This window comes from Pinus tabuliformis, chromosome 2_2 (genome assembly GCF_031772625.1).
Source record: "Pinus tabuliformis cultivar Carrire ecotype Pingquan chromosome 2_2, CPIR1, whole genome shotgun sequence".
Classification (NCBI taxonomy): Eukaryota; Viridiplantae; Streptophyta; class Pinopsida; order Pinales; family Pinaceae; genus Pinus; species Pinus tabuliformis.
The window spans coordinates 525731609-525875787 of NC_142300.1; the positions used below are offsets into that span (position 1 = coordinate 525731609).

At 36.2% G+C, this 144179-nt stretch overlaps 1 protein-coding gene across 1 annotated transcript; it reads left to right on the forward strand.

The window, feature by feature from the left end:
- Positions 1-4651: 4651 nt before the first annotated feature.
- On the forward strand, positions 4652-75738 carry LOC149193664 (3-dehydroquinate synthase). Its single transcript, XM_089404869.1, has 8 exons — positions 4652-5259; positions 20644-20794; positions 45464-45631; positions 45748-45974; positions 46066-46189; positions 74725-74787; positions 74879-75022; positions 75134-75738. Exons 1-8 carry the CDS (start codon positions 4895-4897, stop codon positions 75263-75265), a joined length of 1374 nt encoding a protein of 457 aa, XP_089260995.1. The 5' UTR covers positions 4652-4894; the 3' UTR covers positions 75266-75738.
- Positions 75739-144179: the final 68441 nt, after the last annotated feature.

Consider the following 144179-nt stretch of genomic DNA (forward strand, 5'->3'; position numbering starts at 1 on the left):
GACTTGGGCCTTTTCAACAGGAAATCAATCCAGGTCCAAGCTATATGTCAAGGACAAAATTATTAGTATTTCATCATACCCATGTGCTTCATCCTCCTTAAGTTTTAGTAACATAATGAGAAATTTGGGTTTTTTGTTGCAGCCTGCTTTCTGTGTGTTGGTTTACCCATATCTACTTAACACATATACGAGACAAGCGGCTTATTTGATAAAAAACCTAGGGGACATAAGCTCTACATTTTACAAAGAAATACCACAGCCTGTGTATTGGTCAATGTTCATTTTTGCCACTTTATCAGCGATTGTAGCTAGTAAAGCATTGATTACAACAACATTCTCAATCATAAAATAGTCCATGGCTCTTAGCTGCTTCCCTCGAGTGAAGATTGTGCATACCTCCCAAAATTACGAGGGTCAAATCTATTCACCTGAAGTTAACTATGTTCTCATGGTTATCTACATTGCAATTATCGTAGGATTCTGGGATGGAACACAAATTGGTAATGCACATGGTAAGAATATCCAAATTTATATCTGACAACAGAATTTGGTAGTTTTTATGGATTCTTTTGAGTTTCCAAGGATAATTTTAGGTATTTGGTGGTGCAGGGGTTGCAGTTGTTGGGGTTATGTTCATTACGATGTGCATAGTAACCTTGGTCATGCTTGTGGTTTCGAACATACATGTTTTGCTTATACTACCCTTCACTTTGTTTTTTTGCTATCTTTGAAGGCATTTATCTATCATCTGTATTGAATAAGTTTCCACAGGGAGGTTGGTGTCCCTTCCTAATTTTCTGACCATAATGTTCTCTTCGAACTATGGAAGGCAAAAAAAGTATAAATATTTAGCACAAAGAAAACTCAGCATAGAAGTTTTGAATGGATTGGTTATCCAAGTGAATTCACATGTACCAGGAACTTGATTCTTCTGCAGTGACCTTATTTCTGGCTTACCATCGATTATTGAACATTATGAAAAGAATGTGGGGTCTCTGCATGAAGTTCTTGTCATTGTCATCATAAGAATGATTCCAGTCAAGACAATGCTTTTGTCAGAGAGATTTATGGTTGGAAAACTAGAGCCAAAGGGTGTATATAAATGTGTAGCCCAATATGGTTACAAAGATGCCCCAAATATTGAAGGATCTGAATTTATCAACCAGGTTGTTGAAAGCATAAAAGACTATCTCAAGCTCAGAGGAACTTATTCCTCCTCACATGATAGAAGTTATGAAAGCAGAAATACAGTGGCAGAAAGTAACTACTCTGTAGATGAGGAATTACAGTAGCTTGAATTGGCAAAGAATACAAGGGTTGTGTATGTTCTAGGAAAAATCACATTGAAGACTAATAAGAGCACCGGTCCTTTTGAAGGATCATTGATTGACAAGCTCCACAGATTTCTCCAAAACAATTGTAGGTTTACTCTGTCTACCTACCATATACCACCTGCGCATTTACTTCAAGTTGGAATGGTGCAAGAAATTTGGAGTTCGTTCACACAAAACTATTAGAAGACAATGAAATCAGAAGCTTTTACTCATAATAAAGCTTTTAGGGCCGTAAAGTTCCTGATCACTGGAAAATAGGATATAATTTTGTACTATTGTTACTATTTTAATAGATTTAGAAGATTTCAAAATGCGAATTTCCGGTGAGATCAAAAGAAATGAGCATTGAGTTTTTTACCATCTTTGCAATAAATCATGCATCATTTAGAGTGAACTAGTACATACATGTTTTCTGACTCTGGTAGAATGGAAAAAAATGATAACAGTTCATTACTTTTCAGTTTCAATCCTTCTTTTACACTAAGGCTCTTATCTTTTGATGAAATGCACAGCCTGGTAAATTAAAATTTTCAAGAAATCCCAGGTAGAGTTTGTTAAGAGGGTATTTTAAATTCTAATAGTAACTCCTTTTTATCCTTTGTCCTCTGAAATTTGTACACTCTCAAGTTGTCTGGGGCTAAGTACCAGTTCATGTGTTACAGGCCCAAGCCACCAAACAACACTTTTCCCATGTTGGGTCCCTTCAAATTCTGAATCTAAGAAGCCCCATAGGAGCAACAAAATGAAAATGATACCTAGAAAATCACTCTTCTTGCCTAAGCCACCAATCCTAGCAAGGCTTAAGGAGGACCAACAATAACTATAAGGATCCCATGCTTCCACTATACTCTCTATTGCTTTACGATCCAATATTTTTCTCATCTTATCTTTCCATTTTGTTTTGAATGTGGAGTCTTTACAGCCTGCAATATAGTATGCTCTAAGCCCCTGTAGCAATATTCAAAATGTGGCTACATTTGCTTTACAGTATCTGTAGATGAGGGTATGCCCCCTTTGTCTGCTATGGTGGAGAGCTGGGCTTTTGATATGAGTACCTCATAAAACTCACCCTCATATGTCAGTTGCAGTGTCTTATTTGGGGACAAGAACACAAGTCCTTGAGCTGTGGTCATGGTTTTAATACCAATCCGCTTTTGACTTCTTCCTTGCTTGGTAGCAATTTACAGAAATCTCTATAACCCAACAACCAGTATGTTCGAAACCTGTTCGGATCAAACACTAATATATCAAGGGTTTTCAAATAGGCATCTTTGAAATTTTGGAAAAGAAATTGAAGCATTTGGCAAGTTTTGGCCTACTACTCATAAACATCAATCCGAAAAAGGGGTATGTGTTGTAGTATTTGTAAATGAGTAAACATTTAAAATTTAGTTTTATATGAAAAAAAGATTTAGTATGCATAACGAAACATTAAATTAAAATAATAATAATAAAACAGTTTAATTCAATTTATTATATTAATTTTTCATTTTTATATTAACAAAATTATAAACAATTTTTTAAAAAGGAATCATATTATTAATGATTCATCTTCATAACCATCAAAATTTCATATTAAAATTTAATTAACATGTTTTAAATTTAATCTAAAACTTACTATAATGGATATATTGTACTCAAGAAAAAGGGGTTTGGTGCAGTGACCATTCCCATTCTACCCAGCTCGTAGAACAATGGAGTCGTGTTAGGACTTCATCTGTAATACTGGGTAATTGGGTCTCTCAGCTGACACATTTACTGTATATGATATGTGGCATTTGTTGGTCTGTGACAAGCAGGGGAAGATAGTATTCATATCGTATGTTCTCGGATGGGGTCTTTTTAACTTATTTCATCGAAGCAATTTTGTTATTGGTAGGCACTTTAGGCCTTGCTGCCATGGGCTTTGAATGGAAATGAGTGGGCAGAGGTTGTCAGTTAAGCTTGTGGTTGCTACTTTGTAGCATTATTTTTAATTATCTTTGACAAAAGTGTATCTTTATGATACATTTCAGCCATCATATACAATCAGAGGTATAGATTTTCGATGATATTTCAACTTGTTATTTCATGTTAGTTTCTCTTTCTTGGGAAATCTCAATATTGTCAGAGGGCTTTAGTTGAAGATAGACAAATTGGCAATTTGATAGCTGTCACAAGTGTTTTTGCTAAGCATGATTTGCTAAATAATGCAGATATAATTTGCATTGGCTGTCCTAAGCATGTTCTGTGCATATGTTCCTTATAAAGTTGTGGCTTGAACCATAATTTGCATTTCAAGCCTTTTAAAGCAAGCATTACAGAACATGAATTGGGATATTAAAAACACATTCGAGGTTTTATCCAAAAGAAAGTTCATGACATCTCATTTGAAGTTAGTAGTGAAAAATGTCACTTTAATAGAGTTTTGGCAAGTTAAGGAATTTGTGCATCCTTATATTTACGAAAATTTCACCGAGAGTTTGATTTCAGTGAGGAGTTTGATGGCATTCACTTGTATTTTTGGAAACCCCTAGTTGACAGAACCACGTAGTAGGAAAAGGACATTTAATTTTTACTCGCACGATGGTAAAGCGAATTATACAACAAATAAAATCATATTTATAGTCAGTGGAATATTTTGTGACAACTAGCAACCTTGTGTGCCCTCTTTAAAAATGACAATTCATTCTTAAATATGTAACATATGGAAAAACAAAATCTCCAAATACAAAAAAACATGTTCACATAAACAACAACTACTACATGAATAATGGATAACCTCTATATGACATTAACTATAACTCATTATCATCCACCCTTGCTTTCAAGAATGTCCATTCACATGTTGCTATTCTTCCACACACTACTATTACTTATCCATATTCAAAACACACATAACTAATAGTTTCAAGTGTAACTCAATATCATCCACCCTTGCTTTCAACAATGTCCATTCACATGTCACTATTCTTCTACACATTATTATTTACAAAATATCTATATTCAGTATACACATAACTAACAATTTCAATTGCAACTCATTATCATCCACCCTTGCTTTCAACAATGCCCATTCACATGTCCCTATTCTTCCACACTCTATGCTTTAGGGCGTTTCCTTTGCAACATATGCCAATGCTAGTTATTTTTATTTTTTTAATAAAATAAACCACATAAACCTATGGGAAAAATTATAATTTCATAATAATCACACAGAAGCGAAAAAAATCCGGAGCTCTACATTTTGTTGCTACCAACCCACTGACTTGCAGCCACAACCACAGTAAATATGACCGGGAGCTTGATTGCTACCAACCCACTGACTTGCAGCCACAACCACAGTAAATATGACCGGGAGCTTGATTTGTCGTCAACAATCGCGAACAGTGGACGATTGGATGGGTGTGGCCCGTGGGAAGTAGTTGAAAGAATTGCACATTTTCCACGCTAACGAATGATTAAACAAATCCAAAACCAGTAGTTGCCTAATCCATATACATGGCTTGGAGCAGTGGCCCTTACTGCAATCTCAACGAACCTCCATTGCTGTGAGGATTTCAGCTCATTTCTTTCTAAAAATGGCCGCTGCGACGCTCTCTGCAACTCTGGCGGCGTCTTCGATCCTAAATTCTCATTCCCAAATGAACACGGCTTCATCCTCTGTGCAAAAACCCAAGATATCCGTCTTCGCCAAACCCGAAAGCATTTGCTTCCGATATTCAGGCCCTAGGATCTGTAGGGTTTTGAATGCCAATAAATTAGTTCGGACGGAGGTGAAATCGAGAGCTGCGGGCGTAATTAGAGCGAATGCGGCACAAGTAGCCGAGGAAGCACGCCCTTCTGCTCAGAAGGAAATGGAAATCGTGGACGTGGATCTGGGCGATCGGAGTTATCCTATATACATTGGATCGGGTTTGCTAGACCGTCCGGATCTCCTCCAGAGGTATGTATTCCCGATTAGCGCTGGCGTTTATTCTCGTGCAGGGTTTACGTTGAACTGAGTTTCAACTTTCAGAAAATTAGGATTCAGATGGTTCCGCCAGATGAAATTTGTGGGAGTAGCATTTGCATAATACGTTATTTGATTTTGAAATTCATTGAGTCAAATATTCGTTGTAAGGATCTGAATGAGATGTTAAAATTGTTATTGGTGGAACTGTTTACACTCAAAGAGAAGCTTACCATTTGTCCAAAGAGGTTGAACACCAGAAGTCGCCTTCAAGTGCCGAACCACGAAACGCTTATTTTAAACATTTTTGTTTGTCGAAGCTGTTGCGACCAAGTTACCTTTAGGTCATAATCACTCAGGATTTCACCTGGCCTCAATTGCTTATTCATGTTCCAGGGTAATTTGAACACTGGTGGTTGGCTTGACAGTCTGCCTAATCACGATCCTATAGGAAATTAATTTGAGTAACAGTATGCTGAATGAGTCGAGATTGGAATGACTGGACTTTCCCTAAACATCATTATGGAATGCATCTTGCTGTGCTAATCGAAATTTCGATAATCTCAGGTCACATTCTGCAAAATTTAAATTCCGAATGACTATGTAAGTTGGCAAGTATTTCCTCCAAAATGAGTCACCAAAGTTTCCTCTTATTTGTACCGATAGAAGCAACGGAGTTGCACTTTACAGCCTGGATTGAAGAGATGAGTCACGCCAATAAACTAAAATGGAAAAAAATGATGTCTGACGTTTAATGTAAAGAAAGAAAGGGTCGACATAAAAGAGAAGAAGAAAAATCTACCGGAAATCCAGATCTGTTAAGCAGATAAAGAGTCACATATGTTTTTTTCTTCTTCCCATCCCTCTTGATGCTTAATGGATCTGCGGTTAAGAACTCAAGACAGATCTATGCTAGTTTTTAAGAAACAAAGTTAGCTGATCTTCAAAAGTGACTAAAGTTTCCATTAAATTCGTAGAAACATTTGAAAAATGTTAAGCAAAATATCTGCCGACATTGAAATCTACAAGAGTGCCGTTTCAATAGTAATTATGGCTTTTTAGTTTGTAGGAATTACACTGACCCCCTTTATGACTTAACCTTGAAGTTTTATTACTTCAGATTTTGCACAGAAGCTCATATTATTTAATGTTGATACACTGTTTGAAATGTCTGATATCTGAGATGAAAAAGGCTGAAGTTTCTCAAGTCCTAGGAGAAAAACACCATAGCGGATAAGATATAGATATGTTTGTAAATCTTGTTTTGTGACCAAAGCTCTTGTAAGTTATTGTTTTTCCCATGCGTCTCAAGAATTTATAAATTTTAGAGTTAAAACATGTATAACATATATCTCTAAATTGGCACCCAAACTAATGAAAATCAGTGGTTTATTGCATACTCCAGTAAAATTTGGACAAATATGTTTCTTACCCGTGGGAAATTGTTTATTTACGGAAAACTTGAAAAGGGAAGGGTTTTATAAAAATCTATTAGAATTTGCACATGCCTTTAAACTCGGTACTTACCTTTCTTATTCACTCTAATCGAAATACATTCTAATTTGATAATGAACTAGTACTTACATTTCTTATTCATTTTCAATATAATAACATTCTTATTTGACAACAAATCAGGCCTTTAATGACCAAAATTCTTATTTGTTCACAACCAAGCCTTGGTTCGCTAGTGAGGTTGATGAAGCATCAAGTTGTCCACCAAGGTTCCATTCTCGCTATGTTATATCCTGCTCAAATGATGTGTCTCAAAAAGGGATGAGGTTGGGTGCAAGTCCTAAATGTTTTTAGCAGAAAACCTGAGTTGAAGAAAGTTCATGTTATGCACTGCAACCCTAGGCCTTGGCATGTGTTTCTTGAAACAACTTCCCAAATTAATTTTTTTATATGTAATTGGATGCATATCTAAAATTTTAGGTATCTCATATATGATATATGAACTGATTTGATTGTTTTGGTCTATAAAGTGGAATTTGCATCCGTTTTGGAATCTATCTTTTGCAATATATATTTCAGTGGTAATTTTTCTACCTCTCTCTTTGGTGATTTCATCTTTACCAAAGAACTTAATTATTCTCCGTCATGGCTTCAACTCCAAAAGGATTCTCAATTATATCTATGTAAACCAGTCTAAACTAAATTGCAATATTCCTAGTGGCTAGGATCCCTTTTGCCGGCGCTTGCTTACTTGATAAGCACAAGAGTAGGAGGACATTCATAAAGAATGTCGAACCTTGCTTCCGCGAAAGGGAGCTAAACCAATGTATAATTCATCCGAAGTATAGGAAATCTCAGGAATACAACTACATCACGAGGCCAAACAACATAACCAAAAACCTGAAACAAAGTATGTGACAGAGCCCTTGGCACCTTGTAATGATCAACTATATATGAACATTAACCAAATAATCTACAAGAAAAGTTTCTCAACAATTTGAATCAAATTGCATCTCATGGATGTAGTCTAAAACAACATGATGTTTGTCTCCTTTATTAGATGGGCTAAGAGGGAGTCCCCCCAAAAAATAGTTCTCTAGTAGGTTGTGATAAGGTTCTCTAGAACTAGTGTTCCAGAACATGCCATCAAACCTTGCAATATGTGTCATTATTAGTGACGCCATAGTTATGTCAACTGTGAGCTTTCCTGTTGAAAAGTAGTGTAGGAATGGATTCCTTGATTTGTGCGTTAATTCAAGGAATCAATTTTCTGATCTTCTTAATCATGCACGAGTTCTAGTGATGTGGACGAGTTCAAGAAGTAGTTTGACTAGTGTGAATTTGTGGAGGATCGAGTTATTTGTCCTCTATTGTGAGTTAAATAAGGAACTGAAGGAACAAGTGGAGTCAGCTTTTCTAACCTTTAGGAGGATCCAGTTAACTAGTTGTGTTGACTTTTGTTAACTAGAAAAGCTCCAGTTCGACTTCCTAATGTAGAAACTCAATAATAATAGCCCAATCGAAGAGCTTATAAGCAGATCGAAGGCACACAATTGGATCATAATTTTTGTGTGAGCTTGTGAAGAAAGGTGCCAAGGAGTTGTCTTGTGTGAGTTGTTGTGGAGAGCAATTTCCTCTTGGAGTGTGCATAGAAATAGGTAAATTCCCTATTTAATAGGAGCTCGGGCTGCACTAGGAAATAGGAGGCTATTTCTTAAGGAATTGCTGAAGGAAATCCGAGCCTCTAGTGTGCATACAAGGAGGAAGAAGATCAGGGATCACAAAGGGGTTTCAGGCCTAGGACATGCAGGAGAATCATTGTATTTTCAGATTGAAACAAGCTTGTATTTGTATGAGATCTATTGCTCAGTTTTCCTCAATAAAATTTTGAAGCAAGTGAGGGTTTTCCTAGTTGGGTTCCCTAGAAAAATTGTGTTGTTTATTGTGTGAATTTGTGTCTTTTATTTCTGTTCTATTCCGCTGCTATTTGGTAGAGAAATTCTGAGTCTATGTGAAAAGAAAAATACTTTTCAGATTGTTCATATTAGCAGATCAGAATTTCGTGGATTTTCTACATTTCCTACTCCTTTGGTTTGATAGGACCAAATAAGATTTCCAAACAACTTTTAGATACAATGTAGCTATAAATATACTCACCATTCAAGTAAGCGAAGACTACAATTTTAAAATTTTTAGTACAACAAAGTTGAGTAGCAAAGAGCATTGAATTTATGCTCAAAAAAACCAATTACTTTATTTTTAAGCTCCAGAAACCATTATAGTTTGATTGTAAGACTATACGAAGTACACAACAAAAAGTAAGATAAAGTACCTTTGCTTTGCACCAGTCTTAAGTCTTACACCCAAAGGCCAAATGGTCTACTAATTTGCAAAATTTAAACCATAGTAAAAATGAATTGCATGAAGCCTAGGATCAAAATTCCATTTTATCTTTACACATGGTGTTCAAGATCTTAAGAGAGGTGTTGTGAAGACCTTGGAGCCGCTTCTATTGAAAATAGTAAGTAGTGAGCAATTGATTCATTTATTTGTGCCTTAATTCAAGGAGTAAAATTCGAGTTCCTTCTTGTGCATGCTCGAGTTTTTGAAATTTAGGAGTATCCCTAAAAATTAGGACGAGTTAGGATGCAGGTAATTGATGTGTTGAAATTGAAAGTCAAGTTCTTGATTTTCTAGTCTGAGTTGATTGGGGAAAAACACAAGTGATTGAGTTTCAAGTGGTTGACTTGAAATAGGACGAGTTGCATGAGCAGTTAACTCATGCTAACTCAATCAATGACAACAGTATCTTCCTTAATTAGAAGTTCACTAATTTTAGCCATCCAAATTGCTATAAAGAAGGAACGAAGGCACACCTTGTAATTATAATTTTGTGAGCTTGTGAGAGAAAGGAGCCAAGCATTCTTCTGCGAATTATTTTAGAGGAAAGCATTTCCTCTAGGAAGTGCACATAGAAATAGGGGCCTTTCCTATTTAATAGGGGTTACTAGTGCGCATAAAAATCGAAGGAAGGATTAGGGATCTTGCAGGGTTGTTTCAAGCCTAGTTCAAGGTGGACAGATCAATTTGTATTCTCTATTGAAGCAAGGTTATTTGTAAGAGGTCTATTGCTCATTTGTCTTCAATAAAATTCTCAAGCAAGCAAGGGTTTTCCTAGTTGGTTTCCCTAGAAAAAATGTTGTGTTCTCTTGTTTGAATTGTGCATTTATTTCTGTTCTATTCCGTTGCAAATTGAGTAGAGAAATTCTGTGTTTATATGAAAAGAAACTGTTTTTCACATTGTTCATATTAGCTGATCAGAGTTTTGTGGAATTTCTACATGGTATTAGAGTTGTGAACATGAATCGACCAATACACAACTTTCAAGTTTGAAAGATGACTTACACAGGAGTAGGATTGAGAGAGTGGGATAGACTTGATGACGTTGCAAATTTTGGTGTTTGGAAAGTTCGGATAATGTCCTTGTTGGACGAGTTTGGGTTGAAAGATTATGCAGAGAAATATGTAGCAAAACCTTCAGATATAGACAAGTTAAGGCTTTTCCAAGGTAGATAGCCAATACCAAGAGGATGATCTTGGATGGACTTCGGGATCATGTAGTCCCTCATGTTGCAGGTAAAAATACAACTAAGGAGATGTGGGATGCCTTAGTCCAACTCTACCAGAACCCTTCTGAGAACTGAAATATGGTCCTCAAAGAAACGCTAAGGAAAATCAAGAGGCAGAAGGGTGAGAATGTAATTGCCTGTCTTACCAGAATTTAGGAAGTCTGTGATGAGCTAGCAACTGTTGGAGAGAAGTCGGTGGACAAAGAGCTTGTGCATGTGGCTTTGTTAAAATTGGCAACTAGGGCCAAATTCCACCTTGGGATAGCTCTCTTGATGGAGATGATGATTGCATTAGATTCCTCTTTTTGAGAGGACCAAGATTGATATAAAGATCATCTCATTTGGACAAGCATAAGTATGATTTTGAATTTATGATCACTCATGTACAATTTGCTCAGGTTGGCCATATCATCATGTAGGCTCATGAAGCCCAATAGACATGACTCTTCACCCTCATCAACTTGTAGAAATACAAGTGTCCTCCCACCTAATTTGGCATCTTCATTTCTCACACATTCTCTCTCCTTCCCTCATTGGGTTGTACATCATTGGGCATTCTCTCTCTCCCATGTGTGGCACAAGGAGGACAAAATTATAGGACAAAATTGCAGGGCTGAAAACCATTGAAATTCCGCAGTTTGACCATCGTTGACTAGCGTTGACCGTGACCTTCCAGGCATCATTTGACTTCGATTTTTTGGGGTTATTTATGTCTCAGCATGCCACATCTTTTGGCATATAAATCGAGGCATTTTGAGCACTTTGACTACAAACCAAAATTGCAGGTTGACCGCAGATTTCATACAATAGTTTGACCAAGTTTGACCATTGACTTTGTCACTGTTTTGGGCCGACTTTGACCTCCTGATCACACCGAGTTTGATTGGGGAAGACCGAGCTATTTTGAGGACATTCTATTGCTACTTTGAACAACGTTGACTTTTTTGGTTAGGGTTGAAGTTTGATTGCAGAAATTCACAAGGTTGTTTTGACTTTGAATTGGGCAAGTCAATTTGACTTTTGTACTCTCTCTCTCTGCTGAACATTTGATATAATAATAAGAAGATTTGATCAAAGGGTTTTCCCCACATTGGGGTTTTTCCCTGGCATCTGCCAAATCTGGTGTCCTCTTGTCTTGGCTTGTCTTCTGCATTTTGTTTCATGTTCTATTTGCTTTTATTGCCAATGTGATTATTGTGACTGCAATTGGAAATTGTTATTGGGCTGCTAAGGAACATTGAAGTAAATTGTGCTAAGCATAGAACATACCATTGTTAACTAAAATTAACATGGTATCAGAGCCCAGGTGAAGACAAAGCCCAAGCAAGAGAGAGAAAAGCAATCACTAAGGAAAGCTGTTAGACAAGAATCTTGGTCTAGCTTCAATGGCTTCTACATCCTACTTCAAATCTGAGGATAAGATCAAGGACAAATCTGACTATCATGCATGGAAGATGACTTTGGGCTTGACATTGGAAGGGCATGATGCAATGAACTATGTAAAGGGAAGAGTGGTGGAGCCTCCTTCAAATGCACCTGCTGCTACAAAAACAAAGTACAAAAAAGGTGAGGTCAAAGCTATAAAAGAATTATCATAGACTCCCTTCAAAAGAATTTGGTTGCCTATATTTCTAATTTGGAAACATCTAAGGAGATGTATGACAAGCTGGTTGGGATGTTCAAAATGAACAATGCAAATCAAATCCTCTTTCTCAAGAACAAGTTGAAGGCCATCAAAATGGACAAAGGGGAGTCTATCCAATCCTACTTCATGAGGATCACACAAATCAAGAATGACCTTCTATCTATTGGAGAAGTTGTTGCTGACAGGGAGCTCACTCTCATTGCACTTGGAGGTCTTACAAGAGCATGGGACGTGTTTAACACCACCATCCTCAACAATGACAAGATTCCTGGTTTCGATGAATTATTGGCTAGAAGAAACAAGGATGATGGAGAGAGATAAGCCTTCAAATGGAAATGATCCTACTACTTTCTATGCTCATGCTAAGAGGAAGAACAATGTTGGTCCAAGGAAACAAGGTCAAGGATTTAAGCAGGGATTCAAAGAAGGAAGAAAAGGAAGATGCTACAATTGCAACAGGTTTGGCCACTATGCTAGAGAGTGTCCTCACAAGAAGGATACTCCAAGGGATGATGACAACAACAACCACAACAATTACAAAGGCAATGACAATCAAAGGAACAACAAGTTCAACAATAAAGGAAAGAGGAATGCTCCCGCTGCTCGATATGGAAATGGTCGACCTCCCAAAAGATCAAGAAATTCCAGGTATGAGGAAAGTAATGTTGTAGAAAAACAAAATGAATTTTATCTTATTTCCGCTTTATCTACTACCTCTCCTTTGGATACGTTGGATCATTGGTTGATTGATAGTGGAGCCTCAAGGCACTTCATTGGGTACAAAGAGGCCCTCTCAAATTTGATTGAAAAGAAGACTAATTTGGAGATCATACTTGGAGATAATGCCACCTATCCTGTAAAAGGCATAGGTATTGTCACTCTTCACTTGAATCAAGGTCAAACCATTCATCTACAAGAAGTATTGTATGTGCCTGATTTGAATAAGAACCTGGTATCTATTTCTGCGATGGAAGATAAAGGCTTAAAGGTAGCATTCATTGATGGAAAGGTACATATTTGGCAAAGAAACCCTAAAGATGCATTTACACTTGGATTTAGGGTTGATGGTCTTTATCAAGTTGGAGGAAGTCCTTTGGGAGCCATGTCTTGCGATACTTCTCTTCAATCTGAATTATGGCATTAGAGATTTGCCCACCTTCATTACAAAGCCTTACTCGGGGTAATGAAGATGGTCACATGTATGCTCAAATTCAACATGAATCATGAAGGAGTTTGTCAGGGTTGTGCAACTGGGAAACTTACAAGGGGACCATTCCCTTCAAGTGAAATTCAAACTTCTGATATTCTTCAACTGGTCCATTTTGACCTATTTGGTATGTTGCCTGTAACGTCATTGGAGGATACTTATATTATGCTATCTTTGTGGATGACTTCTCTCGCAAAACATGGATTTATTTATTGAAGAAGAAGGATGAAGCGTTCAAATGGTTCTGTTTTTTCAAAGCTTTGGTGGAGAATCAAATAGGGAAGAAGATCAAAATATTGAGGATCGACAATGGAACCGAATATGAATCAAATGAATGCAATGACTTTTGCAGAGAGGATGGCATTAAGAGGGAAATAACCATTGCATACACTCTTGAGAAAAATGAATTTGTTGAAAGGAAGAATCGAACGATCATGGAAGCCACCCGTGCCATGCTCCATGATCTAGGTCTACCAAAGTTCTTATGGGGAGAAGATGCCAATACTGTCGTGTATGTTCAAAATACGTGTCCACATCAAGCATTGGATTTCAAGACACCTGAAGAAGTTTTCATTGGTAAGAAACCTGATGTTTCTCATTTTAGAATATTTGGTTGTCCCGTGTATTTTCATGTGCCTAAAGAGAAGAGAAACAAGTTGGGAGCATGCGGGAAGAAAGGAATATTTGTGGGCTACAGTGAAAATTCAAAGGCATATAGAATCTATGTGCCTGGTCAACAAGATGTGGAAGTAAGCCATGAAGTTGCATTCGATGAAGACACTGCCCTAGGGAAAGCTAGAGATCTCCCCGTTCTAGGAAAGGAGAATGATAATGCTGTAGATAATCAAGTTGAATCTCCAGCAGATGAATCTATGCCTAATGGATCCCATTGATCCACCACTTGGGGATCCCTCTACCTCAAGAAAAAGATCTTTGTGGCTCAAGGATACTCTCAAAGATGCTGAAGGACATGTTGCTCCAAGAGGGACATTTCGTGAAAGTAAGAAGCCAAACAGGTATCAAGGGTACCTTGTTGCTATGAGTACTATTGTTCAATCTGAGCCATGTACATTCGAAGAAGCCGTAAAGCACCAAGTTTGGAAGGATGCGATGAATGAGGAATATGAATCAATCATGAAGAATGATGTTTGGGACATGGTTCCTAGGCCCAAGGACAAGTATGTGGTTACATCTAAATGGATTTACAAAATCAAACATGGAGCTGATGGGAGTGCTGAAAAATATAAAGCCAGGTTTATTGCTCGAGGCTTCTCTCAAAAGGAAGGAGTGGACTATGACGAGATATTTGCACCGGTTGCCCGATATACCACTATCCGATCGATTATTGCTCTTGTTACCTCTCAGGGATGGAGCCTACACCAAATGGATGTTAAGACTGCTTTCTTGCATGGATCGCTTAAGGAGGAAGTCTACTTGGAACAATCTCCAGGGTTCAAAGTACAAGATCGAAGGACACACGTGTGCAAGTTGAAGAAAGCCCTCTATGTGTTGAAGCAAGCCCCCATGGCTTGGTATGAGAGGATTGATAGCTATCTTATGAAGCTGGGATTTACAAGGAGCGAAGCTAATCCTAACCTATATTTCAAGGTTGAAAAGGACATGCCTCTCATTCTGGTCCTTTATGTAGATGATTTCTTTCTGATAGGTGCAGATGCTCTCATTTATCAATGCAAGAGGGAGTTGGCTTCTGAGTTCGAGATGAAGGACCTAGGTTTGATGCACTACTTCCTAGGATTGGAGGTCTGGCAAAAGTTAGGTGAGATTTTCCTTTCGCAGGGAAAATACATTGTGAAGCTGCTCGAGAGATATGGGATGGTGGATTGCAAGTCTGTGTCTACTCCGATGGAACTCAATTTCAAGAAGCTATGTGGAAGTGCTGCTAGGCTCGAATTGGAAAACCCTTCTTAATATAGACAACTTGTGGGGGCCCTGATGTTCTTGGTAAACTCTCGTTCTGACATATGCTTCTCCATGAATATGTTGAGTCAATCTATGGTTGAGCCTCATCACATACATTGAATTGCTGCTAAGAATCTCTTGAGATATCTTCGGGGCACAATCAATTATGGACTGAGATACATTGTCGGGAATTTGAGGTTGCATGGATATATAGATGCTGATTGCACTGGCAGTGTGGTGGACCGTAAGAGCACATCTGGATGTTGCTTCTCGTTAGGGTTCGCTTCAGTTTCTTGGATGAGCAGGAAGCAAAAATCAATTTCTCTAAGCACTGCGGAGGCCGAATACATGGCAGCTACTATGGCCTGTTGTGAAGCTGTTTGGTTGAGGAAGTTCTTCAGTGAGCTATTTGAGCACGTGCTGGATACCACCGTGATCTTTTGTGACAACGAGAGTGGGATTCGCCTTTCAGAGAATCCCGTGTTCCACGACCGCTCCAAGCATATTGATATCAGGTAACACTTTATCCGGGATATGGTACAACAGGGAGCAATAAGGCTCCAACACATCAAGACTAATGAGCAGATTGTAGATATCCTCATGAAACCCTCGGGGAAGGTCAAATTCTTAACCTTCCGAGAGAGACTTGGACTCGTGGAAACAACCTCCCACGAGGGTCCCCTTTGAGTTGGACATTGAGCTCTGGGAGCTCCTGGGGGCTTGGGGTACTTCTTGGAGCTTTGAGCGAACATAGGGTGAGTGGTTCAACTTCCCCTATTGGTGCGCTGTATATAGGGTGAGTGTTTCAGCTTCCCCTACGAGTGACATATGCATAAGATAAGTGGTTTCCCTTCTCCTGTGGCAAATGAGCAGGATGAGTGGTTCACCTTCTCTTGCTGATGCCCTAACATACATCCTACCCATGTAGTCTGAGACTCATGGGGAGTACCTCTCATCTGGCCAATGAGTTGGGAAAAGTGGATAGGGACCATAACACTACCGATGGACGCAACATGTACTGCCGTACTCCCTATGACTAAGATGCATGGTGTTCAACAACTTGATCTGGGATCAAGTCTGATTGAGGTTCTACCTCTGGACTGACTTTTGTTAGTGGAGAGTGGTAAGGTCTTGTGACACATTCTCGATTGATTCTTCTTCACTATTCATATTAGTGTTTAGCAGAGTAGAGATGAGATACAAAGATGGTTCATGACAAGAGGATGGCATGATGATCGACGATGATGGATGGATTGACAGATGGAATTCTCCCTAGTTGAGAGGGAGTGTTAAAATTGGCAACCAGGGCCAATTTCCACCTTGGGATAACTCTCTTGATGGAGATGATGATTGCATTAGATTCTTTTTTTCGAGAGTACCAAGATTGATATAAAGATCATCTCATTTGGACAAGCAGAAGTATGATTTTGAATTTATGCCCACTCATGTACAATTTGTTCAGGTCAGCCACATCATCATGTAGGCTCATGAAGCCCAATAGACATGACTCTTCACCCTCATCAACTTGTATAAATACAAGTGTCCTCCCACCTCATTTGGCATCTTCATCTCTCACACATTTTCTCTCCTTTCCTCATTGGTTCGTACATCATTGGGCATTCTCTCTCTCCCACGTGTGGCACAAGGAGGATGAAATTACAGGACAGAATTGCAGGGCCGGAAATGGCATCATTTGACCTCGATTTTTTGGGGTTATTTCTGTCTCAGCAGGCCGCATCTTTTGGCACAGAAATCGAGACATTCTGAGCACTTTGACTGCAGACCAAAATTGCAGGTTGACTGCAGATTTCAGACAGCAGTTTGACCATTGACTTTGTCACTGTTTTGGGCTGACTTTGACGTCCTGATCAGGCCGAGTTTGACTGGGGAAGACCAAGCTGTTTTGAGGACATTCTATTGCTGCTTTGACCAACATTGACTTTTCTGGTTAGGGCTGAAGTTTGACTGCAGAAATTTACAGGGCTGTTTTGACTTTGAATTGGGCAAGTCAATTTGACTTTTGTACTCTCTCTTTCTGCTGAACATTTGATATAATAATAAGAAGATTTGATCAAAGGGTTTTCCCCACATTGGGGTTTTTCCTTGGCATCTGCCAAATCTGGTGTCCTCTTGTCTTGGCTTGTCTTCTGCATTTTGTTTCATGTTCTATCTGCTTTTACTGTCAATGTGATTATTGTGATTGCTATTGGAAATTGGAAATTGTTATTGGGCTGCTAAGGAACATTGAAGTAAATTGTGCTAAGCATAGAACATACCATTGTTAACTAAAATTAACAGGCTCTGAATGGGTTCCTGAGATCTTGAATCCTGAGCTCTGAATTCATATCCGTAGGCTTTTGGCCTGTTGATTCAGTTTTGTATCACCTCTCTATATGCAGAAGTTTGTGGTTTTGCACTACACATTGAGCTGGCTGATTGTCCTGGCTAGGAAGTTTTTAGGCACTAGAGTTTACTCTTGTCCTCTTTTTGCTGGTTGCTTCAATCCATCTCTTCTTCTTCACTTTTAGGGATGAATCTTGCATCTTGGCTGGTATATTTGGCTTTGTGATTGTTGTTTTGTCTTTAAACAATCCTTGGTATGGTGCCCTTGTTTATGACAGGTGAAACATTCATTGAGTTTTTTATGATGTAACAAACTTTTGGTGTCACTACAAACTCAGCGCCTGTGATTTCTATTTTGTTGGGAAGATCCCAACTCATTTCCTTTTCAGCTCACATCCTGGGATGTATATCAGAAATGTATGATGGATTTTGTGGTCACATACTTTTAAGAAATTCTTACAGATTGGCTAGCTATTACACACATAAAATTTCTGAATGCTATTCTTAAAAAGGGAAATTCTACTCACAATGGTCTGGATTCTATACCTGCTGGACTGAAGGGAAATCTATTTCAGGTAGGTAATCTGCCTACATATAATCCATGTGCCATACTACTGTACTGAGCTTACTGCTGTGAGGTCATGGAGTTAATCTTTAAGGTATATGAAACCGTTACACATCCCTAATTCAAGTGTCCATCCTTTAGTTTCCCCTGTTATCACTAATATTTGAAGAAATCTTGATCCAGTGGAATTCCCTTTAGAAGAAAACAACAATTGCAGCTCTCCAAAGATTGTTAATAGTCCCTGTGACATCTGCAGGTAGATTATAGACTTTGATTCTCCTCTTCTAGTGGTTGAATGGTCTTCTGTCGTTTTCTTTGTTTTTTTTGCATATATCCTCAGCGAATTCATTATCTTCACAACCATCACCTTTGAAATTTTGTTTCCTGCCAGGAAGGATGGGCCTTGGTCCACTGCTCTCACTTAACTCACTATTGATTCCTTCCCATGAACCAGTTGGATAGGTAGCATCAGTGTTACTTGGGAGCGGGAGCGAAAACGGGTGTTGGAGCGACATTTTCAGAAGCTCCTGGTTTGGGAGCAAATCCCGGAGCGTTTTTTATATAATACATATATTTTTTTATATTTTGATACATATATGCCAACAAAAACATGTAGAATAATGAATTAGATATAAAAAACATAAAAGAACATAGATTGAACCATATAACAACAATCATCTAGAAGTTATACTTTTCATCAACCACATCCACAAGTTAATAACATAGTAACATACAACATATTGAGTCTCATGATTCATCAATCTTAAAGTTTCAAGCTTTCAAAATTCAATATATAACATTTATCATCATTGATCACCAAAGTTGTACTTGTAAGCTAAGTGTAACCATTACAACAAATAATATCTAACATGAAATGAAATGTTATAAAATGAAATGAAATGAAACAACTTTCAACTTTCATGAAGCATCATATTCATAATTCATTACTAATGAGTTATAATTGCCAACTTCAAACTTAAATTGTCATATATTGTTTAAAAAAATATCATAATAAATATGAAATAGTCAATAGTTATAAAAACTACTAGAAACTAGAAAAGAAAAGTAAATCTATTATCTATTTCTTATGCTTGGGCCTCTTGCCACCACGAGAAATGTCTAATTTTTTAGTCTTGTTGGAAAATTAGGATCTTTGTCATTAATATCACCCTCTAAGCATTAACATAAGATAGAAAAAGCATAGCATGTCAAGTCAAGATTTTGTTTGAGTGATGTGTACATTTTTAGGAGGGTCATGATAGAGGAGTTGGACAACCAATGTCACTAACATCAAGGTACATAGATGGATTGGTGCTTTTGATTAAATACGAGTTCCATACCCTAATACATGACAAAATTCAATGGAAACATTGCAATCCCCCAATCCTGAAATCCTGAAAAACTGATAAGTCTGCTGGATTTTGAATGAAATCTAAAATTCTACTTTCTCCATATGAAATCTAGTGAGGTCGGAACCACTCTCAAACATCCTGAGTCATTTCATGGTAATGTTAAAAATTTAAGTAAAATGATGAAAATGAAGATTAAGGAGAATGTCAATACTAGGGCCATAGGCTTGATCATTAAGCTGCCCCACTCAAAACTTATTTGTTTCTTTGAAAAAAATTGCATTTTGAACATTACTGCAATTTTTTTTTGCAAAAAAGGCTAAACGCCCCTGAAAAGACAGGGAGCGAAATCTTTTTTAGTGAGCGTGCTCCAGAAATCGCTCCCTTCTCGGGAGTGCGGATTGGGAGCGGGATCGGGGGGGGGGGGCGCGCTCCCCCGCAACACTGGGTAGCATATCAATTTTTCTCCTTCTTAAGTTTTTGATTTTAGTAACATGAATTGGCAAGTCAATCAGGGTTTGCTAAATCTACTAATTTTCTTGAAAATCTATATTGTTGTATTTTTCGTGGTGCCAAGTCTTCGCTGGGTTGATTCACGAATATTTGCCGAGTCCCAAATCAAGTTTAACTATTTTGGCTAAAACAAGTCTTGTCCTGAGTCAAGTCTGGTGACTTTGGTTTCAGTTCAAAGCTGAATAGCATTGATTAGAATTTTGAACATTACATATGTGTAGTTAGAACTTAGGACTATGCAGAGTACCTTATCAAATATATCGAGGTTGCCTTCTAAGTCTTTAATATTTATATAAAGTTCCTCCAATGAATTATATATCCAAGTAGCCTCTCCTGCATCTTTTATCCATTTTTTTACCAAGATTGGGTTTAAAACTGCAGAATGGCAATGAATGATGACCATATGACTTTATAAGCTTCCATTTTGGGATCTGTCCAATAAACCTCATTTATAGCTAGGTTTTTCTGCCTACATTCTGAATTTTAACGAAAATGTGCTTACTGTTACATGATAGAAGAAATAAATGTAGCAGAAAAACAATTAGCAATATTTTTATATTATCTATCAATCTTTCTAACCATGAAAATAAGAATCTCCAATTCTAAATTAATCGCAGAAGCCGGAGTTTGTGGTTGAGTTTTTGAGGAATCTTATGATTATTTTTTTATCTTTTATTTATGAGTATGCATTCAAGGTATTATATCTTAAAATAGTGTATTCTTTTTCTGATGAAGATGTGCTTGAATATCTGCAGCCATGTGAAAGGACGGAGGGTTCTTGTTGTAACAAACACAACTGTTGGGCCATTGTATCTTGACAGAGTTGTAGCAGCACTTACTCATGGCGGTTCAAACATTTCAGTGGAAAGTGTCATTTTACCAGATGGAGAGAAGTACAAGGAAATGGTATCCAGAAATTCCTACCACATTGACTTAGCTTGGTTACTTTATCCATGGATATTCATTTTTCTTAAGTATATGTGAAAATTTCAAATTGTTAATGCATTAGGAGTCAGGATCCTTGAAGCTTGTACCCAGAAACCATAGAGGGGTTTAAGTTTCATGTTCAGAATACAGAGCAAAGGCAGTGGATCCTTTGTCATTTTCCTTTGTCTATACTTCTGTTTTAGTAATTTGTTTGCTGTATTTTTGATATGGTTGACAAACTGTCAAATGGAATATCGATTATTCATGTTTTTTTGTCTTTTCTAGATTAATCGTTTTGTCAGATGATTATATTATTGTAGGGCTTTCTGAAATTATGAATTTTTGTGTCTTATTATCCCTGCAGAAATGTTTTCATTTCCTGTATCATGTATTTTTTACGAAGTGTCTCTTGCTTTTTCGGTGTTAACTATTGTTTCTGTAAAACAAACAGTCCCTGTTTCCTATATTATGTATTTTTTACATAGTGTCTCTTGCTTTTTCGGTGTTAACTATTGTTTCTGTAGTAAACAAACAGTCCCTATTTGTATATAAAGATATATTATAGATAAAATGTGTTGATAAAATATATATTGATAGATGAATGATTGATGTCACAAATGAAGGGCCCTGTTATAAATACTAGGCAGGGTGTCTTTTCATATGAAGAGTCATGTCTTGTGGATAAGACACACCTTTACACCTTTTCATATATATTATTTATTATTATTATGTTCGTTACATTGGCACCCTCTTAAAGAATGTTTTGTCCCCAAAGCATAATAAGTAGGATTCTCTCTGGTTGTACACGTTGCTTATCTATTTCATGGGTTTGAATTCGGCATATAGGGGTTAGTCTTTTTCCTTGTGGACTCCACCTCTACCATATTTTTTGTTTGTTTGTTTAACTTTTATTTATTTATTTATTTCTATTATATTTTAAGTCTTATTATTGTTCTATTTTTTTATTAATATATTTCTAATTTCCTTATTAACCGATGTCTTATATTTTTAACCTAAATTTTATTATACCACGAGTTGTATGGACGGTCGCATCTTTTGGCAACTTTAGAATTTTACTTTGCATGGACAATGTCGTACGGCAGGGAAACAGGGCTGCTGATGATGCAACTTCGACTTCCTATGTCTAGCTAAAGAACCTACGTACACCTTCAACTTCGAGATGGCTAATGTTTTTGACAGAATTAGTAGAGATGGCTTAATGGTCAATGTGCTGTTAAAACAGTACGGATTGGGCTGGGGGTTTTGTACAAGGCAGCGACATAGCTCTATAACAGAATATGCATCATCTTCATATTCATCTTCAGACTCAAATATATTGGTTTCTATTGTTCTCTGAAGGGGGTCACGTCCAAAAAAGTCTCTAATTTTAGTTGTCGTTTTGATCTCATCTTGGGTACCAGGTTTGACAGAGTTTATAACTTCATTTGTGTTAGGTGTTTGGCTGTCTTTCAGGTAATAGATTTTTTGGGTAAGCAAGTGCCTTTGTAGTCCAAACGCATTTTAAATCTGGAGCTCTGCTTGCAAAATGTGCAAATCTCTTTGAGTGCTCTTTTTTCAGTTGGGATCTTCTCAATTTCTTCTCATATTCATCCCCACCATCACGTTGTTTCTGTTCACGTCTCTTCTTTGCCAATCTGAGGGGAATGTTCTCTCCATCACTGTTTCTGGTTGCCATCAACTCATTTGCAAAAGATGCTGATGCATTGGGCTCAAGGAAATCCACGTGCTTGGAGATTTTATCAATTATTTCAGCATGGCAGAGTGCATATTGAATTTTTTCATCAAAAGATCCGATGATTAGTGTCTTTGCATTTTCTGAACCACTAAGAGCAATAGAATCTGAAGCTGGGTCAGTGGGCAATGTATTGTTAAGAATAGAATTAAAGCCTTCCTTGATTGGGGCTAGATATGCATCACTTTCAGAATACTAAATAGTTTTCAAAGCTGTTTAGTAAGGATGACCCCATACCAGACGCATTCATTTGCTTCCAACCGAATAGTTATTATTAGCCAAATATAAGTTTTCAGGAATCTGTTGGAAACAATCTTCCTCATTGCTGCTTGTATCCATTTTAAAAGACCACATAGGGACAACCTTTACTGGTTGTTGGACCTTGGTTGCCCTTTTTAGTTTTGGTTCCTCATAAATTTCTTCCTCACTGCTGCTCGTATCCATTTTAACAGACTTTACAAATGTCTTCTTTATAGATTCTGCATTTCCAATCTTTTGCATATCCTTTTCTTGGTTAGAACATTCTTCATTGCTAGTTTCTTTCATGTCAATGTCAACTTCTATTGTAGGTGCTGAATCTAGTGTTTCAAAATCCTCTAGTGATTTTGTAAGTAATACTTTTATTTCCTGTAACAGTTCTAATTGAGATTTATGAAAATCCCTTAATCCTTTGAAATGTGTCTATTATTTCAGGACTTTAGAATATAGAGGCAGCCTAAAGTGGCTCTGATACCAATGTAATAAAACAGTCCCTATTTGTATACGAAGATATAATGTATTGATAAAATATATTGGTAGAAGAATGATTGAATGGTTGATGTTAAAAATGAGAGGCCCCATAATAAATACTAGGCAGGGTGCCTTTTCATATGAAGAGTCGTGTCTTGTGGATAAGACACACCTTTACACCTTTTCGTATATATTATTTATTATTACTATGTTTGTTGCAGTTTCTTACCTTCAGAGCCTAATTTATATGGAAACGATGCTTATGTGAATCTTGACATTAAGTTTGTTGTATTACAAAAAATACACCTATGTGTAGACTTGTGCTATGTATGGGTTTAAACTAGATAAACTTGGCACTAAGAACGTCCAACAACTATTGTTCATGCTTTGTCAAACATAACTCACATTTGTGAGGAAGGTTTTCATAAAGCAAACCCTATACGTGGATCTGTTGCTTTTGTTATGAAAACCTGGACATCCTTGCCAAGTAAGATAGCAGGGGCTTGAGGTTGTTGTTCCGAAATCCAGAGTATTACATGGTATTGAGAGAGTGACTTGAAATTAATTAGAATGGCCATTAGTGTCAATTGAGAGTGGAATAATGAGGTCTGTAAAAATTAACAGTCGCAATTAAACTGAAGGGGGAGAGTTGACACCAAATCTTTGAGTTTTAAATGAAAATATTTCTTAATTTTCACTAATGACCAAATGAATGCCAAATAATTCTGGACTCTGCTATAAAGAAAAATCACATAGTAAAAGGATTACCCAACACAAATCTGACAGGAGTGGATTTATTGATGTTCACTAATGATGAAAGAATGGTCAATGGCTGTTGACAATGATCAATGTTGGGTTGAAACAACCAAGGGGTTGAGAGCTCGGTAAGCCCCCAAGGCTACCAAAGTCTAGATCACCAATTAACTACTTAGTGTTGAAATTTGGTACCGGAGGACAGGTGGTTCCCTAAGGCTTTGATCTTTGGCCTAGGGAAAAGTGTCCAAAAGAATTTAATTTTTCTCCTAAAGTAACTTTATAATTTTTATAAAGTTAAATCTAATTTAAAAGTGACTTTAAGTGATAAAGTTAATAAAGTCTAATTTTAAAGTGACTTTTATAAAGTCAATGAAAATTAGAAAGGAAAAGTGACTTTGGAAATAAATGACTAAGTGGGTCTTTATTAAAGTGGGGTGAATTAAAAAATAGAAAGTGAGATTTAAATGAGCATTTAATCTCAGCCATAGATCTCAATCTATTTCAGCCATTGGATTTAGGGATCACCCAAAAGTCACTTAGGGTTAGATTAAAGGAGGAAAAGGAGGAAAAGGTCATTCATTCTTTCATGAGCAGATTGGGAGAAGGAGAGCAAGAGAGCAAGAGAGATTTCTGAGCAGGGAGGAGAAGGAGACAGCAGCTTGGCACACATTCCAAGGCAGCAGTTGAGCAGATTTGTACAGCTGATTCAGCACACAGTGAAAGGCAGATTTTGGCACGATTTTTGAGGAGTGGTTTGCACAAAAATCGAGGAGCAGTTTGCTAGTTTTTCTGCACGCAAAACGAGGGCCATATAGCGCATTTATTGCAGGCCGTACAATGCATTTATTGCAGTCCGTACAACACATTTAATGCTGGCCGTACAACAACATTTAATGCTGAAAGTGGGCACGAAAGTCGAGGAGGTCGTACAACATTTATTGCTGTCCTGTTTGCTGTAATTTCCAAATTGCTGTGAGGCACGGGAAAAGAGATAAGTTGTAAATTTGCTTGTTGATTTTTTGCTGAATATTTCTCACTGTAAAAAGGCAATTTTCAGAAATAAAGAAGAGCTCTCGAACTGGTTTTCCCCAAGAGTTGTAGGGGGTTTTTCCAGGGTCACCTTGACCAAAAATCTCTGTGTTTAAATGTGTTTTAATGGCTGTTTGTAACTGCTGAATTTTATTTTTGCATTTTCCATCATTCTGTAAAATTTCCAGAATTTGTGTTTTCAGCGAAAATTTATTTTTCAGTGTTAAATGTATGGATATGGGAATGGGTATTTAACTATCTGGGAGAAATAAGGTGAAACTGAAAACCGGGGTGGGAAAACAGAAATTTCTACACTTAGGAGTCAGGACATATTTAGCATAAGAACTGCACCATACACATGACGAAGGAATTAACACAACTGGACTCAATACAAAAATAATTGGGTGAAATCCCTGCTAACATGCTTATAAGGAACTTTTAATACAACAAAAGGTTTTACCAATAATTGCATATGAGCCTTGAGGCCATTGTTTGGCTTTTGCTGTTGATTGGCATGCTTCACATGGCAGTTAACCATTGGAGTCTAGACATCTTATTACCCTCAAGTTGAACTTAATATTGTAACTTATAGTAAAAATCCTTTTGTTAGGTCAGAAGTGCAAGGATTGAATTAATATATAGTATCGAACAGAGGTAATCAACAGTAAAAAAGGGCATTCTCATTGGTAAAATATCTCCTGAACAGACTGTAAGGTGCATTTGCAAAATGCTTCAATTTGAATGCAGAAGTACTCACAATATAGAATCCAGTGATAAGTGCAGGAAAGTGACCACCTCTGATTTTATCTTGGCTATGAGAGACTTACTGATAGACAAGGCTATCGCATTAGAAGGGGAAAAGATGCTCCATCAAAAATGTTTGGAAAAGATGCAAGTCTGTAAAAAATAGAGATCAACTTAAATTTTTGGGATGGATGATGAGGTGGTCATTTATAACAATCCTTAGAAAGCAATTAGTATCTCAGATTCTCAGGTTTGACTAGATGATCGAGGATCATCACTGATTAAAAGAGCACCGAAACCAATCATTTCAGATGAAGACAAAGGCTATAGATGAAAGACAACACTGCAGTTATTTGATATATCATTCATGCATATCAATATGCACTAAAAGGAACTAAATTTAGAGTATGATTAGATGGCTGAAAATATGTTTATGGACTGTTGCTTCATGCCATTGAACACATCAGAATGTAGCCAAAATCATGTTACTTCCATTTTATCGCATCTCATTATGTTTTAAAGATGGTTGAAACATGATTTTGGGGAGAGTTAGAAGGAAATAGCCATGTGAAGCTAATGATTTGCATGTTTGGAATAGAAAATATTTTTGGTAAATGATTATAGCTGGGAAGCATGTCAAAACAACTCACAAGTGAGAAAAGAATGAGTTCTCATCCTTCCAAAAGAATGTTTTAATGACAAATTGTTTAGGATCATATCACTGAGAATGTTGAAAGTGACTTGATAACACCAAGCCCCTATTTTGATAACACCTTACTGAAGATCTAGCCATTGTTTGAAGACACGGCTAGTTGCTAAACATTTAGTGATTAAACTGTTAAAGAGAGCCTTGTTTGGATTGAAGGGGCTAGCCTTCAATCTACAAGCTTGGTTTGAAAAGGTTACCTTAGGACTTCCTCTTTCACAACCAAGAGGATATTTCTGAGTGATAACAATATGCAAACCTCTTTCAGAGTGAAAAGAGATTTGATTCAGTGTTGTTAAAAGCGCGATTTAATCGCGCGTTTTATGGGAAAAAAGCGGCTAAATTTTTTTTGGCGATTTTTTTCCGAAAAAAGCGCGTTTTTTTTTCTCGAAAAAATCGTGCTTTTTTCGGAAAAACGCATGGGGTGTCGGGGCAGCGGGTTTTATAATCCGATTTTTGATTTTTTTTGGTTCATTTGGACTGTGGGCGCGCGTAGGAGGAGGAGAACGTGTTGGAGAGAGGAGCTGGAGGGTTTGTGAGCAAATCTAAGTGCTTGTAGGACAAATTCAAGAGGAGACCACCAATTTCTCCATAAAAACGGTATGTGGATTAATTTTTTTTTGTTTTCCTTGTTTAAAAACATTGTTTTTCATTGTTTTTGGTTGGGAAACTTCATATGGGCACCATTTTCCTTTTGTTTTCATTGTTTTTAAAGAATTTTTTGTATTTTTTCATTGATTTGGGATGGGTAAATTGGTATGACTATGGGAACCAATTTTTTATTTTTTATTTTTCATTTTTTTTAAACATTGTTTATGTTTTTTCATTGTTTTTGGCATTTGCCATTTGGTTGGGTAACTTGGGTTTGGAACTTTGGATTCTGGAAATTTGTAACTTGTAATTTTGTAAATGCTAAATTGTAATCCTAAATTCCTATTTCCTAATCCTTATTTTCCCATAGGTTTGCAAATTCAAAATTCAAAAACAAACATGCCAAGGAAATTGGATCCTTTCTGGGAATATGGTGAACCTAAAGCTCCGAATGATAGACAAAACTTGAATTGCAAGTTGTGTGGAAAGGAGATACGTGGGGGGGTGTACAGGTTGAAGTTTCACCTTGCACAAATCCCTGGACATGATGTGGGGCCCTGTATAAATACAAATCCTGAACTTATCCAAAGAGCCATGAGAGCATTGGGAGAATTAGAGCACACTAGAGAGGCCAAAGAAGAACTCAAAAGGCAACTAAAAAGGTCAACTGAAGGAAGTGGGCCAAGTGGCACTGGTTCTACTGCAGCATCAGTCAATCCGGTAGCTGCATCATCATTTTTTGTTCCTCGAACCACACCTGGTTCACAACCATCTATTGGTTCAATGCTAAAAAGAACTGAAAAAGAACAAGCTGACAGGTTGATGGCAAAATTTCTCCTCTGGAGTGATATTCCTTTCAGCATTGTAAGGAATAATCCATTTTTCCAACCTACTGTTGATGCTATTGCCAGTGTCGGCCCGGGGTACAAAATCCCTTCTTATCATGATTTCAGAGGCTGGATTCTTCAAGATGAAAAGCGTGACTGCACCCAAAGATTGGAGGATTTTAGGGCATCATGGGCACAAACAGGATGCACTGTTATGTCAGATGGTTGGACTGACCAAAAGGGGAGAACCCTTATAAACTTCTTGGTTAGTTGTCCCAAGGGGACTATGTTTATCAAATCTGTTGATGCATCTCATCAAATCAAAGATGCAAGAACTTTATGTGATTTGCTGTATGTGTTTATTTTGGAGGTGTGTGAACAACATGTTGTCCAAGTCATAACGGACAATGTTGCAAATTATGTTGCTGCTGGTAGAATGCTTATGGACAGGCATCCTACTTTATTTTGGACACCTTGTGCTGCCCATTGTATTGATTTGATGTTAGAGGACATAGGGAAAATTCCCTTTGTCAAAGATATTGTTGACTCATCAAAAAGCATCACAAAATTTATATATAATCATACATCTGTGCTTAGCTTGATGAGAAGATTCACCAACAACAAAGAGTTGGTGCGCCCCGCCATTACACGGTTTGCCACGAGTTTCATATCTCTTCAATCCCTCGTGAATTCTATGTGGGATGTGAAGAGAATGTTTCTTTCAGAGGAGTGGCGTGCTATGTCAATGAGCCGCAAACCAGAAGGAGAGGCCGTATGCAGACTAGTTTCATACCAGGAAGACTTCTGGGCGGGAGTGCAGGAGGTGTGCGCCGTTACTGAACCTTTGGTAAAGGTTCTTCGGTTGGTTGATGGTGAGAAGCCCGCAATGGGCTATTTGTATGAAGCCATGGACAGGGCCAAAGAAGCCATTCGGGCCTACTATGATGATAAGGGAGATGATGGGTTTCAGAAACAACTCCTTCTATGGGGAGTGATTGATGAGTGATGGAACAACACACTCCATCGTCCCATTCACGCTGCTGGGCTTTTCCTGAACCCTGCATTTTCTTATGCATGTGGGTTTGATTTTGATGCTGAGATGATGGATTCTTATCCTGTGTCCAGAAGATGGTGCGATCTCCAAAACAACGTATAGAGATCTCTAAACAAATTGAGACATATAAGATGGCAGGTGGCACATTTGGCTTTGAGATGGCTGTCACTGATAGGACGATTAAAATGCCAGGTATTTTTAGTTTGTAACTTTGTTTCAAATTTCATTGTCTCTTCAAATTCCATTTTTTTCTTATGTTTATTTAAAATTTTATTTGTAATTTTGTTGTAGATGCATGGTGGAAGATGTATGGTGGCAGAGTACCCCTTTTGCAAAAGCTTGCCGTACGCATCCAAAACCAAACATGCAGCTCCTCAGGATGTGAGCGCAACTGGAGTGTATTTGAAAAAATACACAACAAGAAGCGCAACAGGTTAACACTTAAACATTTAAAATATTGCAAATTTCCAAATAAATTTTTGAATTCATTAAACAATATTTTTTTTATAATATTAATTATTAATTATTATTTCATGATCTTTGTACAGGTTGGAGTCCCAGCAACTTAATGACATGGTCTACGTCTACTACAATCTTCGATTGTGGGTGAGGCAACTTGAGAGGACACTTGATGTGGATGCCATCTCATTGGATGGGATTGACACCACTGCTGCATGGAGGGTTGAGGCTGAGAGGCCTCTCATGGATTTTGCTGATGATTGGTTAGTGCAGGATGTAGTGGAGGAGGAGGAGGAGGAGCAGGAGCAGGAGGAGGAGGTGACACCGCCTACCCGGGCTACCACTGCCACCAGTAGAGGACGTGGTCTACCTCCTGTAGCTCATACTTCTAGTTCTTCAGCTTCTAGAGCACATCAGACTCCACTGCCATTTCCACCAGCACAGGCACTAGCATCTACATCTAGAGGGAAAGGGAAAGCTGTGACATTTTCTCGCAAGAGGGGCAGAGGAAATCAATAGGATTAGACTTTCATTTTATTGTATATGAGTCTATGACATTATGACATGATGAGATACATTATCATATTTTTTGTTGATATTTTGAGGCTGAGCTGGGACTCAGGAGTCAGGACTTACTATTCAGGACATGATTCAATGTTATGTGTGATTTTAGCGCTAGAAATGATATTAAACATCTTATATATTAGTTTTCTTATCATATTTATGTGTCAATGTATTTATTTTATGTTGTAGATGGTTTAGATATGAAAAAAAATGAATATTTTTGTACCAAACGCTTTTTTCCCGATTTTTCCGATTTTTTCCGCTTCATTCTCGGCGTTGATTTAATCCCGCTCGCGCTTTTCACAACATTGATTTGATCCCTCTCGGCACTTGGTAGATCCAGAGTTAAGATGGATCTAGGTTGTTATATTTTAATGTGATAGGGGGTTTAGATATAGCTTAAAAACAATAATAATCGTTAGGGGGTTTAGATATAGCTTAAGGGTAAAGGTGTTATCATATCGACATTGACTTAACCACCAAGGCCCAAGGGTCCAAAATTTATTGAAATTTTCAATATTCCCTTGGTGCGAGACCTCCAAAAATTAGCGTCTCTAGAACTTACGAAATTTTTTATTTGGAGAATTTATTTTCCCTAGACTTTAATTTTGATTTTAATTAATTAAATTTTTGACTTAAGATTTTTAATTTCTTTTTGCCAAAAAATTTAATTAATTGACACAAGAGGGGATTAATAATTTTTTTTCAACTCTTCAATATTTTAGCACCATGGCTAAAATATTTTTATTTATTTATTTATTATTATTTTTTTTTTTTTTTTTTTTGCGTAAATACTAATTCTATTAAAAAGAGAAAATTATGTACATAGAGGTCGAGACCTCAGAGGGGGCAGATGCCAGCCCTCAGCCAGAGATTCAGAGACATACATTTCATGCTTTCTGCCGTTTTCAGATTACAGACTTCAAAAGATTTTGTGTTAGACCATGACCCATTGAAATATTTCTGTTCTGATTCTAACATGACATAGCTAACACCTTCAGAGGTTTTACTAAGACGCATGCTATCATGCCCGCCATGAACAAAAATGACAAAATAGTACCCATCAAACCCATAGTTGTAACTGCAAACAGAGAGCAGGTTGGCTAGCGCCACGAGCCTAAACAAGAACTTAAACCAGACACAGGACCAGAGACCTAGAAACGAAGACACATAGCAAGAAAAACACAGAGCGAAGGCAAGAGTGCCACCCGTCGGTGATGAACCAGCCTTAGTCTGCATGCTGCGGAGAGTCGGGCATGTCCTTATCCACCTGGCTAGACGAAGCGACCCAGGTGACGAAACCATTGTCATCAATTCCTTCAATGCCGCCTTCAGGAGTAGTTACCAGGTTGAGAATGCTGCCTGCACGATGAGTCGGTCCACAGGCAAGAATCTCGTTCTGTGTTGTGTTGGCTGGATGCAGAGGCGTTTCAGAGACAGGGGTGTCATCCTGCATATTGTCAGCGTTACACACCACCCCAGCCATTTCCCCCTGAAGGACACTATCTTCCTGAGATTGAGAGGAGGTAGTGTGGGCTGAGCTGGTAGGATTACTCTCTTTCTCAGCAAGAATGACTGTGATGCTAGCAGACAACACAGGCCTGTTGAGCCTGCTGTGGAAGGTGAACCTAGTAGTCTGAAAGGAATTGTGCGGAAGAGGCCCAACTTGACCCGAGGGCGGTGAGGATGGGGAGGCCGACGCAAGGGGTATGACATTCTGCGGAGCAGGTCGAGAGGTTCTTCCTCTGTTCCCAGTGTTACCTCCTCGGCGCGGGACTCCTCGACGGCGAGGCATTCTCATAATGACAGACCAACTAAGAGAGGGAAGATGGCGAAGCTGACGGGAGAGAATCTGAGCGCAGAGGAGCCCAACAACACCAATTAACCAGGCGAGCTTCCAAACAAGTTGAGCTAGGCAGGGGTGCGGGAAAAACACCGAGCGGAGGTAAACCGAACCAGTGACAATGGCGTGAATCAGATGTGGATCCATACATAAAACCTTAAGCGAGAGCTCTTGAACTAGGCGCTCATAAATGCCGATTTGTGCGACCAACATTCCGTTTTGCAGAAGATTAAATGCGCCTGCCATTGAAATTGTCCGCCAGCCAGATGCGCATGCTATGGAGGTCGTCTGCCAGCCAGGTGCAGGGCCAGCTGCCTGCTTTGTGCGGCTCCTCATAAATATCATTTATGAACACCCGCATCCAGGTAGCACCATGGCTAAAATATTATTTACATAAGATAATTACATTTCAACCCGCAATTGGGGAAAACCCATTCGTTATAGACCCTTAATGATTTTACCCAATTCCGCGACTCACTATGATCTAGTATCCCAAGTGATTTGTAATAAAATAATTTAGCCAATTAGCTAAAATTATTCCCAAATCACTTTTACAGAAAACTCGATTAAAACACTAGGACTCACTTAAGATCTTGACGACAAAATCCACCCTAGCTTTGGGGTGAGGCTGGAGGGAAAAACTTTGCCGATCATCTGTGTTTAGAAACACAAATGAATCAGTGAGACGAAAAACCTCCTAGGTTGGAAATCATCACCAAATAGTAGTCTTACCTAGGTTGTTACATACATATGGTCTTACTAAGATCATTTACATTACAAACTGCAGAATGGGTTTATAACTTTGACAAATTGATGACTGATAACTGATAAACCCAGGACGATTTGAATGGTCGAACATGATGGAATCCCTTTGCGAAAAAGTGTACTACTATAGGGTAGTTGACATAGAGTGGTCAACATCTGGCTCTACTTGGGGCCATGTTGCTTCACCGAAGGAATGTGAGAATCTAGAATCTGTCACCAAGCCATACATACATAAATTCATATATGTAGCGTCCATCCGAATATAATCCAAAAATCATTATATAGCATGAAGTACATGAAATAGAAGCTTTGAAACGTAAATCTAGACTAAAGACAGAAGTGAAACTTAACCTATGAAACAAAACGCTGAAATGAAAACTACTTTAACAACAAAAATAAATAACAAGGAGTAGGGTTAGAAATACAATACAGAGGATGCCCTATGGCATCAAATGTGTTCAATGAAGTCCTTCTTGAGCATCTGCCTGCTCTTTGGCAGATCCATAGGTTGTTTCTTTGATGTGCCATGTGCAATCCTAATCATTTTAGGACTTTGACTTATCCCAATGTTGTGCTGTATATGGACATCATATTTGTCAAGCCTCTTTCTTTTTCTCTTCTTCATACTTTTCTTTGTGGTGGGCTGTGATGCTGATGATGTAGAACATTCTGCTTGATCTTGAAAAATTTTCAGATGAAAAATTTGAAGTATCCAAGATATTCGTGACATGCCTCTCTTCATTTTGCATCTGTTTTGTCAAGGGTGCTAGATTAACTTGATTTCTTTCAATTTTCCTTTTGTCTGGGTTGCCTTCTTTTAGCCACTTTTCAATGGAACAAATGACCTCCTCATAATAAGATGGAGCTTGCTTCAACGAATAGGGAGGCTTATGATCTGTTGACGACTCTTTATTATCTAACTTGGGTTGGAACTTTTGTATATGTGATCTTTCCATTTTATCCAACTTATTCTGAATAACAGTCATTTGATTAGAATGCTTAACTTTCATAGCACTGATTTCCCTGGCATGATTTTCTTCCATAGCCTTTATCACTTTATCATTATTCGCTTTCATGGCCATCAAGCAATTTTGCATAGATTTCATTTCTTTGACATGATTTTCCTCTATGGTAATCAAATGATTTTGCATGGTAGTCATCATGGTTTCCATTTCCTTAGCATGTTTTTCTTCTATAACCAACAACCTGCTTTGAATAGTGACTTGATTATCTTCCATGGAACCCATTTCTTTGGCGTGATTTGCTATTAAGTTTGCTTGATTAAGTTCCATATTCTTGATTACCTGTGCTTGATTCAGTTGCATATCCTTAACCATTTGAGTTAATTCCTTGATAAGGTCGTTTTCAACTTCTTTAGTCTCCTTTACTTTAGCTTTCGCTTTGACCTTTCTCTTATCTCCATATTTATTTTCAAAGGCATCAATGATTGATTGTAGAGAATCAAAAGTGTTATTGGGGAACTCAGTGAACCAATCCAAAGCATCATCACCTAAGGTGAGAATGAAAAGCTGCATCTTCACATCTTCATAGTCGGTATATGGGCGACACTCGCTTATGCAAAGATTGACATTCTGAAGGTGAGTCTCAGTAGTAATGGCTTTGTTACCTCGAAAAGGGGGCACCTCATCGATGGCCACACCAACTGAAGGCGGGAAATCGTGTGGAGCTCCCTGAAAGTTAGTAAAATCACAAGGAGCAAACAAGTCATCCATGATGACTTGCTTAAAGGGAAAAGGAGGGGCCAAATGGATGCTAGAGAGAGAGATCCTTGCTCAAGAAAATCAAGAGATCCACAAGAAACAAGCTTCTAACAGAAATTCTTGTAAGAAATGAAAGAAATGGAGTCGCCACTTGAACTTGAATCTAGCTCCAAGATCCAAAAGGCAAAAAACCGAAAGGTTAGTCAGGGAGAAGCAGATGGATATGAGAGAGGGCTTTTTGTCTGGGAAATAATGGATGAATAAGTGGAGTCATCACCCAAACAAGAAACCAACCTAAATGTCCAGGTGCTAAAGGTGCAGATAGAGAAGATGAAAGGATTAGCGAGCGGAAAAAGATAAGGTGATGAAAATATGGAGTGACATGATGGCGCAAGAAAATGTGGCATTGATGGGATAAGAAATGATGAAATATTGAGAAGATTAAGATGAATGTCGTAAAGCCAAGGTCCAATAAATTGACCCCTGACAACGACGCCAAAAAATGTTGTCGCCCAAAGTGTACACCTAAGGCGCAACACTCAGAGTAGGGGCTGACACTCTGATCCCTACTCACTCCGTTTAGACTCTCTTCTAGCTAAGTCAAGGGGGGTAGTCCCTAAAGACGATGATGAGGGAAAACTTGTTGGAACAACAAGTCCTAGGAGAATAAGGGCAAGGCAATCACTTCTTTCAATAACTTGAATTAAGGATTATTTGACAAGTGTGATTATGAGATGATCAATGTATACATTCACAAGATGAATCTCAATTAGATCAATAAGACAATAGCTAGATAAACAAATAAAGATGAGTGCCTTAATAACAATGATCAATAAAGATGTAACACTTCTGATAGATAATATTTCAAGTTAAAAGACAAGTAATGCTGCAAGACAAGTGTTAGTATGGAAGATGTAAGATGAGCAGAAAATAACTTGCAATCTAAATGTAACGAGTGTTTTCACTTTAAAGAGATATCAATTAGATAAGAACAAGTGACAACTATAAATGCAACTTGCAAGTAAATCAGAAACTGCTCATAAATCAATGGGATATGACAAATGTTAGGTGGATGAGATGCAACAAACTGTCAATACGCTTAAATGTAAGAGATATCAGATCAAAATTATCGCAAGATCACTACATTCCAATGCCTTGAGCTATGTGCTTATTAGGTCGCTCTTCAATTAAGTGAAATCTCAATGATGAAAACAACAGATAAGAAGATATATAAACCATAACTGATCTCTGTTAATGCAACTCCTAAGATATCCTACAGTCAACAAGAAATCAACCCAGATGCCAATGTTTTGTCCCCAAATTGGCAATATCGCCCTTCCAGACAGCAATACATGCCCTGTCAACAATTACGAGACTGCTGTAGCCTGTAGTTAATGCTGAGGCATATCAGTCCACTTTTATGATGAGATTGATCCACCAAATTACTCACAATTAGCTATCAAATGTAAGGAGCAATAACCAATATGCAATTTGATGCTAAACTCATTTAAATAATGCCACTGTAAGATGAAAACAGACCTTGGGGAATCACTGAAAATAAGATCACACCTCTGCAACTTTCATATCAGACCTCTGTACCAATAGATATCAGTCCCCTAATAACCAAATCAATCATCCAACTAGCAAGAAAACAAGCCCAAACACATGTAATTCCTTTTGCAACTATTGTATGTTAATTAGGGTGCCTTTCAAGCTTAGTTTTAGGTTTTGATATTATGATTAGGGTCTGCAATACATTTCACTTTAGATCTGATTGTAGATAGTCACCAAAGGACCACGTATTCGAGTGCTAGTACCCCAAACAAGTGCCAATATCTCAACGATGAGGTCACCACCCAATGAAATGACAATTAGAAAAGCTCACGGTCCCTAGATGACACTGAAGCAAGTGATTTTCAAGAGAGCATTTCAGACCCCAGTAATCATATACCAGACTTTGGAAAATAATTGGAAAGTCACCAATAGAAGATCATAAACCTTGATTAGATTAATGAGAAATTATAGTTCAGAATCCACTTAAAATAATTATTGATCATTTGTGTCACTGAAATGATATGCTTCAGATAGAATTTTGACAGTAATACAATGAGTTATATGGGCTGAGGCTAGGATATTTCGGTCAGAAGAAGCTGCGGGAGGGAAGAGAGGAGGCAGCGGAGGTCTTGGAGAGGGCCGAGAGTGAATGCCGCAGGGAAAGGAGGCAAGGTCAAGGCTGATGGGCTGCGACAGGGAAAAGAGGAAGCTGGGAGCAGCGAAGGGTTAAGGGAACAACGACAGAGTAAAAGGAAGCAGATTAGGCAGTGGAGGGATAAGGTAAGGTTGCATGGAGGGTTTGGGGGCTAATGATGCCACAACAAGGAAGATAAGGGGCTGCCGCAGGGAAATGAAAGGCAAGGAAGGCCTTGCAGCGTAGGAAAAAGAGGGGAAAAGCTAATAGAGTGGTAAGAAGGGGCAACATTTAGCTTAAAGGCTAACGCTAGGCTTGAAAAACCCTCAGCTAGGGCTAGAGACACAAAAAAAATCTCCTCACAATATATTTTTATCTTAAACTCAAAAATTAATTTGAAATCGCTTTTATGTCGGATTATCTTTCTCTTGCAAGCCCTGCAAACTAGTGTTGCGAACATCGTGAGTTTTTCCAAAAAATCGTGATTTTTTCGCTGAAATGATATAATCGTAGATGTTTCGGTGATTTTTTTTTTTTTTTCAAAAAATCGCGATCCGATCAGTAAAAATCGTGACGACGGAAAATAACGAGTTGTTAAGTTCGATTTTTGGTTTTTTTTGTCATTTTTTCAGACAGAGGGCAAGATTGAGAGTTGAGGAGGAGAAGAAGTCATCTACAAGGGCCAAAGAGGAGAAAAGCGAAGGAATTTAGCATCCCAAGCAAGAAATATTCGAGTTTGGACCAAGTTTCTTCAGCAAAGCGTGGTTTCCAGGTATGGGCATCAAATTTGGCCATTTTTTTTGTTTTTGCTTGGGTTTTTATAACCCATTGATTTTCAATGATTTTTGAGTGGATTTGATTGTGTGTTTTTTTTTTCATTTTTGTTGCATAGAGTGGAGAGGGTTCATTTTGGTCAAAAATGCAAAAAATTGATTGTTAGATTTATAAGTTTAATTTCTTCTTGTGCCCTAGTTTTTTTGCATCATTTTTGCTTGGGTTTGAATGTGCATTTTTTCCATTATTGTTGCATTGAGTTGAGGTTTTTTGTTGTTGTTGTCAAAAATTCAATGTGTTGTATGTAAATTTTATTTTTATTTTTTTAACTTGCAATTCTTCTTGTGCCCTAGGTTCACCGTTCAACTTCAAACTTCATCTTACATTAAAACTCAAGAGTTCAACAAAGTTACAAACATGCCAAGGAAATTGGACCCTTTGTGGGAATTTGGTGAACCTGATGGAGGGTTTGACAGATCAAACTTGACTTGCAAGTTGTGTGGGCATCATATGACAAGGGGGGTATACAAATTGAAGTATCACCTTGCACAAATCCCTGGACATGAGGTAGGGCCTTGCACCAATACAAATCCGGAAATCATCTGAAGAGCCCTCAGATCATTGGAAGAAATAGAGCAAACGAAATTGTTCAAGTCAGCTCTGAAGAGTGAACTAGCAGTGAGTAGAGTGTTACGAGATGAATATGAGAGTGACACTGGTTCTACTTCAGCATCAGTATCTACAACCAACCCTGTAGCTGCCTCATCATATTTTGTTCCTAGAACCACGCCTGGTTCACAACCATCTATCTCTTCAATTATTAAAAAAAGGAGAAAGTAGAAGCTGACAAATTGTTGGGCAAGTTTCTTCTTTGGAGTGATATTTCTTTCAGCATTGCAAGGAATAATCCATTTTTCTAGCCTGCTGCTGATGCTTTTGCAATTGTTGGCCCAGGGGGGTATAAAGTCCCTTTTTATGATGACTTTAGAGGCCACATTCTTCAAAATGAAAAGGTTGACTGCACCAAGAGATTGGAGGAGTTTAGGGCATCATGGGCACACACAGGATGCACAGTGATGTCAGATGGTTGGACCGATCAAAAGGGTAGAAGCCTTATAAACTTCTTGGTTAATTGTCCCAATGGGACAATGTTTATGAAATCTGTTGATGCATCTGCACATATCAAAGATGCACGACTATTATGTGATTTGCTGGATGTGTTTATTTTGGAGGTGGGTCCAGAACATGTTGTCCAAGCCATAATGGACAATGCTACAAATTATGTTTCTGCTGGCAAGATGCTTATGGAGAGGCATCCTACTTTATTTTGGAGACCTTGTGCTGCACATTGCATTGATTTGATGTTGGAGCACATAAGAAAAATTCCTTTCGTCAAAGATATTGTTGACTCATCAAAAGACATTGCAAAATTTATATATAATCATGCATCTGTGCTTCATTTGGTGAGAACATTCACCAACAACAAGGAGTTGGTGCACCCCTCCATTACACGGTTTGCCACCAGTTTCATATCTCTTCAATCCCTCTTGAATTCTATGTGGGATGTGAAGAGAATGTTTCTTTCAGATGAGTGGCGTGCTTTGACATTTAGTCGCAAACCAAAGGGAGAGCCCATATGCAGATTAGTTTCATACCAGGAAAGCTTTTGGGCGGAAGCGCAGGAGGTGTGCAGCATTACGGAACCTTTGGTAGAGGTTCTTCAATTAGTTGATGGTGACAAGCCTGCAATGAGCTACTTGTATGAGGCCCTGGACAAGGCCAAAGAATCCATTCAGACCTACTATGATGATAAGGGAGATGAGGGGTTTTAGAAACAACTCCTCCTATGGGAAGTGATTGATGAACGATGGAACAACACATTCCATCGTCCCATTCATGCTATAGGGATCTATTTGAACCCCACATTTGCTTACCCCTGTGGGTTCTTATTTGATGTTGTGGTCATGGATGGATTCTTCACCTGTGTTTAGAGGATGGTGCCATCTCCAGCAGAATGTGCAAAAATATCCAAAGAAATGGAGATATATAGGATGGCAGGTGGCACATTTAGCTTTGGCATGGCTGTGGTTGATAGGAAGACTAAAATGCCAGGTATGTTTAGTTTGTTTCAAATTTCATTGTCTCTTCAAGTTCATAACTTCATACTTTGGTTCAACTTTAAAATTTCAATTTTTTTCTTATGTTTATTTTATTTGTAATTTTGTTGTAGATGCATGGTGGAGAAGCTATGGTGGCAGAGTACCCAATCTGCGAAGGTTTGCCATTCGAGTGCTCAGCCAAACATGTAGCTCCTCAAGATGCGAGTGCAATTGGAGTGTATTTGAAAAAATACACACCAAGATGCGCAACAGGTTAAAACTTAGAATATTCCAAATTACCAATTAATTTTTTGCATTCATTAAATAATATTTTTTTTATAATTATTATTTTATGACCCTTGTACAGGTTGGAGTCTTATCGACTAAATGACATGGTCTACGTCTACTACAATTTTCAATTGTGGGTGAGGCAACTTGAGAGGACACTTGATATGGAGGCCATTTCATTGGATGGGATTGACACCACTACTGCATGGAGGGTTGAGGTCGAGAGGCCTCTCATGGAGTCTGCCGTTGATTGGTTAGAGCAGGAGGAGGAGGAGGAGGAGGAGGGAACAACAGGAGGAAGAGGTGACACCACCTACCCAGGCTACCCCTGTCACTAGTAGAGGATCTACCTCTTATAGCTCCTAGTTCTTCAGTGTCTAGAGCACAATAGAGTCCACTGCCAACTCCACCGCCATCTACATCTAGAGGGAAAGCTATTACATTTTCTCACAAGAGGGGCAGAGGAAATTAATAGTATGAGTTATTTGGTCCATTTCATTGTATACGACATTATGACTCATGATATGAGATACATTATTATATTTTCTGTTGATATTTTGAGGTTGAGTTGGGACTCAGGAATCACTATTCAAGACATGATTCACTGTTATGTGTGATGTAGCACTAGAAATGATATTGCACATCTTATATATTAGTTCTTTTATCATATTTATGTGTCAATGCATTTATTTTATGTTGTAAATGCTTTAGATATTAAAAGAATTGAAAAAAATGAATATTTTTGTATTTGTCGTTTTTTTCCTGATTTTTACCGATTTTTTTCTTGATTTTCCGATTTTTTCCCCTTGCCGATTGAATCCTGATCGCGATGTTCACAACATTGCTGCAAATAGATATGAGATTAAATCTTGCCCTCCAGGGTCTAGATCTAACTCGAGATCCCAATATTTCTCTTGAGGATGCTTAGACCTTCTCCTGCACAAAGATAAAAAACCCAAAATCCAGCGTGTACAAAAATAAAATTTGAATCCAAAACCCCAACTGCAAACAAAAATTAGAATTTACAAATTATTTTACAAAAGCTTTAGATCTATACAAATAAATACAAATCTACTGGATATGAGTATGAGTCTAACTCTGCTCCTAGAACAGTAGAGATAAACTCTTCCTAGCCAGATCTATTTTATGAGCACAATATATAAAAGATAAATAATTTTAAATGAGACAATAGCCAAGATACCATGCAAGAGAAACTTCGTTAGATAAATCTTGGGATTTCAATCAGAAAGACTCTTCAGATCTTATGCCTTAGGAGTTGGCTGGTTCAATTGAAGACTTCCCTTCACGCCCAAGTTCTTTAATATAAGAGATCTCTGCACACTCAAATCAAGTTTTCAGATTGATAAAGATATAAAATAACACTCTAATCCTAAAAAATTAGAGATATCTGCTAATTTAATTGAATGAAAATGCTATCTTAGATCCAATAGCTTAAGCAAGATGCATGTGCAATAAGTTATTCTACAAAGGCTAATAATCAACAACTTCTAAAATATACTTCAACAGAGCATTAAGAATAATATTACCATAAGAAGTAGGAGAGAAACACCACCATCAATGAAAACCCCAAAGACTTTTGCGTTATTATTATTCCAGAAAAAATTACAAGAGAGCTTCGAGAGCTAGTACACGATTCAAAGATCGGATCCTTTGTGAGACAAATGACCTCTAATTTATAGATAAATTCTCCAAACGGCTAGTTGGCTTGATCCCCGTCAAAGTAATCTCGACTATTGATAAAGATTTGATTATCTTTTAATCTCCACCATCAAAATATTTATTTTTTGAGGAATTTTCGAATTTATCTTTTAATTCATTTTTAATTAGCTCAAAATTAATTATTTTGAGCTAATTTCCTAAAAAAATTGACTTTGACTTAACCACCAAGGCCCAAGGGTCCAAAATTTCTTGAAATTTTCAATATTCCCTTGGTGGGGGACCTCCAAAAATTAATTTATCTAGGACCCACGAATTTTTTTATTTGGAGAATTTATTTTCCCTAGACTTTAATTTTGACTTTAATTAATTAAATTTCTGGCTTAAGATTTTTAATTTATTTTTGTCAGAAAATTTAATTAATTGACACATGAGGGGATTAATAATTTTTTCCAACCCTCTAATATTTTAGCACCATGGCTAAAATATTATTTACATAAGATAATTACATTTCAACCCTCAAAGGGGGAAAACCCATTCGTTATAGACCTTCAATTATTTTACCCAATTCCGCGACTCACTATGATTTAGTAGACCAAGTGAATTGTAATAAAATAATTTAGTCAATTAGTTAAAGTTATTCCCAAATTATTTTTATAGAAGATTCGATTAGAACACTAGGACTCACTTAAGATTTTGACGACAAAATCCACCCTAGCTTTCGGGTGACGCTGGAGGGAAAAACTCTGCTGATTATCTGTGTTTAGAAACACAAATGAATGAGTGAGATGAAAAATTTCCTAGGTTGAAAATCATCACCAAATTAGTAGGTTTACCTAGGTTGTTACATACTTATGGTCTTACTAAGATCATTTACATTACAAACTGCAGAATGGGTTTATAACTCTGACAAAGTGATCACTGATGAATCCAGGATGATCTGAATGCTCGAACATGATGGAATCCCTTTGCGAAAAAGTGTGCTGCTATAGGGTAGTTGACACGGAGTGGTCAACAGGGGGTTCGAGGTTGGGATTCTTGGAATCCCTCCACACCAAATTGCTTTTTTTTTTTTTTTAAATTCCGATCTAATCTTTTTAATATTCTTTTATTTGTTTTGTTAATTATTTTATTTAAATTTTATTCCATAGGTTTTTTTAATATATTGTTTTACAATTTTAAAAAAATGATACTTTAGCTTTAATATGATTTAATTTATTTGTATATATTTTTTTTCTTTTTAATTTTTAGTTAAATGGTATGTTAGCTTTAATATGATTTAATTTATTTTTATATATTGTTTTAAATTTTTTGTTAAATTGGTTTTAAATGTTGTTATGTTTTTACCTTTTTAACTTAAAAAAAATATTTGGAGAGTCTTTTAAAAAAAATTAAAAGAGGGTATGGGATGTTCTTATTTTAATTCAATGTTGCGAACATCTTGATAACATCCTGATTTTATCCTGAAATCATGAGTTTTTGGCATAGCCGATGTTTGCTGATTTTTAAAAATATTTTTATGGTATCTTAATTTTGCCGATGTTTGCCGATCTTTTACCGATATTTTCTTGATATTTATGATTTTTTGGTTTTTTGGACCCTTGCCAATTTTATCCCGATGCCAATGTTCGCAACATTGTTTTAATTTAATAAGCAATTTAATAAAATTTAAAGTTTTATTAGAAAAAGAACTTTACCCCCTCATTTAGGGGGGTGCTGCTATTGTTGGTGAAACTTTTTGATTTGGTGTTGATTTTAGGCTATGTTGCACTAGTTTTGGGGATGGGAAAATTCTGGGGACAGAAGGGGGTTGAATAGGAATTTACTTAAACATTTGGTACCCAATCCAAGTCACACTATCTTATTGTTTTCACAATGCTTGAAGTTGGGATGGTGGAAGCCATTGAACTTGAATGACTCCTCGAAACCCTTGTACAATATGTAAAAGCTAAGATGATCTGAAAATGAGAAAGAACAAGAGCAATAACCACAAGCATTTTGAAATGTTGCATTTTCTGTTTTCTTGACATGGAGGCTGCTTCTTGTAATTTTACCATTGAAAATACAATAATTAAATCACCAAAAATCCAAATTGAAATCCATCATACAAAACCCACGTTTTGATCTGCAACTTAGATTCAATGCATTACAAAAGTAATGGATGGGAAAAATTTAGTTTCAATGCATTACAAAAATAATGAATTGGAAAAATGATCATATTGTTCAATCATCAAAGTCCATGATTGTCAAAATTGAAGCTATATGCTTGGACTATCCCTGAAATCTGCCCAGAAAATCCTTGAAATTTGCCAAAAACATCATGAAATCTGTTGGGAATGCCTTGGGGACAGCCAGCAAGTCCCCAAACGTTTCCTAAGGGTTTAAAAGTTCCCAGAACGTGGGGATGCAGGGTACATGGCTTTTGTTTTGCTGCACGGGTCGTCTTGCAACATAGATTTTAAGGTTATTGTGAAGGATTCCGAGGACAGGTAGATGTGTAAATTGCACAATATTTATTCTGTTCAGCTTTCTTATAAGCTGAGGGCCTTTGTTTGGCTTGTCATTTATCAGAAATCCCCCCTCTAATCCCTGGTTGGTATGGTTGGTAAAGATTGGGCTTTCTGATGGTCCTTCCCCTATTTGTCACCACTCTTGAATGATGAAGCACCTGTTTTGGGAATGTTAGTATTCGAAGATATCCTGGAAGCACATCTAGGACAGGTATGCAGTTCTTCTTTAGGGCAGGATTCATTTGGCATGCAATCATGTTTGGTTGTTGTAGCTATTGTATTTTCTCTTCATTGGGATTTGACAGTGCTTGAGAGTATCTGCCTTTTTTTTTTCCATCTAGAAGATTAGGTGTAATCCTGTTTTTGAACAAGAGCCTAGTCCTTGTCCGCTTTTTGTGCCATGTGGTATGATGAGCTACATCATGAATTGTTGGCTAAGGTGCCCTACTGATAGAAGATGCTCAAACCTTAGTTTCAGTAGCATGCTCAGGCTTTATTTCTGCCCTAGTAAGCTTATGAAAGAAGATATAAGTTTCATTGTTACACTATTCCACCTTTTGATTTGCCATTTGTATTTTTTTGTTGTTGTAAATATAGGACATCATTTTGGAAAAAGAAGAATTAGTGTGGGCATGTGTTTGTCATTATTTCAATTAGTATATGTTTGAAAACATACACTGCATCTTCACTTCTACACTCAGGGATGTGTTCATAGTATGCAGATCTTCTTTTGGAAGCCAGATCTATGTTGTTTATGTTCATTTATGGTGAATTTGGCTCGTTTGTTGATTGGAAAGGCATGGACTGGTACTGCCACATTATGAGTCCTTTTTACATGGTCTACAGGACTGAATCTCCAAATCAAAATTACAAGGCATTTACATGTTATTACATATAAAACTATTTACAACTAAGGGTAGCAAAATAGGGTATCATCACAGAGTGCATCTCCTTTCTCCCTTTATCCCTCGTGAAGAGTTTCAAATTGATGTATATGCTTCTTTGGTGCTGTCTTGAGTTTTAAATTCTTTACGTTTTCTCCGGAGTCTTGCTGAATTTGGTTTTATAGCTTTCTAATGAAATTCTTTTGATGTATATGTATTAAAATGTTGCAACTATAGGCGGAAGGCACTACTTCCATATATAGTTATAAGACTAAATTAATATTTTATAGGATGCCATTGATCAACATTTATTTTAAAACTATCATACTGGAATGCACCTACTTTATGGACTGATTTCGAATTGAAGAGTTCCCACTCTCTGCCAAATAACCTTTTGAATGACAGTGCACTTGATTTGTAAATTTCATTATTAAATTTTTAATATTTTTACCTTTGGAAATGATCCTTATATCTAAGTTTAAACAATAAATATGCTTGACTATAATTACATATTTCATATTTTAGATACAGGTGCTAGCCTTGCAGATGTTTTGGCTGCATATTAATTTTTTTGTCTTGTGTTCTGCACTTTTATTACCATCCAAGCAGTGCTCAACATTCCAGTAACTCTGCATGATGCATTATATTCTTATTGTCATTTACCATTCCTCGTGTTGATCTATACAGGGGACTCTTATGAAGGTCTTTGACAAGGCTATTGAGACACGACTGGATCGACGCTGTACATTTATTGCTCTTGGAGGGGGTGTGATTGGTGATATGTGTGGCTTTGCTGCTGCTTCCTTCTTGCGTGGAGTAAATTTTATTCAGATTCCAACAACAGTGATGTCTCAGGTTCGATGATTTATCACCATTGCTTCTTATCTTATGATTTATGTTTAACTTTGGATACCCATCCCATCTCTCTCTCTCTCTATATATATATAATTCTCTTTCACCTGTGACTGCAGGTTGATTCTTCAGTTGGAGGAAAAACAGGAATAAACCATCCGTTGGGAAAGAACTTGATTGGTGCATTTTTCCAGCCTCAGTGTGTACTTGTAGACACAGATACACTTAGGACATTACCAGATAGAGAACTAGCTTCAGGTATAGCTGAGATTATAAAATATGGTCTAATCAGAGATGCTGCATTTTTTGAGTGGCAAGAAAAGAACATGGAAGCTTTGCTAGCAAGGTATTGTGATTTCTCTCAGCACAAATGTTCAAACATATCTAACTTTGGATCTAAGTGAAAGATACATTTAACTGTAAAAGACATTGTGTAGGGATCCAAATGCATTGGCCTATGCTATCAAGCGTTCGTGTGAGAACAAAGCAGAAGTAGTGTCCTTGGATGAGAAAGAGAGTGGCCTGAGAGCCACATTAAATCTGGGACATACATTTGGCCATGTAGGTTTGCAATTCTCTCTCTCTCTCTCTCTCTCTTTTGACTCTTTCACACTGCAAGTTAGTGTTTAGCTATTATATGGTAGCCTTCTAGAGGCTCTTTCTCTCTCTCTAGATATCTAAGCATATGTGGTTCTTGAGTTTCTCTCTCTCCCTCTCTCTTCACACACATGCAGACATACATGTATACATACATACATATATAGATGCATACATGCTTGTGTGAAGAGAGAGAAATAATAATGTGCAATGCTTTGGCCGATGGTTTTATTGTTCCATGTTTTGGCTTTGACTATGATGTGTCAATTGATTGGAATGAGTTTGTCTATAGTGTTAATTTTTTTTCGTCTTTTTTAGAATCCAAAGAAGGTTTAAGGTGAACATACTTTGTAAGGAAGTCTTCTACTTTTTAAGGGAGTTTTGGATCTTTTACATTTTTAATGATTTCTACATAGACTGCTCTACTTCATTAGTTTCATGATGTCAAACTCCAAAGAAAGAAAGATGCATGTCTGAAAAAATATATAAATGAATTGATGATGAAACCCTACCTTATCCTTTGACATATGTACTCCAATATTTTATTCAATAGAAGGATACTTGTCTCTTCATTCAACTGTAATGACCTCCATTTATTTCTATTCCTAACTAAAAGCAGTTAAGATTTGTACTATGATATAACTAATTACTATTTTTATGTGGGGTCATGTTCATTAGGGTACTCGGTTTTCTTGATTGCATACAACATATCATTGCAACTTTTAATATATTTACTTTTTGTCCTTTTTACTGTTTGGCCTTGTGCCTTTTGTTAAAATTTGATAGCTCAGGGATGAATTTCTCTTAGAAGAAATAATATCTTCTAGTTTTGTTTGAATCACCTCTAATGAAATTTCATTTCTAACAATTTTAATATGACTTTCCAAAAATAGTAAGTCACATCTCAATTTGGAAGTAACTTTCCAAAAATAGAAAATCATGTCTAAATGATCAAGGATGATCTCGACATATGGAATCCATTTTAAAATCAAATCAATCATGATTATACAAGTCAAGTTTTAATATTTTTATCCTTACTAGTATTATTATAATTACGATACTGTTATTTCTAAAATAATCTAAAGTCAATGGATTAATAAAATCGAGTTCTCTCACGAAATAAGTAAATTAAACTGAGAATTAAAATCGAGTTCTCTTACAAAATAAGTAAATTAAATTGAGAATCTCTTACTTGACAACTTGAACCCCTCTCTTGGAATAAAATAATAACTCCAGACTTAAGAGAATGTAACTCTCCCTCACTAATTCAATGTATGGCAAAAGTGTAACTCCTCATTAAATGCACTTGTAACTCCCTCATTCAATTTGATTTGTAACTCTCACCAAATATTCTCTCATGTCTAAGTGTAACTCTCTCTTTCCTTAATTCGAATTGTAAATCGTTGTCGGGCTCCAAATTATTTAATCAAATATCTACACTAAACAAAATATGAAAGATGCTTTAAAGTTTGACCAGAATTCATGACATCGAAATTCATTAATTTGTTGTTGAGTACCTACCTAGTTTACTGTAGTTGAAGATGCTTCAGAATTGCTCCCGCTCTCGCTCCTGCTACCAAAAGACTAAAACCTCCTAGCCAAACTGGGTACAACCTAGGTACTCAATCCCAAAATGCTTCTCAATTGATGCAATCGGTCCCCTATGCCCAAAAACCTAAGAACAATTGAGACTCTTTTCAGTTGTGACTTTCTCTGTAATTTTCTCCTCCCTGCACTCACTCCTCTCTCCCAAGGTTCCCCTCCTTTTATTTCTCTCCCATCATCTTCCTCCCATCTTAGTGTCCTTATTTATGTTATGTGGAACTTTTTATGAAACCAAATCTCATTTGATTTTTAAAGATTTTATTGAGTACGTAGGATTTAGTTTTATTTAAGATTTATATTATTTAATAAATTAATTTAATTAATTAAATTATATTATTATTTAATTAATTTTAATATAATTTGTAAAATCTAAAATTAACATACTCTTTTAATTATAGATTTATCATATATATGTATATAAGGTGGTATACATATCAAATATCTAATTTGATATACCCATTATATCTTGGTGAGATAGGGATTTATTTTGATAATCAGTTCATTACCTTAATTTAGACATTTCCCTGTATTAACCAGTATATATATAGTGCGATACATGTGGGCCCATGCATATGTAGCTATCATATGGATGTCCCATATGTATGCTAATATTTGTATTTTGTTTGCAATTGTAAGTGGGTCATTACATTCGTCAAGACATGTGTGCCTCTCTCTCTATTCATGGGATGAGTTACACTTCTCAAGTAACTTCTCCCTCATGGAATTCGATTATTGGCTCAAGGCGTGAATTCATTTTGCAACTTCTCTCCTTTCTCATCTATTTAAGCAAGAGCAAGTGAGAGTTGATGTAGCATGTTCACTGTGAATAAGGAGAGCTAGTGTTAAGTGTGTGCAATAGAAGTGTGAGAGCAAGTGAAGAGTAAGAGCAAAGGAAGAGTTGGAGCAAATGTCAAGGACAAGATCTGATCAAGAGGAGGAGATCTTCAAGCAAAGAGCAAGAATACTTCAGCTCCAAGTTGATCAAACATTGGTGACGTTATTGTTAGGATATTCCGACACATAGGAAATAGTTAAGTATAACTTGGTCTAGTATAGAGTTGGGTAAAGTGTGTTTTTTTACTATGTACATTTTGTAACTTACAATCCGACGGTCACGATATGTAGTGATCCGACGGTTCATTCTCTCCTCGGTATTACCGACACTTGATCCGTGGCTTAACACCCGATTGGTCCATTATCTCTATTTAAAGAGCATGGAGGGTCATTTGTAGGTTAACCGTTCATGAGAGAAGCTTATGTAAATTTTCATTCTTTTATTAATAAATTGCCTGAAGTGGCCGCGTTGGCTCAGGCCGTGGACTGTTTCCCTCTTTGAGGGTTTTAACCACGTCAAAAGTACTGGTGTATTGATCTGCAATCTGTTTGTGAGCGGTGTCCTTTGGTGTTCTCTCTGAGGAACTTACCCTGTAAATTCCTACATGGTATCAGAGCTATTTGAGGGCCGCGTCCGTTGGTGATCCAAATCTAAAGCCGGTAGAACTGCATCCAACTACCGTTTCCTAGATCTACTGTTTCTAACTGCTTTCGGGCCGAGAGGACTGCTCTGTTGTGTTGGGAGCATCTGTTCCAGTGAGGAACCCCTGCGAAAAGGTTTCCGGTAGCCCTAGCTGCGTCATTTTTAAGATCTGGAGGTATACAGTGTTTATTTGCAGTTTACAGTTATTTTCTCTCTGTTTATTTCGGTTTCAATTTATTTAGCCTTTTTTATTACCGAATCTATACCTTTCATTTCTGTGTATGCTCTTTGCCCCGTGACTCTGTGCAATCTGGGCAAATCAGAAACAGAAAGGAAGGATTTTTCTCATGCGTATGCTCTTTTCCGCTGCGCCTTAGTGTGATCTCGGAAAATCAGAAACATTGAGGGAAATATTTAGTTCTCGGCTAAAGCTAACTTCGAGCCGCAAGGTTCGTTTTTTTTTTTTTTTAATGTCCGTGTTGGGTTTTGTGTTTTTTGTTTTGTAGGGAAAAAGAGATTTCTCAAAGCAAGCACGCAACCCAAAGCTTCAACCCCCCCTCTCTCTCTCACAAACTTTTTGTATAGCTCACTTGGTCCAAAGCTAATTTATGAGAGTAGAGGTCTTGAGTTCAAGTCTCCTTTTTGTGGGGGCGGATCTTTCATTTCTGCACATTCCCGCACTTCGTCGGCATCTTCATCAAGTTTTCTTCAAAAAGCCATAACTTCTTCATCCGGAAGCCGTTTTCAGAACCGTTTTTTTTGAAACAACGTAATTTTTCGAGATCTTTCCATTGGAACACTTAGTTTCAGCATCTATAGTTTCAGTTTCTGTCAAAATGGAAAGTCCATGCCAAGTTATTCTTGACAGCACCAACTACTTCCAATGGTGGTCCTACATTGTGGATTTACTTAGAAGTAAAGGTCTTTACAGAATAGCCATAGGCCAAGAAACCAAACCGAAAGATGAAGATAAGGCAGCTAAATGGAAAAATAGGCAAGATCAAGCACGTGGGTTGATAGGGATGTCTATTTCTCCAGATCTTAGATTCCATATTGCAAAACTTGATACTCCTAATGAAGCCTTGAAACAGATTACTAAAGTTTTTGGAATAAAAAATGAACTTAGAGCCCATCAACTTGAAAATGAGTTGCTTACATTGGACCCCAATAATTTTTCTTGCATTGAAGATTTTTTGTCCAAGTTCAAGACCCTTAGACTTCTCTTGGAAGGTGTTAAAGTTAAGAAAGAAGATAGTAACCTTATCTATTCCATTCTTACTAAGTTGGGACCAGCCTACTCTGTGTTTATTTCCACCTTCCATTCTACAAGAGAAGCCTTCATTTCTCAAGGACAAGACTACAAGTCCCCATCCTTTGATTCTTTTTGTGGTTCTTTAATAAGAGAACAAGAAAAACTCTTACACCTTGGTCTTCTTAATCTTGGAAACTCTTCTAAGAAAGCATTAGCCGCTTAGCAGCAACCAAATCCAAAGAATCCTAAGAAATTGTATCCTAAAAGGAATGGTTCTAAACCAAACAAGGGGTCCTAAGCAATCTCAACCTCAAAATGAAAAATCATTTCAACAAAATGATAAGAAAAATAAAAACAAAGGGAAGAAGACTGGTAGACATTACAACTTTTGTAATCGAGATGGCCACTTAGAATCCAAATGCTTTAAGAAGATGGAAGCCTTGGAAGCAGCAATGAAGAAGCATAACATCTATTTGGAGCACTCTTCAACTTCAACTTCATCTTCAGGAATGACACTTTCTGCATGTGGTTGTCAAGCATCTCGGTCTGGCTATGCACTAAATGTATCTTCTTCTTCTCATTCTCATGAGTGGCTCATTGATTCTAGAGCTTCTTATCACATGGCCAAAAACAAAGCCATGTTTTCTTCTTTAAATGATTGTAACACCAAAAATATATATGTTGGTGATGATAGATCTCTTAGTGTTGTAGGGACTGGAACTGTTCATATAGACAATGGCCAGTTTAATGATGTATTATGTGTTCCAACCTTATCCTGCAACCTTCTATCTGTATATCAGATAACCCATTCAGGTGAAGGTAAAATCGTTGATTTTTCACCTCACGATGTTGTAATTAAGGACCTAAGAGATCCTAGACAGATTTTAGCTACTGACATTGCTGATGATTCTACAAGGTTGTATAAGTTTCACAACTTTGGGTCATCAAATCTTCCCTCAGTATTTGTTGCTCATAATGATGAAGTGAGCAAACTTTGGCATGAGCGATTTGGTCACTTAAACTATCGCTCTCTTCAGACTCTATGTAAAGAAAATATGGTGATAGGTCTTCCAATGGTATCTTGCAGAGATGGTGTTTGTTCCGGATGTGTACTCGGAAAACATCATCGGGACAGTTTTGAAAAACGTGCCTCTTGGCACGCCGCAGCCCCTTTACAGCTCGTGCATAGTGATTTATGTGGTCCACTTCCAGTTGTTTCATTCTCTGGCTACAAGTATTTCTTAACTTTCATTGATGATTTCTCCAGACGCACTTGGGTATACTTCTTAAAACTCAAGAGTGAAGTATTTAACATGTTCTTGGCCTTTAAGGCCTTTGTTGAAAAACAATCTGGACATCAAATTCTTAAGCTAAGATCTGATAATGGCGGAGAATATGTTAACAAAAAATTCATCAACTTTTGCACTGAGAATGGAATTCAAATGCAACATACTGTTCCATATACTCCACAACAAAATGGTGTAGCTGAAAGGAAGAATCGCAACTTAAAGGAAATGGCTAATTGTATGCTTCAATCTAAAGGACTTAGTCTTAATTATTGGGCAGAAGCAATTAACTGTGCAAATTACATAATAAATCGCACTCCTACTAAGGTTTTAAAGAATGTCATTCCAGAAGAAGCATGGAGCTCAATTAAACCAGATGTAAGTCACTTTCGTGTTTTTGGAAGTGAAGCATGGGCCCATATTCCAGATGAGAAACATAAAGCTTTAGAACCTAAGAGTGAAAAATGTATTTTTGTTGGATATTCTGAAGATGTCAAAGGATATAGACTTATTCCACTTAAGTCCAAAAATGTTATCATTAGAAGAGATGTAAAGTTTGCTGAAAATATATCAGCCTACGAGCCTAGTTCGGCGGATGTGCCACCTCTCCCTATCTCTTCTACTTTTGAAAATATTTCTTCTTCAGATGATGAAAGCGAGGATGAAAATCCTTCCCCACCTTCTCAGGATCCTCCTTCAGCTCCTCAGCTTCCAAAATGGGTCCGTGCTACTCGGGATGCAGCAGGTGATCTTGCCGGTGATCCTACAGATCAGCAACGTACACGTTCTCAGTTTGATAGAGCCTCTTCTTTACTAGCTCAAGCTTCAGTGAATTATGATCCTGACACCTTTGCAGAAGCTTCAGGCCATCCAGATTGGGAAGCAGCTATGAATGAAGAATATCATTCATTATTGGCAAATGATACATGGGATCTTGTTCCTCTACCAAAGGGACGAAAACTTGTTAGATGCAAATGGGTTTACAGAACCAAGTATGGACCAGATGGGAAAGTTGATAAACATAAAGCTCGTCTTGTTGCTAAGGGTTTTTCACAAGTTGAAGGCATTGACTATACTGAAACTTTCTCCCCTGTTGCCAAAATGAACTCTATCCACCTTGTTCTTTCCCTTGCTGCCTCTTTCAAATGGGAAGTCCATCAGATGGATGTTAAATCTGCCTTCTTGCATGGGGACTTGCATGAAGAAATCTATATGGAACAACCTATTGGCTTTATACAAACAGACTCCAGCCTTGTATGTCGGCTTAAGAAATCCCTTTATGGTCTCAAGCAAGCTCCTCGAGCTTGGTATGCCAAAATGGATAACTTTCTTTTAGAAAATGGTTTTCTAGGTGTCGTTCTGACAATACTGTCTACACCAAGAAAGTGGGCAAGTCTCTTATCATTCTTGTTCTTTATGTTGATGATCTTATCCTAACTGGTAGTGATCCCAACCTTATAAACCATGTGAAGATTAGCCTTAAAAGGAAGTTTGAAATGACAGACTTAGGACACTCACATTATTTTCTTGGTCTTCAAGTCTTGCAATCCAAGGAAGGTATTTCCCTTTCCCAGTCCAAGTATGCCTGTGATATTCTACGCCATTTTCACATGGAAAACTGTAAGCCAAGCCCTTCTCCCTTTCAATCTGGAGTCAAACTTTCAGTCACTTGTACTTCTCCTGAAGTTGATGCTACCTTATATCGTCAACTTGTAGGAAAACTTTTGTTTCTAACCCATACTCGTCCTGACCTTTCCTTTGCTGTTGGCCTTGTTGCTCGGTTTATGCAAAACCCACGTGAAAGTCATTGGAAAGCAGCTAAAGGAATACTTCGTTATGTTCGAGGTACAGTTCAGTTTGGGATTCATTACAGTGCCGAAGCAGCTCCTCTATTGGTTGGTTTCACTGATTCCGATTGGGCTGGTGACCCTTATGATCGGAAGTCTACTGCAGGTTATGTGTTCACTCTTGGTTCAGGACCTATTACATGGGCTTGCAAGAAACAAGGTGCCATTTCTCTTTCTTCAGCAGAAGCAGAGTATCGTGGTGTCGTAGAAGCTAGTAAGGAAGCCTTGTGGCTTCGTCAAATCCTGTCAGAGTTTGGCTTTCAGCAACAACATCCGACTACACTTTGGTGTGATAATCAAAGTGCCATTCAACTATGCAAAGATCCAGTCCAACATCAGCGCAGCAAACACATTGAACTGCACATGCACTTCATCAGAAAGCTCATTCATGACCATGTTCTTGAAGTGCAATATTGTTCAACAGATGATCAAGTTGCAGACATCTTTACAAGGGCTCTCACAGAGGCGAAGTTCACTAAACTTCGATTTATGGTTGGAGTTCAGGAAGTTGTCACTAAGGGGGGATAGGCTCTAGTGCCTCCTTCCTTCTCCTATTGTGTCATATTTGTAAATCCTTCAATCCTATCCCAAGTTGTTCTTAAGGGGGGATGTTAAGATATTCCGACACAAAGGAAATAGTTAAGTATAACTTGGTCTAGTATAGAGTTAGGTAAAATGTGTTTCTTTACTATGTACATTTTGTAACTTACAATCCGACGGTCACGATATGTAGTGATCCGACAGTTCATTCTCTCCTCGGTATTACCGACACTTGATCCGTGGCTTAACACCCGATTGGTCCATGATTTCTATTTAAAGAGCATGGAGGGTCATTTGTAGGTTAACCGTTCATGAGAGAAGCTTATGTAAATTTTCATTCTTTTATTAATAAATTGCCTGAAGTGGCCGCGTTGGCTCAGGCCGTGGACTGTTTTCCTCTTTGAGGGTTTTAACCACGTCAAAAGTACTGGTGTATTGATCTGCGATCTGTTTGTGAGCGGTGACCTTGGTGTTCTGTCTGAGGAACTTACCCCGTAAATTCCTACAGTTATTCATTCTCATTGTCTCTCTCTCTCTCACACTCTCTGTACTTTGCTGAACAATTGAAGAAATCTAATAGAAGAAGAAAATCATTTCGGTTTTCCCTTTGTGGGTTTTGCCCTGGTCACTTAGTGTCTCATATTTGTGCTTGGCTGTCATCATATGATCCTTAAGTTTACGTTCTATCTACAATTGATAATCTGAAAAGTTGTGATGAAGAAATCTGCATTTGAAGTAATTGTAACAACATAGAACATTCAATTTTCTGCAAAGTACATTTAGTTTTCGGCAAGGTATATTCAACTTTCTGCAATATACATTCAACTTTCTGCTCGGTACATTCGGTTCCATTCAGTTTTCTGCAAAGTACATTCAATTTTCTGCAAGTACATTCAGTTTTTTACATAAAACTTTCAAGTTTCTGCAAAGAATTTTTAAATTTCTACATAGAACTTTCAGATCTTAACATGGTACCAAAGCTTTGGTGAAGACAAGTCCAATAGCCCACAAGAAGTAAGTGTAAGTTTTGGGCTTTTCTCTTTACTGGCCGGGCTGGCCTAACTGTTTTGTCTCTTGGCTGGCTGGAGGACTTAGCTTGCTCGCTAGATGTTACCTGATGCACCCATAAAATCCCAATATTGATAATAAATAGTTAATAGTAAGTCCGGGAAGGAATAAGGTTCCTAAATCTGGCGATATTAGAGGCAAAGCGAAGGACCACTTCACTCTCTCCTCTTCCGGACTTTAGCTTCACTACTGGTTGGTAGGCTACAGCCTGTGACCTGCTACACACAACTAAGCTCTTATAACATATCACGATTATCGCCTAATATATACGATAGGTTCATAGAAACCATAACACCTTAAGCTTATCTCTCTACTGAATCAGGAAACCAAAGATCACTTGAAGAGACCCCACTTGCTGCCAAAGTTTTTTTGATCAAGATGACTTCATTCTACTTCAAGATAGAAGAGATGCTGAATGATGCTTCAAACATTGGTCCATGGAAAGCAAGGCTAGATATTGGTCTTGAAGAACACGAAGTTTTGGAGTATGTTGAAGGCATAGTAGTTGATCTACCAGAGAATTCAAGTGCTGCTGTCAAATCTAAACATAAAAAGGGTGAAATCAAAGCTAGAAAAATTATCCTTGATTCTCTTAATGATCATCTCATTACTTATGTTTCTGATTTGAAAAAATCTAAAGAAATGTATGACAAACTAATTGGCATGTTTGCAATTAGTAACTTGAACCAGATTATTGCCTTGAAGAATCAACTGAAGGACATCAAGATGAATAGAGGAGAGACGGTTCAAGCATACTTCTTGAGAATGACTAAAATCAGGAATCAACTGTCAACAATTGGTGAAGTTGTACCCAACAAAGAAATGGTGTTGATTGCGCTTGGAGGCCTTTCTCCTGTTTGGGAGACTTTTATCACCACCATCAACAACATCAACACTATTCCCACATTTGATGAGCTCCTGGGAAAGTGTATCCAAGAGGAGGCCAAAATGATCTCCAGAGGGAGAATTTCACATCATGAAGAAGGAGAACCTACTGCTTTTACAACCTATGACAAGAGAAAGAAAGGTAATAAAAGAAATCTGCTTTCAAATCAAATAAAGGGAATCTAGACATGTCAAAAGTTAGATGCTTTAACTGTCAAAAGCATGGTCACTTTGCTCGTGATTGTAAAGAAAGAAGAAGAACACCTAGATTCAAAAACAAATATGATTATAGAAAATACTTATGAAAATCAAAGTAAAGGGCATCCTGAGAAGATAAGAAATCCAAGATATAGAAATAATGGAACTAAAACCCAATCATAATATTTTCTTGTTTTTGCTCTTTCCATATTTTCTTATGCAGATTCATTTTATCGCTGGTTAGTTGATAGTAGTGCTTCCAAACATTTTACTGGTTACAAAGAAACACTCTCTAATTTAGTTGAGAGTGAAATGTTGTCCTTGGAAATAATTCTAGTCACCAAGTTAAAGGTTATGGTCCAGTTTCATTTCAGTTAAATGATGGAAAATCTATTTTTCTGCAAGAAGTTTTGTATGTACATGGTTTGAAAAAGAATCTTGTATCCATGTCTGCTCTAGAAGATAAAGGAATGAAAGCTGCTTTTATTAATGGAAAGGTTCTAACCTGGCCTTTGAACTCAAGTATTAGAAAAACCTTCACTCTTAGATCAAGATGTGAAGGGCTTTACAAAGTCAATGGTAAACCCATTCATGCACTGGTCCATGATACAAATCTTCAATGTGAGCTCACCTACACTACAAAACCTTACCTCATGTAAGGAAAATGGTTTTTGGAATGCCTGGAAGGGCTTTACAAAGTCAATGGTAAACCCATTCATGCACTGGTCCATGATACAAATCTTCAATGTGAGCTATGGCACAAAAGATTCGCTCACCTACACTACAAAACCTTACCTCATGTAAGGAAAATGGTTTTTGGAATGCCTGGGATCAGAATGGATCATGAAGGAGTTTGCTCAAAGATGTGCAAGTGGAAAGCATATAAAGGAACCATTTCCTTCAAGCAAAACAAAAACTACTCAGGTACTTTAGCTCATACATTCTGATTTATGTGGAATTTTCTGTTACTTCTCTTGGTGGCTACTTGTATTTCATGCTTTTTGTTGATGATTTTTCTTGCAAGACATGGATATTCTTTTTGAAAAAGAAAGGGGAAGCATTTGACATGTTCAAAGATTTCAAGGCTCTGATTGAAATCAAACTGGAAAGCTGATCAAAGCTTTCAGATCTGATAATGGGGGAGAGTTCACCTCTAATGATTTTAATGATCTTTGCAAAGATGTCATAATAAAGAAAGAAACCACCATGCCATACAATGCACAACAAAATGGTGTGGCTGAGAGGAAGAATAGAACCATTATGGAAGCAGAGAGAGCCACGGTGCATGATCAAAAGCTACCAAAGTTTTTGTGGAGAGAAGCTGCAAATACCGTTGTTTACGTACAAAATAAAACTCCTCATTAGGCCTTAAACAATAAGACTTCTGAAGAAGTCTTCATTGGTAAAAGGCTTGAGGTGAGTCATTTGAGAATCTTTGGTTGTCCTATATACTTCCATGTGCCAAAAGAGAAAAGGAACAAGCTAGAAGCTTCACGTAAGAAATGTACGTTTGTTGGTTATTGTGATAATTCAAAAGCTTATAGAATTTATGTACTTGGTCAACGAACTATAGAGTTTAGCAGAGATGTAACATTTGATGAAGATGCAACTCTTAGAAAAACAAGAGACTCCTCCTCTTGCCATTGTTGAAAGAGAAGCTATTAATGAAAAAGAGGTTGCATCTGAGTCTGAACCGGAACCTGAGAATGAGCTTGCTAATAATCCAATGGGTTCTATGGATCCTTTAGATCGTCCACCACATGATCCTCCTACCAGAAAGAGGCCACTATGGCTGCGAGATACCTTGCAAGATGTTGAACAACATGTTGCCCCAAGAGGAACGTTCAAAGAAAGTAAGAAGCCAAGTCAGTTTCAAGGGTATGTTGCTGCCATGAGCAACATCATTCAGGCAGAACCATGCACCTTTCAAGACGCTGCAAAAGAACAAGTATGATTGAAGAATACGAGTCCATCATCTAGAATGATGTCTGGGAATTGGTTCCTAGACCTCAAGGTAAATTTGTTGTCACTTCCAAATGGTGTTTTAAGATTAAACATGGTGAAGATGATAGTATTGAAAAATATAAGACTAGATTTGTAGCTAGAGGTTTCTCTCAGAAAGAGGGAATAAATTATGATGAAATTTTTGCACCTGTAGCTCGATATACTACTATTTGATCGATTGTTGCCTTAACTGCTAGCCAGGGATGGACTCTTCACCAAATGGATGTGAAAATTACTTTCTTGCATGGCTTCCTCATGGAAGAGGTATTTGTGGAACAATCACAAGGCTTTGAAGAGCATGACATGGAAACTCATGTATGTAGACTGATGAAAGCTTGGTATGCTCGCATTGATAGCTACCTGATAAAGCTTGGTTTCACAAGAAACAGTGCAAACCCAAACCTCTACTTTAAGACAATCCAAGGTATACCTTTGATTTTGGTATTGTATGTTGATGATTTATTTTTGACAGAAGGAGAACCTCTTATCCTCTAGTGTAAGAAAGAGTTAGCTTCTGAATTTGAAATGAAAGACCTTGGTTTGATGCATTACTTTCTGGGTCTAGAGGTCTGGCAAAGACCTGGTGAAATTTATCTTTCTCAAGGAAAATATGTTGTTAAGCTTCTTGAAAGATTTGTTATGGTAGAATGTAAGTCCATGCATACTCCTATGGAAATGAACTTTAAGAAATTATGTGGCAAAGTTGCAGGACCTAGTCTAGCAAATCCCACAGAGTATAGACAACTCATTGGTGCTTTGATGTTTTTGGTAAACACTAGGCCTGATATATGCTTTGCTGTAAACACTTTAAGTCGACATATATTTGATCCCTTTCATGACCACTGGATTGCTGCAAAACATGTACTCAGATACTTGCATGGAACTATAAATCTAGGATTGAAATATACTGCTAAAAATGTAAGACTTCATGGATATACTGATGCTGATTGGGTAGGTAACTTTGCTGCACTTCTGGGTGCTGGTTTAGCTAGGGATCTGCCATGATCTCTTGGATGAGTAGAAAGGAGAAGTATGTTGCTCTTAGTACAATTGAAACTGAGTACATTGCTGCTAGCATGGCTAGCTGTGAGGTAGTTTGGCTGAGAAAGTTTTTTGGGGAACTATTTGAGCAAGTTCCAGACACGAGTTATATATTGTGAGAATAAGAGCGAGATTTGTGTTGCAAAAATTCCTGTGTTTCATGACAAGTCCAAGCATATTGAGATCAAGTATCACTATATCCAGGATATTGTGCAGAGAAGAGCAGTGAGGCTCAATCACATCTCCATTGATGATCATATAACTGACATTCTTACCAAGCCTTTATCGAAAGGAAAGTTCTTGGTTTTTAGAGAGCAACTTGGACTTATGGACATGACCCTTCTAGGAAGTAGTCACAATTGATTGAGAACATTGAGCTTCCTTTCCCCCCTATCAAAGCTCACATGATTAGGGAATGATGCCGGAAAGCTCCTAAGGATGAGGGACCTCTTTGTAGTGTGCGCCACAAGAGTATGCCTCGGTATACATCCGACCCATAGTCTGGGACGTGGGAAGAGCCACCTATCTGGCCAGTAGGTTTAGTGAGACTTGTCTGTGTGACTTGTCTGGGATGCAGGTGTTCTACCACTTGACACTTGGTTGTATTTGATTCTTGGTTCTATCACTTAATTTTTTGAGATGAAAATTGGTTGAGTGTAATCTTTGTCTATGTGACATGTGATGAGCATTTCCTTTCCAAATTTGTGTCAAGTGGATGATTATTCTTTAGGTCACGACTTCATTGTTACAAATGTTATAGAGTAGAGTTGCACTGAGAGGAATGAAAGAGATCAGAGGAAGCAAAGATCTTTGATGCAGAAAGAAATTCCTCCCTAGCTGAGAGGGAATGTTAAATTTGACAGCTCAAGGATGAATTTCTCCTAGAAGAAATCATATCTTTTAGTTTTGTTTGAACCACCTATAATAAATTTCATTTCTAACAATTCTAATATAATAGTAAGTCATATCTCAATTTGGAAGTGACTTTCCAAAAATAGAAAGTCATGTTTAAATGATCACTCAACATATGGAATTCATTTTAAAATCAAATCAATCATGATTATACAAGTCAAAAATTAATATTTTTATCCTTACTATTATTATTATTATGATACTACTATTTATAAAATAATCTAAAGTCATTCACTTTTAATGGATTAATAAAATCGAATTCTGTCATGAAATAAGTAAATTAAATTGAGAATCTCTTACTTGGAAAATTGAACCTTTCTCTTGGAATAAAATAGTAATTCCACACTTAAGAGAATGCAACTCTCCCTCACTAATTCAATATATGGCAAAAGTGTAACTCCTCATTAAATGCACTTGTAACTCCATTCAATTCGATTTGTAACTCTCACCAAATATTTTCTTGTGTCTAAGTGTAACTCTCTCTCTCCTTAATTTCGAATTGTAACTCCTCAAGACAGTGTGCCTCTCTCTCTATTCTTGGGATGAGTTACACTTCTCCTCAAGTAACTCCTCTCTCATGGAATTCGATTCTCCTATTATTGGCTCAATGCATGAATTCATTTGGCAACTTCTCTCATTTCTCATCTATTTAAGCAAGAGCAAGTGAGAATTGATGTAGCATGTTCATTGTGAAGAAGGAGAGTTAGTGTTGAGTGTGTGCAAGAGAAGTGTGAGAGCAAGTGAAGAGTAAGAACAAATGAATAGCTGTAGCAAGTGTGAAGGACAAGATCTGATCAAGAGAAGGAGGAGATTTTCAAGCAAAGAGCAAGAGCACTTCAGCTACAAGTTGATCAAACATTGGTGACTTTATTCATTCTCATTCTCTCTCTCTGTGTACTTTGTTGTGTTGAGAAATCTAGGGCATTAGCATTATGGGATTTCTCTTCCATTAATGACTGTTTGTGAATGCTTTTTACTTCTTTAGATTAGGATCTTCTTGACGTTAGATTATTATTGTTCTTCTTCATCAAATAGTAACCAATGCATGAACATAAATACGCAAGAGACACATCATGTAGGCTATAAGCCAGGGCCAAAACCTCTCAATTTTTGAGAGGAAAACCCGCACAAATTCTTCGTATAGAGATTCCAATTGACTAATACCAAGACCAAGACCCTTGACCTATTAGCCACTCCAAGACCAAGACACTGCTTCTCTTGACTGTCTTTTCTTCTTCGTGATTCTTCCTTCACTTCGACCTTCTTTGCATCTTCACATCACTGTCTTATGAAGATCCTTTCATCATTGTCTTCAAGATCTTCTTCTCACTGTCATGTCCTTCATAGTATAGAAATATATGACTGTGGTACCCTATGAACTGTCTCATCTTCTTCGTTGCTACTGAAACACAAACTGTATAGAGATCCAAATACCTTTAGATACCCAATCTCTTCCCCTGTCTGATAGACCGAGCTCTGTTCTCACATCCGAATCATAGAGATGCTCCACTGATCATCATTACCGAAAACTTAGAGAGAATTTCCGAAATCTGTTGACCATAGAAAGAATCTGAACTTGTGACTGTGGTATATACAGAGATTAATCTTTGTTGTCACTGTAATCTACATTCAAGAGGGATCCGAATTCCCTTCTCCATAGAATTGTGATCTTGTAACCTTCAACTGTAGCCTCTATCGAAATATAGATGATCCGAATTCTTCTGATGTCCCAGTTCACTGAAATTTCAGAGATGTGAAGTATTGTTCTTTTTTTAAATGCGAGCCTAGACTCCTATATATAGTAGTCTGTCCCATATATTAAGCCGACATGACATTACGAATGGATGTGTCTATTGATGTGAGCCAACATGAGATCTTCCACATAGTTTGGAGGTCGACGTAGAAGAGGATGGCAAGTGCTTGTCATTGGAGGGCTATCTAGACATATTCATAGACTCATATACATTGACTCATGCTCAAGAAGAGCTCTTCATACATGACATTAACTCTTTGACTTAATGATAAATCCTAAAGCTCTCAATGGGAGCCACTAACAAATAAAATCTCTTGCTCATGAAACCTATGAAGCAAGGCATACAAAAATAAATTCATTTCCTTTATTACATCTTTTACAAAAGTCACAATTACATGTCATTATGAAGACCAAACCTAGTTACACTTTTCAACAGGCTGAACAATTGAAGAAATCTAATAGAAGAAGAATCATTTGGGTTTTCCCCTTGTGGGTTTTTCGCTGGTCACTGGACCTAACTCATAGTGTCTCCTATTTGTGTTTGGTTGTCTTCATATGGTCTTTAAGTTTATGTTCTATCTACAATTGCTAATCTAAAAAGTTGTGATGAAGAAATCTGCATTCTAAGTAATTGTAACAACATAGAACATTCAATTTTTTGCAAAGAATTTTTAAATTTTTGCATAGAACTTTCAGATTTGAACATGTTAGTTATGAAAGCCTATGGCTTTATGTGAGTACTATTACCAACCCAAGTGGGTAACCCCTAGGAGGATTTTTTTTTATTTGTTCAGTTTGCCAGTGACCAACCTTGTTGGCTCACCTAAATGTCATGTTTCTTACCCTCTTTTCCTTCAGTTTTAGACATACTCTGCTGCTCCATAATCTTAAATGAAGACAATTTTCATGATTATGTATGGGTTTAGACTTATTATTTTCCAAAGCATTTATTTTAGTATTTTGAGCCATTGTATGACTAAATATTAGAAAAATAACATGTTTTTACTTATATCTAAAAGTTGGATGAGTTTTCTGATGTTTATAGACATATTTGAAGACTCTAGCAAAGTCAAATTTTACCATTTAGCCTCAAATTCGAATTTCCTCTTCAAACTCTTGAAAATTTGAGGAAGATTGAGATAATCATTCAAATACATTCAATGGAGAAAAATCATGGAAGTTTTGATAAGATTTCTTATCAAAGATATTAGAGATTTGTGAGGGGATTTGTAGAGAATTATCTTCTAATTTTAGCAAATTGGTTGTACCTACTTGAGAGAAAAGTGAATATGTTTTTGTTAGTTTCTTATCCACTTCTCAAAGCAACTCATGTATAAATAAGAATGCTTTCTCCATTTCAAAGAGGAGGAAGGGAGAAAAAATTTCGAATTTGTAATCAAAATACTTGTAGAAATATCTTTCTAGCTAGACTTCAATCATTTCACTTAATATATGTTGTTGTTTTAGTTTTCAACTTCTAGTGTGCTTGTTGAGCATTGGAGGACCCCCTTAGCTAATCATGTCCACTTTTTCTTTTCGTTGGTTATAGCTGTAGATTTGAATCACTTTCATAGACTAGATTTTAGTCGCTTTCATAGATTAAATTTCAATCGCTTTCATAGATTAGATCTATATTGCTTTCCTAGATAAAGATTTCTATCGATTTTCCAGTTTAGATTTCCGTTGTTTTCATATTTTAAAATTTCTATCGTTTTCCTAGATTAGTTTTTTATTCTTTCGTAGATTAATTTTTTGTTCATGTCAATTTACTTGCTTTCATAGAATAAAATTTATTTTCATGTCGTTTTACTTGCTTTCGTAAAATAAAATTTATTTTCATTTTGATTTACTTTTGATAGATTTCGAAGCTAAGTCCTTGCATATTTTTTGCTATACACTTCGTAAGTTTACAAACTCGGATTGATAAATTGAATGTAGCAGAATTGTAATGCAATTGAATTGACCAACATATCCCCGACAATGATGCCAAAAATGTCGGTCAATTCAATCGCATAAGAATTCTATTGCATCTAAATTATTAATCCGAGTTTGTAAACTTACGAAGTGTACAACAAAATGTATGCAAGGACTTAGCTTCTAATTCTATTATAAGTAAATTGGCATGAAAGAAAATTCCATTCTATGAAAGCAAGTATTTTGACAAGAAAGGAAATTCTATTTTATGAAAGCAAGTAAATTGACATAAAATGAAATATTAATCTATGAATGTGAAAGAAATCTAATCTAGGAAAGTGATAGAAATTTTACTTTAGGAAAACAATCAAAATCTAATATGGGAAAATGAAAGAAATTTTAATCTAGGAATGCAATGGAAATCTAATCTATGAAAACAACAAAAATTTACTCTATGAAAATGATTGAAATTTAATTAATGAAAACAATTGAAATCTAGTGTATGAAAGTGATTGAAATCTATAACTATAACTAAAGAAAGGAAAGATAGTACAAGCTTGGCAAATGGGCCCTCCAATGCTCAACAAACACACTAGAAGTTGAAAATTAGAACAACATATATTAAGCAAAATAAGCTTGGAGCAAACTCCAAAAGGTTGAAGTCTAGCTGCAAAGATATTTCTTCAAGTATTCTGATTACAAAGTCTAAATTTCTTCTCCATTCTCTTTTGAAATGGAGAAAACATTCTTATTTATACATGAGTTGCTTTGAGAAGAGGATAAACAACTAATAAATTCAGATCCACTTTTCTCTCAAGTAGGTACAACCAATTTGCTAAAATTAGGAGATAATTATCTCTACAAATCCTCTCACAAATCTCTAATATCTTTGATAGAAAATCTTATTAAAACTTTTATGATTTTTTTCCATTGAATGTGTTTGAATGATTATTTCAAATCTTCCTCAAATCCTCAAGAGGTTGAACAAGAAATTCGAATTTGAGGCTAAGTGGTCAAATATGACATTGTTGGAGTCTTCAAATATGCCTATAAACCTTATAAAACCCATCCAAGTTTTAGATATAAGTGAAAACATGTTATTTTCTAATATTTAATCATAAACTCACTCAAAATACTACATTAAATGCTTTGGAAAATAATAAGTCTAAACCCATATGTAATCATGAAAATGGTCTTAATGTAAGGTTACAAAGCAACAAAATATGGTTAAATTGAAGGAAAATAGGGTGGAAAATATGGTTAAATTGAAGGAAAATAGGGTGGAAAATATGACATTTTGGTGAGCCAACAAGCCCTATGATGATCTACAAATAACTACACCTCAAGGCCCTCCATCCATGCCCCAATCAGTGCTTTCATCATCTAACTTCTTGAATGAAGGTGTGTCATCTATTATCAGATACATTAATCATTTTTGTAATCATGTGCTTTCATTTGATGTTAAGGGCATTCTAGTATGGATCATAGGTTGAGTTGGATGATTAGCTACTCTTGGTTGTACCCTTGTTCCCACAGTTTACCATGGTGGTTATCCCTTGCCCCAAGTCCAGTGTGACCTTCCTTGAGGCCTTTCTTTCCACTGTCCAAAGGGGGCAGGAATAAGAGGTAGTAATTGATATAGCATGCCCATGATTAACCATAATTATCACTTTCAACATATCTCTTATATCCACTTTCATTCTTTAGGTTGATTGCTATTTGTCACCAATACTGGCCCCCTTTATCCTCTTCTTTAGGCAAGGGCCCAAAAGTTTTTCCCTTAAGAGGTTGATGTAGACTCTTGGACAATTTCTACACACCTAGACAGTTGGGCCTGTGCAAAAGTACTTGCCCAAGCTACAAACATCAACACTTCCTCATAGTGAGGGAGGTAATTTTGCCAACTGGAATTGACTTTGATCCTAGAATTGCATCTGCTGCCATGGCTGCTCCCTCTGAATTAGAAGCCTTCTTTGCCATATGGTCTTGCTTTCTTTGGCCTAATTCCTAGAGGCCTTTTGTTCTTGAACATCTTGTAAGGTCATCTAATACCAAGAGATCTTATTGACATATTTGGAGGAATTTGTCGAATGCTCCTCCCCTTTTGAATTTGAAGGCCGACTCCCTCTGAGTTACTTAACCTTCAAATCTACCTTCTCCTTGTTCTTTGTCACTACTCTATTTCATGCCATCGCTCGAATGAGTTGGTCCTTTAGCCTATACAGGTTGCTCTCTAACTCCTATGACATATCCCTATCATAGCTACATCCCCTGAGTTTGATTAGTACCTTTCCATCTTGGAATGCTACAAAGAACCCCTTCTCCATCATAAACACTGAAAGCATATGTCAACTGAGTTTTGGCACCCACAAAATGTCCTTTACTTCAATCTTGCCTCTCAACTCAAGTTGAAATATCACTATTCCAACCCCCTACACCGCATATTTGGTATCAATAGCAAACTCGAATTGCACCGAGTCCCATTGGGTTAAGCTGTTAAATTGTTCTCGTGCTCCTATCATATGCCTTGTGGCTCCACTGTTAAGCAATCACACATGCACTAGTAATGTGACTAAGGTAAGGTAGGAAACAAGTACGAATTCAATTTTGAACTTCTTGACAAACTCCTGAGCTTTTGTCGACAGAACTACAACTGGCTGTGTACTCTTTCCACCCTTCTTCCTCTCTGGACATTGTGAAGCATAGTGTCACGTCTTATGACAGATAAAACACTTGACTTTAGTCAAGTCCTTCTTCGGTTCTGAGGTTGAATCCTCACTCCTACTACTTGAGCGTTTGCTCCTCATTGCTCGAATGGAAAGAGAAAGGTTCTCATCATCCACACTCTTTTACTGTCCTCTAAATAATGATTTATCATAGATCTCTTTCTGGGTGAAGTCATCCTACAATATGTTCCAATCTAGTAGCTTTTCTTTTGCTAGAACACCTATTACAAAGGTAGCACAAGGTTTTGAGAACCTCCTTAGGGTTGTCCTTACAAGCTCATCGTTTGGCAAGGCTACCCTAACAGCGCCAAGCTCATCTCGAACTTGCTGAATCCTAGTGAGATATGATGCCATGATATTTGATTCAGTTATCTTGGTGTTCCTGAGTTGCTCCCTTAATACCATTTATTGATTCTAGTTGTCACTCTGATATAGACTCATCTGAGCGATCCACATCTCATGGGCACTATTCTTCTCTAATATGTGAGGGATCACGTGATCCTTCACTGCCTAATGATGATACGTCTAGCCTTCACATCTTTCAATTGGTGGGCTTCCAATGTTGTAGCGTATGAAGGGGATGTAACTTGGGTGTTTGCAAACTCCCATAGGCTATTCTCCTTGAGAACCAACACTATCCTTTCCTTTCATGGACTGAAGTTGTAAGTGCCATATAACTTACCCTAGAACCTCAAATTGGTTGATGCCATGGTGAGATCGAAAAATCAACTAAAAAATTATGGTTTTAATACTCTGATTGGTATGGTATCCCTCTCTCTCTCTTGGAGGGTTGACATTCACCTATCACTCTAGAAAATCTGGTTATGTACTTTGTTCCTTGCCTCTATTAGTTGTACGTCAACTTGCGTTGTCACGTATGACCTCGTAAATCTACGACTTTGGCTATACGGGTCTGACTCTTCACCCAACTAGAATTCCCGTGGCTTGATTCCTTGGATGCCAGCCCTCCTGCAGATTTGCGAGGTTTGATCCTTGAGTCCAATCTATTTCGAAGCTTCTGCCAAACCTCGCCTTTTCCATCACCCTTTCGAGCGACGACTTGCTCTTGTCATGGGCAGTCTATTGTGGTTGGCTTGGGCTTTAACAAACTACCACTATCCATAATCTGACTCCTTGGTGGCTAAAAAAAGTTTTTATTATTATTATTTTAATTGTTTCAACTTTTCGGCCCTGCTGTCTATTGGCCTTCATGTCTAAGGAGAAAAGGCAGCTTGACCTCTCTTTGGTCTTGGACAAGCTGCTTTAGGATGATTTCCTGTGGATGGCAGCCTTTACGATCGCTGGGTCAGATTGTCATCCCAAATCATTGTCGCCACAACTTGCACCTTGCTTCGCAATTGCTTGACTGCCTCCTTGGCCCGCTCTCATCTCTCCACGACTCCCCACTGTGTTCCCATCTCTCCACGACTCTCACCACCAATTATCCCTGTGTCTCTTCACCACCCCCAACTGCACCTGCTCTAGTGGTGGCAGTGCCCATCGGCCCTATTTGTTTGTCAACTAGTTTGTTAGCCATAATGACCCTTACCGGGGGCTGACATAGATGCTGGCTCCTCAAGTCCTTTTTATTTTTATTTTTTTAACTTTCAACTTAACATTATCGGCCACTAAAAAAATTCTTCAGCAATGCAGTCATACGACCGATTTCCTTCGGCCTCCAATTTTTTTTTTTCCTACCTTGCATGATCATGGTTGAACCTCACCCTGGCAATGCTGTATGTGAATCTAGCACTTGTGATTCATGAATCGATCTTCTTCAAAGTTTATGCTCTGTACCATGTTAGATTTTCCTGTAAACCTAAGACCCAACACTTAATTCCTAATAGATTACAAATCTAATGATTAATTGCATATAGATTCCTATCACAATAAATTCAACAAAAGCAAAATACATCAATCTCAATCACAAAATAGATGACACAATAGATCCTATCTAATCACAATTCTTCATTAACTTTTAGAATTTTTTTGGGCTTTCGCCTTGGGAAACTGGCCTTGTTGCCTCAAAATCTTGTAGGCCTTGTGAAGGGAGCTCACAAGACAAGCACTAGGCCAAGGGACAACAATATGAGGTGTGGCCCACTGTCACCACAACCACTACCTCATTCTGTTTAGTGGATTTTCACCATAAGGGAGGCTTCCCTATGTTAGGTCACCAAAGGATTTGTCAAGTACTCGGGGTATGGTGACATAGAAAGGCTTGAGGAGGGTTGCTCTTCTTAAGAACATGGGTTAGCTAGCACAATAAGGCAATTCACATACTCCAAAAGCCTAATTAGGGCACAAAATGGCCTAGGGCTTGAGTATAAGCAAGGTTAACAGGATTACCTAGGATAACAAGGCTAGGAAAAGGATTCCAATAGATATATACCTTCAATTTATGGAACAAGAAGCCTTCATCAAGCCCCAAGTTGAAGCCTAGGGCAAACTAGGGATTTTCTAGGGCATAATCTACCAAGGGCAAGGGATGTCAGCTCTAAGACACACAAATTAGCCGCGTGAATGACTTGTTCATGAGAAAAATACCTCACCTCCATGTGTTGAATCCCTCCACCAAGCAATGTTTCAAATCCTAGTTGAGAAAAATGCCTTAGCCCTAGCTAGCGGCTTACCTTAAGAGGTTGAAAATCAAATTTTAGAGAAGAGAAATGAGATTTAAGGTAATTTTTAAGGTGATCTACCATATAACCAGGGCCAATGCCTTGACCTTGGGTGATGGATTCTATGGGATGGTTAAAAATGACAAAGCCTTAGCAAAAGAGTAAGGGAAATATGAAACCCTAGGTTTTAGACCCTAACTATCACTTTTGTGAGGGAGCAAAGTTGATGGGGAGAGCTAGTTGAATGATTCACCCATATGATTGTCATTCACATTCTATAGGTGGGTAATGCATGCGATACTATCATCAAGGGTTCATAGAATAATATTCGACCATAAATTTGCACATATAAACCCTAGACAATCAACCATTCCATACAATAGCCACAAAGTACAAAAATTTATCAAATACAAGGTACCAGTACAAAATAGAATGCGCAAACAAGTCCTTTATTGCTCCAAAATGACATCTCCAACGCCAAAGAATAGCTCCATTAGAAAAATTCCACCATAGATCACATCTCCACAAGATATATGTCACAGTTTAGCTAGGCCAAATTCTCTAAGAGGGCTGGAATAGTGAGTAGTGATGATCATAAATGAAATGTGCCTATCCTCTATATGATGATTAGGTCTCCTAATATTAGCTTACAAAGCCCTTAAAATCAAGTTTGATTATTAAATGACCTTGGATTACAAGCCAACCCATTAGCTTACAACAAAATAAGGCTAATTAGTCCACACATGTGAGCAATAGCTTCTTAATTATCTCTCTCTAGTGACTTCTATAAAAGTAACCTTTAGAAGTCAAGATGATCTTAGCCATCGATTGGGGTTAGATTGTGACCGTTGATTGATCAACGAGAGATTATAAGAGAGATTGATGGGCATTTGGAGAACACATTCGTGTGACAAATTTGCAGTGATAACAAGGCCACAACTTTTTCTTCCTGAAACTTCTCAAAGCTATTTAACAACTCCTTCCTAATCTCCCCAATTTGTGGTGATTCACATGGAGTAATTTGGCCTCTAATTCTAGCCAAGTGTTGTTTCAGACTATGAATGCCCCCAGGACCCTCCTTAATTTTTCTATGCCAAAATTTGCAATGCATTTGATTATCAACCATTTCAGCATATTCCCAAGCAACATCTTTCACTCGAGGAGCCATTTTTTGACTTGGAAATGAAAGGAAAAATCTGAAAATGAAAACAAAAAAAATAACATTGCTTCAATGTTCATTTCTTTTACAAAAAAGACTTTTCAATTTCCAGATTTGCACAAAAAAATAAATAAGCAAAAACAAATTTTAGAAGTGAAAAAAAATACCTTTAGGCACAAACCGCCTCCTCAATGTTGCTCCAACAAACCAACTCCTCAATGCTGCTCCAATGGCTGCCCAAGAAGCTCCTCACTACTGCTCCAATGCTTGCCCAAGACTCCTCACCGCTGCTCCAATGCTTGCCCAAGACTCCTCATTGCTGCTCCAAAAACAAACTCCACAACTCTTCACAAACTCTTCACAAATTCTCACACAAATGCAATGAGATAGTTGTGAGGAAATGAGAGGGGTTGGGTAGATTTTATAGGGTTGGGAGAGGTAAATGGACTTCAAAATCACCCTAAGGAAATTTAGAATTGGCTGTGGGGTCCAATTTCCCCCCCAAAAAAATTCGCTGGTCGTGCTTTTGTGTCGGTGACCTTTTCAACCGAGTCAACTCGGGCTCAGCCAAGCTTTCCGGTCTGTTATTGAGCCGACCGGTTTGTTACTGTTTCGTTTCGGCCACCTAGTTGACCCGGCCAGGCATTGGCTCGGTCTGGCTCGACCGAGTCGGAGTCGGCTTCGTCGTTTTTGAAAACACTGGTCCTAAGAGCCAAAAATGTTAGGGCACATTTTTGCTACGTCCAAAACACGTCTCTCGATTAGAGGACACGGAGAAAAACGTTTTCGACACGTTTTAGGGTACGTTTTGTGCCCGTCATGTAAAATATGGGACACAAGACCCCGAGGGACATGTCCTGTGACTTAGGTGATTATGGTAAAATACATTGCATATACCTAACTAATAAATACTTGGGTTTATAACAAGTCCTTTCTTTACTACATGCATTATTTTCAAAGTATGGATTGGTGCTTGTGTGAAGGTATTTGTTTTAATAATAAATTGTCTAGGGGAAACATGTTAGTTGATTTTGAGAATTTTTTTTTTATTCATTGACAATTTTCATCCCAGTAGCTCTTGAAGAACCTTTGTTTTATTTTTAGTTCAATGTACCAACTTTATTAACAATGTCTTTACCAGCCATATGCTCTTTCGTAGATGTTTAGTCACGTTCTTTGATCTATGTTGCATCTTGTTGACTATTGTTTCAGAAATGTTTCGAAAAATGACTTGGAAAATAAAAACCGTTGGGTAACATTTATCATCGTGTAAGTTGTTTCCGACATATTTCTCTGTTTTTTGTTTTACACTTTTATTGTTCCTATGGGAAGCCATTGATAAAGTAATTTTAAGCAAAAAGACTTCCAAACACTAATGTACTCCATTGTCTTATTCATTTCTTTCCTAACCACAAAGCCGTCCTAACACTTGTGTTTCAAACATTGTTTTCTGTTTGTTTCCCTTATGAGCATGTTTTTGGAGTAGTGAGGACTACTGATCATGTGACTTGAATTTGCTTATGAGGCAACACATAGTGAGCACATGTGGCAATATTGAGGAGGCAGTTTCTTGTGTGGCAACTTCTCTTTTTTCTTTTTATCTTCTCAATCTACCATGCTCAATCTCCCATTTTCTTAATCACCAATGGCTACTTCTCATTCACTTGGAACAACTTATGTGGAGGATACCTCAAGATATAGAGATGGTGATGAGAGAGGACTATCCTCTTTGAGGTATGTTACAAAGTTGTAAAGATTACGAGGAGGTAGTTTTGGAGAATGGAGGTGCAATTTGTGTGGGAAGTCTATCAAGGTTGCTCCTACACTTGTGTGACAACTTATAGTTTACATGAAGTTGGACATTGGCTTGAGAGATGTTTGCAATTGCAAAGATACAAGCATCAATTAGATATAGAAAGGAGCACAACAAGCATAAATGGCCAAGGAAATGGGGGCTAGGATGAGGTAGATCTCCATTAGCTCTAGACCAAACATTGTGGAGCCTGATGCTATAAATGTGGCAAGGAATAGGCAAAATGTGGGTTAATAAAAAAAATGTTTTGGAGGGATAGACAAAGTGGATAGGAGATTGGTCATGTGAAATGCATGTGGCATGCCTTTTAATGTAGTTCAATGACCTTATTGGCATGACATGGCGAGGGCTATTAATAGTGGATCAAAATTTTATAAGAGCCCTAATTACGAGAAGATGAAAACCACTTTTCTAGCTGAGGAGAGCGCCATGGTGGAGTAGTGTTTAGAACCCATTCAATGTTTTGGGAGAGGAATTTAGGGTGCTCGATTTTGCACATGGCTTCTACAAAATTTCACCTTTGGGTTTGTGATTCCACTGCTGGTTTTTTAGGTTCTCTGTTTCTTGTCAATTGCCAGTTACTAGTGCTTGCATTAATTTGACAATGACATGCAATGCTGCATTCTGGACACTTGCATTGTTGTTCTTGTATAGGTTTTTTTTCCTTCGCTTATTTTGTTGATTTTTCATAATGCAAGTTCTTCTCTCTTTTTTTTTTCAAAGTTAATTCTTCGCTTTCCTATGTTTTTCACATGAGAAACATTTAATTTGTTAATCCATTTCTTTGAGAAAATGCAACATATATTAATAGTAGGAAAATTATGTAATGTTTCCTATTGATTAGTTGCCCAAGGGAAGACGAAATAGCCTGTCCATAGTCATTGGGAAAGGGGAAAACCCATTATCCAATGTTTTGGGGCAACATTGGGTAAAATTTGGGGTAGCTGGGGCAAAGAACCCAAATTGGGGGTTGCACTTGTAACCCCTCACATTAGATTAAGCAAGAAAGAAGGAGAGAGAATCACTTGATCATCATGGATTTGGATTGAATTATCTCTGTTTTCTTTGAGATGAGGCTCAGAAGGTTTTAACGTCCCTTTTTCCCTTGTCTAGTTTCAGTAGAGGCGATCCCACCTTAGCTAGTCTCTACTGATTTTGGTGGTGAAAGATTCCACCCTAGTCAGCCATCTTTTCATGAAGTCTGAGGCTTTTTGAAGCAGCGAAGGTGCAGAACGAGGGTCAAATTGAAGTTCACTCTCTTTCTGAGGTCAGAAAAGTTGATCTGAGCACTGCAGCTGCAGGAAGTTAAGTGAGGGTTTGTCATTCCAGAAGAAAAGGGAAATCACAGGTTACTTTCCTACACGTGTGTTGAGTAACAGACTATTACTGAGGAAGCAACGGGTGAGTAAGAAGGCCACATTGTATTGAGCAGTTTTCTTAACCTACTATTAATCTTATAAGTTGATTAGTGGACAGATTGGTTGAGTAGGGTTAGATTACTATTGCAATCATATTTAAACTACCACTGCTTGAATTGAAAGATTGCCACAGTTATGAAGGCTATACAACCAGGGTTTCTGGTGTAATAGCCCAGGAGCAAAATTGGAATTAATGTGAACTATTGAAGTTTGTGAAAAACCTACTGTTGTTGACTACATTGATGTTTTCTCTTTATCTGTTTAAACTTTGAAAAGGTGATGTGCGAATTAGTCAATTTATTTTGTGAATTTTTAAACCCTAAGGGCAAAATCCCCTAGGGACATTACAAATTATAGTACATGGCAGTTGACATCTATTTGAAGGACAATAAGAAGGTCCTTAAGAGAGATGGAGCTCAATGGTCATAGTAATTAACATATTTCCTAAGAAGAACACCCTTAGCTTTAAGGTGGGTTTTGATATCAACTCACAACATTCAATGGAAAGCATCTAAAGAAGATTGAACACCATTTAAGGTCTAATTACATCTCTTTCTTACTGATGCTTGCAGCTGCCATCGTTTTCTTCCTGAAATTTCTAGGTTACTGGAGTGATTTTCTTCCAGAGGCTGACGTTTTTCAGGAATCTTATTGCTCATCTTTCAACCACAAATTATGCTATTGTTTATTTGTGTCTGTATATTTGTTCCTCAAAATAAAAGATGAATTGTGCTACCATTTTGAAATGCAAGCTTTTTGCAAGTGCCACAAGATCCTTGTTGATGACATAACATAACTTTTTCAATGTTTTCCTGCATCTTCAAAGATTTGATCTTGTTTGTGTTGGCAGGCATATCCATTTCAATTTTTCTCATTTTGTATGTTTCATTTTACCTTACAATTGAGAAGATGGTCGTAGGGTTTCTTGTTCTATTATGGCAATGTTGTATACAATTGTTCCTGTATTATTCCATTTACAGGCAATAGAGAATGGTATTGGCTATGGAGGATGGCTACATGGAGAGGCGGTTGCTGCAGGAACGGTAAAGCAAGCACAACCCAATTTGATTCATTTCTATTGGAGTTCATTTGAAGATATTTCCAAATAATAACAAAGATGTTTTACTTTTGCAGGTCATGGCAGCAGACATGTCATATCGCCTTGGATGGATTGATGACACTTTGCCAAAGCGAATAGTTAAGTTGCTTAAGCAAGCTAAGCTTCCTATTGCTCCACCTGCGGAAATGACTGTAGACAAATTCAAAAGTATTATGGCGGTAAGCACTTTCGAAACAAATATTGTTGCTACCTTTTCTGCAAGTGATTATAAGATTTTTGTTAGGTGGATATTCGGAGTCTAACTAGAAGTGCCTTTCGTTTGTCTACAGGTAGATAAAAAGGTGGCAGATGGTTTACTAAGACTTATACTGCTCAAAGGACCACTTGGTAACTGTGTCTTTACAGGAGATTATGATCGAAAGACACTTGATGATACACTCCGTGCCTTCTGTCATTCATGACTTTATATGAACACTTGGGTTACTGCACATACAATTGAGCCAGCATAATTGCCATTCAACAAGTTGGTGTGCATTATCAGGATTAGAAGTTTACCTATTTTCAAAGTGTTTAGCACTTTGAAAGTAGTTAGCTTCCTTTTTCACGGGACTGCAAAAGCCTACTAAATAGACCATGGTATAGTGAATGGGAGAAATTCATGAACAAGATACTGTATTCTTAAATTTCCAAGATTTCACCATCCTTGCAAAAATGGTTATCTATTTTTGTTATTTGTAATTGTACAAGAATTGTATAATTGTTTTCATTCCTGGCAGTGGTACACCTCTTCAAGTGTTATCATTTATTAGAACTATCCAAGCATCTGGTCTTCCGAATTTGTTACATTACAATCAAATTATTGTACTTTTTTGTAGTTAAAATTATACTTATATTAAGAGGTTCTTGCATAGACTCCTGCAAGGATTGACATCAATCTTGTTCCATACACCCCTTAGCTTTCCTCCCTACTGTATCTACAGTTCTTTTCTTTTATTATGAGGTACAATTTTATTTCTTATGGAAAAAGAAACTGTTACATTGGTTATTCTGTGATCCACCTGTTGAAGTTGTAACTAGGTTCGGTTGTCATAATAAAAATCTATCATTGATGTATTTATTATATTTATATTTTTGTCAAAGCATGTTCTTCATGCTTAGAGTCAAACAAGTCAAAAGAAAAATTTATTTGAGTCATGTCCCATTTGGACATTTGTAAGAAAAATAATTTGAATTTTATTTTTGAGTCATAAACCCACAAGATGACCAAGTCAGCCTAGTGGCACCTATTCGACCCTCTTGGACAGCTATATATATAGGAGACAGTTCGACTTCTTGGAGAGCTCATTCATTCAACACATCACATAGTATCTTCTGCACCTAACAAAGAAGAAAGAAGGCCAAAGTCAAAGGAGAGAGAAGGAAGTCAAGACACAAGAAGAAAATCAAAGTTTCTGCCCTATTGCAGCTCACATGTGTGACGAAATTTCTGTGGAAAGGGGCCGATTTTTCTCAGGTAATTGCAGGCCAAAATTTGGCCTCTACTGCAGGACCGAAATTCTGAGTTTGACCAGATTTTGAAGAAGTTTGACCAGTGTTGACTTTGACTTTTGGAGACTTGGAGGAGGGTTTGACTTGGTATCTTTGTGGCAGTTTGGTCTTGGTCTTGGATATCTCTCATTTTGATCTGATTCTATAAGAGAAGGATTGTTGGGTTTTCCCCTTGTGGGTTTTGCCCTAGCCTCTGGCCTAATTTCTGGTGTCTCTTGTCTCATTGTGATCTTTATGTTTTGAACATTTGTATAATTGCTTGATGAAGAAGACATAAGAAGTAATAAGAACACATCTAATATTCACAAGTAATTATTAAGAAGAGGAATTAACTTTTAAGTGTTAAATAACATTGCACTTGGTTTCTCAACATGGTATCAGAGCTGAGGTGAAGGAAGGAAGCTTGAAGATCACAAATTGTTGGTACTCTTGATTGAAGACATCTTTGTAGCAACTCTCTCTCTCTCTTCCAATGGCCAAGTACATGAAAGAAGGTCTCAAGGCTCTAAGGATTCTCCTTGAATCCATCAAAGGATATATCACCACTTTTGTTTCAAAACTATCTAAGGAAGTCAAGGATGGAAGTCTCTACTCTACTCTCACAGGTTCAATTGAAGATGACAACACATGCATAATCAATAGTGGAGATTCAAGGCATATGATAGGTGAACATTGACATCTCGACACTCTATCAAAATGAAGCTCCTCTCACAAGGTCGAACTTGGAGACAAAAATAGCTATCCAGTGAAAGGCATTGGATCTACCTCCATTGAGTTGGAATCTGGTGGGAACATTCATCTCAACAACATCCTCTATGTTCCAGGTTTGAAAAAGAATTTACTTTCTATTTCTTGTTTAGAAGATAAAGGAGACATGATAACATTTATTGATGGCAAGGTGGTTGTTTGGGCTAAGGGATCTAGTATAGATAGTGCTAAAACTATTGGGATTCGTGAGGGGAGGTTGTATAGACTTCTAACTACTCCTCCTCAAGCTTTAGTACACATTGACATCAATCCATGTGAATTATGGCATAGAAGATATGACCATCTTCATTACAAGATATTGCCATCCTTGAGTCAAATGGTTACAGGTATGCCCCAACTGAAAGAAGAACATGAAGGAGTTTGTAAAGGGTGTGCTCTTGGCAAAAATGTGAAAAATCCATTTCCTAGCAGTGACTCAAGATCCAAGGAAATCTTGGACCTAATCCACTCTGATGTGTGTGGCCCAATGTCTGAAAAATCACTTGGTGGTCATCTATACTATGTAACATTTATTGATGATTATTCTAGAAAGACTTGGATCTATTTCTTGAAGTCTAAAGATGAAGTGTTCGACAAGTTCCAAGAGTTCAAGGCCAAAGTTGAGAATATGATAGAAAAGAAGATCAAGACCTTGAGATCTGATAATGGAGGTGAATATACATCTAAAGAACTTGTAGCCTTTTGCAAAGAAGTTGGGATTAAGAGGGAGTTGATAGTTCCCTATAATCCCCAACAGAATGGTGTAGCTGAAAGGAAGAATCAATCTATTGAAGAATGTGTAAGAGCCATGATACATGATCAAGATCTTCCCAAATACCTATGGGAGAAACCTCCATTACCGCATTTCACATTCAAAATATAAGTCACATAATTCGTAGTGACATAATTTCGGAAGAAGCTTTTGTTGGAAAGAAGCCTAATGTTGATCACCTCAGAATCTTTGGATGTCCAGTCTACATTCATATTCCCAAGGACAAGAGAAAGAAATTGGATCCTGCAGGCATGAAAGGAATTTTTGTTGGCTATAGCAACTCATCTAAAGCATACAAAATCTACATCAAAGAACAATGTTGTATTGAAGTAAGTAGAGATGTCACATTTGACGAAAGCATTGCATACAAGAAGTCCAAAGATATCCCCATTGACTATGATGAAGAAGGACTTGTCTTTCCTAATGAAGATAGTCCAAGACAAATCAATTCTCTAGAACCCTTAGTTGATCATCATGAAGAACCAGAAGGACCAAGCGAACCTGTAGAACTTGTCATCATTCCAGAAACTAGAAAGAGACCTGCTTGGCTTAGAACAACTTTACAAGAAGCTAAAGGACATGCAACCCCAAGAGGAACATTCAGAGAAAGCAAGAGACCCAAAAGGTACTCTAGCTATGCAACATTTATGACTAAACTCATTGAATCAAAACCTTTTACTTATGAAAAGGCTGTTGAACGAATATGGAAGAATGCAATGATGGAAGAAGACTGATCAATAATGAAGAATGGTGTTTGGGAAATAGTTCCTAGAATGAAGGAAAAATCTGTTGACTTCCAAGTGGGTTTATAAGATTAAGCATGCAGCTGATGGGAGCATTGACAAATATAAGGCAAGATTTGTGGCTAGAGGATTCTCTCAACAAGAGGGAGTTGACTATGATGAAACTTTTGCTCCTACAACCAAATACACAACAATTAGAACTCTTATCTCTATTGCAACTTCTATGGGATGGAATATACATCAAATGGATGTGAAGACTGCTTTTCTCAATGGCACAATTGATGAAGAAGTTTACATTGAACAACTGCAAGGATTTGAAGTCCATGGGAAGGAATCCCATGTCTACAGATTAAAGAAATCTCTATATGGCTTAAAACAAGCCCCTAGAGCATGGTATGCTCGTATGGATGCCTATTTAATAAGGCTTGGTTTCGTCAAAAGTACTGTAGATCCGATCTCTACATCAAGGTAGTAAAGAATGAACCAATGATCATATTATTATATGTGGATGACTTATTAATAACATGTGTGGAGAATCTTATTCATCAATTCAAGAAGGAAGGATTAATGCACTATTACTTGGGACTTAAAAGTTTTTTAGAAACCGGGGAAAATCTTTCTTGGTCAAGGAAAATATGTGATCAAGTTTCTACATAAATTTGGGATGATGGATTGTAAACCAACAACAACACCAATGATCACTGATTTGAAGACACTGAGAAGTTCAAATTCAAATCTTATTGATCGATCATCATACTGACAATAGATTGGTTTTCTAATGTATTTAATGAACACTCGACCATATATATGTTTTGCTGTTTATACTCTAAGTCAGTTTCAGATGGAGCCTAAACATGATCATTGGATAGTAGCGAAACACATCTTGAGATATCTTTGTGGAACCATACATCATTGTTTGAGATATGTTGCAGGAAATGAGATTCAATTATTAGGTTACATTGATTCTGATTGGGCAGGCAGTGTTGATGATGGGAAAAGTACTACTGGTGGTTGTTTTTGTTTGGGATCTGCTATGGTTTCTTGGATAAGTAGAAAACAAGATTCGGTTGCACTAAGTATTGTTGAAGTTGAATATATGGCAGCCAGTGAAGTTAGTCGTGAAGCAATTTGGCTTCGTAAATTGCTTGTTGATTTGTTTGAAGGAGTATTGGATTCGACCATAATATGTTGTGATAATCAAAGTTGCATAAAGTTGTCAGAGAACCTAGTCTTTCATGCAAGGTCGAAGCACATTATGAATAAGTATCACTACATTCAAAGCATGGTGCAGGATGGAGCCGTGAAGCTACAATATATCTCCACTGACGAACAGGTAGCCGATGTATTAACAAAGTCCCTTCCTAAGGGAAAGCATGAGTATTTTCAAGACAAGCTTGGGCTTGTGGATATCTCCTCCCAAATTGAGAGGGAGTGAGGATGGACACCTTGTTCTCCATGTGTCATGTACTATGGCCAAGACTAACAATCGTAAGTCTAGCACATAAACACGGATAGGGAGAATGGTAGATTGGATAAGCATCATGGACTGACATTCATGAGACATGTCCTGTGACTAGGACTAACATAAGTTATGTACATTGATTTGGTATAAGAATGGTCCAAAGGACCGACATTTCCTTGTGTGAAGTATTGTGACAACGGATTAGGAAATGGTCTTGTGGAGGACATACTTTGTTGAACCTAGGTGGAGTATGTGCCTTAGAGAGGGAGTTGTGGTGTCCTATTGAATTCCTCCCAACATTGTGCTCTGGTCTAGTGGAGAGATAAAGCTTCCTTGTCAAGGCCTTGGACAATGCTGGCCATGATGTTTATAACGATGCTTATCAATTTGGATCCTTTCTTATATGAATATTTCAACTTGAGATTATCCTGTTGAGTCATTATGAATACCTTCCTAGTTAAGAAGGTAGTGTTGAAGTTGTAACTAGGTTCGGTCTTCATAATATAAATCTATAATTGATGTATTTATTATATTTATATTTTTGTCAAAGGATGTTCTTCATGCTTAGAGTCAAAAGAGTAAAGAAAAATTTCTCTGAGTCATGTCCCATTTGGACATTTTGTAAGAAAAAACTTTGAATCTTATTTTTGAGTCATAAGCATATAAGATGACCATGTCAGCCCTCCTTGGACAAGTTGGTGTAGTGGCACCTATTCAATCCTCCTGGACAACTGTATAAGAGACAGTTCGACCTCTTGGAGAGCTCATTCATAGAGACAGTTCGACCTCTTGGAGAGCTCATTCATTCAACACATCACATAGTATCTTCTGCACCTAACAAAGAAGAAAGAAGGTTGAAGTCAAAGGAGAGAGAAGGAAGTCAAAACAAAAGAAGAAAATCAAAGTTTCTACCCTACTGCAGCTCACACGTGTGTCGAAATTTCTGTGGAAAAGGGCCAAATTTTCTGAGGTAATTGCAGGCCAAAATTCAGCCTCTACTGCAGGACCAAAATTCTGAGTTTGACCAGATTTTGAAGAAGTTTGACTAGTGTTGACTTTGACTTTTGGAGGAGACTTGGAGGAGGGTTTGACTTGGTATCTTTGTGGAAGTTTGGTCTTGGTCTTGGATATCTCTCATTTTTATCTTATTCTATAAGAGAAGGACTTTTGGGTTTGGCCTAATTTCTGGTCTCTTGTCTCATTCTGATCTTTATGTTTTGAACATTTGTATAATTGCTTGATGAAGAAGACATAAGAAGTAATAAGAAAACATCTAATATTCACAAGTAATTATCAAGAAGAGGAATTAAGTGTTAAACTACATTGCACTTGGTTTCTCAACACCACCTGATATAATTTAGCTTCTTAACCAGAAATTTTAACAAGAAATAAGCCCAAAGGGTAGATGGGGCATCTTCATAGATCATCAAAATCAGCAACTAAAATCTAAGTGACTGATAGGAACAGTTGGCTCCGAGGCATTGCCTTGTTTCCTAGTCTTCCCCATGCAGAATCACTGTTATTTTAACCGATAGACTTGTTGCCACTTTGGGCATGTTGTCTTGAACTAACAATGTGCTCTGAAGGTTTGGAATCCTGCATTGTTTAGCATGTGTGTAGCTCCACTGTAAACATACATGGTTATGCATAAGAAATGGCTTTAAAGAATTCCTCACCACTATAATTCTGTACATGTAGTCCTGCAACTCAAGAGACCAATCCTCAAGGAACCAGTTGTGGATGGACAAAGGGATGTTATGTAAGCTTCCAGTTGAGGTTGTCAAAGCATGCACTTACATTTCTAAATTCAGGTACAAAAGCCTTTGAGAATTCTAATTGAGGTTCCAAATGAAAGATGGTGAACGATTCTGTTTCTGTCTGTGTCCAGGAAGGTGAATGACCATTATGTTGCCATGGTTACTCTCAATTCCTAGTTTTGCAGTTTCATCTGTCTTAGAATAGCTCTTGATGTAATTTAAAAGGAAACTTAAGAATAACTTCCTTCACAATGATGGGTATTCGTTTACTTCTAATACGCAGAAGAGATTCAGCAAAGATTGATATAGTCTGACTAAAGCAAAACCATTGGTAGGTGAGGCTAGCTAACCTTTCATAATACTCTAGCAAATTATTACCTGGCTTTCAAATTGCGGCCATTTCACACACATTACCCTCCAGGCTCACATGGACACATTTCTACTTTTCTTTTAATAAGAAACACACTTCACTGTTAATATTAATTTCTTTTAAATCTCCTCTTGAATACAATTTATCGCTTTTGCTATATAGAACAATCAATATTTCTTTGTGGTTCTATTTGGTCTGGTCGCTTCTCTACAGATTCTTCTTCAATTGCAGATCACAGATTTTACGAGCTGTTTCAGCCTTCAGGCAAGTCTATCCCACAATTCAGAATTCTATCATCAATTTGCGAAGTAGATTTTTTGTGCCTTCTACACTCACAAATAAACTTTGTGGGGATCCCTTGGCTTGCAATTATTGAGACCTTCATGGCTCCACAGGTGAGTTATGCCTAGGCTTCCCGTTCGGAGTTATAATTTGCAACTTGCAATTTACTGCTTTGTCTGAAAATTATGTTAATTTTTCTTATCAATAGCCTATGTTAAATTTTCTTATCAATAGCCCAACCAATTTGCTGTTTTATTTTATTTTTATTCCGGGGGAGGGGGAATTCGCCCCTCCACCGCCGCCCTCTACTGTGTTAGCTTTCCAACAATGTCTGCAAACGCTGGAGGTTTATGATGCTGGCTTTCATTGAACTCCAGCTGTCAGCCATTCCTTGACTTCTTCCAACAACCTCTAAACTTCTTCCCTTTCAATCGCAGTGAAAGATCCTTTATTCGGACCTATTTGCATATTCCCTGTGGTACCTAAGTCATGGTATTAGCTAATTTATGAATTCATGATGTAATCACGTCCTCTACAAAAAAACTGATTTCTCAAATAAAGTTGTTTACTGCCTGGTCTTGTCTACTTTGTTTTGAAGTACATTGCGAACTTTTTCTTGGGGCCTTCTTGGCTTCAATTGGTCTCTAGCTTAATAGCTACTTTGAAACTCCCAACCACACCTTCCTAGTTAATGTTGAAACTTGCAATTGCCCCTGGTGGTGCAAGGCAACATTGTTGTTGACGTTTTTCCTATGAACCCTGAGTAGAAGTAAAGCAGAATTTAGTTGTTCAATGCAGAAATTGTGTAATTTTCTCTTTTCCAATCAAAGATAGCATCTTGTACATCTGGATGAAAATTTTTCCTGTTGAAAAATCAAGAATATGGAACCTAAAGTATTATATACAAGGTTGTTTATTTAGTATGACAAAATGGATGTAAAGATGTAACTATATCTGTTGAAATTGTCAAATGAAAGATTCTGATGAAGCCTTTGCTTAGAGTGAGGCCTCTTCATTATTCAACATAGTCATCGTGTTTTTTTTTTCGTATTAATGTCAAAAGTCTAATATAATCTATTTATTTCCCAACGGAAGAAGAGATGTTTTACTACCAATGGAGGGAGGAATGTGTTTTAAAAACAGTTTATTAATTGCAATGTTTCAAATAGAAACCTAAATAAACCAACACTAATGCCGTTCATTTCAAGATGTGAAGATAAATTCGTATAACTTTTCCGCCACTGTGAAAGAAAGCAAGCTGCACTAATTCTTTCTAACAATACGATGACAGATGGACTGAGCGTGTACGTGTTAGCAGGATAATGAGACTGGCAAACCACACAATGTATATACTATAACAGCACTGGAGAATGTTGGCGTAACTATATTTTGCGTTGAACTTGAGTTCTCATTGTTTCATAAGTCAAAGAACATATGGAGAATAATGCGTACGGCGTTTAAATTCCAGTTTGGACAATATCATTAAACCATTTATGGATAATGATGACATCTCTAATCATTAGAGACTGAATACCCACTTTGTTATATCATATACCTTTTGCTTGAATCATGGAGGGCTGCCCCCGCCCGTTTCCTCAATTCCAATTATCACGGTTTTTAGTTTGGTCTATTGTTGGGCACATGTGAAGGTATAGGAAGAAGTTGGGCACATGTGAAGGTATAGGAAGAAGTTGAGGGTCACTACAACAGGAAAAGATCATCAAAGCGAGGCTGGCAGAGAGGGCATAAAGGTATGCTTTAGTTTGATGCCTCCAGCGATGGTCTTAATATATTGTCCAACATATGCCAGGAAACTCGGAAATCAGCTAACGTCCTTAGGCACGTTGCAATGTTGGTGTATTTTGACCTATCATGAGCGGTGTGGAGTGTTAGATTGAAGGTCAGTGAGGTATCTAAGTAAAATCTCTGGGGAGTGGTGCGGACATTACGTATGAAGGTGCAGCTATATTAATCATGGGTTTTTGAAGCTCTATCATCAATGGCATATATGTGTCGAAATCATATAAATCCCTATTAAGAAAGTGCAGACATCTGGAGTATAATGCAATCGGCTGAAAGTGTAGTCTTTGGCAAGCCAAAAATAGTGTAACACATAATTAGCCTTGTTAGATGGAATTTATTAAAAATGTTTTTTAATTCAATCCTATAGTTTCGGTAAATGCACACATAACTTGATTTGAGAGAGTTGCTCGAAGCATGGCTGTGTTTCTCCCAACTGAGGATACTCTTTTCAGACAGAATTCGATGACGCAATGGATTGTTATCCACAACCCTAAAAAATTGAATTGAAATCTGAAGCAGTTCTATTTTGAAATGAAATCCGAGGCCATTTTATTGTGCTCCCTGCAAAGCTCTGTTAACCCTCGGTGTCATGCGTGCACATATGGGGCTCATAACACCTTTGGAATACGACTTTAAACAACGATGATTATATTGCAAATGAGTGTTGATTACATTTAGACACATGCCCTCTTCCGTGGCTTCATTCAATGCAATTTGGCTACAATATCCTTGGACACTTATATAATGAAATGTCACGATAGGAAGATGAGTTTGAGAAATACACCGACAACAACGCAATTGAGCGAGCATCAGAGAGGTTTAAGATTGCAATTGTAGAGTTAACTTGCTTACATGTAGAATAATGGAAATCTCCTCGAAATTATGTAAGTAACAGCGGGGGGGTGGCTGGTTTGCAAATGAGTGTTGATTACATTTAGACACATGCCCTCTTTCGTGGCTTCATTCAATGCAACAGTTTTATAATGAAAATGTCACGATAGGAAGATGAGTTTGAGAAATACACCGACAACAACGCAATTGAGCGAGCATCAGAGAGGTTTAAGATTGCAATTGTAGAGTTAACTTGCTTATATGTAGAATAATGGAAATCTCCTCGAAATTATGCAACAGCGGGGGGTGGCTGGGGCTGGGGCTGGGGCTGGGGCTGGGGCTGGGGCGGGGGGTGGCTGGGGCTGGGGCTGGGGCCGGGGAAGTTAAGATATAGAACTTGGCTTTGATGAATGCTTTTGAAGAAAAAAATGGTTTTAAAAAACGGACAAATCTAGTGTATTCTATTCCATTTTTGAGGAAGCATGTTTTTTTGATCGAGTCAATACAATCACCAAGGGGATGATGTGGAATTATTAATTCAAGAGTGCTTGTGCAACTGGAGGGTTAATATCTAATGAGATTTCATCACATTGATACATCTAGGCAATAAATGGAAGTACTATCTTTTAAGGAAGTAGCTTGCTAGATAGTACCCTGGAGAGCCTTTCCCCTTTTTCTTGAATTTGTTGTAATTTATTTTTACCTTATGTGTAGTTTTTAAGAAATAAAAAATGAAAAGAAAAGAGAATAAAAAAAAGTTAAAAGAAAGAAATAAAAGAGAGAGAAAAATAAATAAAAAATAAAAAATCCCAATAAAAGTGCATACTTTGAAATGCTAACCATCATATTTTATTGTATTTTGTATTTTTAAAGACTAAATATATTCCATGTGATTGCCACTCGTCAACATTTAACGAAGGCACAATAATAAATGATGGAGATTGGGCCCACCCGGATCAACGACCCCTGATTAATAGTGGGACCTCCCACATCCTTGAACAATAATGGGGAGGGAGGGGGTCCGCAAAGTGGATTTCATATATCCCGCTTTCTCTGCGTGGAAGCCCCACAATAATTGCGGCCCCCCTCCACTCAATACCATTTACCATGTTACCCCTCCGCAAACCACTCCTGCATTCATATTTCTCGCCATCCACACTTTCCGCTATTTTTGTCCCATGCCAACATCACGCTACATTTAACTACTGCTATCCCTCCCCGCTAAATTTGAACATGACCGCTACTTGCTCATATCTCCCGCCAATGTTCATCTGCACTAAATACTGCGCCAATAATGGTTAAATTAACAAAATACTGTTATCAGTGCCTAATGAACTCTGTTATTTTTTTCAAATCGGTCATTTGCCAATTCTGCTTGTCACTGTAATTCACAGAATGCCACTGCAAGCAGAATCCCTATAGACATTGACCACCTATCGTCATCATTTCCGGTAACTCTTTCTCTAAATTTTTTCAATAATTTTGTTTTCCTAATGGCTTTCCATAAAGAAAAATCGAAGTCCCTGTAGATAATCCTCTACTGCCCTCTATTATTAATTTGGACAAACTCCCACTAGTTGACACCCAGTTTCAAATTGTAGAGTGAAGCGAACAAAATTTGTTCTTCAGTTTAAATACTCCAGAAGACTTGGAATATGTAAATCTCCATTGAAAAATAGAAGAATATATATTAAAATGTATGAATGCTAATGCTGTTACAAATGAGAGTGAGGGACTTGCTTATATACTAGGCAATTCCTTTTCATGTAAAGTCATATCCCATTTAGACATGCCTCTTCAGTGTTAATTACTAATTAACTAATCATTATTACAATTATCCTCATTATTTATATTTATATTATTTATATATATTTTATTCGTAACATTGCCTTCTTCCTCAAAAAAAACTTTGTCCTCAAAGCTGGTTGACGCAAAAGGCTTGATCTCTTTTTCGGTTTCGAATGTCTTCTCATCTCGGCATTGTCATCTTCATTGATACAAGGTGATATGATCTTCTAAGTGACAAACAAAATTGTCGCACTGAGAAGGGATCAAACCATCCTAGATTAATCTTCTGTGCAATATTTTGATCACTGATATTTTGTAACGAATTGTCATCATATGACTGGATTGAAGTTACATCAATATTCCTTGGAACATCAGTTTGTTGTTTCTGTTCTGAATGGTCCCAATACGTAGCTTGGTTGAGTTGTCTACTCATGATTCAGATGCCGATAAGGGATTTTTTTGGTTTGACTTTCCCTTATTAGGTATGTGGAAATTTTTGATTTCCTTCTGGTACTACAGTTGATGGGTTAGGTACACAATCTTTGTTTGGAATTGGGGGGGGGGGGGGGGGGGGAGGGAGGGGTCCGCAAAGTAGATTTCATATATCCCGCTTTTTCTACGTGGAAGCCCCACAATAATTGTGGCCCCCCTCCACTCAATACCATTTACCATGTTACCCCCTCCGCAAACCACTCTCCTGAATTCATATTTCCCGTCATCCACACTTTCCACTATTTTCATCCAGTGCCAACATCTCACTACATTTAACTACTGCTATCCCTCCCCACTAAATTTGAACATGACCGTTGATTGCTCATATCTCCCGCCAACATTCATCTGCATTAAATACCTTGCACTAATAACGGTTAAATTAACAAAATACCATTATCACTGCCTAATAAACTCTGTTATCTTTTTCAAATCGGTCATTTGCCAATTCTGCTTGTCATTGCGATTCACAGAATGCCACTGCAAGCAGAATCCTTATAGACAAAGACCTCCTATCGTCATCATTTTCGGTAACTCTTTCTCTAAATTTTCTCAGTAATTTTGTTTTCCTAACGACTTCTTATAAAGAAAAATCGAAAGTCCCTGTAGATAATCCTCTGTTGCCCCCTATTATTAATTTGGACGAACTACCACTAGTTGACACCTAGTTTAAAATTGTAGAGTGAAGTGAACAAAATTCATTTTTAAGTTTAAATACTCCAGAAGACTTGGAATATGTAAATCTCCATTGAAAAATACAAGAATATATATTAAAATGTATGAATGATAATGATGTTACAAATGAGAGCGAGGGGCCTGCTTATATACTAGGCAGTGCATCTTCATGGAAGGTCATGTCTTATTAGACATGCCTCTTCAGCGCTAATTACTAATTAACTAATCATTATTACAATTATCCTCGTTATTTATATTTATATATATTTTATTCGTAACATTGCCTTCCTCGAAAATTTTTTGTCCTTAAAGCTTGTTGATGCAAAAGGCTTGCTCTCATTTTCGGTTTCAAATGTCTTCTCATCTTGACACTGTCATCTTTGTTGATACAAGTTGATATGATCTTTTAAGTGACAGACAAAATTGTCGCACTAAGAAGGGATCAGACCATTCTAGCTTAATCTTTGTGCAATATTTTGATCACTGAAATTTTGTAACGAATTGTCATCATATGATTAGATTGAGGTTACATCAATATTCCTTGGAACATCAGTTTGTTGTTTCTGTTCTGAATGGTCCCGATACGTAGCTTGGTTGAGTTGTCTACTCATGATTCAGATGTCGATAGGAAATTTTTTTGGTTCGAGTTTCCCTTATTAGGTATGTGGAAATTTTTTTATTTCCTTCTGGTACTATAGTTGTTGAGTTAGGTACACAATCTTTGTTTGGAATTTTCATCATTTGGATTGTAACATCTGAGTGTGTTTTTCTTTCCATTGATTGATTCTCTTCTTGAGTTTTGCTATTGACTGGTTCGGTATTTGTTTCTTTGTCTTCAATTGAGGATGTTACGACTGGCGACTTCGATACTTCCTCTTGAATACAATGTTCTAACTTGTCTTTTAACGACTTCTTGTCCTTCTTAAGTTTTTTTAATTTGTGTTAGTAATTTTTCGTTATTAGCAGTGATTTTGTCAATTTCATTTTGCATATTTTGTAATACATTTTTACGTTCTTGAAAAGTTACTTTTGAAATATCTCGGAGGTCTTCTGGCGTTACTGAATTTGGCTTCACTTTGATAACCTGTAGTGTTATTTTTTTTCTTTTTTCTTTTTGTAAAAAAATATCAAAGACTTATTTTTCGTATTCAGGATGAAGGAACCAAGGGTTTCCATCTAGGGTGAATCTAAAATAATGTCACCTTGATCATTCCATATGGATCGAACAAATAATTGCGATATCAAAGTATAATCACCAATGTTTAATTGTAATTCGGTTATGTCATATTGTTTTCTACTGAAGCAGTGTAATTTTTTTAATTATAATTGACCCCAGAATCACTAATTGGTTAGCAATGTTAGAGTTTATATAATTTTTCCCTTTAGTGGGAGAGATAGAAATAATATCTTTTCCTGCAAGAGTCCCTTTAATTTTGAATAGCACTGAAACATCGCAATGTGACGCTCCTAAAAATCTCCCTTTTTTCAATTCTGAATTAGATGTCATTTTTCTTTGTCAAGATAAACTTACTTCAAATTCCTCCAATACCTTGTTGTCTTCCTCAAATATCTCCAATATTTCAAAATATCCCTTTTAATAATAATTTTTTTCATATATATATATTGATAGTAATAATATTATAATAAATGCCATTATCTCCCATAATTATATTTAGGTATATTTTCTTTCTAATATTTTTTTTTAATATCTTTTAATTTTTTGTGTTCTTGTTTAATTATTTTGACTCTTTTATTTTTATTTTTCAATATATATCAACCTTTAACTTTTTTTTCAATTCTTTAAATATATATTGAAAAATATACAAATATAAATTATCTATTTACTAATTTATATTATCTAATCCCAACTTATTAAAAAATTGAGACCTTCGCAAATTCCACACAGACGCGACTTACCATAGAGACCAAATTAATTGGTTGTGTATGGTGTGGAATTTACAAAACAAGGCGGTAGTTTTCTTGATCCGGACAGGCTGACAGAGATGGTGATGGATACAGAGGGATGTGATAAGTGAGGCAAGGAATGACAGTGCATAAGGAAATATCTAGTGGTTGTTGACAGCGCAGGGTTGGTCAACGAAAACTGTCGCTGCAGGTGCCTAACAACGGTAGGGTTGGCAACAATGGAGGTGGACGACGGCTTTGTTAATAGCGGCGGGGTGCATAATTTGATGGTGGTTGAATGACAGTAAACAACAAATGGGCAACGAATTGAAGGCAATGATGCTGAGAATGGCAGGACGATTGTAGCGTTTTAGTGGTGGAGTGCCACAGTTGGGTAGACAGATGCGGGTAACGGTAGTGGATCGGGCAGTCGATTAGGTAAGTCGAAGTCGTTTTTGTTTCTATATATATATATATTTTTTTTAATTTTAAATCCAGACTTCTTTTTTCTTTTTTTTCTATATTTTTTATAATTTTAATAATTTTTTTTTATATAATTTTTATATATATATTTTCTATATTTCATTTTTTTTTAAATGGCCAAGGGCCACTTAGTGAAAATGGGGAAACTCTAACTTATGTAGCGAAACGCTTCAGATGCGATGACAACAAGGTTGACGAAGGCTTTAATGGCCAATGTTCTGGATCAAAGAACTTGGCTCTGTGCAATAGTGAAGTGACCAAAGGATCAACTGCTTTGATACCAAATGAAGCGAACAAAGTTCATTCTTCAGTTTAAATACTCCAAAAGACTTGGAATATGTAAATCTCCATTGAAAGATACAAGAATATATATTAAAATGTATGAATGATAATGATGTTACAAATGAGAGTGAGGGTTCTGCTTATATACTAGGCAATGCCTCTTCAATACTACTTACTAATTAACTAATCATTATTTCAATTATCTTCATTATTTATATTTATATACATTTTTTTCGTAACATAGAGACCAATTGTGAATCAAAAATGTACGAACTTCACAATTGGGCATTTCAAAAGTATGAAGATGCTAGTGATGAGTTCTGTTTTTGGGAATCCCTACTACCCCAGTTTTGTTTCCCTCAAACTCATCATTTTCCAGAATTTGTAGCATGGTGTGGAGCCCGATATCTTTTTAGCCAAAGAGCTGTAATTGCTCAGAACAATGAAACTCTTTTCCATATAACAACTGAGTCAATTTTCCAAGCCATCCAACTAAACCCTCAAGAGCCTTTACACCCTTTTACTTCTGATAGTCTAATGGAAATCTATCAAAAAATTTATTTCTCACAGAGAGTTCACATATTTGAGTCATTTTTACTAGAAAACTCAGAATTACCTAGAACCAACCCAACTTATCCCTCTGCAATGTTTCCTGAGATGTCTAGGAAAGTTATCTCCTTAATGTATTGTCTATTAGGATATCCCAATGATTAGTGGGTTGATGAAGTCATTTTGGGCTTTTTATCAATGTTTTCTTTTGGTAAAAAACCTTCAATTATGTTCAACTGCAGTCAGTTTCTTTCTGATATAATTCATGATAATTTTTAAAGTTCAACGCTGAAGGATTATTTAAGCATCCATCAGTGTTGATTTACTTGTTCTTATATCATTAACCAGAAAGATTCAACTTTCCTTTACAAAATCTAGATGTTGAAGTTAAACATCACCCAGTGATCCATTGGACATATTTGATGAGGAAAACGTCTGAAGAGTTTTCTTTCAGTGATTATGTTAATCAATTCTTGTATATAGCTACTTCTTTGTTAAACAATGATGCAACCCCTAAGGTTTCAACGGAGATCAAGAGAATTTTGAATCTGAGTGAGCATACTAAGGTTGGACACTGGTATTTATACTAGAATTTCATTGAACTCAAGATTTATGGCTGTGAGCTTCAACCATACAAATTGTTAGTGTTCCTCCCCATGAGGATTTTTGCACTTGAGTACATTAGACAAATGATGAACATGGATGAGGTTCATTTTGTTTCTAGAAAACAAAAATCTTAGTTTAAATTGAAAATGCAGGTTGGTCCATTCATAGTCAACACTAGAGCTACAGAGAAAGAAGTCAATGACTTATTGAGCCAGATGAAGTTTAAGATGAGTTTTAGTTGGTCATATGATCCATTAAGAGTAATCTCATTAATGAGAATTGCTCAGAAATCTACACCATATATGCATGTGGCAAAATATGAAATTGAGCAATATGCCAACAAGGAAGAATAGATAAAGAATACATTGCAGGAGATTGAAGACCCAGTTTCCAGTTAAACAACATTGGAAACTCCAAGGATGACAAAAAAAGAGTTAAAAAGACCAAGATAAAGTATATCTCCAGTAGGGTCAGAGTTACAGAAATTAACATTTAAAGTATTCAAAAGGAGAAAAACTATAAATCTTGAAGAAGAATCTTCAGAAGCTCAAACTTCTGAAGACCTTACTACAGTTGTACTATCAACACAATCTCCTTTTCATTACAACAAATTCCTGAAACCACATTGGATTCTCCTTATTCTCATTCTTCTCCAAAACAACAAGGTATTTTTGCAAAGTTCTTAGAAATGAAGAAGAAAAAGGAGGCCCTAAAGACTTCCACATATGCAGAATTCTGGAAGTAGTATTCCACAACGCAGACTATATTACTTTTGTCCTTTGATAGTGGAAAATGTTAGTTCCAATTAGCATTCTTGGAACCAAAAGTCACTGTATTTTTAATTAATGGAAAAACCTGTGAGCAATTTTTGAAACCGACGTTTCGGACTAGCTAGGTGAGTCCATCATCAGGGTAATGAGATCTGTATTTTGAGAAGAGAGAGTCAAGAAAATGTGAACCTATTAATAGAAGGGCAGAGAGATAACTTAGGGTTGGAGAGGTCGGCTTGGTTTTCATATATTTATAAATTGATTAAGTTAATTTTAATTTAGTTTTAATTTTTGTTTTACTTAATAAATTTTAATTAATAAATTTAAAACTAAATTAAAAATAAAATCAATTTTAACCTATATTAAAAATAAACTAATTTAAACTAAATTAAAAATAAAATTAATTGAACTTAAATTTCAAATAAAATTAATTTAAACTAAATTTAAAATAAAATTAATTTAATTAATTTATTAATTAAATTAATTTATTAATTAAATTAACTTTAAATTTAGTTTAAATTTTTTTTATTTTAATTAATAAATTTACAACTAAATTAAATTAATTTAACCTAAGTTAAAAATAAAATTAATTTAAACTAAATAAAGTTAATTTAATTCATTAATTAATTAAATTAACTTTAAATTTAGTTTAAATTTTTATTTTAATTAATTAATAAATTTAAAACTAAATTAAAAATAAAATTAATTAAACCTAAATTAAAATAAAGTTAATTTAAACTAAATTTAAAATAAAATTAATTTAATTAATTAATTAATTAACTAATTAATTAAATTAAATTTAAATTTTTTATTTTAATTAATTAATTAATTGATTTAATTATTTATATATATATATATATATATATATTAATATATCTATGTATTTTTATTTTTATTTTATTTTAATTTTTAATTTTTGAGCTGTAAATGCTGTCTCAAGGAAGAGTTTGAATAAATTAAAGTTACTTTATTTTATTCAGCAAGGGTTTCCAGGTATTACTTAGTTTAAGACCATCATCCCTATTCATATTATTAGAAGATTTTTCAATTTCAATTGCTTCTTTAATTCTTCTTTTTAAATAGTGGTCTTCCTTGTGGATTAATTTTGCTTGTTCCATGCATATATAGTGAGAGGAGGAACAAGCGTGCTCTGCAAGACCTGATTTGTCAGACCTATTTCTAGTAATATCACTAATGTGCTCTTTTAATCTTACTCCAAAGGATCTCCCTGTTTCCCCTATATAAACTTTACCGCACGAACAGGGAATTGAATAAACGCCTTTGTGACTTTTTGGGTCAATTGCATCTTTTGCAGATTCAAGCATGTTTTTTATGGTGTTAGGGGGGGTGAAAGCTACCATAATGTTGTGCTTAGCGAGAACTTTGGCAATTTTATCAGTGATTCCTTTGATATAGGGAAGGGATATTCTAGGGTTTTCCAACGATTTCTTTTTGTTTTGTTTATAGGTTAAGGAATCTTTAATAATTTTGCTAATGGTGTGATGTTGATAGCCATTGTTTACAAAAACTTCCTGGAGATGGACAAGCTCTTCATCTAAATGTTCTGGGTCGGAGATTCTAGAGGCTCTGGTGGCTAGGGTTTTGATGACACCCATTTTTTGTTTAGGATGGTGGTGGGAGTTTGCATGAAGATACTTGTCACTGTGCCTAAAAGTGCCGAAGATTATAAAACCTCTGTGTTTTCATTTGACACCAAGCAAATTCATCCTATTGATCAGATTGCCCTTCATAAGCAAGCAAGAGAAATGATATATTCATCTTTGACAAGTTCTGCCATGACAACTTCTAAGCTAAATGTTTAGCTGAATAACATTCATTCCCAATTAAAATTAGAAAAGATGTCATCTCTATGAAGCAACAAAGGCTTTAATATTTTTGCTTTAAATGTAAAATACACGAAAGGTATTTGTAATAATAATTTATTAATATATATAAAATGTATAAGGATGTTGAATGTTACAATGAGGGTCTGCATATATACCTAGGCATGTGCCCTTTGATGATTAGCCATGTCTTTTTAGACATGCATTTTCATTAAACTAATGACTTATTAAAATAATCACTACGTTGACTATTATTTACATTTATTTATTTTATTTGTTATGAATTATATTCGTAAGATTGCCTCTTTCTTCAAAAAACTTTGTCCTCAAAGCTTATTTGACGACAATTTCTTCCATGTTGCCTACTCTTTCTAGCATATGTAAGTGGAACTGTTGAGCTTAATCCATTTTCCTCTTGCCCTTTTTTTTTAAAATCATTATTATTATTTTAAATAATATATGGATATTTTTATTATAAAATAAGTTTATAATTGAATAAAGTTAAATTATAATAACTTTATAAAGTTATTTTTTTAAACAATAATTTGTACTATATATTTATTATGATATATTATTGGTTTAAATATGTCACAAGCCATATACGAATCGAGCCGTCACGGTGGAGGTGGAGAATGACGTGATTGTTGACTAATGGACGTGGACCAGGCTGTGGGGACAGATAACTGGCAACATTGTATCGCTGTTCAACAGGGGAGCGGAACTAGCGGAGATCACGACAATCGGCTGCGTGGCTTGACGATTGGTTGCATGAATCGATGGGTAACAAAACCAATGCTGACAACTGTGTCGGGGGAAGGCAATGGTATGGGCCAGGACGGATGATTGTTCTTATGAATGCTGTGGACGAGGCAACGTCAGGGGAGGTAATGACATGCCACGATGGAGTTGCAGTGGAGGGTCGGGTGAGAGTCAATGTAATCTGCGGACGAAACAAAATGGCTCATGGCAATCCCAATACATCCAAAGATGAGAATATCCAAACTCCCGAACCCGATGACTGCAGAAACAATGCCCAACGATTTAAAAAGACACGACATATCAAAACACCCAGTCGACCATAGTTTACCTGCATGATTTCAAGGGTCAACGAAAGTTAGTCTCAGGGACATGGCTGTGATGAGGTGTCAACAATATCATGGATAAAAATGACAATAACTTAATTTTGTTGCTCCTGCGATGGAGGAATATGGGTATGTATATTTGTTTGTGTTGGCTGTGCCCTTAATTGCTGTTATGGATAGGATTGCAGTTGTTGTTGTATGTGTGGCACTTTTTCCCTCTGCTGTTGTTGGGGTGAAGGAACATTTATCATACTAGGCCCAAACCTTGGTGAATTGACATACTGCATGGGTGATGCAGTTGTATTCTCAGTAGATGTTCCCCCATTCCATGCCATAGGTGATGCAACAGATCTTCCAATAGGTTGTGTTGCTGAAATCGAGTGTGAAGCCCCCAGATTTGTGACTACAATGGAAGGAGATGCTGAAGAAGGATTTTTTGGATATAATGCACCAGTGGCCTCTACAAAGATGGTATTACCAAATCATACTCCAAATGTGGTGGAAGGACAGTTGGTTCTATTCGTTGATCTACTGAAAATCTTAATACTTCACCCTAGTTTGCAGCTGCTCGCAAAAGTTTCTCTTGCTCTTCAATTTTCGCAACGTCAACCTTGTCCAATGGAGTGATGTTTCCAGGAGTATGGCAAGTGCCCAATCCATATACTTTGCAAGAATCATTTATATCTTTTTCAGCGCAATTTCATGTTGCACTAATTGCATTTATTCTACTCTTTAATTTCTCAACTTGTGTTAGAACTGTGAGGTTCGATAGTCCACCTAAGATTTGTTCATCTTCTTATTTCCCCATATAGTCCTCACCCACGTCATCTTCATTTGGATATGTTAATTTTTCTTAGGACGACATTGTTCTTTGCTGTGATAGTTGCATTTCATCATTAAAATATTAAGTTCACCCCATATCATCATTACATTATTTAGATCTACACCATTATACATCAGCATATGCAAATATGTAGAAAGAAACAACATCACCACCATCATCAATGCAACAAAACTTAGAAGGAATAGTAGAAGAAAAACATGCACACACATAGAGACATCGGAATTGGTCCAAGGCTAGGGCAAAACCCACTATGGGGAAACGCTTGCAAATCTTCTTCTTCTTAGATCATCATCAAATGATGCAACAAAAGAGAGTACAATGATCTATAATTTTATTTATGCAACAAAACAATAATGATATCCATGAAACAAATCTAATCATGCTAGGAATCAGAACCCTCATACTGATGGCTGTAATGTGCTGTCACAAACTGATGTTAATTGCTGTATACTGCTGTCATTGTGCCGAACACTACTGAGCACTACTTTCACTATCAATGAGACCAATACATATGTTTGCAGTGGATACTAACAAATCAGATCTACAAATCTACAAATCTGTATAACACTAGAGAGAAACCCAGATCTACCAGATCACTAAAGTTAACTGAAGCCAAGATGACAAACCCTAGATATGAACTCTAGTCTCTCTCATCAAAACAATTTGTGTGCAACTGAAACTCCCTGGTCGCTGTCTCGGTCACTGTATGCGAGCGACTGTGAATGTACGATTTCTCTCAGGAAGTCTTTATGTGTGCGACTGTGGTATAATACACTTAGAACCCATAGTAACTCCCTTACTGTTGCTGCACGAGCGATCGAGATGTCCTGGTCGCTCTCAGGACCGCTCTGTGCGAGTGACTGGGGACCGATACCTCTAGATATGTCTCTAAAGCCATAGCCACTCCCATAAGCCTATGTGTCAACATCCAAGGGTATATAGACACCCTCATAAGCTTATGTTCTAGCGTCCAGGGACCAGAATGCACTGTTCTATGCCAGTGGCTGAGATCCAGAAGACTCTAACCCAGAGCGAACCTTTTGCCTGTGATTTTAGACCCTTAAGAGAACTCCTTTCATTGAACCTGTGCGAACCAAGACAAAAGAGAAGAGAAGATAAGATGTGTCCAAATGATCTTTAGGTATATTATATTTATAGGCTTTCCTAAGGGTTCACTTGGGGTTAATATTGATCCAACTAGTTATTCATGTGGTTAGGCCGACCCATTCCATAATACATGTATGCATAAAATAATTCATAACTCAACTTCCGCTTGACCAAATTGGGTGATCTTTAGGTCGATTTTTGTCCTCTCAAAAAGAGGAATATAATGCAATCATTATCTCAGTCATTTGAGCTGCCCAAGGTTGAATTTTACTGCAGTTGAAAAAATTAACAGGATCATCATCTTGATCTATATCATTCTCATCCACATCAAGGTCAACTTCATTTGGATCATCATCTTGATCTATATCATCCTCATCCACATCAAGATCAACTTCATCTGGATCCTCATCTTGATCGATATCATTTTCATATTCATCATTATCTATTACATCTTTATTTTCATTATCATCATTCTGATCAAAATCTTCCTCTCCCGCTTCACCTTGTTTCGTTTATTCACCATCACTATCATCGTCCTTATTATGGATTTCTGCATATCCTTCCTTTAGACATGCTGTAACTTTTGCACATGATTTTTCTAATCGTTGAAACATTTCTTGAATTTTACTTAACTGCTCAATAAATTCAGGGTGAAAACTTAATGACATATTGTGTGGCGGATAACATTCAAAGACTCGCATGGCTCTGACACCATTGAATGAACAAAACTTAAAGTATTTGTGCTTTAAATGTAAAATACACAAAATGTATATATATATATATATATATATATATATATATATATATATATATATATATATATATATAAGGATGTTGAATGTTACAATGATGGCCTGCATATATACCTAGATAGGTCCTTTTTGATGACTGACCATGTCTTTTTAGACACGCCTTTTCATTAAACTAATGACTTATTAAAATAATTGCTACTTTGATTATTATTTACATTTATTTTTATTTATTTTATGTCTTTAGAAAATGACACTAAAATCAAAGGGCTTGAAAACTTACTTATAAAATTAGGATTAGATCTTAAAGATATAAAGGCAGCTGAGGAAATAATTAAAATCAGAAATGTTGATATTCAAGCATTGAAGAAACAATTGAAGCTGCCAACAACTGAACATCCACAGGCTCAAGAACTTAGTCAGTTAGAGAAGGAGAAAGATAACATGTTTCGAATGATTGTTGAACATAACATACAGATACAGAAGATGGAAGAAGAAATGGAAAAGTTAATCAAGGAAAAAGAGCTACAACTCAGTACTGGAGTAGCAACTTCTATAGTAGTGACTTCAACAACAACAATTTCTACAACAACAGTGTCCATAGCAGAGACAGAGTCCACTGATCAAAATTCAGTAGAGCAGTTGTCAAAAGTTATGGGAGACTTGTCATTAAAAGATATTGAAATTGAAAAACTCAGAACTCTAGTGGAGAAAATTCAAAATGATAAGATAAGGGCTGATAATACATATCTGGCTGAAGTTCAAAAAAAATTCAGATTAACCAGACAGATAATGAAATATGAAATGACTCAGTGATTTCACATACATTGGCCGAGGCAAAGGAGAAGATTTGGATTGACATAAATTATACCATGACTTAACTCTGGAAATCTATTCAAATTATCTTTGAATAGGAGGAGTTAGTGGAAAGATCAAAATCAGTCATCACAGGAATCAAAGAAGATTTGGAGCACATGCCTGGAGAAGCTAATAAAATAATTACAGTACTAAATTCTAAACTAAAGAAGAATTAGAATAATTTGAATTGAGGACAGAACTGATACTATCCTAGAGGTAAGAAGAGTTCTGACAAAGAAAAAATTGATGTTACAGTTAGAGAACAAGTGTCAAAACTTGGAAGCACAGAGTAAAAAGTTTCACAAAAAATCAATGTTTTGCAGCAAAAGATACTTCCAGATCTACGACATTCTAGTGGCCAATTGATTCCACTGGAAGATTATCAATACAAATTTCACCATATAGCAACAAACAGAACCGAATTTGCCAAAGTTAAAGGGATAATCAGTGGGAAAGCATTCTAAGAAGGCCTAGAGTATGATATTTTCATTCAGCATGAAGTTAACCATTTGTTCGTCACTAGGCAAACTTTTGAAAAATACACAAAAGTGGATGAGGCATATAGGAAAGTAACAAAATTTTCTATTCCAAATGATGAAAGATGGGATAAGTTTCTTGAACTTATCGAGTAAAACAGAATGCAAGGAATTTAGTGACCAATCACAAGAAAAAGAGGAGCAAAAATCATAAAATTCAGTTAAAGGCAACAATAATCAAACAAGCACCCTTAAATTGTGTGTTGATTATTCGAATAAGTTTAGAATTACTATTTTCTAGTTTTATTTTTGTAAATCAGAAACATTTTAAGATATTATCCCATTTTGTAATAAATTATGATTTAAATCTAAGATATTTTGGAATTAAATTCTATAAGTATCTGGCAGTTTGAAGAAGTTAGGGTTGAACCCTTGTAATGAACTAGTGACATGCTTGTAATGTTCAAAGATATTTATGAACAACTTGTGTATCTGTGTGAGTTTTCCTTGTTATCATTTATGTTTTTCATATTTATTTATTTACATGTTCAAGGTTACAAAAGAGTTTGGGCAAGGCTAGATTGAATATCAATCTCTCTGAAAGCCCTTGCAAAGTTATAATTATTAAAAGAGATTAATTAACTGAACAATTTGTCTTAGTTAATTCCTCTAAATCTTTTAATTGTTGCCTTTTGTCATCTCTTGAATGTGTTTTGTTTGGCTGTAGAAAACTTCTACACACATTTATTGTATATGATAAATTAAATGTTCAATATGAATGTTTAACAAACTATATACTTTACTTATTTATTCTTTCAAAATAATTCAAAAATTAATTCTGTAAGGAATGAAAATCATCCCTTTAGTTTTCTAAAAAATACTTAGAAATTAAATCTATTTAAAGGTTTAATGCACTAGTCATCCATTTAAATCAAAACCTTACTTAGATGCTTTGGCACAGTTCCCCAGCCTAGAATTGTCTACAAAGATACAGCATCGGATTGACGCCGTTGTCGGGGAACGAAGATTGAAGTTTGTTTCCATGGGACAACGATCACGCTTGCCTCTTAACAGTGAATAAGAAGTCAATAGGCTAGAATCCTTCACCTAACGACTTTACATATTAAATCTGGTTTCACGTAGGCATACCATATCTCAGTTAGATCCAAAGATTTTCTTTCCTTTATCAGATCCAAAGAGATTAGTAAGAATTGCATCCATTAGACACAATTTAGAAGTCTCTCTTGCTGCTTCTGCCTCTGTTTTATATGAAGTACCCTCATAATTTGACCCTTCTCAATCAAATCCAATACCTGTGGAACTATCAGATCTTCCTCCAAAAGATTTAAAACTCCTTTCTAGAGGTGTAGATCTTAAAAAAACACTATTAGTTCATCAGTTTGAGGCCTTTGAACTTCCTTATTCCCATTTGGAACCTTCTGACACGGAAGAAGATCCTAAACTTTCTCTTTCTGAATTTAAACCAGTTGATTTTAATCTTCTATTGTACATACTTATCCCTCTACTTTCGCTGAACCTGAAGAGAAGCTTAGTATTTATACTAATCCTCTAGCTTTTGAGGATCTTGAAAAGGTTTTACCTGAAGTTCATAAATTGGTTATTAATCCTCAATTTTTCTAGAAACCCGAACCTTCATCACAACAATCTTCCAGTAAAGTTGTTTCTCCAAACAGGAAAAATCCATTACAACATCAAATGGATGGTTTTCAACCAATTGTGACAACACGATATGCAACATTAGTTCTTCCACAAGAAGCCCAACTTCATGCTTTTCCTGATGAGTATTTGAAACATTTACCTAGATTTAATGGAGAAACTGGAAGATCACTTGGCTGCATTTCTAGATTTTGCTAACAACACGAATATTGAGCATGAAGATGTTTATACAAGACTTTTTGTTCAATAATAATAAGGAAATGTTAGAATATGGTTAAGATAACTACAAGCTATTTCTATTAATCCATGGGTCAAACTAATCAACATTTTCAAGAATTAGTGGGGAATAAAAAATGATCCTGTTTACTACTTAACAAAATTTGAAGATTTGAGAAGGAATCCTGGTGAACCCATTTCTGATTTCATTGAGAGATTCAATAAAATTTATAACAAGATGCCCCCGGATTGTAAACCTCCAGTTATTGTTACTAAAGTTAGGTTTTCCAAAGCATTTGAAGATGATTTTGCTGTAATGCTTAGAGAGAGAAAATATGAAACTTTAGAAGACATGAAAACTAATGCAATTGAATTCGAAGCTAATAGGTCAACATCTAGTAAACTGAAAGCAAAGACAAAAAATGCTAAAAAGAAAATGAAAGCTAGAGAGGAAAACACCTCATCATAAAAACTAAAGACGAAAAACATAAAACTGATGAAATAACTTCTCTACTTAGAAATCTGTCTAACAAAATCTCAAGAATGGAAACTCACTCTAGAGTAACCCAACAAGCTCCAAATATACCACAAGTTCAATATAGAAGGCCTTTTCAACCTCAAATTTTGCAAAGACCAAATACTAATCAACAAGTTCAACCTCCCCTAATGATTGATGATCAAGACCCTGAAGAAGTTGTTCCTATTAATACAAATGATATCAATTATTTTGAAGAACTGTCATCCTAGAATGCTATTGTTCCAATCAGTCAAGATCAGTCTCTGATTCAAAATCAAGAAAACTCCCAAATTTCCAAGTATCAAGTTTTTTTGTGTTTTTTTTTGTTTTGTTTTTTGTTTTTTGTTTTTGTTTTTGTTTTTTTGTTTTGGTTTTTATTTTTTGTTTTTTTTTTCCTCATTGCCGAATTAAATAGAAGGTATGACTTAAGACCGAGACTAGGACTTGGTAGACCAGTCAAAAAAGTTGCCTTTTATGAACCTCAAGTAAAAGTAGTCGAAACACAAACATCATCAATTCAAGCACAAAATTAGTTACAAGAATATAATACTTTTGAAAAATATGTTTCAACTGTTTTTAATGTTGAAAAAGAGTTAGAAAGAGATAAAATTCCAATTCCATTATTGGAACTCTCAAAAAATCCAGGATACCAACATCAAGTCTTTAAATGGATTCAATATTAAAGTGTTGATGCAGAGGGGGATGTCATTAGTTTACATGATGAAAAACCTTCAGTTGTTTTTGGTCCTAATTTAGATATGATTGATGAAAGTGTACCTCCTTTTTATGTCACTTTGAAAGTTCATGATTACCTTTTATACAATTGTATGTTAGATTCTGGTGCTTCCCATAATATAATACCTAAAGTGATCATGGATCAACTTCAATTGAAAATCACTAGACCATATCATGATATGTATACTTTTGATTTCAAGAAAATACCTTGCTTGGGATTAATTAAATATTTAGTTGTAACACTTGTTCAAATCCTTGTGAAAAGTATAGTCTTGGACATAGTTGTTACAAATATTCCCCCAAAATTTGGAATGTTATTGTCAAGATCTTGTTGTGCTAAGTTAGGGGGAAGTCTACAAATGGACATGTCTTATGCCACAATCCCAGTCTATGGAGGTGAACATTTAAGACTATACAAAGAAGTAAGATTCATCAATACAATTTGTAAAACAAATCAAACAATTAATCATTCCATTTATGCAATTGATCAAAACTTTGGATGCTTTACTCTGGCTGCTAATGATCTTCCAAATTCTCAAATAAGCATTGAAGAAACTGTCAATACCCCTCACTCTTCAAACAATGACATTTGGAAAATGTATTTTGATGGGCATTTTCTAAAGATGGGGTTGGGTTTGGAATTGTACTCATCTCTCTTGATAAGAAAAATATAACCCAATATTTTAAATTAGATTTTGAAGTCACAAACAATGTGGCAGAATATGAAGCCCTAATTTTAGGATTGGAGTTAGTTAAGAGTCTGAATGTTCAAAACTTGACAGTATATGGTGATTCAAAGTTATTGTAAAACAAATCAGCTGTCAAACTAAGCATCCTAGACTCAGAGCTTATAGAAATGAAGTTTGAGATTGTGTAGATAATTATTTTCAAGCTTTTAGTGTCACATCAATCCCAAGAGAAGAAAATATCCATGCTGATGCTTTGGAAATTTTTGCTAGTTCTTTCAAAATTCTTGATCCTCTGCAATTACATTATCAAATTGAAGTAAAATACATACCTTCCAATCCTGATAATCTGAAACAGTAGCAAATTTTTGAAGATTTTACAAGCAATAGATGAATTTTCTACTTTACATGTTGAAGAAGAAAATATTGATGAAATAAAATCAAATGAGGATGATTCAAATTCACATTTAAAACAAAAATGGCTGATCATGATATCATTCAATTATCAAATAATTGCATCCCAAAGGGGTTGGTTCCCCTTGAAAAACTTTTTGGTCATAATGATGTCTCAAAAACTTCATTTCTAAATTCACAACAAGAAGATGTTCATGATTGTAATATTGGTAATAATGAATAAATTAGAAATGTTAAAATTTCAGCGTCATTGCCTCAAGAAATAAAAAACAAATATAGCAATCCTTTTAAACATTACATAGATGTATTTGCCCGGTCATACAAATAATTTAAAACCTATGACACAACCATTATTGAGCATAAAATTCCTCTCAAACCAGGAGCTAAAACATTTCAGTAGAAATTATGAAGAATAAATCAAGTCTTGCTTCTAGTCATTGAGAAAGAAGTAAATAAGCTATTGCATGAAAAAACAATTGTTCCCTTAAGATATTTTGAATGGATAGCTAACCTAGTGCCTGTTAGGAAGAAAAATGGAGAAATAAGATTGTGTGTTGACTTTAGAAATCATAACAAACCGCCTTCAAAAGATAATTATCCATTACCAAAGATGGACCAATTACTTAAAAGAGTATCAAGTTATAACAAGATTTCAATGTTAGATGGTTTTTCTAGATATACCCTAATTTTGGTTAGTCAAGAAGACATAGAAAAGAAAACAATTACAACTCCATGGGGTACATTCATGTATGCAAAGATTCCATTTGGTTTAATCAACGTTGGAGCAACATTTCAAAGAGCAATGGATTTGACATTTGTTGGTAAGATAAATAAATTTATTGTCATTTATATTGATGATTTAACTATGTTTTCTGATTCTGATGATAAACACTTGAAAGATGCATAAAATATGGGATTTCTCTTAATCCCCAAAAATCACTTTTCACAATGAAAGAAAGAAAGCTATTGGGACATATAATTTCAAAGGAAAGAGTTGTTGTCGATCCAAAAATAGTTTCAGTAATTTAGGTAATCATTTTTCGTAGAAACAAAAAGGAAGTTCAGTGATTTTTTGGAAAAATAAATGTCTTGAGAAAATTTATACCTAATTATGCTCAGATTGTGAAAGATATTACTGATATGCTTAAAAAGGACCATGAAGTTAAATGGACAATACAGGCTAGATATTATTTTTCACAGATCAAGAAGGCAATTTCAGAAGCCCTAGTACTAGCTAGTCTAGATTACACAAAACTTTTTAGTATCTTCTCCTTTGGCTATATACTACCATAACAACTATTTTACTACAAAGAAATGATGATCAATATGAGCAACCAATTTCCTTTTTTAGTAAGGTTATGAGATATGCTGAACTAAGATATGACATCATAGAGAAACAAGCTTATGCCTTGGTACAAGCTTTGAAAGCATTTAGGATTTATGTCTTACATTCTCCTATAATTTCTTATGTTCCCAACAATGTAGTAAAAACAATTCTAACTCAACTTGATACAGATGGAAAGAGGGGAAGATGGATTGCTAAGATACTTGAGTTTGATTTAGACATCAAACCTACCAAGTTGGTGAAAGGACAAGGTTTAACTAAACTTCTAGCTGAATCAAATTGTAAAATACTTGGTATTAACACTATCATGCAGATCTTAGGTGAGAAGAATCCATAAGAACCTTCTCAGATTTCAGGTGAGAAGAATCCACAAGAACCTTCTCATATTTCAGGTGAGAAGAATCCACAAGAACCTTCTTAGATTTCAAGTGAGAAGAATCCACAAGAACCTTCTCATATTTCAGGTGAGAAGAATCCATAAGAGCCTTCTTCCAATGTACATCCCATTCCTCTTTCGTTACATATTTAATGAGAATTTTTTACTTTCAGATTGGTATAAATACATAGTGCATTTTCTTTGTGATTTTGAATATCCTCTTCAATTAAAAAAGAATCAATGTAGATTTTTTAGACTCAAGGCCATCAAGTATAGTATAATAAATGCAAATTTATATTGGAAGGATCCTTTGAATATCCTCTTATTATGTTTGAATGAGAGTGAAATTGAAGGAGTAATTGAACAATTTCATGAAGGCATTTCAGGAGGACATTATGATTGGAAGGCAACTGCATATAAGATTTTGAGAACAGGTTTCTATTGGCCCAAATTATTTGCACAGGTTGGAGCAAAGGTGAGGAGTTGTATCCCATGTCAGATATTTGCTCGAAAACAGAGGCTAGCAACTCTTCCCCTTGATCTAGTTTCAATTGAAGCTCCTTTATTACAATGGGGATTAGATTTTATAGGTGAAAGAGTTCCAACCTCTAGCAATCAACATAGATGGATATTAACAACCACTGATTATTTCACAAAGTGGGTAGAAGCAATTTCTGTAAAAATGCAACTGATACAATGGTGATAAAATTCATTGAAGAAAACATTTTGTTCAGATTTGGTTGCCCAAGACAAATTGTTATAGATAATGCTCAAAATTTAAGTAGTATCAAAATGATAGAATTCTGTTAGAAATATCAGATTACATTACATCATTCTACACCTTATTATCCACAGGGTAATGGGTTGGCAGAATCATCAAATAAAATTCTGATTAAAGTCATCAAGAAAGTATTAGTAGATCACAAAAGAAGTTGGGACAATCATCTCAAATATGAAGTATGGGAAAACAAAGTTTCACCTAAAATATCTACCAGAAAATCTCCTTTTCAACTTGTATATGGAATTGAAGCAATTTTCCCTACTAGTTAACATTTCTAGTCATGAAGTTTTTCCAGGAGTTATACGAAGAAACAAATAATTTTCAAGAAGAATCAATCAGATCATTGAGCTGAATCAGGACAGAGATGAAGTTCAACATAAACTTTGAAAATATCAAGATAAAATGAAGAGTTGTTTGATAGGAAGGCTAGAGAAAGAGATTTTCAGACAAGGAGATCTAGTGTTGAGATGAGATGCCAGAAGAGAGGAAAAATACAAGCATGGAAAGTTTGATAATTTATGGTTGGGACCTTTCAACATTGCAAAAGTGAAGGGTAATAATACATTCATTTTATGGAACCTAGAAGGACAATATTCCTCATTTCCAACCAATGGGAAATACCTCAAGTATTATATTTAGTATTAAATGTTTGCAATCATCATCATTGAAATTTCAGCAACAAGTGTGATTTTCAAAACAAAGACTCCATAGGCTGAGGAGAAGGCACATGGATCTGCAAGTTCTTTGCATCCCACAGGGGGAAGCAGTCCTAAGATGGAGTTAATGTTGTAACTTATTTTTACCATATTAATATTTTGTAGTTTTTCCTTTATGTTCAAAATAAACAAATAAGAAAAAATAGAGAAAATAAAGAAAAAATAGAAAAAGAAATAAAAAATGAAAAGAAAAGAGAATAAAAAAAAAAGTCAAAAGAAAGAAATAAAAGGGATAGAAAAAAATAAAAAATAAAAAATCCCAATAAAAGCGCGCACGTTGAAATGCCACCCATCATACTTTATTGTATTTTGTATTTTTTATATAATAGATCTGTTTGATGTGATCTATGCCCGTTAACATTTAACGAAGGCGCAATAATAAACGATGGAGATTGGGCCTGCCTAGATCAATGAACCCCGATTAATAGTAGGATCCCCTGCATCCCTGAACGATAATGAGGGGGGGGGGTCCGCACAATGGATTTCATATATCCTGCTTTCTCTACATGGAAACCCCACAACAACTGCGACCACCCTCTGATCAATATCACTTACCATGTTACCCCTCCTGCAAACCACTTCTGCATTCATATTTCCTACCATACACACTTTCTGCTATTTTCATTAGCTACTACTATCCCTCCCCGCTAAATTTGAACATGACCATTGCTTGCTCATATCTCTCGCTAAAGTTCATCTGTGTCAAATACCTCGCGACAATAACGGTTAAACTAACAAAATGCCATTATCAGTTCCTAATAAACTCTGTTATCCTTTTCAAATCGGTCATTTTCCAATTCTGTGTGTCACTGCAATTCACAGAATACCATTGCAAGAAGAATCCCAGCAGGCAACGACCTCCTGTCTTCATCATTTCCAGTAATTCCTTCTCTAGATTTTATTATTAATTTTGTTTTCCTAATGGCTTCCCATAAAGGAAAATTGAAAGTCCCCGTAGATAATCCTCTGCTACCCCCTGTCATTAATTTGGACGAACTCCCGCTAGTTGAACCCAGTTCAAAATTGTAGAGACCAATTGTGAATTCGATCTACAAAATTCACAATTAGGCATTTCAAAAGTAAAAATATGCCAGTGATAAGTTCTATTTTTGGGAATCCCTACTACCCCAATTTTTTTTCCCTCAAACCCATCATTTTCCAGAATTGGTGGCATGGTGTGGAGCCCGATATCTTCCTAGCCAAAAGAGCTGTAATTTCTCATAACAATGAAACTTTTTTCCATATAACTGAGTCAAATTTTTAAGGCCTCCAACTAAACCCTCAAGAGTATTTACACCCTTTTACTTATCATGGTCTAATGGAAATCTACCAATAACTTTCTTTCTCACAGAGAGCTCACATATTTGAGTCATTTTTACCAGAAAGCTCAGAATTACCCAAAACAAACCCACCTTATCCCTTTGCAATGTTTCCTAAGATGTCTAGGTAGGTTATCTCCTTATTGTCTTGTTTTCTAGGATATCCCAGTGACCAGTGGGTTGATGAAGTCATTTTGGGTTTTCTATCAGTGTTTTCTTTTGGGAAAAAACCTTCAATTATGTTCAACTACACTCAGTTTCTTTTCGATATAATTCATAATCAATTTTTAAACTTCAACACCGAAAGATGATTTAAGCATCAATTAGTCTTGGTTTACTTGTTCTTATATCATCAGTCAGAAAGATATAACTTTCCTTTACTAAAGTTGGATGTTGAAGGTAAACCTCGATCAATGATCCATTTGACATCTTTGGTTAGGAAAACCTCTGAAGATTTTTCTTTCAGTGATTTTTTTAATCAAATATTGTATATAACTACTTGTTTGTTAAATAATGATGCAATCCTCAGGATTTCAACAAAGAACAAGAAAAATTTGCATCTCAGTGAGAAAACTAAGGTTGGAGACTAGTATTTATACCAAAATTTCACTGACTCCAGGATTTATCAATGTGAGCTTCAACCATACAAATTGACAATGTTCCTCCCCATGAGGAATTTTTCACTTGAGTACATTAGACAAATGATGAACATGGATGAGGTCATTTTGTTTCCAGAAAACAAAAAGCTTAGTTCAATTTGAAAGCATAGGTTGGTCTATTCATAGTGAACACTAGAGCTGCAGAGAAAGAAGTCAATGACTTATTGAGCCAGATGAATTTTAAGATGAGTTTTAGTTGGTCATATGATGTATTAGGAGTAATCTCATTAATGAGAATTGCTTAGAAATCTACACCATATATGCATGTGGAAGAATCTGAAATTGAGCAATATGCCAACAGTGAAGAAGGGACAAAGAATACATTGTAGGAGATTGAGGAGCTGATTTCCAGTCAAACAACATAAAATCCAAGGATGAAAAAAAGAGAGGTAAAGAGACCAAGAGAAAGTGCATCTGCAACAGGGTCGGAGTTACAAAAATCAACATTTAAAGCATTCAAAATGAGGAAAACTATAAATCTTGAAGAAGAATCTTCAGAAGCTCAAAATTTTGAGGAGCTTACTACAATTGTACTATCAACACAGTCTCCCTTTTCATTACAACAAATTCCTGAAACTACATTGAATTCTACTCCTCCTTTTCCAAAAAAACAAAGTATTTTTGCAAAGTTCTTAGAAATCAAGAAGAAAAATGAGGCCCTAAAGACTTCCACATATGCATAATTTTGGAATCAGTCTTCCACAACTCTGACCAGATTAATTTTTTTCCTTGACAGTGAGAATGGTCAGTTCCAATTAACATTCTTGGAACCAAAGGTTCATACGCCTAAAAGTGTTGAAGATTATAAAACTTTTGTGTTTTCATTTGACACCAAGCAAATTCATCCTATTGATCAGATTGACCTTCATAAGCAAGCAGGAGAAATGAGATATTAATCTTTGACAAGCTCTTCCATGGCAGCTGCTAAGCTATAGACTTCTCTGAATAACACTCATTCCCAATTAAAATTGGAAAAGATGTCATCTCTAGGAAAAGACACTAAAATCAAAGAGCTTGAAGATTTAGTTATAAAATTAGGATTAAATCCTAAAGATATAAAGGTAGTGTTAATCTAGGTTGTCATTGATGTCAATATAACATTGAATGAGGCGTTAATACTCTTGAGAAGCCTGGTTCCAGATGATGATGTCTTGCCCTAAGAAGTTTCCAAGTTTCTGATAGGTGATCTAGTCCCTAGGTACAAGCCCTTGATGTGAAGAACTACACTTAATGAAGCCATACTTGTGATGATTGAATACTCTTATATGTCCACACTTAATGATGGTGCTTGATGAGGGTTGGAAGTCTAAGTGATGACGTGACTAATGATTGAAAGAGACTTTCCTAATGAAACTGGCTACAACATATCACTGCACCATTATATGATGACACAAGATGATACACTCATTATTTCATACACTCATGATGACATAAATGCAACACTCCTATATGATGACACACTCATACATTGATAACAAAGAAGAACCTTCTGTCCCAAACATTACTCATGCTGTCCTAAACTTTTTATGCATACAATTTAAGGACAATTTAGAGGCATCTTTTCTCAATGGGACCTAGACCATCTTAAAGAGGTTTTTTTCCTCTTTCCAATGAGCCCTTACTTGCCCCAAAACTCCCAGCGGTTGATGAGATAATGAATTTTTAAGGTAAAAAGTGTGAAATTGCAGGCTAGCCGACCTACACTTGTCATTCATGTCGGCCCACTTTATGTAGACGTGTCCCTTCGGTTTTACTAGCAAAAAACACTATAAATACATGGATCTGACCTCATTTCTAACACAGATTTTTCGGTTAACAAGGAGGAAAAAGGGAGGACCAGTTCAGAACTCGTGAACACATGGTCAGACAACATTAAAGGAGAAATATTGATTTCGTTTGGGCTTATATTCTTTAACAAAGAGTTGTCTCCTCTCGTACCTGAGTTTGTGACACTGTTTTGGACCTCTTCATACGTCAGATTTGTTGGAAAAATCTTAATACCCTGGATCTCTTGCTGTACTGTGTAAACAGAGGTACAAATCTCTTAAACTCGGGACTGTGTCATCAAAAAAAGTGCCTTGGACTGTGACTACAGTGACTGTAGAAAATTACAGTGTCTTCTTTGTAGCAATATCGACTGTGACTGAGGTACAATAGCTCGGTTCCTTTTTTCAAATTGTGTATTGGATAGTGAAGAACTCAGGTCAGATACTTCTTACTGTGGACAATGTCATTATTGGTGGATCAAACCTCCTTGATGTAATTAAATACTGTGACAAGGTCACTGTGACTATTGACTGCTGCAGCAATATGTTACTCCTGTAGCTTGGACATACTTGGAACAACAAGCAGTCATCTTTTGAAGGCATGAAATATATCATTTCTTGAAGCTCAAGTTTATAACAAAACCTCTGTTGCAGCATTAGAAGCTCGGGCCTGTAAACTTGTCCCTGAATTCAGTCTTCTGTGGGTTATTTCCAGTGGTCGTCTTGAGCTCTTGTGGAAAGCCTTGATACACCATTTGACCTCAGATTTTTGAGATTTGTGAAGCAGTCCTTGTGTGATATTAAGGCAGGACTTGGAGAAAACCTATTAAGGAGATATTTGAGAGCATTGTTAAGGCACCCTTGAAGACCATGATGCATTGAAGACATCATGAGGTGATTTGGAGACTTTTCTTGGGTACAATGAAGTGCGGTGGTGATACCTTCTAATTAACAAGGTTGTCATTGATGGTGTTACGTGGAGACTAAGTAAGGCGTAGCTAAAGATTGATAGGGCTTGTTGAAGAAAACATTGGGAGCCGTGAAGTATAACCAAACATACCTTGACAAAGTGAAGCTATAGGGTTGGAGCCCTTGGGGTTGGTGCCTCAAAATTGACAAGGTTGGTGCCTTGGAAAGTCCAAGTTGGTGCTTGGAAAATATAGGATTGGTGTCCTTGGAGTTGGTGCTCCTAAACTCAAGGTTGGTGCCTTGGATAAGATAGGGTTGGAGCCCTAGAGGATCAGAGTCCTCAAGAAACCATGTCGGAGCTTGAACCAGATATAGGGTTGGAGCCCTTGAGGTTGGTGCCTCAAAATTGACAAGGTTGGAGCCTTGGAAGTCCAAGTCGGTGCTTGGCAAATATAGGTTGGAGCCTGGGAGATTGAAGGTTGTTGTCTTCACCTAGCGTTGGAGCCTGGGAGATTGAAGGTTGTTGTCTTCACCTAGCGTTGGAGCCCTACATATATTGCACTTGATTTATTGAAGAAATTAATAAAAGAATTTATTCTTATTGTTCATTTTGTGTTCTATATATAAGTGATCTAACTGGTAAAAGTAACAATTGAAAAGAAACATTGATTCACCCCCCTCTCAGTGTTCCAATAGGTAGCTGAGGAAATAATCAAAAGAAAAAATGTTGATAGTCAAGCATTGAGGAAACAATTGTAGTTGCCCACAATTGAACATCCACAGGTTCAAGAATTCAATCAGTTAGAGAAGGAGAAGGAGAACATGCTTCAAATTATCGTTGGACAAAACATACAGACACAGAAGATGGAAGCAGAAATGGAAAAGTTAATCAAGGAAAAAGAGCTATAACTCAGTACTGGAGTAGCAACTTCTACAGTAGTAACTTCAACAACAACAATTTCTATAGCAGTAGTGTCCACAACAGAGATAGAGCCCACTGGCCAAATTTCAGAAGAGCAGTTGTCAAAAGCTATGGGAGACTTATCATTAAAAAATATTGAAATTGAAAAACTCATAACTCTACCAGATAAAATTCAAAATGAAAAGATAAGGGATGATAATGCATATCTGGCCGAAGTTCAGAAAAATTTCAGATTAACCAGACAAATAGAGAAATATGAAAATGAGTCATTGATTGCACAGACATTGGCTGAGGAAAAGGAGAAGATTTGGATTGATATAAATTCTACCATGACTAAAATCTGGACATCTATTCAAATTATTTTTGAACATGAGGAGTTAGTGGAAATATCAAAAGTAGTAATCACAAGAATCAAAGAAGATTTGGAGCACATGCATGGAGAAGCTAATAAAATAATTAAAGTACTCAATTCTAAAACTAAAGAAGAATTAGAATAATTTGGAATTGAGGATAGAACTGATATTGTCCTAGAGGTAAGAAGAGTTTGACAAAGAAAATTTTGATGTTATAGTTAGAGAACAAGTGTCAAAACTTGGAAGCACAGACTAAAAAGTTTCATAAAAAATTCAATATTTTGTAGCAAAAGGGACTTCCAGCTATACGAAATTCTTGTGGCCAATTTTGGCATTATGATACAAGTTTTGTCCTTGATGGAAACTCACTCCGATGAAAGATCACAGTACAACAGGTTAACAACAAAGAATTACAGTTAGACTACACATAATGAAGAAAGAGAGGTATACGCAGGTTCACCTTGACCAAGTTGCATATACATGCAGGTTCATTGAACACAATTAGCATATATGTACATAAGCACTTTCACAGAAGGAAACGCGCGTATACTTTGGAAAACTAAGTTTTTGGTCTGAGGTATTTGGTCCATGGTATTTTGATCCATGGTATCGGTCTAAGGTATCTAGTCCGAGGTATTGACCCTAGGTATTTGGTCCAAGGTATTGGTCCTAAGTGGGTTTGGTCCATGGTATTGAGAAAGGTCTAAAACTATAAAAGGAGGAGAAGATCATTAGGCCAAGTGGGAAGGTATTGAATATTTGATGAAGTGTGAGATCTAGTATGCAGGTTATTGGCTTATGGTGCTGTGCTGGATCTGAACCAAGGATGAACCTTAGCAGTTGATAAGGTCTAATGATGGATCAAGATCTTAAGGCTTGAAATGAATTATCATTATGTGGTTTGATCATAATTATGAATTAATATTTGCAGATTTATACGCTAGTTGGCTTTGAGAAAAGCGCGTATACACGCAGGTTCAACACACGGAAGTAGCATATACCTTACAAAATGTATTTGATTATTGAATTGTAGTTGTGATGTAGTTGATGGATCCAGTTTGAAAATTTATGAAACGTGGTCCTTGGAGGAAGAAAGAAGGTCGTAGCCTTCTGTAGGTCGCCGCCTATGTACTAGTAAACATATCGGCTAGTACAAGAGTTAGGGGGTTATAGCTCCCTTCCAGTAGAAGCTGGAGAACGAGAGAAGGTTGTAACCTTTTGCAGGTAGAAGCCTGCATACTAGTATAAGTCTGCACCAGTAAAAGATTGTAAACAATTTTTCTTATTATTAAAAGAAGACAAAGATGACAGCAGCAGGTGGTTTTCACCCACATTGGGTTTCCACCTTATATCTTGGTGTTGATGTGTGTTGCTTATGTGTGATGCTTTATTCTTCTTTTATTGCACTGTCTAATAAATCTCTGATACACTTGTTAAAGTTCAATGCATGATGAATTAGGTAAATCAAAAGTTCTCTGCATATACGCTGGTTGCTTTAAGTACAGTCGCATATACACGCTAGTTCACTTAGCTGAAGTAGCGTATACAAATCTGTTTGGGAAATTAAATTATTGATATGATAATACTGATTCACCCTCTCTCTTAGTATTATTTCCAACAATTGGTATTAGAGCAAGTCCTTCAGAAGAAGCTTGATCGCTTGAAGGGAGATCCATCATCACGAGTAATCAAGAAAGCGTGGGATCCATCAGACTACCAATCTTTGATGGGAGCAACTTTGTTTATTGGAAGATAAGAACCACAACCTATCTACAATCACTTGGAATGGATGTCTGGGAAATAATGGAAGGAGGATATACATTTCCATAAGCAATTCCTACAGATACAGCAGGTAAAAAGCAATATGAAACCAATGCCAGGGTTGTTAATACATTATTGGGAAGTCTGTCACAATCAGAGTTTGTCAAAGTTATGCAGCTCAAATCAGCCAAAGAAATATGGGACAAAATCATTCTAAGCTATGAAGGAGACTCTCAGGTAAAACATGCTAAATTGCAAACTCTCAGAATTCAATATGGAACCCTTAAGATGCACAATGATGAAAGTATAGCTAGTTACTTCTTACGTATAGATGAGGTTGTTAATTGTATGGAGAATCTAGGTGAAGAGATAAAGGAATTTACCTTGGTTGATAAAGTTTTAAGATCCTTGTCTGCTAAATTTGAATCAAAAGTATTTGCCATAGAAGAAAAATAGGATCTACAGACTATCACTATGATACAGCTGCACAGAATCTTAACTGCCTTTGAGATGAGAAAAGGAGGCCCATCAGATATGAGAGAAGCCGCATTTAAAGCTTTAGCAAAAGGAAAGGAAGAACTCATTGAATCAGGACATATTTCAGAAGAAGAAGATGAAGTAAAATTTGTCAAGAAGTTTCAACGGGGTTCCAGAAGATTTAGAGGTAAACTACCCTTAAAATGTTTTTCCTGTGGTAGAGTCAGTCATTATGCTACCAAATGTCATCATAAAGATAAATATGGTAAAGGGAATGAATCTGCAAAATGGAATAGAAAACAAAGTGTAAGTAAAAAGAGTTACTATACTCATGAAGATAGCGATGGTTTATCAAATAGTGATGAAGATGAAAATAGTAATGACTATAGACTTCTAATGGCTTATGACGATGATAATTTTTGGGATGCTTTAGAAGAAGATGACCTTCATGAAGAAATCTCTAAACTCAAAATCTGTTTATAAGAAAAGAATATGATTATAGATACCTTGACATACCAACTTGCTGAAAAAGAAAAACACAATGAAAAACTAGAATGTGAAATTGTGGGTCTAAGAAAGGATCTTGAGAAAACAAAATCTCTCAATCTTAGATTTGCTAAAGGATCAGAAACCTTAAATGAAATTATCAAAGTGTAGCATTATCCTCTGATAAAGACAAGTCTTGGATATACTGAAGAAGCATCTCAATCACAGAAGCCGTCAACCTCCACTAAAATCTATCTTGATGCAACAAAGAACAGTGAACAGTATGAAAATCATCAGCAAAGGCATAAAGCAGATCACCAGGTAAATCAGGCTCAATTTGCTTCAAGGATGAACAGAAGCCACAACCAACCTTAGGTAAATCATACTCAATTTGCTTCAAAGATGAATATCAATAGAAACTACAATCACCAGGTCAATAGATTCGATAATCGCAGGAACTTCTTTAATGGTCAATGTTTCTCATGTCATAATTTTGGACACAAAGCTGCTCAATGTGTTGCTTACAAAACCATCATGACTAGAGAAGAATGAAATCAAAGGAATGTGACAGGGATCAAGAAAAGTTCCTATAATAACTTTTCTCTTCTTGAAAATGAAATAGAATGCTCAATCTGTAACAAATTTGGCCATGAAGAATCTGAATGCAGGAACAAATTTTGGCAAACATCTCAAAAGGAGAAAACTCCATTAAATCCCAAGATATGGAGAAGAAAGAACCTCAAAGAGAAAGATGTGGTATAGCCTTGTATGCAGAAGGACAAGAAAATCAGTGATAAATCAAAAATGGATGCTCAAAACACATGACAGGTGACAAAGAAAAACTTCACTCATATAATGCCTTAGAAAAGGAAAAGAGTGTCTCATTTGGAAATGACACTCCCGCTGTCATAAAAGGTAAAGGCTTTGTTTTCTTGGAAGAAAAGGTTAAATTTGGGAATGTTATGTATGTAGAGAGTATAAAGCATAACCTGTTGAGTGTCAGTCAAATGTGTGATCAAGAAAATGAAGTGGTGTTTCGATCAAACAGATGTGTTGTTCGTGAGCTTGATACAGGAGAAACCGTGATCAAAGGTACAAGAACTCCAAACAACTTATACATACTCAAGGGAGGACAACAACAGTGCTATCTAAACAAAAATGATGAAAACTGGCTATGGGATAGAAGATTGGGACATCTAAGCTTTTCTAAAATAAGAAAAGCATGTAGATTCCAGGCTGTTTGTGATCTTCCAGATATCATCATTCTTGAAAATACAATAAGAAAACCATGTAAATTTGGTAAGAAAACCAGATCTCACTTCATTGAAAAGGAAGGGTCAGCTAGTAAACCTCTTGAACTTGTTCATACTGATTTATGTGGACCATCAAGGAAAAAGTCACCTCGTGGAGAAGAATACTTTATTTTTTAACATTGATGATTTTTCCAGAATGTGTTGGATAGGTATTCTAAAGCATAAAGATGAAGCATTTGAAAAGTTCAAAGCCTTCAAAGCTTTGGTTGAAAATGAATCAGATCGCAAAATCAAATGCCTCAGATCTGATTGAGGAGGGGAATTTACCTCGGATTAATTCTTTGACTTTTGTGAACAACATGGAATAAAAAGGCAGTTCTCCACCGCAAGGACTCGACAACAAAATGGAGTGGTATAAAGAATGAATAGAATTGTTCAACAAATGACTCGAGCTATGCTAGATGAATATGTAAATCTTGCAACCTTCTGGGGTGAAGCTGCGTTCGCCACCGTAACTATTCTCAACCAAGCAAATGTTCGGGTAAACAACACTCAAACTCCACATGAACTTTGGTATCGTAAGACTCCTACTGTAAAATACTTAAGTCTTTGGAAGCGAATGTTATATCAAAAGGACTGATGAAAAACTTGGTAAGTTTGAACCCAGAGCAGATGAAGGTATTCTTCTTGGCTACTCTTCCCAAAGTAAAGGATATAAATGTTATAATAAAATACTTGGGAAAATTGTTGAAAATATTGATGTTGTAGTTGATGAAGCATGCAAAAATCCAAAACAGATAAAAACCGAAGATTATGACAATGAAGAAGATGGGGATTATTTTCCCACATAAAATCAAAATGATTCGGAAGAAGAAACCAATGAAGCACCAGAAGAAGAGATAACGGTAGAAGAAAAGACTCCATCCAGGTATGTTCAGAAAAATCATCCAGAAACTCAAATTTTAGGGGAAAAAGAGGCAGGTGTACAGACAAGAAGAACTATTACAGAAACCTCAAGCTATCTAGAATTACTATCCTCCACCGAACCTCAAAATATAAATGAAGCATGCAAATATGAATGTTGGGTCAAGGCCATGAATGAAGAACTTGACCAAATTGAAAAGAATAATACTTGGGAATTAGTTCCTAGACCTCATGATAAAAATATCATAGGAACTAAATGGATATTCAAAAACAAGCTGAATGAAAATGGAGAAGTTATTAGAAACAAGGCCAGACTTGTTTGTAAAGGGTATGCTCAACAAGAAGGTATAGATTTTGAAGAAACTTTTGCACCTGTTGCTAGACTTGAAGCCATAAAGATGTTTCTTGCTCTTTCTAGCTTTTAGAAATTCAAAGTATACCAAATGGATGTAAAATATGCTTTCCTTAATGGAGATTTAGAAGAAGAAGTCTATAATGAAAAACTAGAAGGATTCATTCTTGGAAATGATGCAAAACTTGTATGCAAACTTAGAAAAGCTCTCCATGGTCTAAAACAGGCTCCAAGGGCCCGGTATTACCACCTTGACAAATATCTACACCAACAGGGTTTTTCAAAAGGGTCAACAGATAACAATCTATATACAAAGATTGACACTGATAAATTGCTAATAATTGTTGTTTATGTTGATGATATCATTTTTGGTAGCAATGAAGAATCCACGAGTCAGAATTTTGCTTCAGTAATGCAGCAAGAATTTGAAATGTCCTTGCTTGGTGAACTTACCTATTTTCTTGGTCTACAAGTTCAACAAAATAAAGATGGTATTTTTCTTTCACAAACCAAATATCTCAAACAAATCTTGAAAAAGTACGACATCGAAGATTCTAAACATGTATGTACCCCAATGGTAATAGGATCTAGTCTCAGCTCAAATGATGAATCAACAACAGTACATCAACCAACTTATAGATCCATGATTGGCAATCTACTTTATCTAACAGGTACCCGACCTGACATCATGCATGCAGTAGGAATAGTTGGAAGATTCCAAGCAAATCCAAAGGAATCACACCTTCAGGCAGTCAAGAGGATTTTCAAATATATTCAAGGAACACAAAAATTTGGTTTATGGTATCCTAGAGATATAAATCTTACTCTTCATGCATATACAGATGCAGATTGGGCAGGAAGTGTCGATGACAAAAAAAGCACTAGTGGTGGTGCATTCTATATGGGTTCCAGGTTAGTGTCTTGGTTCAACAAGAAACAAAGTTCCATTGCGTTATCTACAACTAAAGCAGAATATGTGGCTGCTGCATCTTGCTGCACACAACTACTTTGGATGATGCAAACATTGCAAGACATTCAGATCACATGCACTCCACCCATCTCCATTCTATGTGATAATACAAGTGCCATCAGTATTTCAAAGAATCCAGTCATGCACTCCAAGACCAAGCACATACCCATCAAATACCATTTTCTATGTGAACAACTGCTTAAACAAAAGGTCAAATTGGAATATGTTCCCTCAAAAGAACATGTTGCTGATATATTCACTAAACCACTGTCCAGAGACATTTGAATATCTTAGACAAAAGCTGGGAGTAGTTGCTGCATCATCCTGCTGTTAAATCAAACTTTTCAGAGAAAGGTGATTATACATGTGTTTCCTAAAGTGAAGTCGTGTACACACGCGGGTTTCTGTGGGTCAAGGAGCGTATATGTTTTTCAGGCAAGAAAAACAGTGGGGTAGGCTCTAATATGGGTGCTCTGACTGATATTGATGATATGCTCTATTCATTAATTTTATCTAACTAACAAAGATGCCTTGATCTTTGACTTGTTAACAATGCACATGTAGCATCAGTTCAGGGGGAGCATTAGCCTTCACGTACATTCAACATTGTTGGCATTATGGTTGCTGAGTCCAACTATGGCTTCATATATTTATACCATTGTCTGCTCAAGTCATGTAAAAGTCTAGGGTGTGATATGTCTTCTCATACATTTGAATGGGTCCTCTTGGACAAATGATGTAATTTATATCCCCACTTTACATGGGATGGATGATGTAATGTTTCTTGTTTTTGTCATGTATAAACAATTGGTATATCCCCACTTGGTTGGGTGGATGAGTCAAATTTGGTATATCCCCACTTGGTTGGGAGATGGATGTATGTATGAGTCATTGGTGATGTATGTATAGAGTCATGTTATTCTTTTAGAAAATATTTTTGCAGACTTTGCTTGTGCTCAGGGGGAGCATGGACTCAATCATGGGAGCTCAATCAGTACACTTCAGCATATCAGAGAATTCAGCATGTACTCAGGGGGAGCATGACCAACATAATGTATGTCAAAGGGGGAGCATGACCCTTTGCCCTTGATGTCAAAGGGGGAGAGTGACTTGGTGTTGTTGTTGCCATCAAGTCCAAAGGGGGATATTGTTGGCATTATGATACAAGTGTTGTCCTTGATGGCAACTCACTCAGATGAAAGATCACAATACAACAGGTTAACAACAAAGAATTACAGATCATACTACACAGAATGAAGAAAGAGAGGTATACACAGGTTCACCTTGACCAAGCTGCGTATACACGCAGGTTCACTTACCACAAGTAGCATATATGTACACACACACTTTCGTAGAAGGAAAAGCGCGTATACATTGGAAAACTAATTTTTTGGTCCGAGGTATTTGGTCCATGTTATTTTGATCCATGGTATTGGTCCAATGTATCTGGTCCAAGGTATTGACCCTAGGTATTTGGTCCAAGGTATTAGTCCTAAGTGGCTTTGGTCCATGGTATTGAGAAAGGCCTAAAAATATAAAAGGAGGAGAAGATCATTAGGCCAAGTGGGCAAGTATCGAATATCTGATGAAGTGTGAGATTTAGTATGCAGGTTATTGGCTTATGGTACTGTGCTGGATTTGAACCAAGGATGAACCTTAGTAGTTGATAAGATCTAATGATGGATCAGGATCTTAAGGCTTGAAATGGATTATCATTATGTGGTTTGATCATAATTATGAATTAATATTTGCAGATGTATACACTGGTTGGTTTTGAGAAAAGCACGTATACACGCAGGTTCGACACATGGAAGTAGTGTATACCTTATAAAATGTATTTGATGATTGAATTGTAGTTATGATGTAGTTGATGGATCCAATCTGAAAATTTATGAAACATGGTCCTTGGAGGAAGAAAGAAGGTCGTAGCCTTTTGTAGGTCGCCGCCTACATACTAATAAACATATCGACTAGTACAAGAGTTAGGGGGTTGTAGCTCCCTTCCAGTAGAAGCTGGAGAACGAGAGAAGGTTGTAACCTTCTGCAAGTAGAAGCCTATGTATTGGTATAAGTCTGCACCAGTACAAGATTGTAAATAGATTTTCTTATTATTAAAAGAAGACAGAGACGACAACAGTAGGTGGTTTTCACCCACATTGAGTTTCCACCTTATATCTTGGTGTTCATGTGTGTTGCTTATGTGTGATGCTTTATTCTGCTTTTACTGCATTGTCTAATAAATATCTGATACACTGGTTAAAGTTCAATGCATGATAAATTGGGTAAATCAAAAGTTCTTTGCATATACGCTGGTTGCTTTAAGTACAGTCGTGTATACACGCCAGTTCACTTAGCTGAAGTAGCGTATACAAATATGTTTGGGAAATTAAATCATTGATCTGATAACACTGATTCACCCCCCGTCTCAGTATTATTTCCAACAGCCAATTGATCCACTAGAAGATTACCAGTACAAATTGCACCAGATAGCAACAGACAATTCCAAATTTTCCAAAGTTAGAGGGATAATCAGTGGGAAAACATTCTTAGATGGACTAGAGTATGATCTTTTCATTCATCATGAAGTTAATCATTTGTTTGTAATTAGGACAACTTTTGAAAAACACAGAAAAGTCGATGAGGCATATAGGAAAGTAACAAAATTTTCTATCCAGACGATAAAAGATGGGATAAGTTACTTGAACTCATGGAGTAAAACAGAATGCAAGGAATTTAGGGACTAGTCACAGGAAAAAGAGGAGCAAAAATCATTAAATTTAGTTAAGGGAAACAATCATCAAACAAGCACCCTTAAATTGGGTGTTGATTATATGAATCAGTTTAGAATTGCTATTTTCTAGTTGTAATTTTTTAAATAAAAAACAATTTCAGATATTATCTCATTTTGTAATAAATTTTGATTTAGATCTAAGATATTTTCGAATTAAATTCTATAAGTATTTGGTAGTTTGAAGAAGTCAGGGTTGAACCCTTGTAATGAACTAGTGACATGCTTGTAATGTTCAAAGCTATTTCTGAAGATAATTGAAGGATTCTGGATTCATTATGAACAACTTGTGTATTTATGTGAGTTTGCCTTGTTATCAATTATGTTTTTCATATTTATTTCTGCACATGTTCAAGGTAACACATGAATTTGTACAAGGCTAGATTGAATATCAATCTCCTTGAAAGCCACCGCAAAGTTATAATTATTAAAATAGATTAGTTAACTAAACAATTTGTCTTATTTAATTCCTCTAAATCTTTAATTGTTGCATTCTGTCATCTCTTGAATGTGTTTTGTTTGGTTGTAGAAAACTTCTACCCGCATCTAATGTATATGATAAATCATATGTTCAATGTGAATGTTTAACAAGTTATATACTTTCTTTATTTCTTCGTTTCAAAACAATTCAATGATTAATTCTGTAAGGAATGAAAATCATTCCTTTAGTTTTCTCAGAAATACTTAGAAATTACATACGTTTAAAGGTTTAATGCACTAGTCATCCATTTAAATCAAAACCTTACTTAGATGCTTTAGCACAGTTTCCTAGCCTAGAACTGTCTACAAATATACAACAGAACCTTCGACATTGATTAAGATCACTTCCAATTTTCTTTTATCAGATTTCTCTCTTTCTCTTTTTTATTTTTTGAATTTCAGTATTTAGAAATCCAGGGTTCACATGATAGAAATGATTTCTTGATCCTTGTAAAAAAAGTGAGTTCAATGAGATTGTTTTCACTTACACATAAGAGGATCACTTTTATTTGCTTTTAATTTCTTGTCAAAGATAGGCTAATGCTTCCTCTAGTTATGATAAATGGCTTCCATTTTGTTTTTTTTCTTCTTCTAAAAAACATTGCTTTTAGATCATGTTTAGAATTGAGTATTTCTATGTATGGAATGTACAAGTAGATGCCATGGTTTGAAACAAGTAGTCAAAGTGAGGTTTGAGGTTTTGGTGCTTGGAGTAACTGGTTCAGGGCAACATTGGACATATTGTTGCCTAATTAGCATGAAATATGAGAGTTAGAAGGGAAAAGGCCAAAAACCCAACTCTGCATACTTGTTAAATTTCTCAGCGATGCCCATTTTGGAAAATGGTTGAAACAGGGTATTTCAGGTCATGGAGTTTGTTGAAAACTCTGTTATCAAATAAACTTTCACTTATTGAGGTAAAGTCCTAAATCTTAAGTGAGGCTTTGTTGTAACCAAGAGGGGGGTATTGTCATCTCACCAACCCCATTTTACACTCTAGGTTGGCTCTCGTTCAATGCAAGGGGAACTTCCCTATGATAAGATTGTTGGGATTTTAGGGAAATGAATTCAAAGGTGATATGAAGAATAAATCCAACAAAATAGTTTTTTGAAAGAATTACAAGAATAAGGTTGATCGAAGGAGTGGAGACTAATGTCTTTCAATTGGGCATTTGGGGTCAACGAAGGATTCTATTTTAGAAGTTGCAAGTGAAACTAAGATGATAGTTATGGTTGATCACTTAAAACCATAACAAAATTTTCTAGTAGCATAACAAGGTTCAATATGATTAAGGAGAATATCCTCCATTAATAATCCTCCAGTGGTATTGAGAAGGGACCTATCGAGAGGAGAAGAAGAGGTGACACCACCAACACTAGAGAAGCAACACCAAAATTGTGAACATTCAAAAAAAATACCGTAAGTATATGAAGAGAACGCTTACTCATCTAATCACACACAAGACCATTGATCCATGAACATCTATCATTTGCAAAGCATCTGCAAGACAAAATCTTTAAGAGAGAACTCTAGCTAGCGATCCATAACATAAGAAAAATAGACATGGTTTCCAACATATTTTCATTTATGCTCTAAGAGATTTCTCACCCAATCCAACCATAAGTACAAATGAGGAATGCATTTTCATTTTATAGAGTGATGCTCACTTATTTTACAATAAAAATATAATATTTTATGTGAGATCCTTAAATCTATCCTATGAAGGTGTAGAACACACTTCCCTATGACTAACTAATCTAAAATGTAATAAAAAGAATAAGTGGTCAAGTCACATGCAAAATCATCATGAAATACTCCTAAGAGAGAGACATCTTCACCAACGATAGAATAAAATAGCTCCAAGGTGAAAGGTCTAGCCTCCAAAGGTTCTCCAAGGGCTGAATCATCAATAATCTCCTGCAATCATGTAAGTTCTCCAAGTCTTCTTCCAAACTGGACATTGTGGCTTCTAAGATTAATGTTCCTTTGAATTGTGGGTGAAACCCTAAAAAAATGGGTGGCTCTTCCAAAACATTGTCAAAGTAATGTGCAAGACTTTGTAAGGTCAACAATCTTCCTCAAGGCATACAAGTCAAACTTCCTAGGGTCTTTCCAATGTGTGTGCATGGGTCTTCAAGATGGGAGGCCCAAGTAATAAATATACCATAAGAGTGGATGATATCCTCTAAACCAACTTCAAGGTTTGAATTCAACAAGGTGCCATTGTAGTCCTCAAACATGCTAATCAATTCCTTAAGTCAGGGGAGAGGCCAACATGTCCACATATGTCACAATAAAGTCCTAATGTAATTTGAAAATGTGAACATTCTATTAAACGATGTGACACATGCCTCAAAATGAATGAATACGACAAGCTCTAAAAATCCCGAACACAGCATGGCATGAGAAGTCTACCGCATGTGGAAATGGCCCCAGACTATTTTAATCCATGCCTTATGAATTGTGAATTGGCTCAAGATATGTGATGCTCTAGGGAACGTAAACTATTTTGGGAACTATGAAATTCCCAAAAGATCTAAATGAAGCCAATGCCATGCTCACACCCTAGGGCGCCTTAACAATCCCCATCACCATCAAATCCTCTAGCTTATCATAATTTGTGGAATCCAAACCATTATCACCATTTTCAACGCTCAATAGTGATGAGAATCACTTAGGGTAGTGAAGAAATTCACTAGGATAACCTTGCGCTAAAAAATGGGTAATATATCCAAAGTGTGTAACTCAGTTGGACTAAGAAAAGTGACTTAAATAAGATTCTTAGGTTGATTTAATAAGTAAAGCAATCTAGTCCCATAGAATAGTTATCAAAATCCTAAGATCATGGGGTTGACTTTGAGTTTTTTTTTCATGTAGAGGGTCAAAGGGATATAAGGCTAGCGTTAGAATAAAACCAAGTCAAATTCCATGTCTTCATTAAGTTTTGAGAGCTGGCTTGACCTCCATAAATGTCATCATTTAGTTTTGTTTTGAAATATTTATTTTTTGCATGGAAAAGTAATAATAAGTTTGTGATGTTCAAGAAAGTTTGAGAAAGGTCTCAAAGGGATAATTCACAATGATGACAACAATCATGGTTAGTTACATTAAAACTCAACACTATGAGAAGCTAAACCCACATGTGATGTTTGGGGGAATGTAATTTGTTGCAAATTTTGACACTAAAAACAATGAACTTATCACCCCACATAGGTTGTAGAAAGGCAATGGATCTTTCAATACCGACTATGTGATTACAATGAGAGTTTTTTTTTGTGAGTGATTGTTGTTATCATGTAAATATACAAAGGGGGGTCAACCCCCTAGAAATAGAGGAAGTTATGATGTTAACAAGTTTAGGGATGTGAATTCCAAGTCCATTTGTCTTCATCACCAATATTTAAGCATGAAAAGATTGCCATTAAGTTGAGTTAATAGTGGTCACCTACACAATGGGTATAATATATTAGTCAGGAAGGGTCATATCCATGTTATAGGTGGAAAATGATAGGATCCTAAGATTTTTGGTGAAATTGAACAACAATAATTTAACATATTTTATTGCTAGCACCTTCACTGTTAAAATTTTGCAGCTCATGGATGAATTTCTCCTAGAAGAAATCATATCTTTCAGTTATGTTTGAACCTCCTATAATAAAAATTCATTTCTCATAATTCTAATATGACTTTCCAAAAATAGTAAGTCACATCTCAATTTGGAAGTGACTTCCAAAAATAGAAATTCATGTCTAAATGGTCAAGGATGATCTCGACATATGGAATCCACTTTTAAATAAAATTAATCATGATTATACAAGTCAAGAATTAATATTTTTATCCTTACTAGTATTATCATTATTATGCTACTATTATTTATAAAATAGTCTAAAGTCATTCACCTTTAATGGATTAATAAAAAAGAATTCTCTCATACAATAACTAAATTAAATTGAGAATCTCTTACTTGGAAAATTGAACCTCTCTCTTGGAATAAAATAGTAACTCCACACTTAAGAGAATGTAACTCTCCCTCACTAATTCAATGTATGGAAAAAGTGTAACTCCTCTTCATAAATTGCACTTGTAACTCCCTCATTCAATTCAATTTGTAACTCTCACCAAATATTCTCTCATGTCTAAGTGTAACTTTCTCTCTCCCTCTTTTGAATTTTAACTTCTCAAGGCAAGTGTACCTCTCTCTCTATTCTTGGGATGAGTTACATTTCTCTTCAAGTAACTCCTCACTCATGGAATTCAATTCTCTTATTATTGGCTCAAATATTGAATTCATTTTGAACTCCTCTCCTTTATTACCTATTTAGGCAAGAGAAAGTGAGAGTTGAGAGTAGCATGTTCATTGTGAAGAAGGAGAGCTGGTGTTGAGTGTGTGCAAGAGAAGTGCGAGACCAAGAGTAAGAGAAAGGGAAGAGCTAGAGCAAGTGTGAAGGAAAATATTTGATCAAGAGGAGGAGATCTTCAAGCAAAGAACAAGAACACTTCAACTATAAGTTGATCAGACCTTGGTGAATTCATTAATTCTCATTCTCTCTCTCTCTCTATACTCTTCTGAACAATTGAGGAAATTTAATACACGAATAATCATTTGGGTTTTCCCCTTGTGGGTTTTCCCTTGGTCATGGGATGTAACTCTCAATGTCTCATATTTGTGCTTGACTATTTTCATATGATCCTTAAGTTTATGTTCTATTTACATTTGCTTATCTCAAAAGTTGTGAAGAAGAAATCTGCATTCTAAGTAATTGTAATAACATAGAACATTCAATTTTATGCAAAGTACATTCAGTTTGTGCAAAGTACACTCAATTTTCTGCAAAGTAAATTTAACTTTATGCAAAGTACATTCAGTTTTCTTCAAATTACATTCAACTTTCTACTAAGTACATTAATTTTCATTCAGTTTTCTGCGAAGTACATTCAATTTTCTGCATAGAACTTTCAAGTTTATGCATTTTTTTTTTTTTTTTGCATAGAACTTTGATATTTTAACATTCACCTCATTTTCAATCTCTTTTCATCATTTTGAGAATTCTTTGTGATATGGAATACGATATATTTAAATCGTTAAGGAAATCAACACTTGATAATAGAGTGAAACCCACCACAAAAAATTAGATAATGGAGGTTAGAGTGGAACATTAAATCAATGAAAGGACCATCATGTGTAGAGGCAAACTTAGTGAGCTAGTTGAGCATACAAATGATAAACATTGATATGTTATAGAGTATTAACAAAATGAAGCCGGAAAATGATATGATTGAAGTTAATTAATTTGCTTCTCCTTAAAATAGCTTGAAAGAACTGTGACATAACTCAAAACATAGCTATATTATGGCATTAGAATGAGATTAGACAATGGATGTCACTTGTTGGAACTCAAATATAGAGTTATCCCTTAGAATATTTGCAAGAAAATGAAGGAATTTGGAAAGCCTATTCACTGCTTGTGGAAATACATGATGAAGGTCTAATAAATAATATATATAGGGAGTTTAATGGTTCTATTTGGACAATGCGAGTGAGCAACAAAGTTTCCTCTCCTCATCGTGAATTAAGTGACTAGGCTATAATAAATGAAGAACTTGATCTGAGTTTGGAATCACTATGAAAAGTATAGTTAAACAATTAGAAGAGAATCCTTGTGGTGAATGTGACATAGAGAGGGAGAAAATTGTTGTTTCTAAATAATGATATAGAAAGGACAATTTGACTTGCTATATTTGGTACACAAAGTAGGGACAAAAGATAATAGAAATAGTTGTTTTTTAGGTTTCCAACACATTGTGAGGTGGATTTAGAAAGGTTGCAATTCAAACAAAAAAGTATTGCACGTGAGGTTGGTTCTAAATCAAAATATGATACTCTCAAGCCATGTGATCTAAATAATTAATGTAGAAAAGCCCCCTAAAATTGAAAAAGGTTCAGACTTAGTTGACATACCTGAATTTTACCCTTTCTAGCTTTCTTTCCTTTGGTGGAAAATTTGGTTGAGTTGTTTGAGGGATGTGGCAACTCTAATATGCAATCTAGAAAAGCAGTTGAAGGTTTATATAGTTCATTCTTGAGACTGTGAAAAGTGGAAAACCATTTTTACTTTCATTCACAGTGTCTTAACCATCACCTCCACTGCAAACATGGAAATCAATGGAAACCTCTCACCTATCTCCCATTATATTGCAATCAATCCCTTTGGTAATATGTGAATTGATATAGTTATATTTCATTCTGGATCTCTAAATATCTTGGTTGTTTTGATTGTTACCCATCCACATACATGGGTAATCCTAGGAATTTTTTTTTTTCTCCTATGATGTAGCTTTCCATCTAATAGCGCCTACTATGATATGCATATGGCCAATCTCAGATGCCTCTTACCCATTCTCTGGTTCGTACATTCATTGGTCTAGCCTACTCATCCAATGAAGGTGGGTCATCTATTGTGAGGTACACTGATCATTTTTGCATGCAAGTTCTTTCATTAAATGTTTAAGGCATTCTAACATGGATCACATGTTGAAATTAGATCACACGTTGATTTTATTTGTGTACTTTTACCTTATTTCAACTTGGTGGTTATTATGTGCCCCTAGTCCAGTGTGACCTTCCTTAGGGTTTTTCTTTCACTATCTAGGAAGGCACATATAATAAGTTTAGATGATGGTAGTATTCCATGTTATTCTTACCTAAAACTTGTCGTCATTCCCCTTCATTTCATTATACAATTTTTGATTGTTTTTTATAAGTGGAATGCACTAGTTCCCTATTGGATTTGTCCTATGAGAAGAAGAGGCTAGAAATACTCAAGGTTGATGCAACTGTAAGAAAATAAAAATCATAAGAAAAATATCAAAATGAAAAATAATGGCAAGGGATGTATAATAATAAAAAATCAATTATAGCTTCATCTCTACCCCCTCTTATATAGCCACTCATCTCTAAGAGTATCCATGCATATCATGCTTATCAAAGTAAAATGAACTCTCATTGAAAATCCAAACAATAATTAAGAAATTAGCTGCCAATCATTAGAGGAGATTATATCATCATTTTTACTTGATATATCAATGAAGCTTGCTAGACAAGTCATATCTAATGAAGAAAAAAAATTACGGGGGTTTGGAAAACAAAGGTGAGGGAAGGTATCTCAAGAAATTAAGCACCCTCTTTATGACACTCATGGACAATGGTTTTGCATAACTTAGTATAAGACTATGAAACCTCTCCTGAAGTAAAACCCAAGCCATACCACTTATCATTTGCATTTATCATTTGAAAGAGTTGACCTAGGAAATGCACTTCCCCTTAGGGTTGGAATCACCTAATAGGGTCATATGATAAACTTCCCATAGCTAAATATGGAAACCTGTCCACCTTGATGCTCCTATGGCACTTGTACTTATGATGTTGAGCTCACTCGATTCTTTAAGTATGTGTTAGATGATTCTTCTAAGTGTAGTTAAGGTCCCTTGAGGTATGACATGATGCTTCTCTATCTCTTCATAGATGATGTCCAACTAGTTTGATAAAGATGCAAAACACCTTGATAGAGGACATTGGGCACATTTCGAGGGACGATGATCTTGAGGATGAATTGGCGCTGATGATGAAACCTTCCCTCACCCTCAAGACCTTAGATATTGGTGATATAGGATAAGATGTTACTTGGAGATTATGTGCACCTAGGAGATGGCAAGATTCCCCTAGTCTGACATTATACCTTCTTTATGGACATTAATATTCATTTGGTGATGTTTGAGGATGATAATGAATTGGTATATCTTTAGAGGGAATTTCACACCTTCCACCTATTGAAAAATGTAACTAGTTTCGATCTTCTTAATTGTTGTTGTACTCATTTCAATATGTATCCTATGTAACAAACAAAGGAAGAAAATAAAAATTTATTATTATTAAAGCACAGGTCTTATGCTTCTTATTGATGGTGTTTTAGGTAAAATCATGTTCTTCATGCTTCTAGGGTTTGTTAAGTATTAGGATTTATTGTCATGAGTCAAAGGAGTCAACATCATGTTTATAAGATCCTTCCAGGAAAAATGTAATTAGAAAAATAATTTATTTTGAGTCTAGAAAGTCTTGGAAACTCCAAAGTACAAGTTGGGCCTGACAGCTTCATGTCGGCCTAAAGGAGGGAATTCGACCTCTTGGAAAGGATATATAAACGAGTAGTTCAACCTCATTTGTCACTCACTCACTAAGAAGATTGATCTCTCAAGGAAGATTTCGATACGTAGCTAGGAAGTTGAAAAAAGGAAGAGCAAAGGTCTAGAAGGAAAGAAGAATCCAAGGAGGAAGCAAAATTTCTATTTTTGGGCTCCATCTCTCTCACACATGCGAAATCTAGGGTTTTTTCAGCTTCCTAGAATCGCTGAAATTGCAGATTCAAGTTGTAGGAAGAGTGAGTATTCTGTTTGGACCTCATTGACCTTGGGAAGACTTGTTTTTCTTAAAGGAGGATTACAGGATGAGCTATATTAGGGTTTTTGTGTAGCTGCTGCAGAGTTGAAGCTGCAGAAGAGTTGCTGTATTGAAGTTGGCAGGTCGAAGTTGCAGTTTTGAAGCTGGTTGGAGCAAGTATAAGGAAGGACTTATTGGAAGGGATGACTTGGTATCTGGAGGAGGACTTGATCTAGGCCTTGGGTCTTTTTGTCTCATTTGAAGTGCATTTTATAAGAAGAGAAAAGTTTTCTAGGTTTTCCTCTTGGAGGGTTTTTGCCCTAGATGAGAGCCTAATTTCCATCCTCTGTTGTTACTGTTTCGTTCTTGATATCTGTTTGATGAAAATATCTAACTAAAGAACCTAAGAAGAATAAATATGTTCACAAGAAAATATTAAGGTTAAGGAAAATTGATATAATAAACCGCCATTGTGAATTTTCTAGCATGGGATCAGAGCTAAGGTGAATAAGAAGGAAAGTCAAAGAATCATCTTGTGAACACAAATAAGGGTTTTCTTGTTAATGGGAATCATTTGCGTAAGAAAAAGAAATATAACACTGATTGATTTGGAAGGATGGATTCCATATTGAAGAATATCAAGATTACATCAAGCTCTCATCAAAGGAAGGCTTGAGAGGAATATTACAAGGAAGGTTGTCTCTTGAGAGAAGGAGATATATTGAAAGGCATCTTTGAAGGAAGCATCAAAAGGATCTTGGTATCATTCATCACTGCTGAAATTTGTTGTTGGAGGAATCATAGGAAACATCTTTCAAGGACACTATTTAAGTCTCTTCAAAAGTCTTGAAGACATCAAGAAAGGTTGAAGACATTATCAAGAAAGAGGAAAATATTGGCTATCAAGTAAGTATTATATTATTACTCTATGTCTAAATCTATTAGTCATATGGGTTCTTTCTGTAAGTTGAGTAATAAGCTCGTTAGAGCATAAAATTACCTAGCATGGAAGAAAAAGATTGACCTAGCACTTATAGAGCATGAGATAATGTATATGTAACTGGGGAAGTCACTAAACCTACCAAAGAAAAGACTCAAGAACTAGAAAAATACAAGAAATGGGAAGTAAGGGCACAAAGGATCATAGTTAAATCCATTAAATATCCTCTTGTTCCATTGTTGCAAACTTGAAACTTCCAAGGTTATGTATGACAAGCTAGTGAACTTGTACTCTATAAGTACATCGGGACAAAAAATGTCTCTGCAAAATAAACCATACAAAATTAAGAAATCAAAGGATGAGGGCATGGAATCCTTTCTAATGAATATCTCTCAACTAAGAGATCATTTTTAGGGACTTGGAGAGAGAATTTATGATTCATAAATGACCATCTGTGTATTAAATGCATTTCCACTAGAATGGATCAGCTTTGCAACAAACATCTACTCTAAGAAAGATTCAACTGCCTTTTATGAGTTATGGGCGCAATGCATTTTGGAAGAATCACCGATTAAAGTAAAAGACGATATTGTATTAGATGAGTAGTCTCAATCTTTTCTAGCTCGAGTCAAGAAGCTGAAGAAAGGAAAGTTCAGGAAGTCCAAGAAGAAAGATATGTCCAAGATTCAATGCTTTAAGTGCAATGAATATGGACACTATAAGAGGGACTTTCCAAGTGAATAGAACAACAAGAGAAAGGAAAGAAGCGAGGCTCACATAGCTGAGGAAACAGGAGAATCTGAGAAGAAGCCAAAGAAATAAGATGTGAAAGATATTTAGTACAAAGAAGGCATCTTGTTTGACTAGTTCTTTGTAAATTTGGTCTTTCCTTTATGATAGTATGCATTGTTGTTTTATTTAGAAAAGCCTTGATATAACATCATAGAGAGAAGCATGTGGTAGTAGAATACATAGAGTATACTTGGTTAAGTTGCTTTGTAGAAATCATCTAGTAAGAAGATAAATAGACCATTTTGCATATAGATCATCCATGCATTATCTAACATTAGGTTAGAGGCAGTCATCTTACTTAGATGGATCGTCATGATCTTGAAAGGACCATAATTTTGGAAGGTTCTTGAGAGAATCATTATGAAAAGGTTAGTATACATTCCATGCAATGTGGAAACAATACTGTTAAAGGATGAAGGAATGCAATGGGTCAGGTTGTAGGCTCTTGTGAGATATATGTAGCTAGATGATGGAATAAGAAGCATAGGAATGCACATTAAAGGTGACTCTTGGATAAGATTCATGTAGAATATTGTAACATGCTTAGTATGATAGTATGATATTTAAAAGGAATAATTTAACTTACGTAAGGATGTATAAAATATTAAGACTTTCTCTAGAATATGTAAAATAATGATTAAATCCAATATAGTCTCCAGAAGAAAATGTTGTAACTTGGTAATCAAGTTTGATTATTGGGCACTCTAATGCATGAAGGAAGATTCAAGTATAGATGGACTATAAGGATGTTAATATTTGGACGAGAAGGTCATCATGAGGAGGTAAGTCTGTTTTAATTATTGATGGTTATCTGGTTAACATATTATTTTTCTTTCTGGAAGGATGTTTCATGATGAAAGTTGAGGCAAGTTTAATTATATGGATGGAAATGTATGAAGAATGTTGAGGGAATCTCAACATCTGGTACCTGGCAACTGTGAAGTCAAGATGTGTCCATCTTGGGGTTGAAAGGTAGCAGTGTGAGAATATAACTTGAAGGTCAAAGGAGATCACTTTCATGAGGAAGCTATGATCAAATTGAAGTTTGGAAGGCTCAATACAATGCAATCATCTATGATGTTGAAGATGAAAGTGATGAGTAAGAAAAGTGACTTGGATCCTATCACCATATTGAAGAGTGAAAATGGCTCCTTGATACCTCGAAAGGAAGAAAGCTCAATACAATGAGATGCAGAAAAAAGAGGGAGCCAAGGAACTGTGAAGAAAAAATAGCTGATACTCTTACAAAGAAAAACTAGAAAGTGCATGGATATGACTTCGCAATTAGAAAGGAAGTCAAGAATCTCCTCTAGATTTGAGAGGGAGTAAAGGTATCTCCTTAGATAGGAGTAAGGATCTATTCTCTAGAGAGAACATGAGTGATGTTTGACATCACATGTGAATTCTTTTCTTCAGGCAATGAAGAGAGAATGGTGAAATATTGGATAAGCATCTGTGGTTTCCTTGAGGATGTATAATCCAAGAAAGGAAATGTACTAACACTCTTCAATGATAGGATAGGTATACAAGAGAAGAGCGGTCAAAGAGGACCGATATTATTTGAGGAATCAAGGTTGGAGATCCAAGATAAGAATAATCCTTGTAGACATCTGGATCAAGTAAGTTCCTTGTAAGGGTAATGTGGTATCGCACGTAAAGCCTTCCAGCGTAATTCTCTCAAATGAAGTTGAGCTTGTCAAGTTAGGCCCCAGTGACACTGCTAGTAATAATGTTGATGCTTACAATTTGTCTTATCAATCTGAATCTTCTTATGAGAACTCTTCAATTTGAGAATGATGTTGCACTGTTTGTACAATTATGAATACCTCCCTAGTTAAGAGGGATTGTTGAAAATGTAACTAGTTTCAGTTTTCATAAATGTTGCTGTACTTATTTCAATGTATCCTATGTAACAAACAAAGGAAGAAAAGAAAAAATCATTTTTATTAAAGCGTGGTTTTCATGATTCTTATTGATGGTCTTCTAGGTAAAAGAATTTTCTTCATGCTTCTAGTGTTTGTTATGTTGAAGAATATAGGGTAGTTAGCATTAGTGAGATTCTTCTAGACTTGATGACAATTTGTGAGTGATTTTACAATTTATCTTAGATTGATCTTCTTCTTATTATTAGTGTGTGTGTTTACTTCATCAAACTGCTATAAAAAAAAAAGAGACAAGAACTCAAGAAGTTGGCATTCTTCCAGGGCCAAAACCTCTTCCTCTTGGAGAGGAAAACCCACACGTAATTCTTCTTATAGAGATTCCAATTGACGAACACCAAGACCACAACACTTGACCTTCTATGCCACTCCAAGACCAAGACACCACTCCTCTTCCTTATCATTGCTGAGATCATCATTATTGTTTCTCCATTAAGACCATCACTGCTCTACCACTGAAGTATTCGTTACTGCTGCAACACCATTTCTACGCCTTCATCGATGTTTGCACCATTTCTGCTTCCTTCACTGAGATCATCATCTTATAGATATGTCTCCTTTAAGATATAGCCATGCTTATGACTATATCTTGAAGTATGTTAAGATAATGTGCTGAGACCATAGATGAATTTTGGAGATATGTCGAGATAGAGTGTTCCTATATATGTATACTGAAACTATTACTTTGTTTCTTGACTACACCGATATCTTCATGTGATTGTTTACTATGCCAAGGCTATGATCAATTAGAGGCTTTACTCATAGGACTATTCTACTCATAGAAGTACTGAACCATTTCTCTTTGACCGAGGTCCTGAACCACTGTAATTTCCTTCAAGAATCATTAGATGAATCTGTGATCTGTGTGACTATAATTACTTGAGGTTTCAGAGAGGTACAAGGTTATTGTTCCACATTCGAGGTTGTGAGGCTAGTTCGAGATTTTGTACTCTATGAGCCATCTGAGATCCTGTAAGACTTCCGAAATATCTCAGTCAAGTCCAAGATTCTTTCATATCTTTTGCGGATACCCCAGTTGGGTATATATAGGTATTATGTCTCCATTTTGAGCTGACTTGTTGAAGTGAATCGTTGTGTCTTTTATATGAGCCAAAATTACATTAATATACATATTTTAAGGTGACATGATGTTATCTTCATTGTTTCTCTTGCGGTATTCTTCTTTGAAGGATGGTGCTTGTCTTGGAGGGCTACTTAACACTCGGTTGACCCATGTACATTACATAAATTTTCAAGAAGAGTTTTTTAACATAATTTTGACTCTTTGGCTTTCTTAGACCTATATAATGAGCAAGAAACTCATTCATATAATTTATAAAAATAATATTTATTTTTCTTGATAAGTACTGTTAGGCCCCTATACTACTAGTGCAACCCCTTATTTTTATTAGTACAACCCCCTTATTATATTGTTGTACCCATGTAGTCCCCATATTATTATTATTGTGCCCTATAGAAGCCCACTATTGTTATTATTGTGCCCTTACATTATTATTTTTATGTCGGCTTTGATTATATTATGACCCCTTAGACTCCTATATATAGAAAGGAGGTCTTGTCATTTGTATCATCCAAGAATTGTTCATTTGTGTAATGTAAAGGAGGTTGCCTCCTCGAAGAGGCTGATTTCTAAGGCGTTCATCTATCTTTTCTATATTTTTGTGAGCTGGTTCCATAACATTTGGTATCAGAGCTTTGGATTCTAAGGTTTCGCTACTCCAAACAGGTCATCGTGGCATTTTCGCTATACCTTTTTTTATGCGACGTTTTAGAAGCCAACGAAAAAAACCCATTTGAGGGGAGCTCGCACTGAATCTTAGGTCTGAATTTTAGAGCTTGTAACGCTATATTTTTGGATATATGATTTTAGGAATTTAGGGCTTTTGCAAGCTCCAACATTTCACCTAAAACACGTCATCGTGGGGTTTTCGCTATAACTCTTTCGCTAGGAAGTTTCAGAATCTTAAACAAAAACCCATTTGAGATGAAATCGGTTTGAACCTCGGCTCCGAATTTCAGATCCTCCCTCGTTATAGTTTCAGAGATATAGTCTGAGGAATTTAGGGTTTTTGCAGACCCCCGAATTACTTTCCAAATAGGTCACCTTGGGAAAATCGTCATAACTGTCTCTCTGAGCATCGGATTGAAATTTCATCAGAAGTTAAAGAAAGACAACAGAGTGTAGTTTCCTGTATATAGTTTTTAGATCCAAAGGTCAAAACAGGGACACGTGGCACTTCATACAATTCTCTCTTCTGAAAAGGTATATAATTAGGTCATCTTGGGAGATTGTGCATAAATCTTTCTTGGAGAATCCAATTTCGATAAGGCTGGTGCATTAGAAAGAGGACACAGAGGGCTATTGCAAGTCATGATTTCAGAACTGGAAGAGCCGAAATTACAGAGTTACAGTTGTTTCAAGATCGATCTCCTAAAATCAAGAAAAGGCGATATGGGAAGTTTGATGACAAGGATCCGGTAAATTGGATACTACAAATGGGGCAATACTTTGATCTACATGAGGTGCAACTATTACAAAAGGTACGTATTGCATCTTCATATTTAGAACCGGATCAATTTTTATGGTATAAAGGGCTTTGTTCTCGTAAACCACTTGTTATGTGGTCAATTTTCATGGAGGAAATGATAGCACATTATGAAGATAGAAAGAGAAACACCTTCTTTAGCCAATTGATAAATATATAAAAAAAGTGTTCAATGGCAAAGAACATTGAGGACTTCCAAAAATTGAATATAAGGGTAAGTGATATTCCAGAGAAGCAAAGGATTGATGTCTTCATAGGTACTTTAAAGGATAACATTCAACATGAGGTTCGTCTTTGGGAACCTGATTTATTGGAGAAGGCATTCAGGGGGGAAAGAAAAATTGAAAGCGAAATTATGGAAACAGGGAATACCACCCCTCACGACTATAATTATGGAAGTGTTTCTTTTCCTATCCTTCCACAATCTACAAGGCTTACACCTCAACAATTGGAAGAAAAAATAGAAAAAGGGCTTTGTTACAATTGTGATAGCAAATGCACTAAAGGTCATAAATGTGCTGAGAAGAAATTATTTTACATAGAGTATGAAGAGGAGGAAGAAAAGGATCAAGAAACATAAAAAGAAGAGGATATACTCTAGGACTTAACCCCAGAGAAAGAAGAAATGAATCTGACCATATCTTGTAAAGCATTGGCAAGAATTACCACTCCTCAAACTCTCAAGATAGAAGGACATATCAAGAATAAAAAGGTTCAAGAAGTGAAAGAACACATCGAGAAAAAAGAAATGAATCCAACCATATCTTGTAATGCATTGGCCAGAATTACCACTCCTCAAACTATAAAGATAGAAGGACATATCAAGAAGAAAAATGTTCAAGAAGTGAAAGATCACATCAAGCATCAAGAAATGAATCTGACCATATCTTGTAAAGCAGTGGAAGAAATTACCACTCCTCAAACTCTCAAGATAGAAGGACATATCAAGAAGAAAATGGTTCAAGCAGTGAAATATCACATCAAGCATCAACAACAAGTTCTCCAAATTTTAAAGGATAACGCCACTTTGGTGCAAAATCGAATGAAACAACATGTAGATCAACATCACAGTGAGAAAAGCTTTGATGTAGGTGATTGGATATTTTATGGCTACATCTCAAGCAAGCTATTTATGAGAAGGAAATGTTGGCAATACTACATGCACTTAAGAAATGGTGACCTTACCCAATGGGAAGACACTTCAAGGTAAAAATGGATCATGATAATCTTAAATACTTTTTAGAACAAATATTATCTTTAGAAGAATAGAAAAAATGGGTCACAATATGTTGGGTTATGACTTTGACATCATCTACAGAAAAGGGAAGAAAATTTTTGTTGCAGATGCACTCTCAAGAAAGGATGAGGATGTGGAAGCATTGTTTTGTGCTATTTCTATTATCCAACCAGATTGGATAAATGAAGCAAGGGATGAATGGAAGAAGAAAACGAAGCAAGGGATGAATGGAAGAAGAACGAAGAAGTGTGGCCACTCATTCAAAATTTGTAGAATATCCCAATTCGAACAATATTTCCTGAAATTGAAGAGGAAGGAAAAATCATATTGGAACCTGGAGAAGTCACAAAAAAAGAACCCGACAACTATGAAATTGATCAATTTCAGTGTATCTCATCAAGTGGAAGAAATTACCCGCTAAAGATTCCACATGGGAGGACAAGAATTTTATACAGAAGCATCAAGAACTACTCAAGTGTTGAGGACAACACTTTTTGAAGGATTAGGACATGTTAAGCCCCTATACTACTAGTGTAACCCATTATTGTTATTAGTACAACCCCCTTATTATATTGTTGTACCCATTTAGTCCCCATATTGTTATTATTGTGCCCCATAGAAGCCCACTATTGTTATTATTGTGCCCTTACATTATTATTGTTATGTCGGCTCTGATTATATTATGACCCCTTAGACTCCTATATATAGAAAGGAGGTCTTGTCATTTGTATCATCCAAGAATTGTTCATTTGTATAATGTAAAGGAGGTTTCCCCCTCAAAGAGGCTGATTTCTAAGGCGTTCATCTATCTTTTCTATATTTTTGTGAGTTGGTTTCATAACAAGTAAAAAGATCAAAATTATATTGAAAAATACTGAACCTAGTTACAATTTTCTTCAACACTCCATCTTAACTAGGGAGGTATTTAAAATGGTACTTGGTTATTCTCAATATGAATAATTTCTCTTAAGAAGATTCAGATTGGTAATCCCATCTGTATATTATTATAGTAACCAACATTGTTTCCATAGCAAGGCCTTGAATAACAACTCTATCTCTCATAAGATCAGAGCACAATGTTGGCAAGACCAATGACTATAGACACCTTCATCATTGTTTCTCAAGGTACATACCCACCCGGGTGTTCACTGAGTATGAACTTATAGGACTGTTCTTATCTTGGGTTCCCAACCCTCAAAGAATATCGGTCCTCTTGCCTACTCGTATCTTGGATGCCCTACACATCCTCAAAGAGTATCGGATGCCAGATGATTACCCAATCCTCCCACTCTTTCTTCCCAAGTGAAGACAAGAATGTTGTGTCTATCATGTGTTTACATTTCTATTCATGGCCTTCATCTAGACTTACGACTGTTAGTACTGGTCTAGTGCATGACACATGAAATAGAAAAACACAATTGTCACTCCTTTGTAATCAGGGGTGATCTAATTCAAGCTCCCTCTTGATCAGGGACCTGTCATAGCTCTGTCTTAGAAAGGGACACTTCTATACATCAACAACTTCTTCTTCATGTGTCCTTCAACTGTTTGATCAACTTCTCTCCGTGATGTCATGAAATTTAGTCAAGCTTCTTGTAGGGCGACAACCATCGATCACTTTCCTCCTTCGTTCATCATGTCATTCCTTTCTTCATGGAAAGTGGCCTTATTCATATCTAGAACCTTCGTCATATGGATATTTATTCATCATGCTTCTTCTATCCACCACACGAATGCTAGTTGTACTTATATTTACAACTCTTGTTTGAGTAGCCCTGCATGAACTTATCTAGATGTTATTCAAGAAATCAAAATGTCATATTACATCAAATCATACCTTACAGGATGGCTCTTCATCATGACATCTTTCTGTAGGTATCAACATCCTGCATACATGTTGACACATCTCCCAAAGATATCCACTGTCAAGGGTTGCATATCTCACGATCTATTCCTTCCTCACACATTCCATTCCTAGTATCATTTAATCAGGGTTTTCTTCATTGTAGTCAACCACCTCATACTTCAGATGAGGACATATCATGTTGATTTCATCTAGTGTTACTTATGCCTTCCTGTGTCCTTTTAGAGGAGGAGATCCTTTCTCTTGATCATGCTTCTTAAGATAGAAGCAATGATCCATGTTACCTGAAACTATGCAACATGATATTATAATATTAAACACAAGAATAAATACCTTATTTTACTTTTAGGTCATCGAGGCTTCTTCCAACATCTTCCTTGATTGAAAAGATCATTAGGGGAATTTTTAGGTCTAAAATGGGCCTCCTAAGGAAATTATAAAATAATAGTGGAAATAATAAAATAATATTAGATTACATCATCAAAGTTTAGAGGGGAAAAAACTATTTTTTCAACTCATATTTTCAACTTATCTCCCTATGGGCTTACTCAAATTTTGAGTAGAAACACTCGTTAGATGAGAAATTTGATTCCGCATCCAAGGAGCACACATGTTGCATACTTTCAATGGATCCTACTACCTGAATATTGAGAAATAAATGAAAAATGTGATTGCAATCACGTTTTTCATGTATTTTTCATGTTTCATGTAGCAGGGTCCATCAAAAGTATGCAACATGGGTACTCCTTAGATGAGGAATTAAATTTTTATCCAAGCAGTACTCCTGCTTGAAATCTGAGCAAACAATTAGGGATATAAGTTGAAAATACAAGTTGAAAAAGTAGTTTTATTATTTTATTATTTTTTAATCTTTTTGTTTTTTTACTCCAAAAATGGTGAATCATCCCCCATGGTTGACATCATCATCTTGAATCCTATTGGTTCTTATAAAGTTTATTTTGGTTGTACTTTTTTATTAGGAGCCCATTTTAGATCTCAAAATTCCCCTAATGTCTTCAATCACTTGATCAGCTTCATGTCATTACATCATCATCTCATGGATTCCATAAGTTGGAGTTCTTGTCGAAACACTTGCTTCCTCTCTAGATTAGTGAACCCTACGATGAGGATTCCATTAGAGAATTTTGAGGATCTTGTATATCCCCAACTGGAAGATGTTTCCTTTTTGACTTGATGTATGATGAGCCTTGTCTCAAATGACTCCTCGTTTTCTTCAATGTCCACTAAGGTTCCCAAGAGATATACATCCTACATGTTGTCTGTCATGGATTTTGTCCTTCATGATCCCTATGGTGATGTTACGAGCTCTTGTTTCTAATGATTCCATGATGCCATGATGCATATTATTATCATTGTCATATATTATAACACAAGATTTAGGAGCTTATGATAGGACTATTTTGTGAGGGATACTATCTTACTCATAGGAGAGATTTATTACTCCCTCTTTCCTTGGCCCTTTTCTTCAACTTCCTTCATATTTAAGTGATATGAGATTCCAAAATCTTTCTATATCATTATAATTATTTTGTCTTGATTGAGGACCAACCTTGCCTTTCCTTTCTGCACATGGTTGAGTTCTTTAACCTTTAATATTTTTTCCATCAACTTGTCTTTCTCTATCTAGCATAGAGACCACAAGTTGTTGGCTGAGGTAACCTTCTTGTTCATGGATATTTGTTACCTTGCCTATCAGTTAGAACGGTGATGATTATCTTCATTCCTACATCTTGTAGATGGGATCTTATGAAGATATCCTACATCCCTTTATACCCTTTTTACTTTCATTAAGAATAGATTCCATGTGACCTTCTTCATTGCATCTTTAGAGAATGAGTTTATCACCTAAATCACTTTGATGTCTCCAATATTTCTATGTGAGGGGATATTTCATAAGATTCCATTTCCATAAATTTAGAGGAGACCTATTGATATGTTTAATGACTTCAGCTACTTAGAGGACTATTTCTATCCTCCTTCATGCAAGGAATCTTGATGACCCATTCAACCTATAGATGTCCTAGCAATCATGAAGTCATTTAACCAAATATATAAATTGAAAAGATACTTACTTGTCACGTGAAGATGAAATCTTCTCCTTGATTTCTTTGATGATGGTTGAAGTAGATGCATTTATGCTTCCTCCGGATGAGGTCCTTGATGTAATGGTATGAAGCTTGCCTTCTTGTCTTTAAGTTTCTTCAACTTATTCATCTGATTCTTATGATTAGAAAACTGTTGATGAACTTGATATAACATTGTCTCACTATCACATAAGTGGATTATGGAACCTTGTATTATGCAGTATTGTCTAGAACCATAGAGTCTTGATGTTGCTTTCCATGATGATCATTTTATGGTATTGAGATCCATCAACGAACAACTTCATTCTATATTGAGATCCCTGTGGTATGACATAGACTAAGACTATGAGAGGCATTTAAACTCTTGCCATGAACCCGAGTTAACATCAAAACTTCATTCTTTGATTGAGATTACTTAATCCTATTGTGGCACCGAGATCTTAATAGCATAGCACAAAGACTATGGGTAGTATAGACTATTGAAGGCTGCCTCCTTGATTATATAGACAAAAATCCTTTGCTATTGTAGACTGCGGTTGTAGATTTATATTTTAATTCCTTCAACTTGCTTTGATGCTTTTCTTGAAGACATGTCCTTGTCTGTCTCTTTTGCTGCCCTTCCTTTGAATTCAGCACCTTAGATCAGATACCATGTTGAATAATCTAGGGAAATTAGCATTAGTGAGATTCTTCTAGACTTGATAACAATTTGTGAAGTGCTTTTACAATTTATCTTAGCTTGATCTTATTCTTATTATTAGTGTGTACGTTTACTTCATCAAACTGCTACCAAAAACAACGAGACAATAACTCAAGAAGTTGGCATTATGTCACGGCCAAAACCTCTCCCTCTTGGAGAGGAAAAACCACACATAATTATTCTTATAGACATTCCAATTGATGAACACCAAGACCATAACACTTGACCTTCTATGCTACTCCAAGACCAAGACACCACTCCTCTTCCTTGTAACTGCGAAGATCATCATTATTGTTGCTCGATTAAGACCATCACTGCTACACCACTGACGTCTTCATTACTGCTGCAACACCATTGTTATGCCTTCATCGAGGTCTGCACCATTTCTGCTTTCTCCACTGAGATCATCATATTATAGCTATGTCTCCTTTAAGATATAGCCATGATTGTGACTGTATCTTGAAGTATGTTAAGGCAATGTGTGCTATACTGAGACCATAGATGAATTTTTGAGATATGTCGAGATAGAGTGTTCCTTGATATATATATATATATATATGTATATATACTGAAACTATTACTATATTTTCTAACTAAACCGAGACCTTCATGTGACTATTTACTATGCCAAGGCTGTGATCATTGAGAGGCTTTACCCATAGGAATATTGTACTCATAGAAGTACTGAACCATTTCTCTTTGACTGAGATCCTGAACCACTATAATTTCCTTTGAGAATCATTAGATGAATATGAGATCTGTGTGACTGTAATTACCTGAGGTTTCAGAGAGATCCGAGGTTACTACACCTCATTCAAAGTTGTGAAGCTAGTCCGAGATTTTATACTCTATGATCCATCCAAGATCTTGTAAAATACTTCCGAAATATCTCAGACAATTACGATATTCTTTCATATCTTTTGCAGATACCCTAGCTAGGTATATATAGGTGTTATGTCTCCATTTTGAGCCGACTTGTCTAGGTGAATCGTTGTGTATTTTATATGAGCCGACATTACATTAATATACATATTTTGAGGCTGACATGATGTTCTCTTCATTGTTTTTTGAAGCGAACAAAGTTCCTTGTA

What these genes read in the sequence shown, in the direction of transcription:
- LOC149193664 (XM_089404869.1), top strand. Translation starts at nt 4,895, where the DNA reads ATGGCCGCTGCGACGCTCTCTGCAACTCTGGCGGCGTCTTCGATCCTA. An exon ending in GAGAGAAGTACAAGGAAATG is followed by an intron (nt 20,795 to 45,463) that starts GTATCCAGAAAT and finishes TGATCTATACAG; the next exon opens with GGGACTCTTATGAAGGTCTT. An exon ending in AGGCGGTTGCTGCAGGAACG is followed by an intron (nt 74,788 to 74,878) that starts GTAAAGCAAGCA and finishes TTACTTTTGCAG; the next exon opens with GTCATGGCAGCAGACATGTC.